The sequence below is a fragment of the Pelodiscus sinensis genome, chromosome 7 (genome assembly GCF_049634645.1).
Source record: "Pelodiscus sinensis isolate JC-2024 chromosome 7, ASM4963464v1, whole genome shotgun sequence".
NCBI lineage: Eukaryota > Metazoa > Chordata > Testudines > Trionychidae > Pelodiscus > Pelodiscus sinensis.
In genome coordinates, this window is record NC_134717.1 from 75,614,561 (window position 1) to 75,758,739 (window position 144,179).

General features: G+C 45.0%; 1 protein-coding gene across 1 annotated transcript; it reads right to left on the reverse strand.

Moving 5' to 3' along the window:
- Positions 1-18,496: 18,496 nt before the first annotated feature.
- KLF7 (KLF transcription factor 7) lies at positions 18,497-95,269 on the reverse strand. Its single transcript, XM_006129029.4, has 4 exons — positions 94,715-95,269; positions 52,627-53,245; positions 32,090-32,213; positions 18,497-22,077 (listed from the first exon to the last, which is right to left on the reverse strand). Exons 1-4 carry the CDS (start codon positions 94,814-94,816, stop codon positions 22,026-22,028), a joined length of 897 nt encoding a protein of 298 aa, XP_006129091.1. The 5' UTR covers positions 94,817-95,269; the 3' UTR covers positions 18,497-22,025.
- Between the last annotated feature and the right edge of the window lie 48,910 nt (positions 95,270-144,179).

Consider the following 144,179-nt stretch of genomic DNA (forward strand, 5'->3'; position numbering starts at 1 on the left):
GATAGATCTAGAGCTCAGAAAAGATAGGCCCCTCACTCTTGATTTTTTTTTCCTATTGGGGGTACTTGAAATAGCCTCCATGCTGAGCCTACAGAAGTGAATGGCCAAACTTGAGACTAGGTCCTTCTGACCAGCATCCATAGTTTTAGTGTCCTTTTACCAGAGTTGAGTATCACCATGCTAGATCTTGGCCTGACTCTTCTCCAGTGGATGTCAGAGTTAGTGCTAAAAAAACCAGCAAGCAAATGGTCTGGTAGCACTTTATAGACTAATAAAACATGTAGATGGTATTTAGTGACTCCATTGAACGAGATTTTGATACACATTCAGCTGTCTGGTCCTACCCCGCAGAAATGCTTTCTCATATGGCATCTTTCATTTCTACTGTTATTCCCCCACCTCTGTGACCTAAGCTATCCTTGCTGTCCAGTTTGGAAAAGTACTGCAATAGCTTATTGATTTTTGTTATTTCACCATTTTTCAGAAATGCCTGGTTTGTCAAATTCCTCTTCTATTGCCAGGCGCACTACTTAACCTGGGAGCCATTTTATGTTTCTGATTTATTTAGCATGTGCACTATTTGGTTTTGACTATGTCTCTATTTTTAAACAACTATGCTTGCCTGACTCATTACTATTTATTTTTCCACAAGATGGTGTCAGACCACCTCTCCCTTTTCTAAGTCAGCTGCCATTCCTGCTCCTCTGAGTACACAGTGGCCTTTATGTTACTAACTCAAGTCACAAAGTGGACTCGCAGTAATGCATTCCCTTTGCCATCAATGAATTTTGAAACAGTTTTTGAGCAGTGATATTGTGGAGCTGTTATAGGATTTTTTAAAATGTTGTTTGAACATGTTTCACATCTGAAACGGTTTGACTAATGCTATTATTGACATCTCAGTGAAGTGAGCTGAAAAGTAGTGGAGTTTTTGTGAAAAAAATCTGGAAACCATGAAATTGTTTTTGTTCAGCTGGTGTCAATAAGAAAGGATGTTTCATTTTATTCAATATTTTTCAATCAAAACATTTAATTTTGAAACTGTGGGGGATGGTCTCTTTTTTATCCCCTATCTTCTCACCCATGCATTTTCTAAGGCGTAGCTCAGCTGATCATGAGGGTGAAACTAAAAGCATTTCAGAGAAAGCATTTAAAAAATAGCAGTTTCCTTAGTTCCATTAAGAACTAATTGAGCAGCATGATTCCCTCAGTTCTGAATGCCTGCACACTCCAAACTCCCTTGTGGTCACTATATCAATCCCTCACTCAGGCTATGACTACACTAGAAAGATACATCGAAAAAACAAACACAATATGCAGTACGCATATTGCATATCTTTTTCTGATTTACTCCTGAAAGAGGCTTTTCCAAAATTTGGCCAGTCTACATCCCTTGTTCCTCGTAAAATGAGGTTTACAGGGATGCTGAAAAAATGCATCCGCTTTTGTGACATTTATTTCAGGAAAGTGGATGCATTCCTTGCATGCGGCAGAGCTTTTTTGGGATGCCTGTGGTATCCCGGAAAAACTCTGCAGTGTAGACATAGACTCAGTCTGAGAATCTGCATGAAACCTGAATTTCAGGAGAATATCACATGGCTTCAGATTTCACACAGCTTCACTGGCAGGGGGCATTAGTGACCCATACGCTGGGGAAAAAAAACCACTCGAGTAGAGTGAATTAAAAAATATACCACAGTCATTGTGATACTTGGGGGAAAACATCTTCTTCCTTATTGCCACATGGAAATTTGTGGAATGCAAGAGTGTTCAGCACCATTTTAGAGCAATTGCTATAAATAAACTTGGAAGGATTTTATTTTTATAGGTCAATAACAATAAACATCCAGTTCGCTATACACACCCAACTAGATGAGAAGATACGTCTAGTGATGATGATCAAAATATACAGAGAGACAAAGTAAAAAATGCTGCTTGAGAGCTTAGAGATGTTATTAAATAATTGTCTGATGCCCTCATGAGTTACGGCAAATATGCAAATATAAATTGAAAACATTTAGCTGGAAAAATTGCTTAAAACACAAATTATGCAACTGAAACTGTAAAGCAATAAAAATAGAAAAAATGCCTAAAATTGAACAGCAATGCTATCCATTGAAATTATTTTAAAAATGGATGTTACCAACCCTAACCATAAGACATAATTTTAAAGGAAATTCAGCACACTAGGTCATCATCACCCAAAGGAGCACTATGTGGAAGATGATGTTAATTTGTTACATTATTAATGCTGAGCCCTGGTGCAGTCCCTGGAGAAAATATTGCTCTCTATCTCCAGCTGTTCTTATTAAAATCAGAATTGTGAAGAAGAGTAGCGTCTTCAAAAGAACTTGCTGCTTTGGGGATCAAAATCATGGGTGCAGCCTACAGAAAGATTCAAGTCAAATTATCTGCTTTCTGTTACTATTTTATGGGGGGAGGTGAGAAAGCTGTGTTGGAAAAAATAGCCTACCATGGAGCAGGAAAGTCAGCACCAAGAATTAAGGGCCTGACCAAAACTCAATTGAAATAAGTTGGAGATTTTCTATTGTTTTTTTTCAGTGGGCTTTGGATCAAGTTCGAAATTAGCAACACTTCTTACAGCCAGGAGCTCTGCATCTGATTCACACCTGAAAACTGCAAACTGAGCATCTCTCTCCCTCTCCTTGGAGATGTTTTCACTCTCCCTCCTCTGTACCTTCCCCTCCTCTTCTCCCCCATGCGCCCCCAATCCAACAGAGTAATAGCTGCCAAAGTACTCTGCCTCCCTCCTTCTCTCAAACCCCATGAGATTTGCCCAGGATGCTCTAGGAAAGAGGAGTGAAGAAAAAACGGACGTGCTCAAGCACTCCCAGGGCAAGGCTGCAGAAAGTGACTCCTCATGTATGTACCTTAGTTGCCTGGGAGGGACACGATGTAGTAGGGAGGGTGATCTCAAAGCTTTCCATGGAAGCAAAGGTGCAGATTGAGATTTGTGAAGACTGCAGAAACCTGCTTAGCGGTTATGTCCACAAATGGGCATCAAAACTGGGTTTAGGAACAATGGTTGCACGTTTGGAAAGGATCATCAAAGCGTTGTATCAAGGTTAAAGTTAATTCTTACAAGCACCCTGTTAAACAGCAATTCATGCCCATGGTATAGCTACCACGACCATGTAGCCACAAGCCGGGACTGAAACCCAACAGCCCCTGTATCTGCCTGCTGCTCCCTGCTATTTGGAGCTTTCCCATGAAAGGCTAGTGAGCATGTAGGGGTAGAATTGTTTACACGGCTTGTGAAAGCGTGCGAGGCACTTCACAGAACACCCTATCCAGCAAAGCTGGTAGATGTAACCAGCGATGGTAACAAACAATAGAGATCATGAAATGGGGAAGGATGCGGGTTATTGAGCTACAGTATTTGCATACCCTGATGTTTCCATTAAAGTTAATCTTATTTTTAAGGTAAATTAACTTGCTTCTCTAGTCAACAAAGAAGTTGGTGATTCAGAGGGATATGAATGAAGCCATGGCTCGGGGGGAGGGTGTCACATGCATGGAAAACTTCTGCGATGAGGGGGTGTCTTTCTGTCCAGTATATGTCCCTCATTACTATAGCATGTGAACACTTCATGTTATAAGATATTTACCCATGTGAGACCCCTGTGAGATAAGACAATGGTATTATCCCTGTTTTCCAGGTGGGAAACTGAGGCAGCTGACTTTCCCAGGGTCATACTGGAAGTCTCCAACATAGTAGAAAATTGCATCTAACTCAGAAATTCTAAACTAAGATCAAAGCTACCTGGACTCCTGACAGTAAGTAGGAGTGGGAGAATGAGACAGGATCCAAGGCCAGAGGTGTTCTCCTCTTACTTGTCTTAATATCTGCCAGGCTGACATTTTGACGCTGCAACATTGCACATGAGGCCATGGAGCTGCAAGAGGCCATAAGATGTTATCTGTCCTGCTCTGTACGTGTGAGGGCAGGTAGCAGTCTCAGAGAAAAGGGGAAGGAATATAGGGACTTGCACAACCACTTCACCACACTGAACCTAGCCTAAGATGGTAGTGGCCACCTATAAACTCTAGCTGACTAGTGTCCTACCCCACATCAAATGGATTGGTAACTCCAGAGCACTTCTTAGACCTTGTCTATGCCTGTCTCTAAGTGTGACGGTGTGTAGGGCACATTTAGCTACACGCCATGGCTGAAGTCAGGCTGTGTCCTCGCTCACTGGGTCACAAAAGGCTTTGGCTCAGGGAGGCAGGGCAGCAAAGCCAGGGCACCTTCCTGCTGCAGTAGCCTTTCACTGCTCCGCAGAGGAGGCAGCAGGGAGCGGTTCTGGCACTGGACCACTACACTGCCAGTGTGGCCATCAGAGGCACTGCCTGGGAATGTGGAGCCATGCAGGGGACAGGGCCTGCTGGGACTGAGGCGTGCAGGGCATTTTGCTCATGTAGGCAGAACTTCACTGTCCGCACCACTGTTTATACCTGAGCTAGCCAGTGCAGCGTCTCCTCACGCTGCCGAAAGAGTAGGCCTCTCCTTAGTGGGCAAGTCTGTACGTTCACAACCGGCAATGCTGGGCACAGCTGTAGGCAAAGCAGCAAGGCCATTTCCTGAATAGAAATGGAGATTCAATTATCCTAGAGGAGATCGTGCTGGGTCCGGGTTGATGCACATCAATCGTGAGATATCAGGAAGAGTGTTTCCTGGAAGGGGAATCTAGCATTTTCACCAGCAATAAATTCACACACACATATGCACGCACACGCGCACGCACACAGAGGTGGGTGGGCCTCAGGCAGCTTTTGTTTTCAATGTCACTTCATCATAAGAGACTTGGCAGTATAATCAGAGAAAGAAGAATAGCAGAGGTGCACGAAGGAAAACATCCTTCAATTGGAACAGTTTGTTCTCTGTGATTATTAACAAGATCTCTTCAGAAAAAACATAGTGGAATGACTGAAATCTCTCTCCCCAGAACAATATAAGAATGCTGCTAGGCAAACAGTGAACAGCATTGTAATACAGGCATTAAATACACTGAATGGCTGCGCCTAGACTGGCAAGTTTTTCCGCAAAAGCAGCCACTTTTGCGGAAAAACTTGCCAGCTGTCTACACTGGCCGCTTGAATTTGCACAAGAACACTGACGATCTAATGTAAGATTGTCAGTGTTCTTGCACAAATATTATGCTGCTCCTGTTCGGGAAAAAGCCCTCCTGCGCAAATGTATTTGTGCAAGAGGGCCAGTGTAGACAGCTAACAACTGTTTTGCGTGAAAAAGCCCCTATGGGGCCAATCTAGACGCTCTTTTCCGCAAATGCTTTTAACGGAAAAACTTTTCCATTAAAAGCATTTGCAGAAAATCATGCCAGTCTAGACACAGCCAATGGGACTTGTAGTGAGAGGTGCATCTCCTATCCTGTCAAATACAACCACACACCACAGAGTCATCAAACTTGCCCCTTCCTGGAATTTTGGATTTGTCAACACAGAAATTATAGCAAACAACAGTTCAAAACTTCTTTGCAGGAATGTTTGCTCCTAGGGCTCCTCCCTCTCAACTGCTCAGCCCTCCCCCTAGATCTTCCTGTTTTAATGAGTCATTTCCACCAGAATATTCTGATGAGATGACAAGCAACTTATTTCAGTGAGGCAGCAGAATCCACATACCTGCTAGCAGATGAGGTGTCTCAGGCAAATATTGCTAGCTTGTGACTGACTACTAGAGGCAAGCAGATGTTGAATGTGATGAGAATGATTCCATTTAGCTGAGTCTGAGTGTACCAAGTGAAGACGGACATGGGCAGTTGAGTCAATGACACGTTAAGTAAATTGTCAGAAGTCACACAAGGTATCAGTGGCAGAGCTAGGAATTGGAGTCAAGAATAATGGCAAGTCCTAGCCTGCTGTCTAACTGTCCTCAAACCTGTGCATGCTCTTGTCTCTTTAATTCTTGCTTTGTTCCTCTCCTTGGACAAATAGCTGAAAAAAAATTCCTGATGCCATGATAGACTGAGCTGCATCTATTTCTCTATGAAAAGAGTGCCCAGTGTTGAAAAGCGCGCTGGAAAAACTTGTTTGGACACAAACATAAGCAATGTGCTTGTAGCTGTTGAATTCTTTAAATCTATTCATACCAGCTTCCTCCTGGTTTCTTTAAGTGTTTTACAGGGGGTGTGGCGAAATCCCTTTTGATACATGGACGTGCTGCCAGTGACTATTAATTAATAGGGGTATGTTTGCCCCTTGGTATGTGTGTGATTCCTACTAGCGTCAAAGGGAGCCCAGCCCCTTTAGGCTGACAGAGCAGCAAGTGCCCTGGGCTGCTTCTGTCTCTTGACAACATATTGCTCTGTCTCTGGATGTTTTGTTCACCCAACCATTGTAGTGCCCTGCTCTTTCCCACACTTCCTCCTGCATCTCTCGCCTCTTTGCCTGGTAACTCAAAGCTCAAGACAAAGGAGGAGCCCGAAGCGGTGGGCTGCTACAGAAGGCCCTTGCCTGGATGCCATAGCAGCATTGCTGAGTATTGTGCATGGCTGCATCAGGAGCGCTGAAAGGTCACTTTCAACCCTAGCGGGACAGGTACTTACGGTAACAGCTGCTCACTGTGGCTCAGCTTCCCATTCGCCCCTTGTGTGCTCCCTCACATTCAGTGGTCGCCTTTCAAAGGCCAACAGTTGTTTTCCCTTGTAAGAGCTCCAGCATGTGAAGTGGCGGCAGTGCGGTGGTACAAGAGATGCACGAGCAGCCCTCATGACTCCATGTACCATGCTGAACTTTCCATCCACCCTCACATTCAGCTGAGAGGCCTTTGGTTAAGGCATCAACACTGGGTTCTGCAACAAACTTCCCGTGTGGTGTTGGGCCCAGATCCCCAAGCACACTGGGTGTGTGTTCTGCTCAGCATTTCAACACCTAACCCATAGTGGAACCCTCAGCGAGGTTCCTGTAGAAAATGTGGGGAGACTAATGTAGCGCCCCCTCTCCACCCGGTTACCTTTTTTAATGCCGTCGAAGCAAAAACACGCTCCTCTCTGTTTAGGCGGCTAACAACTGATTTGCTTTATTGATCAGTAAAGCAAAGTGAGCCAAACGTGGTCCCAGCAAAGCCGGGCCCAGTAAAGCTGCTAATACAATCAATCCTAGGATCTTTATACCCTTAGCCAAACAGTCTGACGTCAGGGCATCCAATTACAGAAATCCTCAATTAAATTTGGAAAAACAAAGCCTTATCAACAAGATGGCGGACAGGTACGAGGGAGTACATCTCCTGTCCCAACCAGCCCAATTAACACATACCAATAGCCCATCCTGTAGGCCTCTTCTCACGGGGTGACAGAAAGTTCACTCTGGTCTACATGCTTGAGAGAAAAGCTGAAATAGTTTCTGATATACAAGATGGCTTCTAGCTAAACATAAAATAGCTTCTACAATAGCACAAACACATACACTATAATACACACACTTATATTTTAAACAGGAGACAAATATAACAGAACAGGGTAAAACACTATTTTTAGGTTCACCAGTGCCCAGAAACTGTAAAATTAGTGTCCCATTGGTACGTACTTTGTTGGGGCCCTTGATGACTTATGACCACAAAATTCTTCTCTGCAGTGGTTTAGCAGTGGGGCTGACTGAGTCCAGTACAGCCCAAAGGACTCCCAAGTGGGAGAAGCTGGTAAATCCCTCCACAGGTTTAAGATGCAGCAGGTTATAAAATCCCCAGACAAATTCCCTGGCTGACTAACTAAAAGATGGTTCACTCACACACTCCATGAACGAGCCTCAGGTTCAGAGAGGACTCAGTCACTGCAGAGGGGCTGCTCTCTTCTGGCCGGGATCCTCTTCAGGCAGGAATCAGGCTGCTTTGGTCCCAGAATTTCCCCTCACAATAAAGGGGTGCAAGGATTAAGGTGCAGGTTACACAACTGCACTAAAATTCAAACTCTAATCTCCTAGCCCAGCATTCAGACACACCCAGCAGGCAGCAGCCCTGAACTAGCAGACAGAGCAGAGCTGACCACGCGGTGACTGGTCTCACCTAGGGAGCCGGAGAGCCAACTCAGCCTGGCTGGGAAAGTTTCCCCACAAACTCTACAAACTGGGAATCAACAGTGGAGACATAAACTCAGCTGAGGGATCCTGCCTTCAGGTCCCTAGAGGCCAGTTCTCAGGGGGAATCTGCATGCGGGCCTGGGGCTTACTGACTCCCACACAGCCAGTCCTCCCCTTTCACTGGCAGCCTCCACACTCCTCAAACAATGGTCTTTCCTTCCCCCTGGGAGGGGCATCTCACTCCCTATGGGTTGCGGGGCAGACTCTGGCCCTGGTAGCGAGGGGGAGCCAAGGCAAACTCAGTGTGCTGCTCCCTGAGCTGCCAGCAGACAGACCACCAGGAATCTAGGTCATCTCCTTGGGGGCTGCACTAAGGTGCCCAAGAAAGGCATCCTCCAAAGCCAGCAAGCTGAGTGGGCGGTGCTCGAAGCGGCTAGGCGTGAAATGCTGAGGTGTGTGCTGGGGGGGAGAGGCAACGCTGTGGCTGACGGGCCAGATGTTCACCTGAAGTTAGGCACCTAAGCCAGGTCATCTGCTCAGGAAGCCCATATTCTAGCATCTGAAACAGCCTGTGTCTCCTGTACATGTTCAATAGCTTTCTCCTCCGCTCTGTGTGTTTTCTTGTGCTCCCAACGGTCTCCTGTGTGCACGCTGTGCTGCTTCCTCCTCCCTGCCCATCCTGCCCCTTCTACTACCAGGTCTGACGTGCCTGTAGGCTTGGGCCCTGCTGCTGAGATAGGTGTTCCCCTGCCTACTTTGAGAATCCTGCTTCAGCGGGCGTGGGGCTTAGACCTGGCAGTTTGCTATGGGATGGCCTTGGGGTATATGCTGCCCAGCAGAAACTTTCAAGCCTGCACGTGGTTAAGTAGCATGAGGGGTGGCTTTGAAAATGTCAGTGGGGCCTAAATGGTGGCTAGGTGCCTACATATGTTACAGGACACGGGTCTTGTTGCCTTAGTTCCCTGTCTGTGGAAAGGGGATGATAATATGTCCCCTCGTCCACCTCCTTTCTTTTCTTTTTTGAGGGGTGTGTAGTATTTTATCTGCCTCGCACAGGCTCTGCTACGTGGGTACTACAAAGTGGTACCCTTAACGGAGGGGAGGGGGGAGATGTGAGGTAGGGGTGGGGAGATTCTAAGTGCTATCCACTCAGGGGCATACAAAAGTCCTTCCAGCTGTTGTGGAGGAAGAGGAAGCAAATGAGCCCTATCTCTCAATCACTGCCTCACTCTGTCCTGAGCTTCCTGACCCCTCTTCCTGCTCCTACTCTCCAAGAATCACAGGAAATAAGTTTTCAAATATGGAAAAAAACCTCAGCACTTAGCAAAGAAAATAGTAAACATTTCCACCCTGGAGAGGCAGTGCTCTTTGGCTTGTTGAGAAAACAATTATCTTCACAGAGAAGGGATCTCTGAGCAACAGAAGAATTTAACTCACTTCTCTAAGTGTTAGTTATTGTGGGAATGAAGGACAGTGTGTGTGTTTTAGCAGAGGGAGGGGGAAAAGAAATGTTGAGGAGAAGAATGCTGGTCCAATGGATAAAACACTGGACAGATCCCAGTGTTCAGTGTCTAGCACAGCCCTGGGTTTCCTGTAAGACCTTGAACAGTTCCTTTAATCTACCCATTTTTCCCATTGAATGGAGGGGGATACTTCCTTTCTTGAAGCCGGTGGCTGACATCTATTAATGACTGTAAGGTAATCAGATACTGTGGTGATGAGGAGGGCCATGCAAATACATAGATAGATAATGAAGCTGAGTCCTGATAGACATACCTAAAAGGAATTTGCTTAACTAGATGATTTACCTGGTGTTGCTTGGGTCCTTAACTCAAATAAGTTTTGTTTTTCTTCATTTAAATCATTGTTCTGGGGTGGGACTGGGGATGAGGGATTCAGCGTGCAGGCTACCCCAAGGAGAGAGCACTACCCAAGCAGCTTGGGACCAGGTGAGAAGCCCCTCTCCATGACCACTGCAGCTGCAGCAGCATAGAAGGGGTAGGGCTTGTTTCTCTTACCAAGAGACGTTGTTCCAGTAAGAGGTCTGACCTCCCCTACCTTCTCTCTCAATATTCTGAGACCAACACAACTGCAACACAGCAAATCTGACACTGATAAAAATTGAGAAGACCATTATAAGCTATTCACCCTAGGGCACAGGGATGACTGAGATGACCTGGACTTTGTGCTTTGATGGAGTTGTCTGGGAGCTACCACCTTGAATTTATATGAAAAAGTAAAAGGAACCTTCCTGGTCTCCAACAGCCCACATAGGGTGCGTCTACACTGCACGCTTACCTCGAAATAAGCTACACAAATTGAGCAATGCAAATTGCATTGTATATTTTGAGTTAATTTCAAAATACACAGCACCACATTTCTAAATAAACTGCTATTCTGAAAGATCTCTTAATCCCCCTGGAATGAGGTTTACAGGGACCTCAGAATAGCGAGCCTGTTATATTTTGAAATAGTCACATTTTTTAAAGAAACGGAATAGGTATTTCGGGATACCAGAAGTATCCTGAAATAGTGCTGCAGTGTAGATATATCCTTAGAGATGAGTCTGGGTTATAATCCATCAGCACAGTTTCCCACAGAGCTATGCTTTGTTTTCTGATTACTAGGACTGCTTTATCTTCTCCTTTGCAGATTAGTTCAGCTATAGGAGATCTCTTCCTGTGCCCTCCACTAGCCCTCTCATCACAGGTCAGAGGAAAGCATTGGAAAGAAATTTGTATTTGGCCTTTCAGAGAGATTTTGTTGCTCAAGGTCCTTTTAGCAAAGATTTTTTACTCCAAACTCTGCTGTGGCTTTCTACTTCCTAAGATAAGTGGAGTTTTTGGAGAATAGGCAGTTGCCTATTTGCAGAAATCCTTCCTGGTCATCCAAAAATACTTTTACATTTGGCTTTGAAATAGTGCTTAGTTCAGCACCCTCCAGCTCCAGTACTTACGTGGCCCTGTTATCATAGGTTTCTCAGCACCTAACCATCTTAACTGAATTTGTCCTTACAATACTTTGTAAGGAAGGCCAGTGCTATTATCCCCATTTTACTGGAGGGAAACTGAAGCACAGAAAGGCTTAAATGACTTCTTAAGTTCTCTGAGGAAGGATCTGGGGGAGGAGGGCCTGGTGAGAGCAGGAAACTCAACCTTGGTCTCCTGACTCCTAGGCTTCCACTCTAACCACTGGACCATACTTCTCTTCGAGAATGTACACTGCACTGGGCTAAAATCACCATAGCTGATTCTTTTCCAGCTTGCACTGATTTTATACCACTGCAACGCCACTGACTTAAAGGGGTTACTCCTGATTTATGCCATGGTGGGTGATAGGACAATCGTGCCACCAAATATAAGCCTTGTCATTAAGGCACCGCGTTGGGGACCACTGCCTCAGACCATTTCTCCAGTTTGTCCAGATCACTTTGAATTATGACCCTATCCTCCAAAGCAACCCCTCCCAGCTTCGTATCATCTGCAGACTTAATAATCGTACTCTCTATGCCAAGGCTGAGGGTTTGGGGCTTATTTAGTCTGCAGAAGAGAAGAGTGAGGAGGGTTTGAGAGCAGCCTTCAACTTTTGGAAGGGAGGTTCCAAAGAGGATGGAGAGAGGCTGTTCTCAGTAGTGAGGGGTAGCACAGCAAGGAGCAATGGTCTCAAGTTACAGTGCGGGAGGTCTAGGTTGGGTATTAGGGAAAACTCTTTCCCTAGGAGAGTGGTGAAGCACTGGAATGGGTTCCCTAGGGATGTAGTGGAATCTTCATCCCTAGAGGTTTTTAAGTCTCAGCTTGTCTAAGCCCTGACTGGGATGATTTAGTTGGGATTGGTCCTGTTTTGGGCAGAGGGCTGGACTCGATGGCCTTCTGAGGTCTCTTCCAGCTCTAGGATTCTATGATTCTAAGTGCTCAGTTTTGCTTTAGCTCTTCTTCCATGAAAGTCCTTGGGAGTTTCAACATTGACCTCAATGGGAAAAGGAGGTAAATCAGTGCTGAGTGCTTATGATCTTCTCACACCCACATACCTCTTTTCACAAGATCCATAAGTTTCTGGCACATTCAAATGACAGCTTTTCTCTTCCCAAAAACACAAAGCACCCACCTTTTTTTTTTTGTTTCATCAGAAGCCCTTCTGGATAACCTAGGGATGTCTCTAAATTGGCGCCACTTTTGCGCAAAAACGTGCTGCCTGTTTACACTGGCCGCGAGTTCTTGCGCAAGAACACTGACGTTCTAATGTATGAAATCAGGGCTTCTTGCGCAAGAATTATGATGCTCCCGCTCAGGAATAAGCCTTCTTGCGCAACTGTTCTTGTGCAAGAGACCAGTGTAGACAGGCAACATGAATTTCTTGCACAAGAAAGCCTGATGGTTAAAATGGCCATCGGAGCTTTCTTGCACAAGAGAGCGTCTACACTGGCATGGATGCTCTTGCACAAAAGCACATCTCTTGCGCAAAGGCACATGCCAGTGTAGATGCTCTCTTCTGGACGAGTTTTTGCACAAGAACTTTTCCGCAAAAGAGTTCTTGCGCAAAATCATGCCAGTGTAGACATAGCCTAGGTGTATAATACAGTGTTCATTTAACAGTTACCACCCATGGGTACTGGAAACATGGTACTTACTCTCTTCAGTCTTCCCCCAGATATCACTGTAATGGGCTTCTATCAGTTTTTAATCAATATCACTGAGATCAAAACCCAGCCATGAATGTATTGCCACCATCTGAAACCCAACTAGGATCTCATGGGAGTTGGTCAGATGCAGCTGATTGGATGATTAGGTCCCTGCTGCCTAACACTAATAGTGTTTTTAGCAATTCCCAGGGGAGAAGGGTGAGCTATGTTGTCCCAGGGAGGAAAAACAGACAGATTACATCATAGGAGCCCCACCAGATGAGTGCATACAATTCCCAATGAAGCAGGTGGGGTGGCATATAAACTTCCACCAGCATAAATGTAAAGCATTTAAAGACAGACTGTTGGCCATCCACATACTTGATTTGTTGGTACAGTTGGCCTTGGACATCCTAGTGCACAAAATTGCAGCCACAAAAAGAAGACTAGTGAGAGCAGAGATGTACATTTTGCTTGAGAGGAGTATGTTCCACAGACAGGAGCAAAGGACTGGGAGTCAGGAGATCTCAATGCTATTCCCAGGTCTGCCACTGAACTGTTCAGGCTCTAACAAGTCACTGTGACTCTGACCCCCTTTGTAAAAGGGGATCATAATATTTACTCACTGTTATGAAGTGTATTGACTGCTATAGATGTAAAGGGCTGTGTGTGCACTATACATTTTTCATAAAAATACTGTGGGTCACAGCTGGCATCACTTGGCATAGCGCCAGCAGAGTGATGCTGATTTCTACCAGGGAATATCTTTAGTGTGAGCCTCCCAAAACAGGCATGTAAATGACACTCAGCTGAGCTAAAGTAGATAATTTAGTTCCTGATTTCAATTGAACCATATATGCTGCTCATACATACTGCTACTCATATATGCTGCCATTAAGAAGGTGGAGAAAAATGGTTTGTTCTTTCTTGCCACAGAAGGCAAGACAAGAGGCAATGGGTTAAAACTATGGCATAGCAGATGTAGATTAAATCTAAGGAAAACTTCCTAACTATGAGAACAGCAGGACAATGGAACAGATTCCTAGGGACGCTCTGGAGTCTCCATCAGTGCAGATTTTCAGTGAGAAGTTGGACAACAGCCATCTATCTGGCTTGGGTAATGTAGACACAGCAAAACCTGCACCTAAGCAGGGAGTCAGACTAGGTGATTCTTGCAGTTCTTTCTAACCCTGTGGGTCTATGAGTCTATGTACATGTTTGCAGTCTTAGTATTTGAAGAGGTTTCATTCACAGAAGTTGTTACAGTAAAGAAAAAACATTCAGGACATGCTGATCATTTTCAGGCCAAACACATTCTACTATTTATTACACATAATACATTCTTAAATAAAAATGCATCACATAACATTTTTGCATAGATATCTTACAATATACCAATTTAAAAAAGAATTATGAAACAGACCAGTAACAAAAATAAATTTTTCTTCATTAATAATTTTGTAACATTAACATACCACCATCATATAATACAAATAATATTTTTTTAAATCTTAAAGACTTTTTGTACAGCAAAAAAACTGACAAAGTAATATATTTATATATTTATATATATATTTATAAAAAGCTTAAAAAAAATAAAATGTCAAAAAAAGGCAGAACTGAGGGCTACAAGATTGGGTACTTCTGTGATATATTAGAAATACCAGAGTAGGCCTGAGAGAATGTGACTGAGGGCATCTCCAAACACACTTGTTAGACACATCTGGCTAAAAGAAAAATAATAGTGCAAAATGAATGTCCTTCAAGCTATGTTGTTTGTGGGGTTTTTGTTAGTTTTTGTTTCAAATGGGAGTACTCAGACTTTTGTTTTTTGTTTGTTTTTTGTTTGTTTAAAGAAAGACTGATCTAGCTGTGAGCAAGCAAGAACTTCTACAAAGGGGGGAAGAAAATAAATTTTGCTATCAGAGAAAAACATCTTGGCCTCATTTTTTTCCCCCTGTGAATCAGCAGAAATCAGACCTTGTTTTATGAGAGAAAAGTTACAGTGGTTCATGTGGATTGATTTTAAAAATCAATCTAGTTAAACTGGAAGCAGCCTCCAATATAAATGCACCTAAAATAGCTTAGCTATTTCTTACATCAGTTAAGATTAATTAGTTAGGAGTTATCAATGCAAACTAGACAGATTTAAGCAAAGGATAAGTGCACCCACGTAGCAGTTTTTTCAATAGTTTAACTAGCTTGATTTAATAAAACCGATGCAACTTCTCTGGTAGAAACAAGGCCCCAGTAACAAAATAGTGTTTAAACCAGTGTTTCAAGCTACTCTCTGGGCCTATAGGGCTGGTGTTTCAAACTACAAGAAAGATGGGTTAAAATATAACCAAGGATCCTCACCCTCACCCCACCCACTCCTTGTCCCTAGCCTGTTGGGAGTCCCTTTCTGGGACTCCATATTGTTTTTTAATTTTTTCTCTACAGTCCAAAGATAAAGGCTAAAAATGTCATCTCTCTCCATTCTGTTTCACTCTCTAGATATAATTTGAGCCCTCATTTCCCCCGACCCCTAGTTTGCAGCCTATTAGATCACAATACAAAGCAACAAATACAGTTGAGGATTTCCTATTTAAGCCCACACTCTTTCTAAAATGCAGTGGCAACAAACAGTAAGCACCCTCCCCAAAGCAAAGGCAATAGGCACAGTTGGCTACCACACTGAAAAAGTCACTAGCTCAATTTCTCCTTCCACATAGGTCTGTACTGCACATACATACCCAGAAAGGGGGGCTAGAACCTGTTTTCTGGCAGTATACAGAAGTTGGGATCAAAACACTTGAAAGCTTTCATTTGGAAAATTATGAACAGTCCAACATTAATTTTACATAAAAATACTATTAATAAGCTTTAAGGAAAATAGAAAAAAAAGTCCCGTTTAAAAAAACTTGCTTCTGAATGTTTTCGGTTAGGTAAGTCCACTTCTGATGTGGTACAGAAGGCAGCTGGTCGCCCCCGACCTCTTTTTCAAAGAACGGAGAAAAGTTTCACTACAGAAAAGAAACCTTAGTGTGTGTGGGCCAGCTCCTGCAGTTCTTATTTGGGCAAAACTTGCCAGTGATGCCATTGAGAGGTGACTGAGTAAGATTGCAGAATTATCCCTGTTATTGTTAATGTGGTAGGAAGATTAACCACATTAGTTTGAGTGTGAGATCATCCTTCTGAGACACTAGAAATAATGCTAGGAAGAGAAGGAGAGACTCTTTGATCAATGGGTATAAAATCTTATGAAGAGGATTTTAATGTTTTTGTTTTGTTTCAAGCCAATACTGAATAGAGTCATTTTCACATTTTTAAAAAATATATAATCTGGCAGGAACCAACAAAATGTATGTTATGGGCATGTGAGGTTAGAGGTTTTGACCACAAACACGAAAGCTGAAAATACAAAATCACACTGCATGGGGATGCCAAAACATGTTGTGGCATGAATAAAATCAGCCCTGGAGCTACGGGTGGTTGGCCTTGTGAAAGTGAAATTATTTACACACTTCTTCTCATACGTTTTTAAGTTTTTCTTACATGTAAGATGTGTGTGTGTGGGTGGGGGGGGAAGGGAGAGAGGGAAAGGAAGTAATTAAACAAGCCTGATTAGATTGCAAGCATAGTTTTGATCTCTTCGATACATGGAGAAGCAAAGATCCCAACAATTTAAATATGGGGGCAACCTTTGTACTGAAAACTGCTAAGAAACGAAAATGCCCAAAACTGGGGAGCAATGAGAGAGAGCACCTCCGAGTTTGCAAATAGTGATCAAGACACAGAGAAGATGCATCCAAGTAACAAGGAAGATGCACTCTAGCCACCAGATGTATCCATTGTCTCAATTTTAGGCAGACATCAAAAGTTAGTTGCTGCTTTAGCTTAAATTAAACATAGAGTCCTGAAAGCAGTGAACTGGATTCCACTTTTACATTCCAATTCACCCTCTTCTCCCATATTTGGCCAGTTATTTCAAATAAAATGTTGCTTTGTCTTTTAAAAAACCAACAAAAACCACAGATTGCAGTGAAGCCTGCTGCCAATGAGAAGAAAAATAGTTTTCCGGTGTGCATATGCATAGTGATGTACATTACATTAGATCTACAGTAATTTAATTCCAGTGAGTCAGGCAAGGTACCAAGACATAAGGATAGGCTGCATGATACAGCCTGCTGACACACAGGGCTGGATTAATCAAGAGGTTTAGGGACTGCAGCCCAGGGACTTGGGCGAAGGGGGTCCCACAAAAGTAAATCCATAATTACATGTTCAGTCGTCACCAATTGATTTGTGATCAACTGGCCAATCCAGGAGCCTTTGCCAATTGATCACAATCTCCGGTCCACTAAAAGTCCAGAGGCACAGTAGGGCTCAGGTGGACTGCCTGCCTGCCATAGCCCCACGCTGCTCCTGGAAGAGGCCAACTGCTGGCATGTCTTTGCGAGTCCTGCTGGGGTGGGGCCATGGCTCCATGAACTGTGAGTAGGGAGAAACACTGGCCTCCTCTCCCCAGGGGTGTGCGGATAAGTGCCAGCAGCCAGTCACTTCCAGGAGCAGCATGGGGCCTTGGCACGCAGGTAGCCTGCCTGAGCTCTGCTGGCGGTGAGCTACCTGTGGAAAGCACCTTCAGGCTGGAGCCTACATCTCACGCTCCAACCCCCCACAGCAGGTCAGAGCCCTTGTGCACCAAACTCCCTCTCACAGAGAAACTAATACAAGAGCTGTTCTGCGGTAAGAAGCAGGCTATTTTGAATTAACTATATTCGACATGTTTTAAGACTGAAATGTATCCACAGTCTGGTTTTATGCTAATTAAAAGGCAAATTTAGTGTAGTGTTAATAGTCTCTATCCCATAATTGTGATCATTCTGTTTTAAATTAGGAACAAAGACTCAGGGACCCCACAATATCTAATAGTCCAGGCCCACAGGAGAGTCAATCTGGCGCTGGTGACAGTCATACTTTTTTCTTTTCTAAGATTTCTCTCCTAATAGAAAAGTCCCATAGAACACCTGCCAGACTGATTCTAGGTTCTGTTATGTCAATTTAATAGCGAAGAATCAACCCTACAATGTGAAACTCTGCACACCAGTGAAGTCAATGGGAATCTTGACACTGGGCTAGGATTTCATTCATGGGCTGTAAGAGCAGATCATATCTCCCTCCTTCCCTCCCCCTTACACACACTTTTGTTTTCTAACTATGCTGTAGCTGGGGATGTAATTCTCTGGTTCAGCAGACAGAATGCGGGTCACTGGAATGAAGCTACTCTGGGGGAAATGAAATGGAGCATTTGCTATGCTCTCACTTGAATTGCTGGAATTTTCTTGGCATTTTGTATTTTGCATGTACACTTTTGGGAGTTGTTTTTATTGCAAAGGAAGAAAGGGCCTTCCCTGAAGAGTGGCTAAAACCATGGCATTGTGGACTTCCATGTTTGATATGGGAACAGTGATATGCAACAAGGGTGCTAAGAATGCAAATCAAAAATGTGACACCAAAAGAAAGGAGGAAATCCAACCTGCATGTCAGATCCCAAGCTGAGTTATGAAAGGTTTTTACATGTACAACTGAGACAATTTCTATGGAATCACTGCAAGACGAAACAGCCCCTGAGAGCCTCATAATGAAACTTTAACTCACTTTTTGAAGGAGAATCTTATTAAAGTGTAGCTTCTGCTGTTACAACAATGTAAGTTCAGAATAATTCAGTGACAACAGTATCCTAACATGCATGCTTTTCACCAGACTAATGCTACATCACACTTCAGAACAACTCAGGTCTGCCTTCTCTGTGCTCTTTTCACTAGTAACAAGTTTTTGTGGGACCTGTGTCACACCATAGTTTCCCGGTGATCTTGGTCATTATATATGGCTTCTGGTCTGCAAATGGGCATGAATTCATCTTGATGGGAAACAGGGTAAAGCCTTCCCTTTAAGGCTCTTTTGTAAAGCAATTATCTTGGTTCCCATTTTCAGCACGTTGATTGTGGGAATCCCAAAGCAGCCTTTTGGAAAGAATTAGCTCTTTCCCATTTTTCAGTGGCCTTAGGTAGATTGTTTACAAGGTAGAAGAAGTGAATGCAGATGTAGCAGAAAAAACATAGGCTAAGACCTTTAAAAGTGGTTAATGAATTTGGTTGCCTCAGGTCTTCAGCACTGAAAAGGAGGACTGGCTTCTCTACAGAGTGCTGAGCACCAACGCATGGGAATCAGACCCAGTGAAGTTGTCTCAAGTTGGGCACACCGAATCCCTACCTGCTATTTGAAAAATCTTAACCATGACCAAACAGTTCACTTTACCAATTGTCCTCTATGATACTAGAGCAAGTACTTTCTACCATTAAATGCACTGTTCTGGGACACAATATATGCCGGTTACAAATGTCTAGGGAAAACATCAGTGATGTACCTGAAACCCAAAATTTCTCTTTCAAAGTTGGAGGCCCATTACAAACAGCCCCTAACTGAGAAATCCTGGTTTTGGTTTCTTGTGGTTCTGGGGTGTTTTAATCCAGAATTTTGATTCACACCTATCAGTAGAAAAAAGTTTCCAAATATTGCAGAAATGTGTGATAGAAATTAAAAGGGCCCTTGTTTGCTCTATATTAAACGAGAGGTCAACAAGACCTCAAGTGACAAGAGGAAGCACATATTTTCTCTTTTCAATTTTTTTCCTTTTTAAGTACAGCCTTGTTCTTAAAGTGCCTTAATATTAAAGTCTTCTGGACTGTTAGTAGCATTTGTAGAGGAGTACCTAGAGTTCTGATGAGAACATTTATGCAGGTTCAATACCAATGACTAATGTAGTGGCAGGCATGTGCGCACGTACTGTAGGATGATATGGGAAAGAACTGTTATGGTTTTCTATATTTGTATCTAATGCACTAAATGGATGTTCTATAGTTTCACATAGCTGAGGTTCAAATATCCTTAAGCACCCATGAAATCTCCTGGTAAGATGCTTCACACGTTCAAACACAAGTTGGGCTGTAGGGCCCTCAGAATCCAATTGAGCCCCTGGATGGAATGGCCATGAAGAGTATTCAATACAGAAGCAGAGAACTATGAGATTGTCAGCAAGCAGTGAGTGCTCCATTGATTATTTTTAATAGTATAGTTAGTTTTAAATCTTTGGACTAAAACTCAATTTTCTCTCTTTTTTTTTCTTCATTGTTACATCATTGCCTCCCAAAAGATGGTTAGATTTTGGTCCATGTCTCATGCCATATGGGCCAGAGATCATACTCCTCCCCCCCAAAGTGTTCAACTGACAGTCAGTGTTTATAACAAACTATGAGCAAAATAAACATCTTTCAGGTAGATTCAATCTCTGACTGGAACAAAGGCTGCACAAAAGCTGAGAACGTAAGTACCAATGATTCCAGTGGTGGTTCTTACATTTTACAGCTATGGATTTTTAAGAGTTCATCCCAAAAGGGAAATATTTAACAGTCAATGAGTCAAAACAGTCAAAAGATGGCAGTTGGCTAATACAGCATAAATGAGCAGCAACCATTTGTGAACCACATGCCATTTTGTGTCCTTTCTAGACAGGTCTTGTAGGGAGGGTTCCAGAATATACAAAATATACAATCTGTCCTTATGACTACCCCACCTGCTTGCACAGGCCATTTTATATGGTCCTAGAGGCAGTCTTTGGAGTTAGGGCCAGTACCAACTTGCTATAAATGCAAGTTGTGTTTATATATCTATGTTACTTTTAATTTTGTTTTTTTAAACAAGAAATTTAGTCCACTATGAGCCAAGATGATCAAATTATCTACAGGATTCAAGGGTGAGTGGAAGGCGTCCACTGATCCTTGCTGGTACAGACAGAAGGCCAAACTAGACCCATGCTACCAATACTTTAGACCAAACACTTGAAAAATCTTCAGTGCTGTGCACAAAATCCAACCCTTCATTCACCCTTTAAATAGTCTTATAATTTTTTATAGGAGTGGGCAATACCATCACCTTGAATGGGAATGGGAAAGGGAAAGGAGGATGTCAATCTTTCCTTTCAAAGATTAATGCTGAATAAAGCCACTTTATCTGGAAGAGGTTCACACTTTCCCACTGTGGTACTGGAGTAGTATTTTTGGCTTTTTTTTTTTTAAGATGCTTACCCAAAAGTTAGGTTAGAAACTTGAATGTTTGCAGGTGTTCTTTTAACAAATAAAATTCAATGTTTTAAATTGGTCATTTGAACAACAAGATCACACAACACAATTTGTCAATCACTGTGAACTGTAGCCAACATGCTCACGTGGTTCTGAAGGAAAGCTGTAGTCATGGCTGATTGGCCAGTCCAAGACAGATAAGCCGGTGAAAAAAACGAGTTCTGAAGATCACTTGTTCATGGAGAAAAGATAAAATGTCTAAGCTATCACATGAGCTTTTCAAGTTTTCATCAGACAAACAAGAAGTCCCACCTATAGCAATAAGGTGATGCCTATGGAGATATAACATGATGTTTTCTCAGGGACTCTTCCTTTGGCCGCTTTCCAGTCATGCCAGCCACTTCTATAGTCCCTACCAGCGCATACAGCGTGCAATAGCCAAAAAAACCCAAAAAAACACAGCCCACCAAAAAACAAAAATATTGTCCTCCATGAAGTCTACATAAACTCAGGCCAAACAGATGATGTATGTGTCACAGGTGTCACTCCACAGTCAACTGCCATTAAGGCCATTGGTATTGACTTAAAAGGATCTTAATTGCTCAGTTCTAGGAAGAACCAAAACCAAGACAGATCAGTGTCTGAAAAGTTTGACATGTTGAACATTAGGAATTCGCAGAAAAAGAACAAAAGAACCAAGAGGTTAATTTTGGCTACCAAACTGGGATTTGGTTTTCTAGGTCATTATTCCCCTCCTCCCCTCACCACCCCCATCTATTTAAAAAAGAAAAGTTAGTGCTACAAATATGCAACTTCAAGATGACATTCTCCTATGGAGTTGCATTGAGAAGCAAGTTAAATAAGCCCCTCCTACTTGCTGTCCACCTGCAGAGAAGCTTCTTCCATTTACTTTGATTTCCATTGGCAATAACAGGAAATAAATCCAAGAGTGATGAAGTACTGTAAGCAACTGTTCTATCTTACTGACTTCATCCCTACCCTATTTTCTTTCCTGCATCTTCTTCCATCCAGCTGGGGCAAGGCAGAAAGAACAGATGTAAGTATTTAAGTATAGTTGGGTGCACGACAGTGTGAGTGTGGGTCTGTGTACAGAGGTTTACATGTGATTGGGTTCTCTTCTTCTGCAAGGCAGCAGCTTATAACTGAGTTCCACCCTTCATGCTATGTCTTTTAGCTCAGTGGCCATCTAGGCCATGCTGACGGATTTTAGGTACTTAGATGTGTCTCTTCATGTGGAGGGCAAGATGGTCAGACCTGGAAAAACACCTGTAAAACAAAGACAGAAATAATTAAGGATTTTACAAAACAGTCCTTTCTGCTCCTCCACCATCCTATAGAAGAACAATGCTCACCCAGATTTACAGCAGTTCCCTGGAACGTGCCATGTGTTGTCACAAAGCCAAGCCAATTTTTCCTCCACTGTTCAGGATAAATAGCTATGCTGGCTCTTCCATTACTAGACTGTTCTCCCTTGCCCCAACCAAACCAGATTTATACAATCGGAAATTGGTGAGTGGGCAAGCAAACTCATTAACCAAGTAGCTGTAGTAATAAAATTAAATAAGTTTGCTTATTATGTAGGTTGGGTCAGATTTTTCAAGTGTTCAGCACTGTTAGGGTGTGGCCATATCTTCAAAAGATCTTAGCACCCACTTAGAGATCAAAATAAGAGGTCAGATCTGAGGGCTGAATGAGCTCTGTTGGAAATCTGGTTCATAAACCCTTCTATCTAGAATGAGTGCTACACAGATACTGATGAAGTTTAGTCTCACAACATCACTGAGGGGTGATCATCCCCATTTTACAGATGAGGATGCAGAGGCACAGTGAGATACAGAATTGAAGAAGTCGAGCAAACCCAGCAACACATTTCAGGTCTTTGGGTTTCTAGTTCTGGGTTTCATCACCAAGGCCATTTTATCTTTATTTCGCCTTGGGTCAGATGCAAATCAGGTTGGCACTTGTAGGACCACAGATGCATGACAGTGCTGATGAGAGTTTCTCAGAATTGAAGCCCTAGTGAATGAAAACCTCTCTCTAGTCACAACATTAACACAATGCTTTGCTCCACCAAACTGTATTTACTGTGACTGAACTTCAGAGAAAAATGGGTAACTCCTTCTTAATGCCCACTTGATCCTTGACTGTTCTGCTAACATTTCAGCAAAGAAGAGGGACCATTAGGGCCAAATGTGACATGAACCCACAATTCATTGCACATTGGCCACCCAAATGGCACTAAGCAGCTGTAGGCCAAGATTTTCAGAGGTGCTTCATGAGGTCTGTTTCCAAAAGGCAGGTACTGGGAATTTTCTGAAAAATATGGACTCATTAAGATGGTTCAGATGGGGCACTCAAAATCTGAGGTGCCCAAAACTGCTTGGAACTTTTGAAAATCTTAGTCTTCACTCTTGTCACTCTAAGCTGTAACACACTGGGTTACAGGCTAGAGTCACAAGAATCCACCAAAACTCCTAGTTCTTTGTCATCTCAACCCCATGTACATTGTGGCAGGCCACATCCAGAATTAACAGGTCTCTGATGCTTTGAAAATTCATTGCCTGCCACACAAAGCCACATTACAAAATAAACAATGACAGACACTTTTTATTAAAAAAGCTTGTTGGTAGAACATGTACTGTGCACGGATTTGTGCTGAATAAATTACAATAAAAGCAATAGTTGAATTGTTTGCATTTCTCGGTAATAAGCAGAGAAGCAGGGAAGAAAATTAAGTCAGTCATTGTTTTAAAAAACTATTAAAGAAAAACATCCAGATGAATGGGTCCCATCTATGCTGTGAGCCTGACACAAAGAAAGAATCAGAAAAACCAGAGGGCAAAGACCTGATAGTACACTTAGTCTGGTCCTTTTGCCATTATCCTCTAATTCTTTGTATGCCTATTACTACTTGTATCTAGGGGTGAGAAAATATAAATATTTGTAAGAGCAGAAAATCTGCAAGAAGACACCCTTCACATATGTGACCAGATCTTCAATAGGTGTAAATCAACATAGCGCCAGTGTAACGAGTGATGCTAAGTTGATTCACACCAGCTGAAGACCTTGTCCATACTTCTTTATAAAGCATAGTAGGAAAAATTTAAAACAAAATTTAGAATGTTATGGAGCTGGAATACTGCATTCCTTTATGTTCCAAGGTGAAGTATGAGTGTGTTAAACCTGCAGAGAGAAACAGAGAGGAAAGCTTTACAATTGAGCATGGGCTTCTAGTACAGAAAACTCACCAGAGCTAGTACTGCCCAGCTGCAGGGTAGCAATGTGTCTTTGAACAGCTATCCCTCTCATCTGGATAACAGAGAAAGCAGCATGCTACTGTGGCTGCCAAAGCAGAAGTGGGTGCCTGGAGCAGGCATTGGCTGGCATTTTATACTAATGACCAGCCACAAGACAACTCTCTGTCCACTGCTGCTCCTGTTGGGGCCTGCTAATAACCAGAGGCAATGCTGATCAAAAGTCTGCTGAGCACCTGACATGCAAGCTGTGCTGATATTAATAACAGAGCCAACAGAATCATAGAACACCAGAGGTCTACGAGTCTAGTACACACCATTGTCTAGATGGTACACACCGGAATCATGTTTGCTTTTTTTGCAACAGTGTCACACTGTTGACTCATTTAGCTCGTGGTCCGCTATGAGCCCTAGATCCCTTTCTGCAGTACTCCTTTCTAGACACTCACTTCCCATTCTGTATGTGTAAGACTGATTGTTCCTTCCTAAGTGGAGCACTTTGCATTTGTCCCGATTAAACTTCATCCTATTTGCCTCAGACCATGTCTCAAGTTTGTCTAGATTATTTTGAATTATAACCCTATCCTGCAAAGCAGTTGCAACCCCTCCTAGCGTCGTATCATCTGCAAACTTATTAAGCGTACTCTCTATGCCAATATCTAAAACGTTGATGAAGATATTGAACGGAACTGGTCCCAAAACACACCCCTGTGGAACCTCACTTGTTTTGCCTTTCCAGCAGGATTATGAACTGTAAATAACTACTCTCTGAGTACGGTTATCCAGCCAGTTATGCACCCACCTTATAGTAGCCCCATCTAAGTTGTATTTGCCTAATTTATTGATAAGAATATTATGCGAGACCATATCAAATACCTTACTAACGTCTAGATATATCTACTGCTTCTCCCTTATCCACAAGACTCGTTATCCTATCCAATAAAGCTATCAGATTGGTTTGACAGGATTTGTTCTTTACAAATCCATGCTGGCTGCTCCCTATCACCTTATTATCTTCCTGGTGTTTGCAGATGAATTTCTTAATTACTTGCTCCATTATCTTTCCTGGCACAGAAGTTAAACTGACTGGTCGGTAGTTTCCTGGGTTGTTGTTATTTCTCTTTTTATAGATGAGCACTATATTTGCTCTTTTCCAGTCTTCTGAAATCTCTCCCATTTTCCATGATTTTTGAAAGATGATAGCTAGAGGCTCAGATACCTCCCTTATCAGCTCCTTGAGTATTCTAGGATGCGTTTCATCAACCCCTGGTGACTTGCAGACATCTAACTTTTCTAAGTGATTTTTAACTTGTTCTTTTTTAATTTTATCTTCTAAACCTACGCCCTTCCCAGTAGCATTCACTATTTTAGGCATAACTTCATCAGACTTCCTGGTAAAGACCGAAACAAAGAAGTCATTAAGCGTCTCTGCCATTTCTGAGTTTCCTGTTACTGTTTCTCCCTCCTCAATGAGCAGTGGGCCTAACCTGCCCTTGGTCTTCCTCTTGTTCCTAATATATTTATAGAATGGCTTCTTGTTTCCTCTTATGTCTGTATCTAGTTTGAACTTGTTTTCTGCCTTTGCGTTTCTAATCTTGCCCCTGCATACCTGTATTGTTTGCTTATATTCATCCTTTGTAATTTGTCCTAGATTGCACTTTTTATATGACTCCTTTTTCATTTTTAGATCGTGCAAGATCTCCTGGTTAAGCCAAGGCGGTCTTTTGCCAGACTTTCTATCTTTCCTACGCAGTGGAATAGCTTGCTTTTGGGCCCTTAATAATGACCCTTTGAAAAACTGCCAACTCGCTTCAGTTGTTTTTCCCCCTTTGTCTTGCTTCCTATGGGACCATACCTACCACCTCTCTGAGTTTACCAAAATCTGCCTTCCTGAAATCCATTGTCTCTAATTTGCTCCCTTCTACCATTTCTTAGAATCATGAACTCTATGATTTCATGATCACTTTCACCCAAGCTGCCCTCCTCTTTCAAATTCTCAACCAGTTCCTCCCTATTTGTTAAATACTTTGATTCGTATCAATAACTTCATGTTCTGTCCCAATATATTTTAACACCTAAAATAATGATACTCATCCCGCAGACTATAGCCCACCTCATAATTCACGTCGCTTCATCTATTGGGGAGGCTCCTTGAGGTGGAGACATAGTTTCAAGGCGGGGGAGGGGAAGTACCTGCAAAACTTTATAGCGAAATCCTACCATCAAAATATGCAAGCCAGATCTGCAGCTATTAAACTGCTGAGGTCCAGCCACATTTTTCTTTCTTAGAACTGGGGGAGCTGTCTTCATTAGGTTCAGAGAGGGTTCCATGAGGGAAAACCCTGTGGATCCATGATCTTCTGCTGGATAGGACCTTGTCTCCACAACTTTTCCAGCTCTACAGCATTACTGTATGTTGTACCTGGGCCCAGCACGTGCTACTTCCAGGATGCAGAAAGGCTGCCTGTGTCTGTTTATTGTTCCTAGCAGGGCAGCTTGCAATGTTTTAACGTATCATCATTCCTGATGCGTTTGCACGGGACACAAACTGCCTGCTCCCAAATACTCCCCATATTGCCTGCTCTCAAACATGGCACTGGGTTTCATCTCAGAGGAACAAGATGCAGATGGGATGAGATGAAAACATCATTTCAGTCACCTTTTTCCTCTGACCAGATCCTCTGAAGTGGGATATGGTCAGTTTGGTAAACCACTTACCCCTCCAGCTGTGTGGAGGGAAGCACATGGCTCTTAGGCTGCAGTCAAGGAGGCTATATTAACATCAATGGCTTGTGGATGACACTAAGCTGGGGGAGAAGTAGATACACTGGAGGTCAGGGATAGGGTGCAGAGTGGCCTGGACAAATTGGTTGATTGGGCCAAAAGAAATCTGATGAGGTTCAACAAGGACAAGTGCAGAGTCCTGCACTGTAGAATCCCAAGCATTGGTACAGGCTGGGGACTGACTGGCTAAATAGCAGCTCTGAAGAAAACCTGGGGATCACAGCAGACAAGAAGCCAAATATGAATCAACAGTGAGCCCTTGTAGCAAGAAGGTTAACAGCATATTGGCTGCATTAGTAGGAGCATTGCTGGCAGGCCGAGGGCACACTGGTGGGGCACATCTGGGTTATTGCCTCCAGAAAGGATGAGGACAAATTGGAAAGAGTGCAGCGGAGGGCAACACAAATTATTAAGGGCTGGGGCACATGACCTATGAAGAGAGGCTGAGACAACTGGGCTTATTTAGTCTGCAGAAGTGAAGAGTGAGGGGGGATTTGAGAGCAGCCTTCAGCTTCCTGAAGGGAGGTTCCAAAGAGGATGGAGAGAGGCAGTTCCCAGTGGTGGCAGATGGCAAAACAAGGAGCAAAGGTCTCAAGTTACAGTGGGGGAGGTCTAGGTTGCATAATAAGAAAAACTATTTCCCTAGGAGGGAGGTGCAGCACTGGAATGGATTGCCTACAGAGGTGGTGGAATCTCCATTCTGAGATTTTTCAGGCGCAGCTTTTCAAAGCCCTGGCTGGGATGATTTAGTTGGGTCCTACATTAAGCAGGAGGCTGGACAGGATGACCTCCTGGGGTCTGTTCCACCCTTAATCTTCTATGATTCTGTGATACAGCTGGAGAGTTTTACTCCATGTTTCCCTGAGCTGAACATACTTGACAGTTGTGACCACTGCTTACCTGGGTGTTCTGACACAGGGTATCTGAAAAGCTTCTCTACAAATTCTTCAGTAACACTAATAAGTTATAACCAACATGGCTGGGCAGTCTGGCACACTGGGCAGTCTTATCTTCTTGTGTGACACTACAGTTCCCTCTAGAAGACTTTCTCGTCTTCTGCCTCTAGAACATCCGCCCTACACACAAACACACACACACACACACACACACACACACACACACACACACACACACACACACACACACACACACACAATATGTCACTCCTCAAGACAGTGGTAGTTTGCCAACTAAAACTAACAATACAATCTGTGTCCTGCCAGAGGTGGGGGCAAAATTAAACAATTCATTCTAAATGATCTTATTTTTCCAGAAGGAACTTCAGCTGTTAATCCTCTTTCACAACAAAGAGAGTTGTTTTTGCACCCAAGGCCAAAGCTCTGATACAAAACCAACTGAAGCAATTGGTCCTGGAACATGCCCTGAGCCCATTTACGCTAAAGACTCAGTGCACCTGAAATTTCAGTGCATCAGCAAGAAGCCACCAACATTGTTTGAAAAAAAGAGTGTGCGTGTATGTGTGCATGCATGCTCTTCGGGGGGGGGAGAAAACAAAGTGACAGACTTCTAACTTCCTGTTCCCCCTCACTTCCGATATGTGTTCTCTTTAAAATTATCTTCTTGGCTGAAAGTGTTTTGGATTGCAATCTAGTATTCATCTTAGCTGTGGAAACCTGCATCCCCGAAACCGGGTTTTTTAATGGCTTTGGCTCACACACATAAACACTTTCTCCACTGCTCATTCAATCGCCTTGTTCATGCTTTCACCAATGTACTCGCCTTCACCTCTGCAGAGTTGTGTGCAGTTGGTCTTGACTACATCAGCGCTGCTGAAAGCCATAGCTAAAGGCTACTTAAAGCTCAGAAAAAGGAAGTTTACTACAGGCAAGGACCTTCTGTCATTAGTCGAGGGTAAAAAGGAAGAGGTTAAAAAGAAAGGTCAGAATTTTAGAGTTGGGGAAATTGGATTCTCACTATTGGTACCTTTAACTCCAGAAAGCAGCCTCTTAGAATAAAAATTAAAAACACCAATGTCCTTTTACTTCCCAGGGATATAAAAGGCAAGACTCCAGAGGGGGCTGTTCTTGGTTTATCCTTTATCATTCTGAGCAAACAAAAGATAATCCAGGGATAAAAGACAGAGAAAGCTCTTGGTAGAGAATGGGGAGGGAGAGAGGAGGGTGAGGATCTTGGAAAGACAGGATGTGCAAATGTTCAAATTTCCTCCCCTTCAAAGGATGTGTTCTGTTTATGCTCTGTGTATCTTTTTCTATGCATGTTCTTGGCCCGTCTGGTGTGTCCAGAGGCTTTATAAACTCTAGATTGTATTATAAACCATTTTCTTATCATAACGGAGAACCTTAGTGCTGCATTAAAAGATGGGTAATTTTCTTAAGCCTCTTTAAAATATATATAAATAGGATTAGCTGGATAACATGTTCCGATGCAAGCACATTATTTGATTAAGTCTATTCTGGATCCAGCTTTCACCAGGGGCATTGTCAACTTTCAGGGTTTTTTGGGGGGAAGGGAGGGGGTTATTGTCTGATAATGTCAGTGCTGTCAAATATGATTACTTGGGTAGTTTCTCTCTTGCTCCACCCCAATTATATATAGTTATAAAGAGCCAGATTTTTTTTTTTCCAAAATGCTCAGCAGCCGCAATTGGGACCAAATTCTCAGAAGAGCTCTGCTTCCATTCAGGCACTCAAATGAAGAGGCCAGACATTCAAGAGGAATCAGCAGCTAGCAGCTCCCATTGTTCTGGGTGACAGCTGCTGAGCAGACAGCCCTCTAGGCAAATCCAGCCACCTCATGTGTAGGTGCCCAAATGAGAGTTGCTGGACCAGGGGTCCTTTGGAAAATCTGCCTTTGGGCACCTATCCCTGCATCTAGGTACTTACAACGACAGATGAATAATATTAAATCTATAGCACCACAGGAAATGGAAGTCATCAAGTGTGTGATTTAAAGGTGAGAGGCTTCGATTCCCAGTCAGTGTGAATAGTCGTGGCTCTTTTGTTTAACTCAACACCTTACGGTAAAATTTTCAGAAGGGCCTAAATCACTCAGGCACTTTTGAAAACATCGCCCTTTGTTTCCCAGGAACTGTCCTTCCACCTGTGAGTAGGAAGAGGGGCAAACAGAGTCACGTACTCAGTTAACTAAAACAATGGATCAATGATAGAAATGGGAAAATGCTATCAGCCCCCTCAAGTTACTTCTAGGTCTTGGGTATCCTCTCTAGTCACCTGAGCACCTGTGAGTGCCCTGCACTCTCATTTTAGGCTGTGTTGACTTCCTTCCACCCTGGTTTGAGAGATTTGACAGTCCTCCGGCGACTGCCTTTAAAGAGGGGTGTGGGTGGGAATAATTGTTAGTGGGGGGGCACTCCAAGATTTTGGTAAGTGGTCAAAGGCCACACTTCTGTGGAGGAGGTGCAGGTGGTTGGAGAGAAAGGGGGTAGGGTGCCAGAGGCAGGCTCTGGCTGGGAGGTGCTTACCTAGGCAGCTCCCAGCCAGCATCTCTGCAGGAATTCTGCCTGTGTGCTGGGCAGACTGTTCCACATGGCTCTGCTCCAGCACAGGGAGGGAGGGAGGGAGCGAGCAAGGACAGAGTGAGGAAGCTTCATTAGGGGTCACCAAAAGAAATTAACAGGCAGCAGGTTTAAAACAAACAAAAGGAAGTTTTTCTTCACTCAGCGCACAGTCAACCTGTGGAACTCCTTGCCAAAGGATGCGGTGAAGGCTAGAACTTTAACAGGGTTAAAAAAAGAGCTAGATGGATTCATGGAAGTTAGGTCCATCAAAGGCTATTAGCCAAGATGGAGTAGGAATGGTGTCCCTAGTCTCTGTTTCTCTGGAGGTGGGTGACAGGGGAACGATCACGTGAGGATTACGTGTTGTGATCCCTCCCTCTGGGGCATCTGGTATTGGCCACTGTCGGCAGACAGGATAGTGGGCTAGATGGACCTTTGGTCTGACTCAGTATGGCCTTTCTTGTGTTCATTCGCTGCCCCTGCCTTCAGCAAAATTTCTAAGCTCCTATTAGCCATAAACTGACCAATGGGAGATTAGAGATTTTGCTAGGGGGTGGGGACAGTGTACAAAGCTTTCTCCTCCCTGACAAGACTGCATAGCAATTAGCAGCCTGCTGTTTAAAGTGGCTGCAGCTGGGTGAGGGTGCTGGAGAGGTGGACTGTGGGCCAGATCCAGCAGCTTGGTGAGCTGAATCGGCCCACTAGCCGCCTCTTGCTCACCCATGTTTTACAGGGTCCAGGAATCCAAGAGCCAGTTTTGTAAGTGAGGAAGGGCAACTGGGAATTCTGTCTTTTGCTGCTGCCCCAGTCACATGGGATCTGAGTGGGAAAGCCGAATGTTGTTGCAGCTAGCAGGCTGGGCAGAGTTTATGCATATTAAAGCAAGATTTTGCTAAACAACAAAGTTGTGCATAGCAGGGCAAAATCGTCCTCCAGCCAGGCTACGTCTAGACTGCAGGCTTTTTGCGCAAGAAGCTTTTGCTGGAAGAGATCTTCTGCAAAAACTTCTTGCACACGAGCACGTCCACACTGCAAAAGCGCATTGGAAAAGTGATGTGCTTTTGCGAAAGAGAGTGTCCAGACTGCCTGGATGCTCTCTCATAAGCAAGCAGTGACTGCCATGGACAGAATGGCTACTGGAGCACCTGTGCTTTTTCCTCTTCCCTCTTTTTGTGCAAAAAACCCGCTTCCCCGTCCACACATGCCTTTTTGTGCAAGAGCTCTTGCACAAAAAGGCGTTCTTCCTCATAGAACGAGGATTACCAATTGCACAAAAACCCCTCTGATCTTTCAATTTACTGGCACAAAAATGCTCTGCGAGTTTTGCAGAAAAATGGCCATTTTTCCGCAAAAACTCTGTAGTGTAGACATAGCCTCAGAGTCAATGGGAAAAACTCCCAGTGAGGTTTCTGGAACCTCAATCTGACCTGGAGTCTGTGCTGCTGCTTTAGGTATCCATAATAAAAGAACTGAAAAAATGAGTTGCTGGTCTCAGCCTAAAGGACAGTGGACAAACATCCTGTTCCTTCCCACCCCCACCTACCATGCCTGGCCATCCTGCTGAGCAGTAAAGAAGAAAGCTTCGAAAGGGCAAGACCACACTGTGGATGCGCTGTAAGGAAACATGCGCTGTTGCTGCGCGTGCTGTGTGGAAGCCAGAGGCTTGGGTTCCCGGGGGCTGGCAGTGCGCTCACACTATCAGTACGCTTTCTTGAACACTACATTTAGAAGATTGTATTACCTGTCACAATGGTTGCATTTAAAGGGTTTTGCGCCTGTGTGTTTCCTGTAGTGCCTCGTGAGTTCGTCGCTACGTGCAAAACGCCACTCGCACCCTTCCCATGAGCACTTGTAAGGCTTCTCACCTGCAGGGGGATGAGAGATCAGTCAGCACGGCAATGAAATTACTACTGCCTGGTCCTTCCAGCCCTTTGCCCCACACCTGGCAGCCAACTCTATTCCACATATGAAGCTGCAGCGCCCACCAGAAGCCATGTCTTTGCCCCCGCCAGACAGGCCTTTGCTTCCCAGCTAACCACATAGTGCATGAGCACCATTGGTGTTGCCCTACATGTATCCTTTTGCCCCACGCCTGGCTGCATGTCATGCAAGCACCAATCACTGATATTTACTCCAACTCTTCAAATCTATGGCAGACTCCCAAAAGGAACTGCCCATTCTGAACCTCTTCCATAGGCTGATTTCCCAGTGACTTGGACAGACAGTCCCCAACGTCATTACATCGTAGACTGTGACACTACCTTGCTGGAAAAAATACTGTTTATTAAAAACAAAATGGCAAACCCCCCACCCAAACACCCCACACCTGTGTCGGCAAGATCTCGTTCTCAATTCCTTGAGCTGGCATTACACAAATTTGGTTATTGCCCATGCAAGTGGCTATTGTTGTACACCAACTGGCTGCATGCCTGGGCAATCATGAGAATGGAGCACAACTACGTGTGTAATGAAACCCATGGTGCTTAAAATGCCATGTAAGTACAAGTAATGCTCTAGGTCTGTCTTTCAGAAATTGCCTTTTCTCTCCCCTTCCCCATACCAGCACTCTCATCTGCTCCCACCCCATATCTTTTATCCCCCCCTTAGATGCACCTGCGTAGTTGATTAGAAAGTAAAAATGCTGTTTCCATGCTGCAAGAGCAAGAGGAGAAGTGTTCTCTTTAAATCAGTTAATCCGACAGGCTACTGTGACTGATTAGCCAGCTGTTATCTTCAGGGCTCTCTCTCTCTCTCTCTCTCTCTCTCTCTCTCTCTCTCTCTCTCTCTCTCACACACACACACACACACACACACACACACACACACACACACACACACACACACACACACACACACACACACACACACACACACACACACACACACACACACACACACACACACACACACACACACCCCCCTTGAAGACAGTGAGGCTGCAGGAGTTAGAAGTCAGTGTAGAACCTGCTCCGCAGTGTTAATTTCCTACATTTGATAAGACACCTGGTTCTGGGGGCCAAATGCAGCTCCCATGACCTCAATCAAGTGTGGTTCTCCAATGCCTTTAACACTTTAGTTTCCAGGGTATCAGTAATGGCCCTATTTAGCACCTTTAGAATGATAAACAGATCCAGAATTCATATTTCTAACTTTACATGCAAGAATGGTACATGCACAAAAATATGATATACAGATTCAGCAGACTGTAATGTTCAAATCAATGTTACAAGATACATTTTGCATAAAGCATGCATGAGTTATGCATATTCATCAAGCATGGGGGGCCATGACAGGTGCTTCTTTAAATCTATCTCACGCTCCCACTTGGTTACTGCAGATTTAAATACCAAATACAGTGTGTCAGGGCTCTCTGTGTAATGTATTTACCATAGAGTATATTCAGAAGGTATCTGAGAGAGATCTGAATACTCCATAGTCTGAAGCTGGGAGTGTCACATGCTTCAACATAAGCAAACAGGACAAGTCAGAAAAATGTGAGGACCAAATTAATTGCTGGTGCAACTTGACTGACTTCAGCAGTTACTCCAGGAACTGATTTGCCTCCGTATGTTTAGGAAAAGCTTCTCTGTGACTAGTCATTTACCAAACATTATTGATTACAGGCTGGGCTCTGCTGCTCCAAAGATAAAGTGGAAAGCTGGCACGGAGAGGAGAGGAGAGTGGGCTGGGATATCTACCAGAGGTCAGCAATTCAAACCTTTTATCTTCAACTCAGGTTTGAAAAGCAACATCCATAAAAAATGTGTGCGGCATCATTCCTATTAGAAGAGGAAACCCTACATAAAGCTGCAGCAGGTGGAGAAATGCCAAAGCACAAATCGATCCATCAGTCAAGCAATCTCAGTCTACAGGTCCTACAGAATAAAAGGGAGGGTGATCATAGAGGGTTCAAAAAAGAGGCAGCAGGATTTTCATTTCAGATCCTATTCTCCCCGCAGCTCCATCTAGGTGCTGTTGTCCCCTCTTCCATCCCCCAACTACAATATGCAAATGTACAAAACAGAGCCCAGATATTTTAAGCCAATCATGAACATTCACCACACTACACAGATAACATTCCTCTACAGATGTAAGCCAAAAGACCTAGAACAGCAGGTCCCTTGTGTGTTGTAGGACCTAGGTAAAAGAGGCCAATGAACGATGCCTGTATTTATATGTGCTGCAGTATTTCATAGGACGCCCTAATTCTTTTCTGATCAGTGTGTTCCAGCTGATCATTTTGGGGTTAGACTTTAAAAATAAAAGAAACCCCAAAGAAACCAAGGGCTCACGACAATGAAAAAACAGAATAAACACAGCACAGGCCAGACTGGAACAAGCTAGACACATTGGTAGAAATTTGTTAGAAAGGAGCTTTCTGCTCAAAAAGGCATTAGAAGTTCTTATTTCCACGGGGCCCCATATCACAAATAAGGTGCCAAGCTCAGCCGCAGCCCCAACACTGCCCCCAGTGCAGCTCTGAGTGGGGAATCTTTTTTGGGTTGAGGGCCGCTGACTCACAGAAAAATCAGCTGGGGAGCATACACAAGTGAGAAGCAAAAACCAAACCACACAAACCCTCAGTGGCATTGCCCTCGCACACCAGAGCCCAGGGGAACCTAGGCTAGCCAACTGTGTGCTCCAGCCCCATGGGGGGATGGCGGGTGGCTGGAGCACCAGCTTGGGCTCACCCATCCCTGGGGGAGCCCTGAGTTTCAGGGGCTGGATCAGGCAAGCAGGGAGCCGCATCCGGCCCCTGGGCCTTAGGGTCCACACCCGTGGAGTAGATCAAGGGCACTATTTGCATGCTGCCCTCACTCTCCCCTGGCATAGAAAGTGGATGCTCAGAAACGACTCCTCATATTTTGGGCTCGTCCCTGGTGCTGGACCATTCAGCGGTTGAGGCTGCCGTAGGATGAGGAACATGTTTTTAAAAGCGGAACGCCATGGTGACCAATGGGGGTAATGTGCCCGATGACAATCATTTAGCTAGCTTGGCTGCAAGAGACAAGATGCCTCACTCGCAGTGGAGACAGCAAGGCAGATGTGTTTCTGCGTGGCTGTGCATTTGCTGCATACACTATGGAGAGAGTGAGAGACACTGACGCTTAGTTCAAAACTGGCAGGTACAGCCTGCCTAGCACGCAATCTCCTACAGACACACAAAGATTTGTCTAATTAACATTTGTCAAGGGCTTTCAGAAAGCAGAGTGATAGATTTAGACCAGTATAGCCCAGCATTCATTCTGGTAGGCCCGTCTACAATACATGAATGGGTGGCATACTACATATCTCTGTTGTTTATGCTCCAGGGGTGCGCTCACTCACATGTCTCTCATTTGGCTTCACAAAACATAGGGTCTAGTTTTGTTTTCAGATTCTCTTCCTCTGTAACATGTCATGCTCTGCCAATGTCAGACAGCGCTCCTTTGTGCTCCCAGCCAGTGTGCTCGCTTGCAGTCATCCGGATGGCATAACAGAAAGGCAAGAGAGCCTGTGACCTTTAAGCCATGTCAAAGAGAGAAACTTGACCCACAGACCTGAAAGAGATTTCCCCCGCGCCTGACAGCCATTTTAAAAATGAGAAGCTGGGGCTGGAGAGAGATTTCCCAAAGCAGCTCTGTGCACAAAGGAGAAGAACTAACAACCATATCTTGTCATTGCTGCTTCGCTTTCCCCTACTGTAGATAACGTTGAAGGCTACTGGTTAGCTACAGGTCCCAGAAAAGGAGGGGTGTGTGTTTTATTATTGGTAATGGTGGAAAAAGAATGGTGAGGGATGAATACCACACACTCTTTTGTTTTAGTAGAGGATACGTGCAAATAAAGTGCCTGGTGAAATAATGGCTCTACTGAAGTCACTGGCAAAACTCCCAATAAGGCCAGACTTTTCACCCTTTAATGTTATAAAATAAAATAAATTAATACATCGGGAGTGAGTATGCCCCCCCCCCCCCACACAAGCACTGCAGCAGTCAAAATATGTCAGTTGAAACGTGTTTTGTGCAATCATGATGTTTAATTTGACCTGATGCTGCAGTGAACTCTGTATGGAAAAGATCCTTGGGGTCTACACACTAAGGATATTAAAATGCGGTTAATTGACTAGCCAACTAGTTGATGGAATTTCCATCGACTAGTCAACAGGCATGTCCGCATTCCTCCTTTGAAAGGTAAAAGAGCTCCCACTGGGACTCTTGTACATTTCAAAGGAGGAATGCAGAACTCCGCGTACAGCCCGGGGCCAGCTGGTCATCCAGTCCACATAGTTCCCTACTGCATGGCACACAGTTTGGTTGCCAAAATAAGTGGATCTTATTTTCAGATCCTTTCATTCCTAAATATGCTTCTAATTGATTTTTACTAAGAAATGGAAAATGCCTTTTTATTTAAATGGACAGCATTTAACTCTTGCATCATTCTTTTTCTGCCTATATAAGAATAGTTTTATTCATTACCGTTTTGGCACCAGCCAGAAAGATAACTACTGTCTCAAAAGTACAAAGCAAATGGACATTAGGTAGAATGCAGAGGAGAGTCAAATGCACAGTGAGACAAGTTTGTGACTCTCTTTAGGTCAATAGGGATGATTATGTTTTTAAAATACGTATTTGCATGTACACAATACAGATCTTTTCATTTAAAATACTCAAAAGTGCCTGCATAAAGATGGCTATATTCATGGCCATTTAGAAGTGGGGAAAGAAAAATTAAGAGCCCAATAGGAGTGTTTCGCACACAAAGCCCACAGTAGTTTTCTGCACATAGTCATTCAGGACATGAAAATAAATTATTTTAATTCCACCTTATTTACTATCTGCATACACATCAACACACACATGCATGCAGCCCTCTGTATAACCAACAAGATTCAAAGCATGTAACTAATTTTTTTGTAAAGAAAACTTTCTATTTTCTATCCTGCTTGCAAAGAAGCATTTAATTCCATTCCATTCCACCAACACATAAGGCTGAACATACAGCAGCCTGAAGAATATCATGGTTATTCTCCCATCAATAAAACTGCCTAAATTCTGGTTTTCTTTTAAATATAGTCTAATACGCATAGCCAAGAAGGACGCTCCAGGATTCTGATGTATGCTTCAAGCAGAAGAATGGAGTTTAAAGAGCAGGACTGGGGACACAGGTGCCAGACATTGTGTAGAATTTGCACTTATGCTCCATTAATTGCCAACATATCCTCCCCCACCTCAGACCCCTTGAGAGAACAGCAGAGCAGCAGGCCCAGACTGGTACCCAGCAGCAACACCAGCAGCAAAAGTAGCCAATTAGCCTCTAGAACAAGTATGGGGGGGGAATGGATGCAGTTGCCTAGTAACCGGAGAGCAGAAACAGCTGTGTAGCAGGCCCAGATTGGTACCCTGGCAATGACTGCTAGCCAATTAGCACACTGCATTTAATGCTGATGTGGTTTCCTAGTAACAGGCTGTACAAATCTGTCTGTTGCACTCTCCTCCTTTCTTCATGTTTTTCCCCCAGTCAGGCTAGGCATTACTGTTTGCCCTAATTACTGATTCTCTGCTGCTTCAAGCTGCCATTATTTTTGTCCCCAGAGAGGCTGGAAGAACTTTAAAAAAATCTCCTCTAATAAGAGCTTTTAGTTTCAACTTCAGTTTAGCTCTAAAAGCTCAAGATGCAAGATGAGGCAATCAATGCAAAATAAACATATAAAAGGAGGGAACCAAAATCTCAAAAATTTCAAGATTTTCCAGGACCGCACAATAGGTTTTTTTTTTTTTTTCAAATTACACCTAAGAGCAAGTAATGAAAAGTGCTATTTAAAACGTGCACCATAAACATCCATAATGCACAAAGAGCTATTGTTTATGGATTTTCATTCTATGCATTTAGATTCTCAGAGAATTTCAGGCAACACAGGAATACTTCTCAATAATTACTGCTGGTGGGAAAATAGTTAAATTATTTTCACAAAAATATTCTGACATTTTAATTTTTTTGCACTGCAGGTTTTAGAAAAGGAACATAATTTTGTGAAGAGTTTTTTGTTTTCATTTTAATCCCCTTTTTTCCTTTTGTCTCTGAAAAATTGGGAGGAAAAAGGAAGAAGGGGCGGGAAGAAGATAGAAGGGGAAAAGAAACCTTCCATCAAATTTTCATTTTCCAATTTTGTAAAAAAATAAAATAATAATCATAATAATAATCTGAATTTAAAAAAATAAAAGGCCATTTCATAGCTCTATTATGATGCCCTGCTGTAGTCTTTTACTACAGGTTACCATGGAAGTCAATTAGGAGTGGTTAATTCAACAGGCATGAACTACTGGCTGGGAAGTTTAAATCAGGAATTGCATTATTTCATCTGGATTTTGGAAACAGGCATGGTTAACTTTCTTCAGTTCAAAGGCAGATGAGAACACCAGTTCATAAATCATCTGGGCTGTGTCTACACTGGCATGAATTTCCGGAAATGCTTAAAACAGAATACTATTCCGTTTTCAGTTTTTCCGGAAAAGGAGCATCTACATTGGCAGGCTGCTTTTCCAGAAAAGTCCTTTTTCCGGAAAAGCGTCTGTGGCCAATGTAGACGCGCTTTTCCGGAAAAGAGCCCTGATCGCCATTTTCGCGATCGGGGCTTTTTTTCCGGGAAAGACTACTGGGCTGTCTACACTGGCCCTTTTCCGGAACAGTGTTCCAGAATAAGGACTTATGCCCGAGCGGGAACAGAATAGTTTTTCCGGAACAGCGGCTGATTTTGTACAGTAGAGCATCGTTGCTTTTCCGGAAATTCAAGGGCCAGTGTAGACAGCTCGCAGCTTATTTCGGAAAAGCGGCTGATTTTCCGGAATAAGTGGCCCAGTGTAGACACAGCCCTGGAGTAATTACCTCCATCAAGTGTAGTTAAGTACATTGTGATAAATAAAGACACAAATACACTAACAACATGGATCATCTGATGACTTAGAAATGTTACTAGGTTATTGACCTTAGGATGGACGGAGGTGGGGGAGAGATTCATCTACAGAGACAATACGCACTTGCTGGGCTTGATCCAAAGCTCATAAAGTAAATGAAAAGACTGCATTCAGTGGACTCCGAACACTTGCAAGTGCTAATTATGTTCTAATTGTATTGTACACGCGTGAAGAGGCAATCCAATCCAGTTTTCACCAGGTATGCGCAAAAGTACGTCATCTGCACAAGGGCTAATTGCACAACCAATACCAACTTTCCAACCCCAGGCCTTGCACTATTATATTTTTTTAAAACTGTTTTCTAATAGGAAAGTGTTTTCCTGTCCTGTCCCTCCCCAATACTCCCACCGTATTTTACAAAATAAGCACACAAACAAAAAAACACAATTTTTGCTCCAATTTTAAAACAAAACAACCAGTCACTCCCTGGGTAAAGACTAAACACCTGAAAAGGTGAATGTTTTGCCAAACAAGAATGTGACTGAAAACAGACAAAAAGCTAATGCAAACAGCCATAGTGTCTACTGCAGTTCAACATAGAATATAGTAAACAAAAATATACATTTTTCTTAAATACTCAAGCATTAATATAAAATCATCCACCTTTAAATAACATTTTGGTTCTAGAAGTCTCTACTGCATTAATAATCACGTATTGACATGGGAATTGGCTAAGATTTCTTAGTTGTCCAGCTAGCCCAATATATCCTGCTTCTGTCAGAAATAAAGAACAGATGCTACAGAGAAAGGTGAAAAATCCCCTGTTATACTTCTAATTGTGCAATATTATACTGTAGCTATTTGTTCAGTCTGTGCCCAGCTGGTGATCAGCTTTTATCTTGAAACCTGAGCCCTTATAAAGTTTATCTTAATTAGTAGAACTGCAGATGTTTTCCATTGTGAGCTAAACCTTCAAATATGACTTCAACAGTTAGATGCCTAACTAAACTTTAGATGTCTAAAGTAGCACCTGAATGCCTCCTCACAGATTTAGGCATCCAACTTTAAAAATCTAACCCATAAATATCTAATTTTAAAAATTTATATTTAACCATTTGCCTCAAGATGTTGTAGCACAAATTAACCAGATGTTGAAAAAAAAAAGTATTCTGATGTTTTAAAATTGATTTGCAAAATCAATTATGCTTTTTTGGGCTTCTTTGTAATGTGTAATGATGGAGGTGAGCAGAGGAAGATTTACGCTTGCTAGACATGATTGCCCAATCATAAAAAGTTTTTTGCATGACTTCCAAGGAGTCTGGATAACTTGGGAGGAGTCTGGATAACTTCCGAGGAGTCTGGATAACTGTATGCTTCACCTACCCAGGTGAAATAAGTGGATGAGGCTTTTTTTAAACAACTAACAAAATCACCAAAGCCCAAGATTTGGTGGTGATGGGGGACTTCAACTATCCAGACATATGTTGGGAAAATAACACTGCGGGGCACAGAATATCCAATAAGTTCTTGGACAGTATTGGAGACAACTTTTTTATTTCAGAAGGTTGAAAAAGCTACCGGGGGGAAGCTGTTTTAGATTTGATCCTAACAAATAGGGAGGAACTAGTTGAGAATTTGAAAGTGGAAGGCAGCTTGGGTGAAAGTGATCATGAAATCATAGAGTTCACAATTGTAAGGCAGGGTAGAAGGGAGAACAGCAAAATAGAGACAATGGATTTCAGGAAGGCGGATTTTGGTAAGCTCAGAGAGCTGATAGGTAAGGTCCCATGGGAATTGAGACTGAGGGGAAAAACAACTGAGGAGAGTTGGCAGTTTTTCAAAGGGACATTGTTAAGGGCCCAAAAGCAAACAATTCCGCTGTGTCAGAAAGATAGAAAATATGGCAAAAGACCGCCTTGGCTTAACCACGAGATCTTGCATGATCTAAAAATAAAAAAGGAGTACTATAAAAAATGGAAAGTAAGCCAAATTACAAAGGATGAATATAGGCAAACAACGCAGGAATGCAGGGGCAAGATTAGAAAGGCAAAGGCACAGAATGAGCTCAAACTAGCAACCAGAATAAAGGGAAACAAGAAGACTTTTTATAAATACATTAGAAGCAAGAGGAAGACCAAGAAGAGGGTAGGCCCACTGGTCAGTGAGGAAGGAGAAACAGTAACAGGAAACTTGGAAATGGATGAGATGCTCAATGACTTCTTTGTTTCGGTCTTCACCGAGAAGTCTGAAGGAATGCCTAACATAGTGAATGCTAGTGGGAAGGGGGTAGTTTTAGAAGGTAAAATAAAAAAGAACAAGTTAAAAATCACCTAGAAAACTTAGATGCCTGCAAGTAACCAGGGCCTGATGAAATCCATCCTAGAATACTCAAGGATCTGATAGAGGAGGTATCTGAGCCTCTAGCTATCATCTTTGGAAAATCATGGGAGACAGGAGAGATTCCAGAGGACTGGAAAAGGGCAAATATTGTGCCCATCTATAAAAAGGGAAATAAGAACAACCCAGGAAACTACAGACCAGTTAGTTTAACTTCTGTGCCAGGGAAGATAATGGGGCAAGTAATTAAGGAAACATCTGTAAACACTTGGAAAGTGGCAAGGTGATAGGCAACAGCCAGCATGGATTTGTAAAGAAAAAATCGTGTCAAACCAATCTGATAGCTTTCTTTGGTAGGATAACCAGTCTTGTGGATAAGGGTGAAGCGGTGGAACATGGGGTGCAAGCTCTGTCAGGTGGAGAGGATGGGTGGGAGAGAGCTGAAACAGGTACAGGGGTGGGATGGGTAAGTGTGGATAGCTGGACAGCATGGGATTGGGGAGGGATGCAGTGAGGACGACGGCTGTTGGGGGAGAGATATGAAGATGGAGGGATGGGGTGTTGGGATTGGGGAGGGATGCAGTGAGGATGACGGCTGTTGGGGGAGAGATATGAAGATGGAGGGATGGGTGTTGGGATGGGGAGGGATGCAGTGACAGGGTTGGGAGCGCAGACCCATTTCCAGCACTCGCAGATGGACATGCACAGACCTAAACCCCTGAGTACTGGCAATGGGGTGGCAGACTGTGCATGGCACACTTTGATCCTCACCCCACAAGAAGTGCAGGAAGGGGCGGGACAGCTGGGCAGCAGTGGGAGAGGCATGCTCCTCTCCTGCCCTGACCCAGCCAATGGGAGCTGTGCCTGCAGGTGTGGGACGGGACAGTCTCTGAGGCTGGAACCACATATGCCAGCTCAGTTGCTTCCCCACAGGCTGTGCAGAGACTAGCAGGGAGCCGGCCAGCTCCGCTATGGCTGTGAACTGGACAGTCAATGGCCAGTCAGCAGTGCTGATAGGAGTGTCCAAGATTCCTTTCTGACCGCGTGTTCTGGTCCCGAATCGGTCACCCTACATCCATAGGATGTCAGGTTTTGGTCCTATCAGAATGACGTGTTTCAGAGAAGTCCCTGGTGGGACCGAGGGGAATGCTATGGAGTCTTTCACCTCTGTATCCTGAGGCAGACCGGTGTGGCACACAGGAGACCTTGCATAGTGCTGCAGCTGGTTGGTGGATACAGGGTTAAAATGTATATACGATTTATTGGGAATTTAGGTCTATGTAGAAATCAGGGGAGCCAACAGACGCACGAGGCCCCTGGGCAAGGTGATGGAGGTGGTCCTGCACTACCTGAAGGGTGGGGTCTTGGCTAAAGAGGGTGGAGCTAGGGCAGCCAGTCATCCATGCCCCCAGACTCTGCCTAGCCCTCAGCACCATCCGGAGCATGCCACCTAGGGCTCCGGGGAGTACTACACGCTGCTCTGGTGGTAATTTACAGGGCCTGGGGCTCCGGCTGCCACCACTGACACAGGAGCAGTGGCAATAGCCCCGATCTCTTTGAATTTCTGGGCCCCAGACCCATTGCCATTCCCACTTCCCAGTGGTGTGCCTGGTACACATTCTCCTATGATCGAGTACCTGTCCAGGGCCCATTCCCAGTCACCGCTCTCAATGGCATAAGGAATACGGTTTTGGCACTTTCACAAGTAAAACGACACAACTATTCCAAAACTAGGCAAACACTAAACAGATTCAAGGAGGGAAATCCAGACGAGGCTCATTTTAATCAGGTTAGATCAGGGTTTCCCAACCTATGGGTCGGGACCCAAATATGGGTCACCATTACATTTCAAAATGGTCGCCAAGTGTCTCCCCAAGTGGCTCTGCCCTCCCTCCCCCCCCCCCCGTTTTTGAATTCCCTTGGGTGACCAAGTCTTCCTGAATTGTCAAAATGGATCCCCACCTGGAAAAGGCTGGGAACCGCAGGTTCAGATTAATTCTAGTTTTAAAACAGAAACCAAAAATCCCCCTCCCCCCCTTCAAGTTTGGCAATGTGATAGTACAGCCAACCACCTCAAAGTCAATGCAACTGACACGGGATGTACCAGTCACGCTGGGCCTAAAAGAGTTAACCATGGCTTCCTGGCTGAGAGACCCCACCCACACAGCCCTGATGGGCATGCCCAGCTGGAGGACCAGTATAAATGCCAGTAGAGCAGCTCAGTCCAGGCTGAGGAGGGTTTCCAGGTGTCCAGTATTGACCCATATTTTCACCTTCTGTCCGGTAAAAAAAAAAAATCAGAAAATACCAGACACCTAAAATGTCCGGTATTTTCTGATTTTTTTTCCCTGCCAGGAGGCGAAAATACCAAACACCTGGCAACCCCTACCACACTCAGAAACTGGGCCCAGCCCCCGGATGTCCCTGACCCAGCCCCGGGGCCCCTCTTGGACCCCTCTCTCAGCCCCCGGGCTCCTCCCAGACCTCCCCCAAATCCTCCCTCCTCCCCACTTACCTGGTTCCACAGGGGAGCTCTCTTCCTGCACAGAGTAAGAAAACAAGATGTTGCTGGCAAAAAAAAAACCCCCAAAGGCCTTAAAGAGGCCATGCTGGGGGTTTTTTTGGTTGTTTTTTGCTTAATAACTGTCGGGGTCCTTTTATTTTTTTTGCTCAACAACTTTGGTCTCCCCCCTTTTTTTTCCTCAACAGTGTTTTTTTTTGGCAGCGGGGGGAGGGGGGTGTTCAGTATTTTTGAGAACTGACTCTGGCTGTTAGGCATCACTGCCCTGAGGGAAGCGGGTGGGGACTGCCACAGGCTGCTAGGCCTTGCCACCCAGAGGGAAGGGGGCAATTACTGACTCTGTCTGCTGGGCCCCACTCCCCTTTTAGAAGGGGGTGTTTTACTGACGGTGGCCGCCACACTGGACTGTTGTATTGGAGAAGGGAGTTAGTGAGAGGATCTGGGCCCTCGAGACTGAGAATTCACTGGGTGGAGCATGCTGAAAGGCCCAAAGCCCTGCCTCAGTGAGGACTGGAAATAGCCACCCCATCAGGGCTGGCCCACATTTTGGCACCTGAGGTGGGGAGCTCAAATGATGCCCCCATGTCCCTTTGCTTGGGCCAAAACTTTGAAAGGTCTCAATTATCTGGATCCTAGTGCCTCCCACTCCCACACACACATCTGACACCTGAGGCAGGCGCCTCAGCTCACCTCATGGTAAGGCCAGCCCTGCACCCCATGACAGCAAGCATGAAAGAATGAATTCCCTCCACTATTTCTGATGTCAGATTCAGAATCTTGGAATTATCTGTGACCAAGGACTCCTTTCATCCCTCCCTCTTCTCATGTTGCTACCCCTGCTGATTATCTTCAAACATCACAAAGCTGTGAACCTTTCTTTTGGCACAGCAGTAATCCTGCATCTTGGTTTCTTCCAGGCTGCCTATGCAGCTCTTCCAAATTCCTTTCCCCAACTTGCTTTGCTGGGTTAATCGTATCTTTCTCTTTCTCTTCTTCACTTGGCTGGTTCCCTATCTACTTGCACGATCATATTAATACAATGTAGATTTAATGTCACACACTAATACTATCACTGACCTAGCTGTCTAATACTATCAATTCTTATTTTCCCAGTTATTCCTTGACTTCCTACTCCTTCCCGTGATCTCCCACTCTTCTTACTGCTATTCCTTCTTGTCTTGCCATTTCTAAACACTTTTTCCTTTTCTAACCCCTACTCTTTGGAAATCTCGTCTCCACTGTTTTCTTAAATCCCATCTCAAAACCTTTCTCCCTCCCATTGTTTAATGCTGCTTCTAATGCTACGAAGTCTCTCTTTTCTTCTTGTAACTCTAATAATTTGTTCTCATGTGGGACTCCCAATGGTTGATTTGTTTGGGTTTGTTACTCTTACCCAAAAGACTTTGGACAAAAGACACTATATAGTGAAATGTAAAATGGGATGACAGTGTGCGACAGGCTACTGCTTAAAACCCTTAACATACCTGAGGAAATGAAAGCACCAGGAAGTTAGATCTTACCAGAGCCTAATTTTAAATGGGAGGAAAAATCCCAACTTCTCCAAATCATCCCAAAAGATGCACAAATGATCTCCCAAGAAGGACATATCAGAGGTCATCTTGACTATAACCCCTGCTTAAGGACCTTCCTTTCAAGTCTGTCTTTGGAGTTTATTTTTGGCCAGAAAGTCTCCAGCCCATTATATTCCCCATTTCACCCAACATTAGTACAAAGAAGTCTAATATGACCAGCCCCATCAGAAGACATAAATCGGTTCCACTGGCCTTTGTGCTTGGGGACAAAATGTATTGAGGTGACTAACCCTTCTTTAGGTCATGTGCCAGCTCACTGCTAGATGTCTTACCATCCAGACCCTTGCCAGCAACAGCCTGCCTTCTAATTCAGTATGCAGATGCTGACTGGACTTTTTTGGAGCATTCCAATTACCTCCCTCTCTGCTACCTGCTATATTGGCTCTATTGGCTCCAAGCATTTCTTAAGGCTGAGCTAAAATCTCTGTGTCTCAGCGACAAACTGTCGTTTCTTGTGCCAATGTCTGCTAGGCGATTAAGTGTGAGTGAATTTGTTAAGGATGGATTGTATCTGCAGCCAGCCCGACTCCATTTAGTCCATTTAGATTCCACACCTGACTCCTGCATTAGCTGCACATCTTTCCGCAATGCACAGCTCACCTTTTCCTGCCATTTAAAGTTCTCTGTTACTTGGGTTTTTCCTATCCATGGCTTGGCTTACCTCCTCCCTTTCAGTCAACCTCCATTTTAATTTCCCTATTTCTCCATATTCCCCATTCCCTTCAGGTTTGCTCAGCTTATTCTCTCAATTCCAAATTCAATTCACTCCCATACAGATACTTGTTCATCCCTTTCCAAAACCTGATGGTTTCATAGGAAAAAAGTTGCATGAAGTATACCATAGAATAATCTCCTGAATCTCTTGCACATGGTGCAGCAGAATAATAGGAGTCTGTACAGCTCTTTGCATGTTGCAATCCTAATTCTAACCAGAAATCTTTAAGTGTTACTATTTTATATAAACACACTGTATATCATTTTGTAGTGTGTTTAGCTCAGTTTGGATTGTCACATATTAAAGAAGCCAAGCAAGTGTCCAGTCAGCATTACATATGAGCAAAAAGGAATGCAAGCCTTCCTCACAATGACAGGGTTAACCATTCACATCCCTAGTCTGAGCCCCATACAGAAAGCTCTTTGTGAGCCCCACCATGCCCTTTCTGCACAGACCAGTGACAAATGGCTCTTGTAGCTCACTCACGAGCAATACCAGCCACAGTAACATATCTTGCAATCATTTCAGACAGACCGTCTAGTTCAGCTACTGACTGAGCCAAGTGGCTACTGGCCATTGGCACACTCAGCTGCATTCACAACTGACAACAAGATTATACCAAGGGCAGTGCCAAGAAGGCTCTGTGCGACAACAAAGGCCCAAGCAAGATGAGTGCTCCTTTTCTATCATCTTGGGTCTGGGGCCTGAGAGGTCGCAGCTTGAGCCATTCACAATATTCCAGAATTTCTCAGGCCACTCCCTCTACCATTTACTGTCTGTGTTGGGGGAGCATTTTGACTCTCTCCTGGGGTTAGAACCACTAGCTTTGCTGGCCAGAGTGATCAGTTTTAAGCTCCTGCTCATCCTACACATGCAGTGGTAACAAGAGATCCTGTTACAATGCACCAAAGGTTCAAACCATGCCCGAGCTTTCACATAGCTCTTAAAATGAGGTGTCCTGTCTCGATGGCACAACAGAACTGTGTTCTAAAACTGCTCCAAGGGACAGCAGTGATGTAGCTGGGCCCACCACTAGGGCTGTAACGGAAGCAAGATCATGGTGGAGAAAGTTCCACAGCTGGGACTTCTTCATGCTTTCTGAACTATCTCTGTCATTGGCTTCTCTCAGGGAAGCCACATCAAAGCTCTTCCAAAAGCCAAGAAATAATCTGTGCTCTTATTCTGGTATCTGTATGTTCTCTGACTGGCATTTCAATCCAGGATATCAACTATTGAAGCCCACAGGACTATTTCTGGCCTACGACCTTTACTCAGAACAGGCAAAGGTCTCAGAATAAGGCTTTTCAGATTGAGGGCCATAGTGAGAAACACTTCTTGCCACCTATAAACTATAGAACATTTGAAATAAAAATGGACTAAGGCAATGATATTAAGATCTTGGAGTCCAGGTTGAGGACTTGACATTTAAAAATGTGGTAGGTCGTTCTTGCAAGATTTTGACACCAAACAGCAACAATTTCACAAAATCAGTAGATTTGCGCCCACTGCCCACCTCACCTGAAGCCTTGATAATGAAAATTTCATGAGGTCAGCCTTTCTTGTGAAATGTATCATTCTCTTCCAATTTGTGAGACATCTGAAGCGGATCCAGAAAATGTCACTTCTGGTTTTAGAGCAGAAGCAACAACGGCTTCAGTTCCATAGATATCAGGGTTTCAAATTTGAAACAAATTTGATATTGGAGAGCGTGGCCCCTGTCTGAACCACAAAGGGCACTCTCTCCATTTAAGGCATTTAATTCATAATTTGATAGCAGTGACGGTATCTGTCTTACTGCAAAGACAGTCTTCAAAATGGAGCCTAAGGCCAGAGACAGTAAAACATTTCTCTTACTCCCTCATTGGCCGGGTCACAAGCAAGGTCACTTTTGACAAGAGGCCTCCCACAACTGGGAGTATTTAGAATATCCATGTAAATAATAAAAGCCAATTCCATTTTAAAATTATACTTTGTGTTTTATGCCATGTAACTTCTTAAATGCTGCTGGGCGTAAGATGGATGCAGCTCTCGTAACACCCCACAGATTTGTTTGATTTACTGCACTGGTCTGACATGCTGTTTTCACCTTGCAGGGTCAACCTAGCATCTAAGAATCCGCTTGTATGATAAAGTCATGAATTAAATGTGCAGTTAGAGTAACAGACCACACATTTTAACGTAAAATGGAAGAAAATGATTATAGCAATCCCCATGGAAACAAGAATAATCACATGATAAGATAGTGCTAATGGGAATTTATCATCTCCTATCACATGTGATGCTTAGAACAAAGAAGCGCCACTAGTCAGTTTCACAGTTCTTATTGTCAGCACTCCAACCAAAAACTACTGGGGATTATTAAAAAATGACAAAGGATTGGGGGCTCTGAATTGCCAGATCTGGAGTGGAGTAGCTGCAAGTATCTTAAAGAGTCAAACTTACATACAATGGTATTAAATATTACCCAACACGACAACCTAATCTCCCTCCACACAGCCTAATTTCCTTTCCCCTAATCTCCATACCTACACACACAGCTAAGATAGATTCATCACTGGAGTAGCCAAATGGAGCCAGTAGTTTATGAGTGTATCTAGACAGTTTTCTTTTTAACACAAATACTCATCCACCCTCATATGCTTCAGATTTAGAATACAATCCTTTGATTTTTTTAATGAAGTCACCTACAATATTTTCCATTTAAACCAAATAAGATCTGACCAAAATTAAAATTTTAAAAGGCACCTGTGAGAACAGAAATCTCATAGGGTATGTCTACACTACAAAGTTAGTTCGAACTAACTTAGTTCGAATTAGTTAATTCGAACTAAGTTAGTTCGAACTAACGCATCTAGAACTAAAAACTAGTTCGAACTAGCGTTTTGCTAGTTCGAACTAGTAAGTCCACATTGAGTGGACTCTGAACAGGGCTTAAGGATGGCCGGAAGCAGTGCTGGCAGGGCATAAAAGGAGGACTTAGAGCATGGAGATGCTGTCTCAGGCTAGCCGAGGGCTGCGCTTAAAGGGTCCCGACCCCCACCCCGGACACACAGTTCTCAGGGGTGCCCCGCTTGCAAAGAAGTTCTGGCTTGGAGTGCCCTGAGTGCCCACACTGGGCACATCACACCACTCGGCCATCAGCCCGGCTGCACTTGCCGCAGGCTGCCATCTGGGGAGAGGGAGTAATTGGGGGGCTGCAGGAGAGCTTCCACCCTCAGAAGCCCACAGAGCCAGCCCAGTCCTCCCCATTGGGGGCTCGTACCCCATTCCTCCCTCACCTCCTTCCACTTACCCTTCCCTAGCCCCCCTTCTTATTGATGTACAAAATAAAGATAACGTTTCTTCCAACATTGACTCTGTCTTTATTGAAAAAAACTGGGGGAGACTGGGAAAAGGAGGTGGGAGAGGGGAAGAGAAAGGCTGGGAGAGGGGAGGGCAACTAACATGATCAGGGGTTGGGAACAGGTCCCAGATGAAGAAAGGCTACAGAGACTGGGACTGTTCAGCTTAGAAAAGAGGAGACGGAGGGGGGACAGGATAGAGGTCTCTAAAAGCAGGGGTTGGGTGGAGAGTGTGCATTCAGAAAAGTTCTTCCTGAGTTCCCATAAAGAAGGACTAGAGGACACCAAAGGAAAGGAATGGGTAGCAGGCTTGAAACTAGTAAGAGAAAGTTGTTGTTCTTGACAAAGCAAATAGTTAACCTGTGGAACTCCTTGCTGCAGGAGGCTGTGAAGGCTACAACTAGAACAGAGTTGAAAGGGAAGTGAGATCAAGTCATGGAGGTTGGGTCAATGGAGTCCTATTAGCCAGAGGGTAGGAGTGGTGTCCCTGCCCAAAGTTTGTGGAAGGCTGGAGAGGGATGGCACAAGACAAATGGCTTGGTCATTGTCTTCGGTCCATCCCCTCCAGGGTCCCTAGGGTTGGCCGCTGTCGGCAGACAGGCTACTGGGCTAGATGGACCTTTGGTCTGACCCAGTACGGCCATTGTAAGCTCAGGGCTCAGTGTCGGGGGTCTCAGTGGACCCCCTTGATTTTCATGCACACCTGGTCCTGGGTGGCCAGGCTGGCAGCTCTCCTGCCCTAGACGGCCACTTTCCTGTGCCTAGTGCGGAGATCGTGGACGAGGTCCACGATGTCCGCACTAGCCCAGGAAGGTGCCCGCCTCTTGCGGTCCAGGGCAAGCTCCCGGGAGCCGCCAGCCTGGTCCCGGCAAGAGGGGGTGGGCTGGGGGGCATCGGGTGGGTGGCTCTGTGCCGTGCCAGGTGCAGGGTCTGCTAGCTGGGTGCTGGCAGGCTTGCACCTGGCACGGGCACCGTAGCCAGCCCGTGCCCCTTTAAGGGGTCCGGGGCTGGGAGGGGGGCATAGAGTTTCCCTGGTGTTGGCCAGAGTGGCCACCAGGGAAACCTGGGGAGGGCTAGCCTCCCACTAGTTCGAACTAAAGGGCTACACAGCCCTTAGTTCGAACTAGGCGTTAGTCCTCGTAAAATGAGGTTTACCTAGTTCGAACTAAGCGCTCCGCTAGTTCGATTCAAATTCGAACTAGCGGAGCGCTAGTGTAGCACCTATTAAAGTTAGTTCGAACTAACGTCCGTTAGTTCGAACTAACTTTGTAGTGTAGACATACCCTTATTTCAGTAATAACCATCTGAATGGAAATTGGATGTCCTATTCCCTTAAGCAACTTGCATTGATTCTGCACCAAAAGCTGGTAAGCAGATCCCTGCAACACGTAAGACAAGTAGACCATAGAATCATAGAATAATAGGACTGGAAGGGACCTCGAGAGGTCATCGAGTCCAGCCCCCCGCCCTCAAGGCAGGATCAAGCTCCGTCTACACCATCCCTGACAGATGTCTATCTAACCTGTTCTTAAATATCTCCAGAGAGGGAGATTCCACCACCTCCCTTGGCAATTTATTCCAATATTTGACCACCCTGACAGTTAGGAATTTTTTCCTAATGTCCAATCTAAACCTCCCCTGCTGCACTTTAAGCCCATTACTCCTTGTCCTGTCCTCAGAAACCAAGAGGAACAAATTTTCGCCTTCCTCCTTGTGACACCCTTTTAGATATTTGAAAACCGCTATCATGTCCCCCCTTAATCTTCTTTTTTCCAAACTAAACAAGCCCAGTTCATGAAGCCTGGCTTCATAGGTCATGTTCTCTAAACCTTTAATCATTCTTGTCGCTCTTCTCTGTACCCTTTCCAATTTCTCCACATCTTTCTTGAAATGTGGCGCCCAGAACTGGACACAGTACTCCAGCTGAGGCCTAACTAGTGCAGAATAGAGCGGCAGAATGACTTCACGAGTTTTGCTTACAACACACCTGTTGATACAACCTAGAATCATATTTGCTTTTTTTGCAACAGCATCACACTGTTGACTCATATTCAACTTGTGGTCCACTATGACCCCTAGATCCCTTTCCGCCATGCTCCTTCCTAGACAGTCGCTTCCCATCTTGTATGTATGGAACTGATTGTTCCTTCCTAAGTGGAGCACTCTGCATTTCTCCTTATTAAACCTCATCCTGTTTACCTCTGACCATTTCTCTAACTTGCTAAGGTCATTTTGAATTATGTCCCTATCCTCCAAAGAAGTTGCAACCCCACCCAGTTTGGTATCATCTGCAAACTTAATAAGAGTACTCTCTATCCCAATATCTACATCATTGATGAAGATATTGAATAGTACGGGTCCCAAAACAGACCCTTGAGGAACTCCACTTGTTATCCCTTTCCAGCAGGATTTAGAACCGTTAACAACAACTCTCTGACTACGGTTATCCAGCCAATTATGCACCCACCTTATCGTGGCCCTATCTAAGTTATATTTGCCTAGTTTATCAATAAGAATATCATGCGAGACCGTATCAAATGCCTTACTAAAGTCTAGGTATATGACATCCACCGCTTCTCCCTTATCCACAAGGCTCGTTATCTTTTCAAAGAAAGCTATCAGATTAGTTTGGCATGACTTGTTCTTCACAAACCCATGCTGGCTATTCCCTATCACTTTATTACTTTCCATGAATGCCCCCTTCTCTTCAGAAATAGATGCAGGCCCACAACATTTTCCCACCTAGGCTCCTATTTCATAGATGAAGGCTTTCTCTTTTGGGAAGAGAGGAAGCCTTTTTAAAAAGAGAAACAAAAGGAGACCACAGTGGTTAGGTGGCAGGAGAACAAGGAGAGAGAGAGGCATCTTACACCAGTACCTGTGTGAGTCCTCTGATGAGCCTTTAAGTGGGAGCTCTTTGTATAAACCTTCCGGCACCCATTAAAATGACAGCGATGAACCCTTTTCTTGTTTTCTGGGGATGCCTCAGCCCCGGATCCACCTTGCTCACTGTCATTTTGCCCACTCTTTATCATGCCTCCTGTTGCCGCCACCGCCGCCACTCCCACCTTAACTGAACTGAACGACGCCTTCTTAGCCACCAGTTTCAATGTTACCGTGCCATCCATGGCTGAGAGAGTTTGTGGGGTTTTTACCAGATGGCGGCTGAGTTCAGGAGAGGAAGGAGGCGTTAATGAGGTCACTGCATTGAGTTGGGCCTGGTTGACAGTGGTGTAACCTTCTATGGAAGAGCTGGTGGGCTGCAAACTGAGGCACGTCTCAGACAGCAGCTTGTCCCGTGAGAGGATAAGGTCTATGTTGGTGCTTTTGTCACATGTACTTGTCTCCACTGGCAACAGGATAGGGTCCAGCCGTCGGATACTGTCCTCTGAGACTGGGGGTGAAGAGGTGTGAAGAAAACAGTCCCAGTCCTCACCAAAGTTCTCTGAGATCTTCCTTGGTTCTGTCTGAAGATAACGTTCCAACTCAAGGCATGTCTGCAGGGGGGATGGGAAGGGAGGGAGGGAAAGAAACCATTATTAGAAATCCATCTCAGCATTAACCCCCAGCTGGGGCAGGAGGCCAGGCATGGTAACTTCTGAGTTCAGAACAGTTCAGAGAGAGTATTTATGCACACCAAAGCTTTGCAACTACATTGTGATGCAATCCACATTGTGATAAATTGCAGAGCCATAGGAAAAATGTCCCGCGCACTTTTTGACTGCCTTACTGCACTTTGCCCACTAATCTGCCTCCCCATGGAATTATTCTACCAAGCCAAACCTTGGAATAGCTTTGGGTACGTCTAGACTACATGGCTCCGTCGATGGAGCCATGTAAAATACTTTACTCGGCATAGTCAAAGAAGCGGGGATTTAAATAATCCCCGCTTCATTAAAATAAAAATGGCCGCCGTGCTGTGCTGACGATCAGCTGATCCAGCCGCCTGGGTCCTCCGCGGCTTTGCTCCCCGTCTCCCTGGTCTGCTGGGGGGAGCCCTCCCCCCAGCAGACCAGGGAGACGGGGAGCAAAGCCGCGGAGCAAAGCTACAGAGCACGTGGGCAGCGGGACAGCCCAGATGCGCTGCGGCTGTCCCACTGCCGGTGTCCTCGGTGGCTTTGCTCCCCGTCTCCCTGGTCTGCTGGGGGGACCCCCCCAGCAGACCAGGGAGATGCAGAGCAGCTTTTCTCGCCCCAGAGGACGCGGGCGGCGGGACCGCGGCGCATCTGGGCGTCCCGCTGCTCCTGTCCTCCTGGGCGAGAAAAGCCCCGTTCGTAATTGCGGATCCGACATAAGTCGGATCCGAGTAACTCGGGGACTGCCTGTAGACAGAAATGCTGAGCCAGAGGCTCAACTGACCCCAATCAATGTAATTCTGCTGCAGTCAATGGATGGTACTGATCTACATGAGCCAAGAACCTGGCCCCAGTGCCGGCCTCTCACTGGACGTTAACTCTAGTGACTGTTCAAATAGCAATACTGCACATTTTTTCATTACTGATTGCAGATAGGCTTGGCTAATCGTATGTGAGGCTTGATAGTGCACATCATGTCCTCAGGTTAAATCCTGCACCCTGAGAAAACATCTGTTCTCATAAGATGCTCTGAAAAGAGCATACACTGTTTTCACAGAAATAACTAAACTTCTTTTGATCTTGGTTGCTATCAGGTATGATGGCAAGGAGCACAAGTCAACAGAAGAGAATAAAGCACAGTTATTCATAAAGTTCTCTCAGGTCTTGTCTATAAGAATTAGCATCACTCTGAACCACTAGTGGAGTTGCACCCATATAAATCATTTCATGTGCCCGTAGGAATCACAATAACCCTACAAAGGCTTTCTTTGTCTACACTGGTACGTCTACCTTAGATGTTGAAACTGAGGCTAATTTCTTGTGTGGATACCAGTGATTTCTACAGGTCTATTTATCTGCTCCCAGGCCAGCATTACACTAGTATAGGAGCACCTCACAATCTTTAATGTATTTCTCCTTACAACTACCCTCTTTGTTAAGGAAGTACTGTTATCCCTATTTATTACATACACAACTGAGGCACAGAGTCCCCAAATGTCTTGCCCAGTGCCACACATGGGGGTTCATTGTGCAACAGGAGACTGAACCCAAATTTCTCAAGCGACAGGTACTGCCCTGACCTCAGGGCGCCTGTCTCTGTAGAGAGTGAAACAGTAGCTCCTGGCATACACTGGGGGAGAGGGGATTTCTATTGCCATTGGAGGTGCTATGTGGCACGAGGAACTGAAGGGACTGCAGATGATCCCTTCGTGTTTCAGTTAGTATTTCAAGTTCAGAGGCCAGGAAGAGCTGAAACTAGGTTCTCAGGTTTCCTCCCCAGCTTGCTAATTTTCAAAATTGAAGAATAATGTTGTGAAAACAAAAGTGGTACAAGACAGATGCTAAGAACGTGAAACGACCAGGATCTGTCTAATGTGTTTTTATCTCTGACAGTCCTGTTTCAAGAGTCCAAAGAAACTGCTTATCTGTCTCCCTGCTCCATCAGTAAGTTTCTTTAAAAGGCACCCCATTTCCTGCCTGCACACTGCAAAGTCAGCCCCAGAACATCCGCCCATCTCATCCTCTGAGCTATCCCAGCTTCCTGCACAGAAGAGAAGGCTCGAACCTCCTGGAGTCAGCATTAAACACTTGGTCAAGTTGTAACTGCATCACATGTTGCTGTTGCCTCACTTCTCTGGCAACATGTAATTGTTAGAGAAGCTTTTTGCTGCGGCCGCCCCCCTTTAAATGAATGCAGAGGGTTTCTTTTGAGGAAAAGTCCCAAGCTGTCAACATTCACTCACTCACCCTAACTGACAAACCAGACAAGCAGCAGCAGAAATGCACACTGTTAATGAAAGAGCATTGTGCTCATCAGCTACATGATGAACAACTGTTTCCTGAAGGAGTTACAGACACCAGTCACAACTGTAAAAGCCTGTCATTCACAGTCCTGCTCTGCACTTCTCTCAGCAGGGAAATCAGAGGTACCAGAATCACACGTAGAATCTGCAGCACTGGACCACAAACGCCACGGTCTCTGGGCTATTGGCGCAGTTGCTAGATAATAAGAAGGCAGAGCACCCTTCAGAAAAGGGGAGGATTGTTTTCTATTTAAGCTAGAATCTGGAATTGCAAGCAGTGGATCCAACTTGGGATCCCACATCTCTCTAGATGTATCATGACAGGTAGCTGGGGTAGATTTTCAAAAGGCACACACAGGAAACCCAGCTCCAGTGACCTTGAATGAAGTGGGCTCCTTTGCAAATCTCCCCCCTTAGAACAAAAGAAACAAGTTTGTCAGTTCTGCTGCTGCTAGTTTCATTTTCTCTTTCTCTGCCAGCTACCCACTGTCCCTTGGGAGAGAAACAGAGATTCGGGGTTAATAAATAAAAAGCTCCAGAGAAAGAGAGCTGGATAGCATAATCTTAGGTTCCAGCCAAGAGACACTGACTGAGACACAAGGCCATTAAATCAAATGACAGTCACATGAAATTTCAATTGTGCTAACATTGGAAAGGCTGTGTCCTCTCTCATTGTGCAGAGGGAACAGGGAGACACTGTCCCTTTAAGACAGAACTACCCCCATGACAACAATAGTAGTTCTGACAGGTTTTCAGCATCACCATTAATTTTCCATAAAGAGCAGTTTTTCAGCAAGCCCTTTTCAGGCAAGGCCTGATGCTTCAGAAACCTGTAATTATTCTTGGCTCTCCACTCCCCGCTGTCTTTGCACCTGTGTCAGTTCAAGACACCAGCTGGTCATGTCTTGCCTTCTGCCTCTGAAATCCAAAACCAACCGATGGAGCCAATGTCCCCACACAGGGGGGAAAAATAACCAAAGAAAAAGAAACAATATAACAGGGGGAAATGAGGGAGCCCAACCTCAACCCACATCCCTCTACCAAGGCAATAGGGAAAAAACATTGAGTGAATTTAATCAGCATTAGAGACAAAGCCACTAACTGGTCAGACCCCTTCCTTTTTGTTAACTTCAGCACCCTCCTTCCCTTACCCACAACCACAGTCCACCCGCGGAGGCCTTTGCTAAGAGCTGGCATTTTTGCTGCAGGAACAACATTTCTTCTCTCCTCCCGTTGCCTGCCCTTTTGTGTGCTTGCTGAACACCTTACCTCTACACCCCAAGTCACTGGGGGAGGCAGGCCTCTGGGTGCTGGGCTCATTTGTACTGTTAAACAAGCCACTTTTCTTCACCCCGCCCCTCCTTGCTTTGTTATTGTTCCTAACTGCTTGGCTCATTACGTCCAGCCTCTGCCTTTAGCCCTGACTGGGAGAAACACAGTGGGATTGTGAGAAGGGCTGAAGGGCGTCACGTGCACAGCTCCAATCCTACTGATGGCCTTTTGAGCTAAGAAGGCACCTTTGTCTCTGTGCCCTCTGAGCCCCTGGTTACCCTGTCAGCAAATGCACCCAGTTCTGTCATTGGTGGCTGGTTGACCTGCTCACTGAGGACTGGAGTGACTGAGCCACCAGCGTGAAGCTTTCATTCACAAGGCTGATTTTGAACCTTGGTTGGACGGGATATGGGTGAAATGTCCTCTCTCTGATGGCCAGTCCCAACTGTCTCTGCATGGCAAAAATATGGTTTCATGGGACAGAGGGGATTCAGGTCCTGAATGACCAACTCAGTTCATAATCAAAGTTCATTTAGGGATCTGTCAAGTATACTTCAGGTTTCTGCAATGCAGGAAGTTCACGGGCTCTCAACAGCCAACAGGAGCAAGCATTCCCACTCCAAGAGGAAAATGGCTCCCGTCAGGCGTGCGATACAAACATACAGGAGACCAGTGGTTGCCATCGGAGTGATTTTTTCAGGCTAGTGACCTAAAGCTTCAATCCACCTGCCCCAATAAACAAAAGGCCGTTTTTTTTGCACATTGCTTGACGATTCAGCCAGCTCAAAGTACCGATGATTCGCAGCTGACAAATAGGATGTGACTCCTTAGGATGCAAGGAGCCGGCTATCACAGGATGGCGATCTTGCATGTGGCCATTTCCTAATACACTCAGCCTGATTTCTCTTTTGAAATACAATTGCAACAGAGGTGCTTTCTGAACATCACTTGCTAGGAACCCCCCCGGAGATGGAACTCTGCTTGCCCCCACACAGAGCCCTACCAAAGCCCACTGTCTTCTTAAATCGCAGCACATCCTAAAATATTGTGCAGCCTATATAGCTCCCCAGTGAATGCAGGTGTCTCATACTTTGTATTCAATTTAAACATGGAAGGCTAGATCATCTATGGCGTGTAAACCAATGCAGCTCCAATTACTTCACTATCCCATTTTACTTCAACTGAGGATCTGGCCTATGTTTTGTGATTCTTCCTAAATATGCTGTATTAGCACTGATTCAATATTAATACAGAAACATAGACTAGTAGACAGCATATGCACTGCCTCTGCGTTTCATTCATCACAGAACAATTACCATTTATTGAAACGCATCAGTATAATTTGCTTTGTACAGCACAAAGCTAGAAAAGCTATGGTGCTTGTCTCTCTGGGTTGGAACTCACATGAGACATTATGGGTGCCATTTGCAAGAGTGCTCCATGCTGTCCTAACTCTGTTCTTGCTGAAGTTAAAAGGAGTTTTACCCCTGACATCAGTGGCAGAGTAAAATCAACTTACACTTTCAAATCCCACCCTTTTATCTCAATTAGGAATGTCAATGTTTAGATGACTACACGATTAACTGATAAACCTGGGTTTATCGGTTAATCCTACTGACTACACACACCTCCACCCACTCCACACTACTGCCTCTGTATCAGAGGCAGCAAGGGCAAGGGGAGGCAGAAGCTGGTGCCCAGGAGGAGCCAGCTTTTAAGACAGCTCCCCACAAATACTGGATCCCGTGAAGCTGCCTGCTCCCTCCACCCCCACATTGCTGCCTCTGATAGAGAGGCAGCAGCGCAGAGGGTGAGATGGGGCAGATGGGAGCCGGTACATGCAGGAAGTCTGTTTTCAAGTCAACTGCCCATGCATATCAGCTCCCACAGAGCCATCTCCCCACTCCCCGCTGCCTTTGTGGGAGGCAGGAGCTGATATGCATAGGGAGCTGGCTTTTAAACTAGCGCTCCGTGAGTGCCATCTCCGCAGACCTGTCTGCCCCCACCTCTTGCTGCCTCCAAGGAATAGTTAGTCTACTTTAAATTCACATTATCTTATTCTGTGTTCACTGTCCTGTCCTCCATCACAACAGTGTATATCTCAGCCCCCAGTGAAGGCAGTGGAGTTGATCCACGTTTGCAGCGGGGTAACATATTAAAATTTGGCCCAGACACGCAAGCTTTCTAAAAACCAAGTTGAGTTCAGAATCATCTAGCTTCTCTGTGGAATCCTCACAATACTTAAAAATTTCTGAGCTGTCTGGGAATGGGAGCCATGAGAGATGAGGAAAATATGGGACAAACTGAAGAAGGGACCTACGCACACTGTTCAGCTAATTCTTGTTTTATTGATAGTGTGATATTTTATTACATCTTGATTTTGAATTTTTCTAGGCAGTTCTCATCTGGAATGTGCTAGTTACTTTTAAGCACCATTTTACAGCAGATATAATGGCACATAAAGCACTAAGCTGGAATTCATCCAAAACCTAATTAAGAAGTTTGGTACTTAGATTAGGCTGTGACAGAAAGTGAAAATATTGAACACACTTTATATACAGGTCTGAACCACACACTCAGTTTACACTAGTTACAAGGAGTCCTCCTGTAGGAGAGTCGATTAGAACATGTCTAGGTAGCAGCTGTTCTAGTTAAGGTCAACTTCCAACTCCCCTTCTAATTGCTGTTTTCCAGCTGCATATAGAAAAGGCCTTGTCAATAACATAAACAAGTCACATGACTGCAAAGAAATCCTTCAGCTCATGAAAACAGAGACATCTACCTGAATATGCAGGCAGCATGAAACAATAATTCGGAAATTAGGGTTGCCAGGTGTCCGGTTTTGAACTGGACAGTCCAGTATTTGAGCTTTCTGTTCAGGAAACAAATTGAGAAAATAGAAACGAGAAAATATAAATGTCCAGTATTTTCTAAATAAGATGTAATGTAGATTGCGATGTAATGTCAAGTGTGTCCGGTATTTTTGTTGAAACCATCTGGCCACCCTATTAGAGATATGTAAACCTCCCCTGCAGTCTGATCACAAGAGTGTAAAGAGCCCACATTCACTGGTTTGCGGCTGATCAGATTGGCAATAGCATCTAACTAATATAGTGTTGTCATTTTTAGCCCCAACAACAGATATTGGAAAGGAGGACAGTGGAGCAGCCAGTTGGTAGAGAGGCGGATGAGGAATTCCAACCAAAACTCTTATTTTCAAAGTGCAACACGCCCTCTGTCTTTGTCCAAAAGAGGAAGTTAAAAGGATGCATAACCTCCTTATTACCAAAGCTTAACCATCTCCTGAACAGCATACTCCAACACCAGCTCTCATGACTTCCTGGGTTCTAAAAACCATCATCTGTCCCTCACCCAGCTGTCAAAACCTCCAGCTTTTCTTCTTGGCAGTTCCTACAGTGCAGTTGTTAATTATCAATGCAAAAATCTGCAGCTCACTGAAGTTTAAAACTTGAGAGGGCATAAAATAAATTGAGTTTAATATCCAAATAAGCTACCCAGAGGGCACGTCACTGATTAGATTGGACTGGGCAAGATGGCAACAAAGGCCTGGGGGAGGCAGTGCTACATAAATCTGTGATCGCTGCTGCATAGGTTAGCTCTGATGTATCGCACAGGCCAGGATACAGGGCATGTTGCTCACACTAAATTCCTTCTGTGCTGAACATTTTCCCTGTGTGGTCTCCACCCCAACAGCAAACTTTCAAGGAAATGTATTTGGCAAAAACAGCCACTGTGTAATTCAGTTACAAAACCACATGTTTTACTGGTCTGTTCCTATCATAATTGCAATGCTATCCTTTCCCCGGGTGTTCCAAACACAATTTTTTGCATCTATGAGAACATTAAAGAGGCTGAAACTAGAAACTTCAAACTTGGCTTGTTTTGTAGATCTCCTTGAAACTTAATGCAGTCAAGCTAAAGTTTAATAAAACCCAGTTCTGCAGCTTTAATTAATACACAGAGTCACTATTGTACACTTGCATAATACAATGTTTCTGTCTTTTGGGGATGGCAACGTAATTTCAGAATGTAACCAAGGATATCCCAGATTCCAAGCATCTTAATTAACTCAGTGTACCAGATTTCTGCCATCATAAACTGGCAAAGTTCTGCTGATTTCAATGAGATGACACTGATTTCTATCAGGGGAGAATTTGGCCCAATGAGTCCTAAACTCAGCAAGTTCCTAAGTGTCTCAATTAGAAACTATCAACCAAATTCTTCCAAATTCATACCATTCCAAACCAAGCCATATCAAAACATGGTCATTGTTAACTCAGTCTAACAAACCTTGTCCCAGACAGCTAAGCCAGTTTTGCTCATTAAAATATATGTAACATTTGGGATGTGTGGATCAAGCATATAAGATGTTACTGCCCCAGTTATGAGAAACCAAAAGGGGCTTTGGTTAAGGATTGCTATATTCCAAATAGGGATGTAAGCAACTAGTCAAGTAGTCAACTACCCAATAAGTCTAGGCTTATCAGGTAGTCGAGTGAATACTCGACTATTCACTTCCCCTCACCCCTTTCTGCCTCGGATACAGAGGCAGCGGGGCAGAGGGGAGCAGGAGCCGGCGCTGGGGGGAGCTGGCTTAAAAGCTGATTCCCCCCAGCACCGTCTCTGCATTGCACGGGTGGGAAGGGGCCTAGGAGAGGCAGAGCTGTGGTGGTTCCGGAGCCAGTGCAAGCCAGGACTGCTCAGTGTGGCTCTGCAGTTTAAATGTAGTAGGAGCCGGGCTGCCTGCAGCTGCCTCAGTGGTGTTAGCTCCTGGACCTGCTGCGAGATGGACAGAGCATCTCCCCTTATTGACTAATCGTGTAGTTGATACAAATTTTATTGACTACACGATTAGCCAATTACCCACTTCTTAACCTCCTTAATTCCAAAGGTATCTAGATAAACAGCTATGAATTAAAGAAATGGACAGGCTCTAAACAGAAGAGCTGAGGATAGTTTTGATGATTTTTTTTAACAAAACCAAGAAAAATTCCACACAAAATCAACCATGCAAAAACAACAACAAAATACTAGAAATATTAACATAGCAAGCATTCACAAATAAAGAAACTCAAAAGGTTGCATCCAGACACTCAAACTTAACTCTATCCTTCCGCATAAGCCACACAACAAAACAAAACAAAAATCTAACCAGAGTTTCTTTGAAATCTTACATAGCAACACTACTGGATAATACAGATCACACATAAGGATAATTTAAGAGATAAGAAATGAAGTGTTAGACTTTTTCAGAATATCTCTGAATAGTCCTTTTATTTGTGTAACCAACCAAGGTGGGTTGGAATTAGTAGAAGACATGGACTTCAGTTGCAAAGTTGGACCTATCTGCAAGCTTTCCCCTGTATTTGTTAAATTTTAATTTCAATGTTAGTTCCGGGTTGACCCATCTCTCATTTAGAATTGTAAATACAGGTTGAATCTCCTAAATCTGGGACTCTCTGGCCCAGCAACATCCACTGCCAGCAAGTCCACCATCGGCCCTGGGGGAGCAGAACCCATCAGCCCTGGGGCTGGCTGACAAGTCCTAAGGTACTGGGGCAACGGAGCCCTGCAGGCTCCCGGGAGCAGTGGAGCCCAGCACCCTGGGGCTGGCCACAGAGCCAGGAGCCCAGTGGCCTGGGGGCAGAGGAGTGTGGCGATCTGCCTACAGACCCTGGGAGAGCCCAGAGTCTGTCGGGAGAGGGGCTAGCCTCCCCGGTCTAGGAAACTCCCTCCTTCAGGACTTGAGGGTGGCCAGACCAGGGAGGTCCAACTTGTAGTAAGAAGAGACAATTACTTTGTAACAATTTCTCAATCCATCTCCCATGGTACTCAGTGGATCAGGTTGTCAGACTTTCCAAGGGAACAGTAAAAATGCCACACAGGATGTGGAATTGCAAATAAATAAAAATGGTGCTGATGGCTGAGAACTTTAGAAAATAGGGCAGTATGCCAGGATCTGATCCTGTAACAGGATTTGCCCACATAGAGTATGGCAGTGGAGGAAGAATCCATGCTGGCTCACAGACGGATAATGCACTATTTAGAGCTAGTTCATTAAAATCCATGAGTAGCTTACATTTTTTCCCCACCAACTGACATACATAGGCGAATTAAGATCTCACTCTGTTCTGTATTCAAAATTGTGAATAGTCACACTCCAGCCATAAACTAAAAATTCAAGAAGTTTGATGAATAAACACAGAATATGAGGTGTAATGAGTAAGTTATTTGATATTAATTATTTCCTCTGCTTTAGTTTTAAGGTGTATCAATAAGGAGCAGCATTAAGCGGGAACATGATAGCAGTTTTCAGGGACATGAGGGCAGTTTTCAATTACCTAAAAGAGTGTTACAAGGAAGAGGGGGAAAAATTGTTCTCCTTGGCCTCTGATGAAAGGTCAAGAAGCAATGGGCTTAAACTGCAGCAAGGGAGGTTTAGGTTGGACATTAGGAAAAAGTTCCTAATTCTCAGGGCGGTTAAACACTGGAATAAGTTGCCTAGGGAGGTTGTGGAATCTCCATCTCTGGAGATATTTAAGAGCAGGTTGGACAGACGCCTGTCAGGGATGGTCTAGATGGTGCTTGGTCCTGCTGTGAGGGCAGGGGACTGGACATGATGACCACTCGAGATCCCTTCAAGTTCTAATATTCTGTGAGTCTAAGTTAAAATTCCTAACCCAAAGGTTTCATTTCTCAACATTCAGGCTGCATTTTTACAGAGACTGATATTTCCACCATTTTGCATGATATTTGATAGGATGTACACACCCCACATGGGTTCACAGTGAGTTAACTAGAGCCTGAACCCAATTAGATCACATGGCACAACCGGTGATCAAACCCAGCTGAGGTTTGAGGAAGACAGGAACAGTGGCAAGAAAGCAAGGGAAGAGGCCCAGGGGAAAGACTGAGAGAGGTCTGAAGCTAGGAGTAGTGAATCCTGGGTTGGAGCCACCCAATCTCCCTCTCAGAGCTGTATGGAGGTGGGGGAGGGGTGTGGACCTTGAGCATTCTGGGCTCCACCAACATTTCTGCAAACCTACCATCCCAGCCCAGGAAGGGACTGTGGAGAAAGGCCTAGGGAAGATGAATGGTAGGAGGAGACCAGGAAAGCAGGTCCAAGGTGTCTGATGGTGTGGAGCTTGGCTGCTTGTTTTAGTCCCTGGACGGCAACCCATAGGGTGGGCCTGGGTTCCCTCACCTGCCACTGAGAAGATGGTATGAAGCCTCCTGAGGTAAGAGGGACAAGGACAATTCAGAACCTGGAGAAAGGGGTGTAAGGACGCCAGCAGCAGGGGCTAGAGACCTGACACAAGGTCTTGTGGAGTTTGTCTGGACATGAATGGGGTGTGGCACTAGCATGTGACGCAGCTGGAGGGCTGAGTCACAAGATGAGGCAACATACTTCACGATGGCATTGCTGTCAGCAGAGGGTGCAAGAGGAGACAAAGCAGCTACAACAATTTAGCCACCAGGAACGTCCTCTCTTCTACAATGCCTATTCACTGGTAAATTGTATGGCTCCAAAAATTGTTCCTTTCTACATTATTGTTGGCTGCAGAGAGAAGAGGTGGGGGACCTGCCGGGGAAACAGAAGCTGGGTAAAGAGAGGAATGTGTTGTGGAATAGAGACAGAAAAATCAGCATTTATACCATTTTTAAGTCATAACACATACAAGGGAACCAAACTATGAGTATGTCTACACTTGCCCCCTAGTTCAGACTAGGGAGGCAAATGAAGCATACTGAAGTTGCTAATGAAGTGCAGGATTTAAATATTCCAATGCAATGAGGAGTAACAGTTAATTCGAGGGAAGGGTTTTGGATCGGACTACCACGTCTACACGCAGGAAGTTAAATCAGGCGACCAGCATTTTAAAATGGCGACCAGCCGCAAATATGCTAATCAAGCATGGGATATTTAAATCCCGCACTTCATTAGCAACTTCAATATGCTTCATTTGCCTCCCTAGTCCGAACTAGGGGGCAAGTGTAGACATACCCTATGACACCGGTTACACTAAGCTCAATGAGCTGAATTCAGCTTTGAGATTAAAACAGCCCAATAACTCAGATCAAACTCAATTTTAAAAAACTAATTATTTGCTTTTTTAACCTTCTGGTTGCAGTGGTAATTTTTAAAACTGTTATCTATCTCACAAATGTAAGACAATCTGCATTCCATGGGGGTCAACACAAATCTCAGGGAAGAAAAAGCTGGTTGCAGTTTCAAGCTTCCAACTTGCTTACACTGAGCAAAAAAACCCAGATTTTTTAAAAATATAATATAGCCAGATCCCTAGCTGGTGTTACCTCGTCACACCCCATTGCCTCCATTTGCCCCACCTCCACCAGCTAAGCATTTGGCCTCTAGACAGTACGAACCAGTTCCTGCCTTCAGAAACAGTGTTTCTGAAAGTAGTCTGCAGGCCCATTCTGCAAAAGCTGCTACTGGGCCGTTTTGGTTTGTTTATTTACTCGCTCTGCCGCCACAGAGCCTTGCAGCTCCCGTTGGCTGCGGTTCACCATTTGCAGCCAAGAGGAACTGCGGGAAGCAGCAGCTCAGGTCACACAGCTTCCCACGGCTCCCCGTGGCTGCAAATGGCACACTGCAGCCAATGGGAATCACGAGGCTCTGTGGCTATGGAGCTGGTAAGTAAACAAATGGGGGCGGCCCGGCATCTGTGGAACACTTTGAGAAACACTGGATTAGACCCATAAAACCCTATGTAAATTCACTGTGGTGCAATGGATCTAAATGAGTGTGCACGTACACGCACACACACGTGCTGACTTGCCAGTCATGGATTTCATGACTTGTCCATTGCCGCTAACTGATGCTTCCTTCTCTTTGTATGGCACATGATACTAGTTGCTGTACAGGTTTGTTTCCCAAATAGTTCTCTTTTAAAACTGCATTATAAAGAATTTGCTCCTGAGTTCCAGCCATCAGTGAATTCAGCCCAATTATTAAACCCTGACAGTGATGCACTCACAGTGCAGGACTGGCCTGCCAAACTTCTGACTAGGGATTGCTTAATTCTCAATTGTGCCTCATCACTATTCTGTTAACATACTGTCTAGCAGGCATTGCAGCCAGTGGCTGAAGCATGGGACTTGGAGTCAAGAGATCCACATTCCATTTGCCAGCTCTGCCAGGCATTTTCTGGGTGACTTTGAACAAACCACTTTCAGCAATCTGGGCCAGAGAACGAGCTGATGTAAATTAGTTCAGGTCCATATGCCATTTACACTGCTCTTGGTGAAATGGGTGTGAGGGGACTTACCCATGTTTATAAAACATTTTGAGATCTGCCAATAACAGAATGCTATTTAAGTGTGAAGTGAATAGCAGTTGGCAATAACAGAACCTAGCCAGGATGCAAGGTAGAAGCCTGCAATTCACATGACCATTTTGCATACCCAATCATGACGTTTTGGTGTGCTGGTGTTTTAAGCCATGTAACTATGTGATGAATCCTTTATTATGTGCCTTCCCCAGAAATGTTCCCTACTTTCCCTGCCTCTAAGAGGGTACGTCTACACTGCATCCCTAGTTCGAACTAGGGATGCAAATGGAGACAATCGAAGTAGTTAATGAAGCGGGGATTTAAATATCCCGCGCTCCATTAACATGATCTCGCCGGCGCGCTAGTTCGAATCACAGCTGATTCGAACCAGGAAGTGCGCGCCGGGACGCGTTAGTTCGGACTAAAGCCCTTAGTCCGAACTAATGTTACTCCTCATTTTTTGAGACTTTTCTTTCCTAATGAGCACAGCCACGTCAATGAGCTTTTTCTCTGTGTTTTCATGACCTCCCAAAGTCTTGCTGTATTCCACCTCTGATTTTATTTGTCATTGCCTCCTCCCACTTTCCACTCATGGCTCCCATCACTTCTAGGAACGTCCATTTCTTAAATGCTGCCCTACTGGAAATCGTGAGGGTCTCTGTGTCTCTTAAATCCTGTCACCTTTGCTCAATATGCTTATTGCAAAACATCCACACAAAATATATTGCAAAATGACACAGCCGTGCACACCCCAAAGGATCCCAGAATAATTAACAAAACACCCTCTGAAAACACAAGTGGAATTCTGGAAACAGTATGGGGAAGAGGGTCTGTCCAAAGGCAAACCTCAATTCTTGGATCAATAACACAGGCTCTTTCATCTGAAGAAGTGGGTTCTGCCCACGAAAGCTCATGATACCGGGCCATCTGGTAATTTGAGCCCTGTTTCACCGGCAGCTGCACTACAATCTGATCACCACGGAAATAAATTTCAGCCTGCAGCTTAGTTAGCATATCTCGCCCCAGCAAGGCAACTGGGCATGCAGATGAAACAACAAAGGCATGCTCCAGCATATTATTTCCAATCTTCGTGAGGAGGGGTCTACATACGGGTAGCCTGCTTCTTCTTCCCTCAATTCCTTCCACTATCACATGCTTTCCACTTTCCTTAGCTGAGGGGGGTTTTACAGGAATCATAGAAAACGTGGCTCCAGTATCCACCAGAGCCTCATAATCCCTGCCACCAACCCTTATTTTTACCATGGGATCCTTTTGAGCTTCAGCTCGAAGGGTGGTGGCCTTAGATCCCGGTCCCCTTCAACTAGACTCTTCCCCGGAGGACTCTGCCCGCATCTGGCGGTTCTCCGGTTCTCCTTTCTTCCCCTTTGCCTTCAGTTGTGGGCAATCTCTCTTCCAATGCCCTTTTTCCCGATAATATGCACATTCATCCATTCCTACCCGTCCCTTTCCTTTCTCAGGGTTCTTCCTCTGTCTCTGGTTCAAGTTACCCGTGATGGCCGCGGCTAACATTGCCATTTGTTTTTGTCCTCTTTTGTCCTCTCTCTTTTCTGCTGTCTGTTCTCTATTCCCGTATACCTTGTATGCTATTTCTACTAGCTCGGATATAGGCTTTCCCGCTCCGCCTTCCGTCTTTTGTAGCTTCTTATGGATGTCAGGGGTGGCCTGTCCTATAAACATTAAATTTACCATCCGCTGATTTTCAGGGGACTCGGGGTCTAGGTCACTAAATCTTCGAAAGGCTTCAAACAGTCCCCCTAGGAAGGTGGAGGGGTCTTCAGTTTTTTCTTGCCGGATATCATATAACTTAGACAAATTGGTAACTCTCAGTACTGCCTGTCCCAATGCTTGTACTATGATTCTGAGATATTCCGCACTGCGCTCTCGGCCTACGGCTTCATGGCCATTCCACCCTGGATCTTCTATCGGGCATAATTCCCTTAGACCTCTTACTGCCCCCCCCCCGTGGGTCCTACGTTCTTCTGCGATGCGATCTGCCGTGCCGAGCACTAAGCGGCGCTCCTCTGTGGTTAACAGAGTCTGCAACATCATTTGGACATCTGCCCATGTGGGTCAGTGGGTCTGGCCCACAGACACAAAAAGGCTTTGCATTTTTAGGGGGTCTTCTCTAAAAGAAGGGTTCTGATTTTTCCAGTTGAACAAGTCTGAAGTACTAAAAGGGACATAAACAAAAGCCGTATCCCCATCTCCTCTAGCTACTTCCCTCATGGGGCAGCACTGAATCACTTCTTCTCCCTTGTCTCTAGGTCTAAGCATGTAGCATTCTCTTTCACTGGTCGGAGCCTGGTCTCGGAAGAAGGGGAGTTCAGGGTGGACTCCTTGTGAGGGGAGTTCAGGAGGAGCGGTGGGGCTCTTTCCTGCATCTGGCTGATTATACGGAGGAGGGGAGCGCTCGGGAGAGGACTGTGGAGTTAGTACTAACAAGTGGTCGTTATTATTTCCTCCCCCCTCATGCTGCCCTATTACTGGGGCTCTCCTCTGTCTGCCTTGAGTGAGGTCGATCTCGCTACCTGAGTCATTTAAAACTTTGGGGCCCGAGCTACTTTTGCCTCCCAGCGTTCTTGCTTTCGCAGCCATTCCTTTACACGTTCCCATTCTACACTTCAGCAGCCATTTTGGTCGATCCTGGGCATGGAATAACCAACAATCAATATATGGGAACTGATCCCAGTGTCCATCCCGAGTTACAACTCCATGGGTTAGGGATACTAAATTCACATCAAAGGACCCGGTGTCTGGCCAGCCTACCCCAAAAGTTGGCCATTCAAGTTGACAAAATTTAATTAACTCATCCTTTGCCATTTTTACCCCATAGTCACCTTTAAAATTACTAAAATTCCGTAACATGCATCCCAATGGGGTTGCAGAGTTTTCTATCCGGGAGCTTCCTGAACCCATGTCTATATATTTATTACACACATACACACACACACACACAGTCAACAAGCTTTTACCACAGCTCCGTGTGTCGATAGAATGACACCACACCAGCTTTTAGCGTCCGAACTCAGAGAGGGTCCAGCGCTTGGCTGCCTCACTAGACACACCGGTGTGCCCTTGTGGAACCGTGACACTTAAGACAGGTCTATTAGACAGCAATAAATATAGACAAACAGGGGGCTTGGAGACTCGCTGGGTCACGAGGTTCGGCTGACCCCCCCTTGCAATCAAGATATCCTGGTCATCGGGTATCCCTTTGCAGGATTCTTGGGGCGGCTGGAGTCAGCTTAAGTCTCAGACCTGGTCAGCAACAGTCATTCTTCACATAAACTTTTAGTTTCACAATTTGGGTTTCCAACAAATCATTAATATCAAGAACAGAAGTACTCCTACTAAAAACAAAAGCAATCCCTGGGGTTGTTCTAACTCCCCATAATTTCCCCACACAGCCCACGGGTTCGTGGTGTTCCCTATGGGGCTTACAGAGGTTTCCACCATTCGGGTGTGACCCGATTCCACAATACTGTGTTCTTTCCAATGTTCAGACCTATGTGCTGAACGCAAGAGTCCCCTAAGGACTAACAACTGCAAGAACACAGGGAATAGGTATACTCACTCCGTCTATACCCCGGTGCCTTCTCTTCGGACCTCACAGCCTAGTTGACTCGTTCAATAGAGACTCCTTTAACTTTCCGGATCTCCCGACTCACACTTTCGGTGCCGTGACGGACTCAAACAGTCCGGTGCGCACTTCACGGTCACCTACAACGGTCTTGTCGTCCAACTCCGGAGTAGTCCAAGGGAGGTCCCTTTGTGGTCGCCAAATTTGTTGCATAAATTGCAAGGTTCGTCCCCTGGAGGCTAGTCTAATTTGCCCACAGAAGAGAGTCACACTTTCAGGCTGGGTCCAACTCGATTTTATTGTTTGCAAAGTTCAGCTAAGGAGCTCAGTGCTCAAAGCAAAGCCGACCCCCAGCATTGCGTAAATAAGGGGTCTTATAGGGTTAACATCCTTCCTGGTTTATGTGCCCTAGCGCGATAGGTTACTGCATTTCGACTCTTAGCATTTTTATAGGTCAGGTTAACTTCCAAATAAAGTTAAGCACTGTGCATTTTTGTTAATTCTGCAATTACCATTGTTGCTGGATTTTGCCTGCTTGAGCCTGTCACAAGTTAAAGTATGTGAAATATATCTACATTCTTACTCAACAGGAGACTGGTTTCACTTTCTGCTACAATACCATCTACATTTTTTGTTAGTCTCTAAGGTCCTGCAGCACTATTTGTTGTTTTTTACATTTTTTCAGTTTCAGATTAACATGGCTACCCCTCTGAATCTTTTGAACAGGATCTTTAGTGTCCGTTCAAAGATTCTCAGTTACTAAGGTCCCTAAGAAACCTGCTCCCAGCAAACAGCCTGGAACTCAGTACAACCCTTTCAGGAACAAAGAGCCAAACTGGTACTGCTGGAATTTGAACATGGTGCTCTAGGGAATCCAAATCTTGCAGCTTGCTGCTTAGGAAATTGAATCTGCCCCTCTGGTACTGAATTCATTTTTGTGTGCAAGAGAATTGTCACTAAATGACCCTGTATAGATGGGGATGGCTGCATTGTTCTACTGTCCAACGTGCTCCCTCACAGCTCCCCAGAAAATAAACCAATGAAACCCACATCTCTTACTAAGACCAAGGGAAAGCAGGAGAGAGCGGTACTTGTACATCATACTCCATAGAGCTCTACTCTTTCCAACTGTTTTAATCTTCCTATTCAAAGTCTGCATTTTCCTTCCTTGTCAATTTACCTTTATTTCTATATAGCCTCTACTACACAAAGCCTGCTTTTCCTCTTTTAGTTTTGCCAGCCTCTCCTCTCTTTGCCTTTCAGATACAGTGCTAAAGCCCCTGATGTAGATATGTGAGAGAGTATCTGGCAACTTGTGTGTATAGTTGGTTTGTGTTTTTAATCAAGGAATGGAGTAGAAGTGCATTCGCTCTCTCAGCAGCTCCAGTCTGTTTCAGGAGAGATACCACTTTGTCAAGGCACTTCTTTGTTTCTGTGACACTCTTGATCACCAGCACTTCCCACTCAAAGCTGTGTCTAGTGCTCCCCAAAACAGACTCTGTTGCCATCACAAACATTTTCAGATCCCTGGTAGTGCACTCTTGTATAACCACTGCAGTTACTAAAACACAGACATTATATTCCCCAAGTACAAACTGCAACTTTCAAGAGCTTCAATTTTATTTTGCATATAAACATACAAAACATACCTTGACTCTAGCAGAAGTACAGCACAGAGACCACAGGACACACACCTATCCTTTGCATGTAACGTTTCTGGATGTCCTTAATATTACTCGAGCCCTGCTTCCAAAAACATGATTTCTATATCAGAGCACTAGGGAAGAAATGAAGTGCTTAAATATTCAATTCCCCAGATATGAATGAAGTAACGAAGTTAGGCACAGGAGGTTGGAAAAAGCCCCAGATAAAATAAATGCATTTTAAAATTAATATGGAAGACCAAGATCTTGTTGCATAAATTGCAAGATTCGTCCCCTGGAGGCTAGTCTAATTTGCCCACAGAAGAGAGTCACACTTTTAGGCTGGGTCCAACTTAATTTTATTGTTTGCAAGGTTCGGCTAAGAAGCTCAGTGCTCAAAAGAAAGCCGACCCCCAGCATCGAGTAAGCAAGGGGTCTTATAGGGTTAACATCCTTCCTGGTTTATGTGCCCTAGCGCGATAGGTTACCTTATTTTGCTTCTAATATCCTTGGAAGTCAGGTTTATCTCCAAATAAGGTTAGCGGCACTATGCAAACCTGCTGACTCTGCGGTCACTGTTGTTTGTTACATTTAGTCACTTGCTTAACAATAGGCGGGTTACACTTCCTGCTTGCCTGCTTGAACCTGTCACAAGTGAAATATAGATCTACATTCTTACTGGTTTCATTTCCGGCTACAATCTGAGTTCATGGGTCCTTGTTTTTCCAGCTATCCTTGCCCTATGTGCTCAGGCCAAGGTTTTCAAGGGGGATGAGTAACTTTGGGTGCCCAACCTAGGACACCTTCCAAGGGCTGTTCCTTCGGAAGTAAGTCGGGGAGCGAAGTGAGGCAGCCCTGACTGAAAGGAGAAAGATGTTCCCAGCATTCCCCTTGCACACCAGAGTCTTGGGGGGCCCAGGCTAGTAGATTGTGTATCGCCCAGCCCCACAGGGGGAGGCTAGAGTACCAGTGCTGGCTCCCCAGTACTGGAGGGGAGCTCTGAACCTTGGGGGCAGGATCCAGGCAAGCCAGGGACCACATCAGGCCACATCCAGTCCCCAGGCCTTAGGTTCCCTACCCCTGCTCTCTAGCATAAGCTGTAGCAGCTCATGCTTCCTGCTCTGCAGGTCCCAGTTCCAGCCATGGAGGTCATCATACTAGGGATGTTAAGTAGCGCTGAATTAGCTAATCAAGTAGTGGATGGAATTTCCATGGACTACGCAATTAGTCGATAACGAGGGGGGGCTCGCTATCCCTGCTGCAGCTCTGCAGTTTACATGTAGTAGGAGCCAGTGTGCAGGCAGCCCAACTCCTACTACATTTAAGCTGCAGAGCTGCAGCAAGGTTAGCTCCCAGGGGTGGCACGAGCCAGGACTCAGCAGTCCCGGCTCGCACCGGCTCCGGGACCACTGGGCCTCTGCCTTTTAAATGGAGTAAGAGCCGCCTCTTACCACATTTAAAAGACAGAGCCACAGGCATACTTACTACATTTAGAAAGCAAAGGCATAGTGGTCGGGAACCCGGTGCGAGCCAAGACTGAAGCAGTCCCGGTTTGCACCATGTCCTCCGCTGCACCTCTGTTTTCTCTGCTCCCCCTCCCCCACCCATGAAGACGGGGGGGGGGGGGGGGACTGGCTTTTAAGCCAGCTCCCTCCAGCACCAGCTCCTGCTTCCCCCTTGCTGCCTCTGATACAGAGGGAGCAAGGTAGGGGAGCAAATAGTTGAGTAGTCATCCCTACATCATACACAAGAGTCAGGCGCACGCAGGGAACAGTAATGAGTCCAGTAGCTTAGGCTACTCGTAGGAGTCAGAAGGAGAAATCCTGGACACACTGAGTCTGTGGGAGTTTCACTGGTGACTGCAATGGGCCAGGATTGCACCCAGAGAGTGTCATGGTTCATACAGGAACCCTTGATTGCAGCCTCTGACGACTGTTAGACTGGCTACTGAACAGCTGAAAGTTCACCTGAGGGAGGAGGCACAAACCAGACCACAGGCCTAGTTTGGATTGCATCTAGCATGCCCTGCTCCATTTATCTCTGATCTTCAAAGGTAAGAGATGCCACAGTAGCCACTAGACTCAATCTCACCTACTTCATAGAACAGGACCCAGAATGAAGATCTGAGACCTGAGGCAGCACATTAAAAGTGGCAGCAACAATAATTTACAACACTGTCTCTCCACAGACATCAAAAGACTTTCCAGGGTGGAACAATTTTTATTATCCCTGTTTTACAGATGGGTAAACTGAGGCACAGCTAATAACCATTTCTGGAATATTTAGAGCAAGTATCTAGTTTTAAGTGGCTAGTTTGGGGCATCTACAAGAACTTGATTTTTTTCACTTCTTTTTTTTTTCCACCTGCACCTTGACTCCAACTAGACTTTCCAATCAGTGAAAGTCACAGCCAAAGTGCCTCAAACTGGGTGTCCAGACTTAGACGTTGGCTTACGAGACTTCCCTAAGAACAAACAGGCAAACCAGAGAACAGAGCCCAGGTCTCCCACCTCCTAACTCCCTATTGTACTTACTGGACTTTCCCAGTGGGAGTGGTTGGTCTGGAAACTACCACACAAATTGTCAGATTTTATTATAATCTTTTCCCATGAATCACACGCCAGTGGTGTATAGCAGGGGGTATGGAAGCCACAGAAAGCCCTGGAGTTGCACTGAGGGGCAAACAGCATCATGATGTATTTACTTAAGGCAGCCCCCGAAAATATAATAATGAACGTGAGCTGGGGACCCAAGACAGGCCCTTGCTGGGAAGTTCCATACCATTTACAGGCAGCAAACCAATAGCCTGGAGGAGGATTTTGGACAAAGGGTATGAGAGCAAACCTCTGCTCGTCTGAGAAGTGCCAAGGGACCGCTAACGTGCATGGCGAGCACATCGGCATCACCTTCATTTGTAATGTCTCAGCCATACCTTGCTGCCCACCCCCACCCCTCACTTCATCTGCCAAAGCAGCACCAGCAGCACCCCTTACAAATCCAAAACCAACACCAAATGGTCTGGTAGCACTTTATAGGCTAACAAACATGCAGATGGGATCATGAGCTTTCGTGGGCACCGCCCACTTCTCCAGATGACCGGAGTCGTGAGTAGGGGATTTGAAAACTCGAAATAAATAGAAGGGAAAGGGGGGGGGGGGGGGGGAATGATGCTCTGTCTCCCACCTCCCTTCCTGTTTTTTTCTTTTTTTAAACAAATCCAGCCATTCCTGGAAGCAAGATTTGGCTGGAGCTGAAGACCTGCACTAAAGCTATTTTTATGTGAGGGTGAAGAACTTTAATTCTTGTGTCATTTTGACTCATAAATACCTCTCCCTCAAGGTGACTTTGTTCTCCAGTGGCAACTCAAAATGTACGGTAAGTAAAACCGGCGCTTGCCTATTTGTCATACAGAAAAATAAAAGCCACATTTGGTTTCTCCATACACTTAAAATGACCACTTACACTGCCTGAGGCAGACCAATCCGCTCAACAAGGTCATGAATAGCTGGGTAGGGACAGGAGGGAAAAGCCCACCCAGGGCATGTTTTTCTTGCATGCTGCTTTTCTGTGGGTTGTTTTGCTCCCTTTCTCAACAAAGAGGAAACCTCTCCTGTTCCCGGAACTCAGTGTTTATCCACATTCCAGCAGCTGACGGTTCTGCTAACAGGCTCCTTGAGTAGCTCCTCAAGGGCACAGAATCAGGGCTGATTTTAAAACGTTCTTCACATTGAGCCATGGCCAAGTGAAGTGAGAGCAGCCTCCGGAGTTACCGGAGAGTCGATGAGAAGGCCAATGAACAGTGAAGCACCCCAAAACCCTCTTACCCCTCCCCCCATTAAAAAACATTCAAAAGGCCCTTTTACCAGGAAAAGGCTAAAAATTGCATTGAAGGAAGCATGGGGCTAAGACTAAAAACAACCCCCTCCCCCGATTGTCCCCAGTGGCAGCAGAGCCTGACTCAATCAATACAGCAACAGCATTAACACTGCAATACTGGAAGAGAGGATGGGAGTGCTTGCTGGTCTCTGCTGAGCCTGGGAGGAGGGGAAGAAAATTGCTATGGCTAGTCTCCAAGGAAAATGTCTCTTTATGTTGTTAGGCTTTCATAATGAAACATTTTCCTCCCCTCCTCCATACACAGGTTCCTTTTTGGGAGAGACCAATTTTGCCAATACAGCTAAGCCCTAATAGTTCCAAAAGCATGAGTCAGGTCCAATGTTTCCTCTAATTTTTTTCTGGCCACATGTTGAATAAATTTTGTTATGTGCACTAAAGAATGTGCAGATGTGCACCATCAGGAGAAACTCATGCTGCGGGCCGCAGGCACTCTGCTAATCAGCTGGGTGGCATTTGAATCTCTCCTTGGTGGCCACCCAAGCACTCAGCTTACAGGGAACACTAGACAGGTCCACCAAATATCACAATATTGACTTAAAAATCAGCAAGTCTTTAAAAATTATATTGTCAGAAAGACAGGGCAGGGGAAGAAATATTTTTGGACCAATTTCTGTTGACGAGAGAGAGAAGCTTTTGAGCCACACAGAGCTTGTCTTTGGGTCTGAGAAACACACTAATGACAGGGATGGATTAGATCATTCTTAGTCCTGCCATGAATGCAGGGGACTGGACTAGATGATCACTTGAGGTCCCTTTGGGCACGTCAACACAGCAGGGCTAAACTCAAAATAAGCTATGCAACTTGAGCTACAATAATTGCATAGCTTAAGTCCCAATACCTTATTTCAACTTTTGGTGCTGTCTACATAGCAGTTATTTCGAGGTAGAGCGCTCTTCCCCCGACTTCCCTTACTCTTCGTACAATGAGGGTTACAGGAGTCGGAGTAAGCAGTCCTCCAGCTCAATATTATTTCAACATTATGTCAAAATAACTGCTTGTGTGTACACGTGGACTATGTTATTTTGGAATAATGTCAGTGTAGACATAGCCTTTGAGTCCTAATGATTTCAGTGTGACAGCTAAATACAAGGGCTACGTCTAGACTACATCCCTTTTTCGGAAAAGGGATGTAAATTAGACGTATCGCAATTGCTAATGAAGCGGGGATTTAAATCTCCCCCGCGTCATTAGCATAAAAATGGCTGCCGCTTTTTTTCGGCACGGAGCTTTGTCGGAGAAAAGCGCCAGTCTAGACGCTGATCTTTTGAAAAATAAAGCCTTTTCCAAAAGATCCCTTATCCATCTTGAAATACATCCCTTTTCGGAAAAGGCTTTATTTTTCAAAAGATCAGCGTCTAGACTGGCGCTTTTCTCCGACAAAGCTCCGTGCCGAAAAAAAAGGCAGCCATTTTTATGCTAATGAAGCACGGTTGATTTAAATCCCCATTTCATTAGCAATTGCGATACGTCTAATTTACGTCCCTTTTCCGAAAAAGGGATGCAGTCTAGACGTAGCCAAGGTGAAACAGACTGCTTAGCATAAGGAGTTAACACATGTTGCAAAAGACCATTCAAGACAGAGTGGGCAGCTAACACTTCCACGGTTGTAGGACAAAAGAGCAGAGAGGGGGATGCAGGTTGTTGTAATATGCCATAAATCCAGTGTCTGAGTCTCAGATTTTGAATGTCTACAAAATTATGAATGTAAACACCCAGGCTCATCCTCGAAGGTGTTTTGCAGGTTTCCTCCGTGGACAAGTGCTAATAGAGGTGATCGCTTTGTGAGAAGTGTTCACCCCTGGGTGACATGGTGTTCTTTTCTTTATTTACCTACATGAGTTCATTCAAGAGAATAGTGATTGTCTGGTTTCACCATACAGTAGTTGTTTGGACATTTAGCGCATTAGCCGAGGTATACATGTGACAGGCAAGAGCAAACCCCATGTATAGTGAAAGGTGTGTTTGGGGAGGGGCACTGATCGCAGGAGCCGTGGAGAAATGTCTGCAGGCTTTGCGTGTTTTGGTAGGGGCCCGTGCTGCTTTGATTTGGCGTGTCTTGATGAGTGCATCTGACAATGGTGGGAGGGTTGTTTGAAGGCCAGAGAGAAAAGATTTCTTTCAGGATGTGGCCCCATTGATTGTGGGTTGTAACTGTTTGATGAGACCCCACATAAGTTCCAATGTAGGGTAGTAGGTGGCAAATGAGAGTGTGCAGTCTGAGGGTTTTTTCTGTATTAAAGTGGGTTCTCTAAGTTAGGTGAGGACCAACATGGCTATCACAGCAATGCAAATAATAATGTTGTGGGATTTTTAATTTGCCTTCTGAGGCCTGGGAGACCATGGCTTTTAAGCTTTTTTTCTACAACCATGAAAGCCAAGAACTTACTCTCTGCAGGTGTGGAGGAAACGTGAAAGCTGAGAGTCCTGAGGAATCACAGGATTCCAGGAGCAGGGGATTTACAAAATACCAAATATCACCAGACTCACAATAAGATCATGACAGTTGGCAACAGCTTTGATTATGCTGGAGGGCTGGTCTTAAATGAAACGAGGATTAATATTAGCAGGAATTATGATTATGGTGGTGCTCAAATATAGCCAATCTGGATTGTGATGGGCACTATGCAAATAAAAATAAGAACCTGGCCCTCTCCAAGAGAGCTTGCAGCCTAAACAACACAAGCAAATGGGGACATCACACAAGCAAATGAATGTGGTGAAAAATAGCACAGCTTTGTAAGTTACATGTTTTCCTGTTTTTTCACTTCATTGCAGAAGCAAGAGGTAGGGAGCAAAATGCAGGAGCTAGTATGGCAAGGGAAGAGGGACACTCTTGCCATAATCAGCAGCAGGCAAAATGGTTACGTAGGCATCAGGGCCCTGCAAGTCTCTCAAGGAGAAATGTGAAGGAGGATCCGGTCACAGCTTTCTGGATTATACCCGGGTACCATCCTTATCTTGCCTTTCCCCAAAAGCACAAGGCTCCATGTAGGAGGAAGCACCGATGTGTTTAACGGAGAAGTTGACTGATAGATGGTGAGTAGTGGCATCCCAAGTGGAGTGAAGATAGGGGCTGGGCTCAGGGTAAATGATCAGAAAGGTATTTCATATGCTGTGGGAAGGAGGCATCCATGGGCAATGGGTCTGAGGCAGGGGCAGGCAATGATTTCCCAAACTGCCCACCCACACTGCACTCCCAGCCCCCACCATTCAGTGCAGCTCCCCTAGTCTCCCGGGGCTTCCTGGGCTTCAGTCCTGCCCATAATACCAGCCCTCCTGAGGCCAGGGAGGCTGGGGCCAAGTGCCACCCATGCTCCAGGATCAGGAGGCCCAACCACCACATGCCCTCCAGGACTGAGAGGCCATTCGCCCTTCCTGGGTCCAAAGCAGGCTGGGACCAGGTGCCACCTGGGGGGGGAGGTTGCCTGCCCCTACAGTAGGGCGGGCTTGACGCTCATGGGGCCTCAGAGGCAGGGACAAAGCCTTGGGTGGAATGGCTGGGGATGGGGGCTTGCCTCCCGCAGCCCTAGGTTCCCCCATCGCCCATGGAGGCATCACACCACAAGTCAGAAATCTTTGGCTCTGCACCAGCCCTTTTTGCTTCAGACTAACTTGAATAAAAATAACGACAAAGGGGCTGGGATATTCCTTTGCTTCCTGTATCCTCCCATAAGGATCATCCTCCTTTGCCAATTGTACTTCAGCTCTGATTCTGATACAAGTGGAACCTCTCAAATCCAGGACTCTCTGGTCTGACCACATCCATGGTCCTGCCAGACCACAGATGTGGCAGGGCCGAAGAGCTCTGGAGGTCAGGAGCCCCGGGCCACAGCAGCAGCGGGGTTGGCAGCTAACAGTGGAGCACTGACCTCCCCTGGTCCGACAAACTTCCTGGTTCAAGACTGCTCAGGTCTCAAGGTCCAACCTTTAATACTTCCCAATGTATAGAACAGGAATCTTTTCAAAGCTTTACTGAGGAGATACCATGGTTTTTCTGTCCAAACTATACTGGGCCAGATCACAGAATCATAGGGCACATCTTCACTTGCCACCGGAGATTCTGGCATTCAATTTAGTGAGTCTAGTATAAATTGAACGCTGAGAGCAGCTTCAGCCGGCATCTGTACTCCTTGCAATTACGAGGAGTAAGGGAAGCCAATGGGAGTGTTTCCTCCTGTCGGCATCCTACAGTAGGAACGTCGCCAAGCTCAGCTTAAAGTTAGCCGACTCCAGCTACATATTCTGTGCAGCTGGAATTGCATATCTTAAGCTGGGGGTGGTAACATACGTGCCATAAATAGCACACAAGATAATTTTGAATGACACATGGCCACCTCCTGCTCCAGACGCTGCACACAGCCAGGCCTGGCCCTCTCCCGCTGGCTTCCAGGGTGCTGGGCTGCACCAAAGTTGTGCGCAGCTAAGCCCAGCCCTCCCCGCCAGCTGCCAAGGGGTTGGGCTGGGCCAAAGCCACGCACAGCCAGGCTCGGCCCTCTCCCTCCCAGCCTCCTCACCCCAGTGCTGCTTCCGGGGGCTGTTACCCTGCTGGTGTGTGCGCTGTAGGCACAGAGATGTGGGGGCAGGAGCAGTGAAGGAGGATGCAGAACATGCTTGAGGCTACTGAGAGAAATTAATGATGCTGCTAAAATGCAAGTAGGACTATTATGCACTTTTATAAGTACCAATGGCACGCAGACTGTAAATAGAAGTGAATAAGTTACATCTTGGCATGCCACTTCTGAAAGGTTGCTGACCCTTGCCTAAGCCAGCCTTCCAGGTCTAGTGTACACCTGGCTCTGGGGCTGGAAGAGACCTCAGGAGGTCATCGAGTCCAACCCCTTGCTAAAAGCAGGACCAATCCCAACTAAATCATCCCAGCCGGGGCTTTGTCAAGCCAGGGCTTAAAAACCTCTAGGGATGGAGATTCCACCACCTCCCTAGGTAACCCATTCCAGTGCTTCACCACCCTCCTAGGGAAATAGTCTTTCCTATTATCCAACCTGGACCTCCCCCTCTGCAACTTGAGACCATTGCTCCTTGTTCTGCCACCCGTCACTACTGAGAACAGCCTCTCTCCATCCTCTCTGGAACCCCCCTTCAGGTAGCTGAAGGCTGCTATCAAATCCCCCCCTCACTCTTCTCTTCTGCAGACTAAACAAGCCCAAATCCCTCAGCCTCTCCTCATAGGTCATGTGCTCCAGACCCCTAATCATTTTGGTCACCCTCCGCTGGACCCTCTCAATGCGTCCACATCCTTCCTGTAATGGGGGCCCAGAACTGGACACAGTCCTTTGGTGGTATAAATCAGCATAACTCCACTGATCTAGCCAAAGGTGTGCACTAATTATTCAGTGAGGCCTTGCTGCTTTGCTACAAACATAAGGTGCCCAACCCTTCGTTATCTGGTTGCCCCTCACACAAGACATAACGATGCTGCACCTCTTCCTAAAAACAGGCAGCATCTTTTGTAAGCCTCCACAGGAACCAACCCAACTTCCTCAAGAGAAAGCGAGTGTCAGATTCTACGGCCTGTGTCATATTCAGTGAAAAATGGCTCAAACTCAAAACATCTGCCTCTTCGTCCTGTCAACAGACTCAGATGTTTCCATAGGGCTGCTGGGTCAGGGTTAGTTCCATCGGTCAGGTCTGATCCAAAGCCCAGTGCAGCAGGCACCCTAGTGCAGTCCAAAGCACTAGCTTCAAGCAGTTTCAATAGTATTCTATTTGCAATTTACAGTATTTTAGGCCATGGTTGGAGCCTTTAGGAATCCATTCAGGAGCAGCACTCTCAGGGTATGTCTACACTACCCTCCTAGTTCGAACTAGCGGGGTAGTGTAGACATACTCTCAGAAACAATAGTTGCCCGGTGCTTCCTCAGGGCTGGTCTTGTCTAGGACTCTGGAGGGTTGAAATTCATGCGAAGGCTGTACAACATTCGCAATGTGTAGGGCTGGATTGTTTGGCAATCCCCGCTATCAAATGTCCCCATTTTACTGGCATCTCTCTCCTGCCCTCTGGTCAGACAGGAAAGCACAGCAGCACAGTCAAACACTGCACCCTGCATTCACCCTCATAAAATAAAAAGGCAAATCCACTCACTCCCGGAACACATTCCGGTATCCTACTCAATTGTCTAGTTTATTGTTATAGCTACATTACACCTATCAAAAAGCCAGGCAGAAACATGCAGAGCAGTGGTGTAGGTCCAAAGTCCACATGGTAAAGTGGGCATGGGAGGGACAAAATTCTAGCACCAGGTAGGGATGTGAAGTATTAGTTAACTAGCTAACGAGGAGTCGATGGAATGTCTGTCCACTACTCCATTAGTCAGTGGGGGTGGGGGAGGTGCTCGCTACCCCTGCTGCGGCTCTGCAGTTTCAATGTAGTAGGAGACGGGTGCTCAGGCAGCCCAGTTCTTGCTACATTTAAACTGCAGAGCTGCAGTGGGGTTAGCTCCTGGGGGCGGCACAAGCCAGGACTAAGCAGTCCCAGCTTGCACGGGCCCTAGGTCCACTGCAGCTCTGCCTCCCCTGGCTTCTCCCCCGGCACCACAGAGACGGTTCTGGGGGGAACCAGTTTTTAAGCTGGCTCTCCCCAGCACTGGCTCCTGCTTCCCCCCTGGTGCAGAGACAGCTAGGGTGGGGGAGCAAGTAGTAGAGTAGTGTCTTGACTATGGTAGTCGACTACTCGAGTAGTCGCTTACATCCCTAGTGCCATGAAGCCTGCTTCTCTGTTCACTACATGACTGTGTCAGCCAGACAAGTCACATTCTTAGGCCCTGAGATTTTCCATCATCTGTGTAGTAAGCGTTTGGAACTGGCTACATGCAAGGACATTACAAGTGATGTCTGTAATAGGTTTGACTTTGTCCTTCTTAGGATCTTTTCTGTCTTGAAGGGGAAAGAAAGCAATTGACATAATTTTAAAAATCAGTTACTTTAGCTGTCCACATCACTGAACTTAAACAACAAACAGAGAACACTCGCGAGTCTAATGCTCAATACACGTTTAAAAACCAAGGAAGCTAATACAAAGCTCTCTGACAAAGGAATCAGAGAAAAGGCTTAAAAGGAAGTATTGTCTTTAAACAGTCAGTGAAGGGATTATATAAAGGGGCCCGTAGAGTGAGCAGAGACACGAGCAGAAAATAAGTAGGTGAGATCAAATTATGAAAAATGCAGACTAATACATCTAGGAGAGAATCTGAGGCAGGTGTACTTAAGAGGAAGGAGAGAGCCGGTTAGTAGCAATGCTGAAAAAAGCAAAAACCAGATAAGGCATGAGATAATCATGGGAGATGGCAATAAAAAGTCTTGTGTAATTTTTAGGATGCATTGTCCTACCTGCTGTCTGGCAGGATCCATCTCTAGTACAATGCCACCCGGAAATATTATATTCACTTCTGTGAACCTCAGTACAAAACAGGTATATAGGCAAATTGCATGAAGCCCAGAGAAGTGCAACAGGTGTTATTAGGAAGCTGAAGGGAACACTTTATTCTTTGTACTGCAATAGCTCCTGAAGTCACCCATCAGGGATCATGTACCCAACTGTGCTAAGAACTGCACACACATTTAACAAGAAGATGGTTTCTGAGAAAGCCAATTAACATATAGGAGCAGGTTGGAAACTAAGCTTATAAAGATCTAAATGATGTGAACTCCAAGGAGCGTGGAATTATTTAGAGAAATAAAAGGAAATTTGATTCAATTAAGTCTTGTCTGACATTCAGCCTGTAATAGTTAGGTCTGTTAGACTTGATGAAGTATTGTCGATGTACAGTAAGGAATGGCACAATTGCAGGAGGATTTTTACATTTCAATTTCTATGATCTGAACAGAAAAAGTAAACATGTGAACTATTATTTAATGGGCCAATACTGCAGCCCTGATGCACATGGTTGAGTATATTGGTTATTATTCTTGTTTGAACATAGTGGACAATATGGGCCTCAGATTGTGTGCTCCCTGCTTATTGGCATCCTGAATCAGCCAGTCAGATTCCTAGGCTGAACCCTCACTTTTTACAGGTTCCTATCAACCTTCTGGGCCAAACTCTAACAGAAGGCAGATCAGGAGCTTCAGGGGGTAGCCAAGTTAGTTTGTTACAGAAAAAAACAACAAATGGTCTGGTGCACTTTATAGACTTTATAGACCGTAACTCGGGTCATCTGAAGAAGTGGGCGGTGCCCACAAAAGCTCATGATTCCATCTCCATGTTTCGTTAGTCTATAAAGTGCTGCCAGACCATTTGTTGGTTTTTTCTGTTGGCAGATCAGGCCCTCAGGGGAATGAACCAAAGCCCACTGAGCTCAGGTGAGATCAGCTTCGGATGCTTTGCACGCTGTACTCTCCACACTGATTTTATACATGAAACTTTGCATGTGGACATACGCGTGCACACCCAAGCCACCTGCACACAGTCTCCAATTCAAATCCTGAAGACCCCTCACACCACTCTCACCGTGCAGAGGAGCCTCCAAGTGGCCTGACTCACCTACTGTCCTGCCAATCCTGCCTTTTAAGTTGGCTCCCCAGGAGTAGCGGCTCACACAGAGCCAATTGCCCTTTCTACCTCCCCCCGCTGCTGGCTCCCCACACACCAACTGCAACCCTACTCCTAACCCCAGCATTGTTGCTTTTCTATCAGGCTGTGTCTAGATACATGGCTCCATCGACGGAGCCATGTAGATTAGGGTTATAGGCAAAGGGAAATGAAGCGGTGATTTAAATGATCGCGGTTTCATTTACATTTACATGGCTGCCGCGCTGAGCCAACAAACAGCTGATCAGCTGTTTGTCCACTCAGCGCGCTAGTCTGGACACTCCCCTGCTGACATCAAAGCCCTTTGTCGGCAGCCCCGTTATTCCTCGTGGGATGAGGTTTACCGGGGCTGCCGACAAAGGGCTTTGATGTCGGCAGGGGAGCGTCCAGACTAGCGCGCTGAGCGGACAAACAGCTGATCAGCTGTTTGTCGGCTCAGCACGGCAGCCATGTAAATTTAAATGAAGCCGCGATTATTTAAATCACCGCTTCATTTCCCTTTTTCGAATACACAAATCTACATGCCTCCGTCGACGGTGCCATGTAGTGTAGACGTACCCTCAGAGGCAGCAGCACAGAGGATTAGCCGTCTCCCTCGAGCACTGGCTCTCACCTGCCTTCCTCCAGCCCACCCCGCATGTAAATGTGTAACCACTAAAAGGATCCATGGTTACACGTTTACACAAATACACGTATTTTAACATGCCGAGTAAGGAAGCTCTGCTCTGCTGACAGAACTCTTTTAACTGGGAAGTACCATCCTTTCTAGGGCTCCAATTCAAGGAAATGTCTCTACTCAGGAATGCACTTAAGCACATGCTTAACGCCTGCTGAAGTTAAGTGAAGACTTAGGTCCCAGTTCAGAAAAACACGTAAGTATCTGATCCTCTGTTCACTAATGTCAATGGCAACACTCCCACTAACTTTAATTGTGCAGGATCAGCACCCAAGAGTAACTCTGTCTGAACGAGCCCATAGACCCACACACAGGTGAAACCTGTAGGGCAGCGTTTTCTAAACTATGGGCTGCAGCCCGGTACCGGGCCACGGGAAAAAAATACCAGGCCTCAGCGTGGCTGCCGGTAGGGGAGCAGAGCAGGGCGGGCTGGGAGGAGGTGGCGGCGGGGGGGGAGACAGAACCGGCCACTGGGAAGAAGGGTTGGGGGCAGCGGGACTGTCCCACGAAGATCAGAGCAGGCGGGTGGACGGCCGGTGGAAGCAGGGTTGGGGGCAGTGGGACTGTCCTGCGGAGATGGGAGGGGCTGGTGGGGGGCGGAAGCAAGGTTGGGGGTAGCGGGGCTATCCTGCGGAGATGGGAGGGGCTGGTGGGGGGCGGAAGCAAGGTTGGGGGTAGCGGGGCTGTCCCGCGGAGATGGGGGGGAGCAGGCAGGCAGGTGGCGGAAGCAGGGTTGGAGGCAGTGGGGCTGTCCAGCAGAAATCAGAGAGGGCAGGTGGCGGAACCAGGGCTGGATGGGGGCAGCAGGGCTTGACTGGGAGATCGGGAGGAGAAGGGGGTGGAGCAGGACTGACCTGGGCACATGCAGACCCTGCAGACCCCGGTAGAGGAGTGAGTCTGCCTGGGGATTCCATTTCACCCCCCTTCCCCCCCCCCCCCCCCCACACACACATCACTGTCACACTAAGCCCCTGCCCATCCACCTTTTCCCGGAGACAAAGGCAACCTCTAAGTTGTGTCGCTCCCTCAATGTTCTAATACTGATCAGACATTCAGTGTTGCCAGCTCTGGCAAGTCACTGCCAATCTCACACTATTTGATATTCCCCTTAAAGCTCCGGCTCCTAGAGGTATGTGGTTATGTGAGAATCTCCACTTTCATGTTTCTAAAAAAATTCATTCAGTTCTAGCTTTCGTGGCTGTGCAGAAAAGGCTTGACATGACTTAGTTACACACACAAGGCGTGGAAACCAGAAGAACCTCCCGTATTTAATACACTACTGGAGTGGGAGGTAAGTTTCTTGCAGAGGTCCAGAAGTATAAGATTATCTAAAGAGTTATCTACAGAGGTATTAATCTCTTCTAGACCGTAGGCAGGGAAAGTGATGTAACCAATAATGCTCAGTTTTTATAGCAACCTTACTCACTCAGACCACTGCACTTTGCTTCCCCAATTACCTGTTTTTGAATGCACAAAAAGCAAATAAAAGCCATTATTGAATAACACCAGAGCTTTCTACCCAGCCAATGCAAATGCAAAGAGAATCAGCAATGCAAAAGGTTTCTCCTTAACAGGCCCTAGGTAGGAATTCCATTAGGTAGTTAATACAGCCTCTTCACTGGCAACAAGTCAGAGACAAAGCAGTTTATGGTTTGATGATTTCCATAGAAAGCATCCAACTCAATCTTTTCCCCCCAATATCCCACCCCCACTTTTCCTTCATGGCAGCTCTTAGGAGTGCAGCTGAGGGGAATGTTTTTTCCAGCCCAACATGGAAGACAAAAATACTCATTGAGAAAAAGTTTCAAGTCATTCATTGGTTGAATTATCCTTCGTAGAGACAATTAGGCTTTGGCCAATGCATTGGTAAAGCCACTGTGCAATTGCAGGAGAACGAGAACAGGGAGCTTTTCCATCTCCCCCCTTATACAGTTGGAAGAGAACCTGCATGAAGGAGACCTAAGTAACCTCAAACCATTCAGGAACAGCAGGATCCTACGTTAGGGCCCAGAAGGAACTGGCACCAGAGTGGAAGCCTTGTGCAGAGCCAAGCCTTACACTTCACAGGGCAATAGACAACAGCTGGGCCCACACTCCCAGGGAAAGGAGTGGGGCATCAAGTGAGACAGCCAGCAGCCAGGACGCCATTCCGGAGGTGTGGGGGGGGAGCAGCCATGCGCTCCCAGACATGGTTTGCTTTTCATCCCATTCCCCAGGCACTAACGGAGTGAGGGGAAAGTGCTTGTGCTCTGTGCCTGGTGCTCACACCTGGCAGCAGAAGGGAGCTCTGGCTGCTACCCCCTCTACATACCCGAAATAATGCCCTTGGTCAGCAGCCTCCTCTCCATTCCCAGCCTCAGAAGAGAATCTGCCAAAGAGTGAGGACCGCTCAGCAAACTGTTGAACCTGGAAGGGACTGGGAGCCCAAAAGAGCAGGGCTTCAAGTGGCTGCTTGCACTTGGAAAGGGATCCTGTCCATTTAAATGTCACATTATTGAAACTCAACGACTAACAGCTCATTAGCTTATTAGAAGCAAAAGGCCTTTTGAAATCTAATTTACTTGTCATTTTGGGTGCACTTCTCCCTGCAAGGCAATCAAAACCAACAAAGGCACTTTCACTTTCATTCCTAGGCACTTTCACTTTCAGTTAACATGGTTGGAATACTGAAGCACTGACTTGGGAAAACAGCATCTGAGCTGGGTTCCTTGTTTTATTTTAAAGGCTGCTTTCCATGAAAATGTGTCTCTTGATAGTAGACTTTGCAAGTCTACCCATGGCCAAACAAGACTTGATGGCACTGCACCTTTGAGGCAGACCTTGAGATACCTGTATGTAAAAGCATTTATAAATCAGGATTGTTATTGGAACATCTTGAAACAATCTTCTGTGTGCCAATGTCCTTTTCGTTCACATCCCTCCTGAAAATCCATTTGTCCACAATGCCAGCCTATGCTCAGCCATGTTCATTTTTGTGTTCAATTTATACAATTTTTTAAGGTTGGAGTTCTGCAATTGGATCCACACTTGGCCAGAGCCTTGATGATTGAGCTACAGAATCTGAGCTTTAAACTCTTCAAGGTCCAGAATGTCTAAAACCAAGACTGGATTTTTTTTTTTTTTGAGAGAGAGAGAGACAGAGAGAGACACTGTACTTCAAAGAGGAATTATTTCAGGGAATTTCTATGGCCTGTGTTATGCTGGAGGGCAGGGCAGATGATCACAGTGGGCCTTCTGGCTTTGGAATCTATGATTCTGGGGCCTTGGAATCTATGATTCTGGGAAAATACTTTTTAAAAAAATCACCTAATTCTCTCTCTTTTTTTTAAAGTGACTTTGGCATGTAGATGCTTAATTACCACTGACTTTCAATGACTCTTAGGAGCCTCAGTGACTTAAGCGCTTTCAAAAGCGCTTTTATCTTTTATCTTTTTGCCTGTTTTATAGACATTTGCATACAAGAGTGTTGAGGTATGGAACTGTTCTGGGTTGTTGGGGGTACCTTAGATTTACAGAAAAGGGGAGACGTAAGCACCCATCCCCATAAAAAACCTTACATGCCACAGCATGCTGAAAGATCAATAGACTGTTTTCTTCCTGGGTCTGACATAAGTTTCCGACTCACCACAACCTTTTATGCATCTACCTCTCTGCCAAATTAAGGTCAAGTCACATTAGTTCTACCTGCTGTTTGCTCAATGATGTCGTAAACTAATTACACAGATTCTGGGAAGTGGAGGTGGAGCATGAATCTTACGTGTAAGAACAGGTTTTTAACCAAAGGCAGGATTGTGAGCACTGCTGAGAGCTATTAGAGACGGGGGAGCTGTCCCACAGTTTCAGCAAACATCAGTCCAACAAATGTGTGAAATTAAACACCAGGAATATAGCGTAGTAAGTCTCAGAAGGAGACTTAGGTCTGCATCACTGGTGTCCAAGCACCTCCCAGTTTTATCCTCACAACACGCATGGGAGGTAGGGCAATGCTGTTATCGCCATTGTACACGTATGCTAACTGATGCACAGAGAAATTAAGTGACTTGGCCAAGATCGCGCACACAGCCTGTGGTGGAGCAGGAATTGAACAGAGGTCTCACTCCATCCAGGTTCTCTCTTTCTCATCACGGCACCATCCTTCCTTACAAACTCATGTAGGGCATATAATGGGTGACAGTTTACTAGGGACTGATCTGCTACCGCTTCTCTTCTGTAGGAAGCAGGCACTGCCAAAGGGCTTACAACCTGTCTTTTTACCCTGTGTATGCCGAGCAGGATTGCCAGTTCTGGTGACGCCACTGTGTCTCAGAACTGGAGGTGTTTTTCTTAAAGCTCCAGCTTGTGGAATCATGTAATTATCTGAGAGACTCAGATTGCAAATAATACATAAGAAAATTAAGCCCATGAAAAAAGTACAGTTAACTTCAACACTGTAGGGTCCCAGTCATAGTGCACCGTTACAAATCATTTGGGTTAAACCCATACATTCTCCAAGTCAAAATCTACGGAAATGGGACACTTTCTGGAGAAAGAGAGGACAGCACCATTATTACAGAGCTCTCTTATCACCTGCTTGGGTTGGCTTTATGGTCCTGATCCAGTCTCCATTGCAGTCAATGGGAAAAAAATCTCTCACTGGCTCCATGGGCTTTGAATTACATTCTGTGTGGGTGACGGTCAACTGTCCAAATGCTTTAGACTTGACCTGGAATAATATCTATGTCTTCTGCTCCGTCACTTAATTTACTGAACCCCAATGCCCATACTCTATGGGACAAGCTGCCTTCTTCTCTATAACAACGAATTTAAAATACCTTTCTCTAGTTACAGATTTAAACGACAGCTGCTTCCTGCCCGTGCCCATATGAAAACCTGCTAATAGAGAGTAAGGTTCCCCTTAGCTGAGAACCATGCAATAAGGCCTAAATGGTTCCATAATATACAGAAATACTAAAGACCATTCACCTCCATCATGAAAAGCTAACATGTGAACCTATAACTGCATGGAACATAAAATCTTCTGCCATTTCAAAATGATAGTAGCTTTGTACAGTCTATCTAGATTGCGTGTGTATCGAGAGTGTGAGAAAAAGACAGGGATATGAGTATGGGGCGCGTGTCCATACAATCTCACCTCGTTAATATAGTTACTATATATATAGACTACATAATTTTTAAAAGCACAAATACTCATTTGATTTCATGACCATGAACAGCCATTGTAAAAAAATATTCATTTGGTAACTGTCTTTTTAACGACACTAAATAATACAGAATATTTTCTAATTTAGTCCCGACATTAGTAAAAGAAATGTTTACCCAATCTGAAGATGACAAACAACTCCAACACTAAATCAGCCATCTTATACTTGTAATGGACTTTGCAGGTCTCCTTTGTGCCTACGCATTTATGCCAGCAATACTAAATGCCAAGAAGGAATAGCATAAAACAAGGTTTTCTGTAACTGTGTCCCCACCATGATATGAACAGTGGCTTCAGTAGAGGATTTGATTTGGGGGAAGGGCGGTGACAGGAACCGGCTTTCTGTTCATTTCTCAAGCAGCAAGCCTGAATATGGGCCTTGCACATGGCTCACAGTCCAAATACATTGCATCACAGATGTGGCTGTTCTTGGAAATCCACCATTTCTGCAAGTTATCCTCAGGAAATCTGCTTGTGCTCTAAGCACTTATAAATGTGTTTCACTGTGACTGGAACCAAGATGAAATAGCAATATTAGAAGAGCTGGTTTTGTTTATGGAGTGACCAAATATGCCATTAAACTAGAACAGTGCAAACAGCGGGGAGGTAGGAACCTTCTACAGTACAAATTATTCCTTTCAAGTAGCCATGGAAATCTTTCCTGAAACTGACCCTAGGTGCCAAATATAAATCAGAATTAACAACTAACAGAGTTCTGCTAGATTAGTCACATCAAAATGATAAGCTGCACTTACACAGCACAAGGATCTCAAAGCACTACCCTGGCATTACATTATTTAGACTCACAGACCACCAGTAATTATTAAATATTATCACTCACATAATGGAGATGAAAACAGGCACAAAAATTTGCCCAAGGACACAGGAGGGAGAAGGGGGACAGAGAAAGCGTATCTACAGCAGAGCCAAAAAAAAACCCCAGATCTTTCAATTCCCAGTCTTAACTCATGGAACATCTTTCTTCCTGTGTCAGTGTAAGAGGAACCAAAGTGTAGTTTATCTAGGAACTAATGAATCATCCCAGAAAGAAGGAATTCAGATCAGATCAGAGCATAAGCGCCTACGTTTGGAATCACATTTCTTTGTATTCAACAAAAAGATCCTGTTTCCAGTCCTCCCTTGACAAAACCTGGAGAACAGGAAGTGTTCAGCATCCAAACTCTGCTAATTTCAGAGTTCCTGTGAAAGCACAAGACCATAAGCATGGAGACCCTGTGTGTTGGCCCATCCTCCAGCTACTCTGCTCTGACAGAAGCAGTCATACTACCAAAATCTTCCATGGGAGAGGCTATACCTTAAGGCCCTCTTTTAAGGGGATGAGACACCTTATAGAAAAAGGAATTCAACCGTGGGCAGTTCCCCACCCCCTCCGCCCTGGTGGATCCTCCGCCCTCGGAACTCATCGGTAAGGACCAAGGGAGAGATGGTCGTCATGGGACAGCAGATGTTTCCCCCTTAAAGAGGTGCATATCTGCAAGTTGACGATCCCTTCTGCACACCGCTCGCCCAGTCCTGTGTTTTTACAGGATCAGACAGATCCCTCCAAACCCCTTCCCTGCCAGGGGAAGAAGGAACGTGGGGGAAGGAGCATGCTGTGGATCAAAGGCACCTCCTGGCCTGTTGTTGTTTGAAAACTGCTTTTCACATCTTCTACAGATCTTGCTCATTATTCTGAGAGCACCACATCATTGTGCACGTGAACCCAGTGTTCTTTACAGTATAGGACAGGGAGGATTTATGCCAGTGTGGATTTCCCCCTCTAAACAGGCTCCTAATGTGTAGTCAGTTCATGGGAAGGGATAGCAGTGAAGCTGCTTCAGAGGTCACAGCGACACACTGGAAGGCCATTTACACAATCTGTTGGAGATACCAGGCAGTTAAAATATACCTCAGGCCTGATTTTCAAAGCATTTGGAGCATCTACCACATCTATTGATTTTCATTGGTGTTTTGGTTGAGCAACACTTGGAGGGGGAAGGGGAGTGGGGGAGAATCAGGCCAATATTGGTGAAGAAATGGCAATACCATGGCAAATTGCGGTCCAGTTCCTGCATTCCTCACTCAGGCAACATTTCCATTACTCTCAGGGTAGTTTTGTCTGACAAAAATCAAGCCGCTAGAAGCTGCAATACTGATACCTAATTCTTGTTAACTAAAATTTACACTCCACATAAAAATGTATAATAAAATAATCTGAACACACAATAGCTTCAGCTTCCATCTTAAATTTCAAACACACAAGCTTTCCCATGTTTACAATTTAAGCTGTGTTCTTCCCCTCACTGTGAAATCCACACAAGTAGACCCATTTTTAATCCCCTCCTACCAAAAACCTGTTCACTTTGCACTTAGAGATTGGGCTGTCTTATGATTGTTCTATTTGAACATCCAACACTAATAAAAAGAAGCAGAGACCTGAAACCTCCCCTCACTTCTGTTGCGGGGGTGGGGGGAACAGCAGTGGAGTGCATGCAAGTGTTTAGCAACCAGCCTGAGCTGTCACTGCAATTAGCAATGCACATTTCACAATCAGAAACATTAGCAGATTCTTGCAACTGTCCCTACTACGCAATTCACCAAGCAGCCACAGAATATGTAGGCCAAACTAAGGACAAAAGGAAGAAGGTTGTGTCAACAATTTCACCTAGCTTTAGGGTAAAACTTTCAACAGCACAGATGTTTGTTTCTTTGTGGTATGAAAGGAGATACCATTCACAGGAGTTTTTAAATGGGCTCACACTAGCACCTCTACCACTAGCTCCATTAAACAAGAAACAACGTCTACTGACAGCGTGAGAAAGAAGTTTGCTCTTCACCCTCACAATCATACTGTTGCCCTACTAACTTCCAAAATGTAGAATGATAGAAGAGGTCACATTCAGGATCATTACTGTAGTGTTTGTATTGCATTGTGTTTTCATTTGAAGAGATGTTGGAATGATCAGATCAAGTACTTTCACTTAAAATTAAGGCTATTACTTTACATTCTTGGGGGCTTCATGGGATTGATTATGGCCTGGGAAGAGGACAGGAAAAGGCAGACTTTACTAGTTAGCTGTCTTCCAAAGCATGGTCTCTGTACTACCACTTTTAAAGGGAAACAAATGGAAAATGCACATATAACCCCCAAACCTTTCTAACCTAAAATTATGACAAATGAAAGGGATTAGGGACACTTCTCTCTTTCTATTAATTTACTTTTGTACAGTACATTTGACAGCAGAGCTTTATGTAAAACTCAGCTTCACTGTTCCCTTTGTCAGACAGCTTTTTCCCCAGTTGCTTGTGTGAAAGCAGCAACAGGGGAGGAAAAACATTATAAAAATAGGATGTACCATAAAACAACAGGAATTGGCCAGGGGACTGAAGGGCAGAGGTACCATGTGAAACTGGTTTTAGCTCCTTTTCTAAAAATTGGCTAGATGGATAATGTTCCTTTAAAATGTAGATATTACAATGGGATTGCTTTGATATACTGCTGCATAAAGTGAACAGCTTTCCCTTCCTTGTGTGAAGACAGTAAGCAGGAGACAAAGTATCATATACAGTATCTGCCTTAGGCATGCTGGCTATGTCAACAGATTATCTCACATTGAACTGTCTAGACTGTTATTAATATGCAACTGATTCAAAAGCAAAAACAATGCAGAATTAAATGGGGTTTCTAAAATGAAATCATATTAACCACTTCAGTTTAATTTAGTATGTTAAAAGTATAAAGGAAACCAGATGTGACCATCACTGAGGTGCAGACTGAATATTAACAAAAAGTGTTACTCCCTTAAGAGAATTTAGCAAAGTTGGGTTGTCCAGTTGCAAGTGAAAATGTTTGTTCTGTGCCAGTAAGCTTTTCCTCCAAGGAAGTCAAAGCCAAAATAATTTTACTAGGTAAGTCTCCAAGTATCTTACCACAGTCCAACTAGGTACTAGTAAGAGGATTGTCCTGGAGACCTATCATCCACCTAGGAAACAAAAACAAAACATCCGACTGCCCACTTACTAGACAACTAGCACACACTAGTTTTGTGTTAGCAAATTTTGCACTGGATCACTGCAAAATTAAATCCAGCCCCTGTTTTTTCTCCAGTATTCCAACTGATAGTTATTTATGGTTCGTGTGTGTTTGTGTTGGTAGTGACTTTTACACCTCACCCATTTCTCTATAAACTGCTCTTCCACTTGATATTTAGTCTTGTCACCCATCATTTTGAATGTAACTATAAGACCAGATTTCCACCTTTAGAAGTACTCCAGTTTCTTGTACACAAGGAACTGGAGTACTTCTAAAGGTGGAAATCTGGTTTTATCGTTACATTCAAAATGATAGATGTCTCAATCCACCTTGATGGCTGAAACCAGCCTGAAGTGTTATTGTCTTAAGCCAGTTTAAAACACAAAAAGAAGTTTCATTTGCGCAGAACAATTGAAAATAAGGCATCAATCTTATTCCAGATTTCACAAGCTTTCTTTTGCTACTGATACCATTCCTAACCCCATAAAATCTCTAAATTAAACTAGGATTTTTATTGACACATGCTAATTACCTGAGAGGGGGAAAAAAGATCTATTCCATTTCCACCAGCTGTCAGTTGTCAACACAAGTGATCAGCCTTGTTACAAAGAATCAACCCCCGCACAACACAAAGCAAAAAACCCACTAAGCTACCAGGCTTTACAAATAATAATAAAAACAAAACCCAAAGAATTTCACCGGATCTCAGATGTCATTTTGTGTGTTTGTAGGATTGAATGCAGACAGCTTTGAATGGACTACTGTTTCTATTGCAAAAACTATTCAAGTGTTAGCCCACACACAAAATACCTCCAAATTAAGTATTAAAGAAAAATCAAATCAAATCAGAAATGCAGCCTCAATGCACCGACTGTCTGCACTTAAAAGGTAATTTAAATGGTTCACCTGCTGCCAGTTTTCCTCCAAGGATGGCAAAGCTGAGAAGTAGCCGGTGTCGTGGACAAGCTGTAGTTCCTGGAATATACTATAACTAGCCAACACATCCATGCTGCTGCTGAGCAAAACCCTTTTGTTTTGTTTTGTGTTTGTTTGCTTGTGGTGGGGTTTTGTTTTTGATCATAAAAACAAAAGATCCAATGTCTCTTTTTTGTTTTGTGTTCTTTCTGTCACACTGTAAAAAAAATCGATGCAGGAAAGAGAGGGGAAGAAAAAAAAACCCAGTGAGAATGGCTAGATGCACCCAATATGCACAGTGCAAACAGCAGCCAGCAAAAGAGGGGGGACTCCTTCACTTGTAGTAAATGCAATTCCCTTCCAGAGCTCTAATCACTCCACTTCTTGGACCAGGAAGGGGGAATGCAAACTCACTGACACGAAACTGCCATCTATTTCTGCATTGCTGCTCGCTGCTCAATGCAATCTTTGCTCTTTATTTTTGGGAGCTTGCATTTTTTCTCGCGATCGCTTTTTTTCTCACTCCCCATTGTCCCCCCCCCCTTTCAAAACCAATCCCCCCTTCAGTCCTGTGAGCTCGGGGCCCCCCTTCTCTTCGTCCCCCTCCCCTCCCATCCCATCCTTTCTCCGCGCAGCCGTCAGCTCGGGAAGGAAGCTGTCCATTAAGACAACGCGTGACCATGTAAGGCAAAGAGGAGGCGGTGGGGGGAGCCCATGAAGTCACTGGCCACCAATGAGGGGCGGAGAGAAGGGGCAGGAGGCGGCGCCTGGCACGGAAGGGCCATGCGGATTGGATGGGGGCTGGTCGCCCTGCTGCCCTACAAGGCAGTGTAAGGCGAGCTATTTTTAGAGGGCTATATAAGGGGCGGCCGGCGGCGCGCGGCGGCCTGGGGAAGGGAGCGGGGGTGGCGGAGGGATGCGGCCCGGGCTGTGCGCGAGCAGGGGCCGGGCGCTTTGCACAGCGCTGCGGGAGCGGCTCCGAGCCTGCCGGCCGCACGGAGCCGCCCGCTCCCCGCCCGGGGCAGTGCAGTGCGCAGCCCACACGCGCGCCCGGGGACGCTTGTAAGCAGGCTGCGGGGGGCAGCGCGCGCTGGGCTCCGCTCTCCTGCATCTGCCCTTCCTCCCCCGGAGCCCCGGGCAGGCGCCGGGTGGGACCCGGCCGGGAGCCGACGGAAGCGAGGCGCCCTGGGTCACCCTGTTTGCGAGCTGCTCCCAGCGCTCTGCGCTGCAGGGCTCGTGGACTCAGCTCCGCGCTCCGCGCCGCGGGTGCTCCCGGACTCAGCTCCGCGCTCCGCGCCGCGGGTGCTCCCCCGCTTCTTCCCAGCTCGGCCGCCGACGGGGGCAGGGAGGAGCTGTCGAGTAATCCTGATGCCCAGGCAACTGCTGAGTGAGAGGGGGCGCAGCGACCCGCTGTGTAAAGTGGGAGAGGCAGCGCCCCGGAGTTTGCACCGGTGTGTGAAACCTGGTGACTGTGAAAGACTTGGAGTGAGTTTTAGAAACGTGCCCAGCGGCTGTGTCCTTCTGAATCTAGCCCGGCCAGGGGGAATCCAGCCAGGGGGAATCCAGCCTTCGGAAAAGCAAACAAGCGCTGGATAGTGATGCTAGAGACCTCCGTAAATGTACATGTATTTCTTAAGTCAATAGACATTCATCAAAGCGGTTAGCCAGGCTTAGCTGTTAGCTGATCCTCCTCGTGCATCTAGTTTGGGTTAGCTAATGAGCTGTTTGACCTTAAATGGTTAGCGTGATGGCAGCTTCCCCAATTTGCTCTTGGAGCTGGGCAGAGTTGCATTTCTGCTTTTGGAATGATTGCAGAAGTGTGACTGTGCTAATTTAAAGATGATGTTTTTTCTCCAATAATAGAAGAAATATGTTTGTCTCTCAAATTCTAAGGTCCATGAGTTGCAGTCAGGGCCGTATCCTGCCAGCACTGGGTGCACAGAGTTCCCTCCAGTGAAATTTTGCTAGAAACCCTTGATGGTGAGAGGGTTATAAATGGTTATAAACAAACATATTTTGCCACAAACACATTGTCAGGCCATCTGGCTTTGCAGCAGTTGTGCCACCACTGTTCTTACTCCTCCATGAATAAGAGGAACAGGTTTAGCCATCATCTACTTCTGTAACCCAACATAGCTCCTGGGTCAGATTGTCAGCTGATGTTAAGCGGAATAGCTCTGTGCTGACTATAGTGGAGCTGAGCTCATGTAGCCACCTGATGATATGGCCCTTAGGTCTAACTCTCAGTAATGTTCAGATATAATGTAAGCAATATGGAAGTCTGACAGTATGGAATCTTGGATGCATTTTACTGCGTTTCTTTTTTCGAAATAGGGTATTTCGAAATAGCGCCTGGATGCGATTATGCAAATGAAGTGTGGGAAATTCAAATCCGTGCTTCATTTGCAATTTCACTCAGCTGCATTTGCATTCCTCTTTCAAAAGAGGAATGCAGTGTAGACATACCTTTTGTTTCTCCATTCACTGGCCAAGAGGGGCCCATTCTAAAAGAACCAGTACGTTTGGCACCTTTTAATAGTAGGATTAGTCAGAAGGCTGATAGAATGGTTATGAAGACTAAGTAACTCTCATACACACGGGCTGTGTCTAGACTGCACCCCTTTTGCGGAAAAGGGATGCAGATTAGACACATCGCAATTGCAAATGAAGCGGGGATTTAAATCTTCCCCGCTTCATTTGCACGAACATGGCTGCCGTTTTTTCGGCTCGGGGCTTTGCCGGCAAAAAGCGCCAGTCTAGACAGGTATCTTTTGGAAAATAAAGCCTTTTCCGAAAGATCCCTTATTTCTCTTAAAATCAGGAATAAGGGATCTTTCGGAAAAGGCTTTATTTTCCAAAAGATCCCCGTCTAGACTGGCGCTTTTTGCCGGCAAAGCCCTGAGCCGGAAAAAACGGCAGCCATGTTCGTGCAAATGAAGCGGGGAAGATTTAAATTCCCACTTCATTTGCAATTGCGATGTGTCTAATCTGCATCCCTTTTCCGCAAAAGGGGTGCAGTCTAGACACAGCCACGTAGTACACAAATTACTTACACATGTATGTGTGTGTGCATACTTTCTAATATATATAACCTGCCCCTCCAGAAGGAAGATGAAGAACATTGGCAGGCAGAGAAGAAAAGCTTTGCATAGGCTGCATCTATGATGGAGATATTCTAAGGATAGGAGTCATCATTTTCTGAGGTTTCTCGGGCTCCCAGAGTAGTGACATTTTTTCTGACTAGATGGAATGACAAGTCAGGTGAAGATCCTAATGAAAAATTCCCCTCCCCCCCAAAAAAAATCAAGAACCAAGAGGGTCAAATATGATAGGAATTGAGATGGTGCAATTGTTAGCTACTGTGCCAAGAAAAATTGTTTTAGGAAAAGCTTTCAGTGAGCAGTTCTCCTTCACAGATCATCTTTGGAAAACAATTTCAGAGTAAAGACCTTGAAAGGAAGCTGTACTTGGCCTGTTTTTTGCATGTACGGATGACAAAGACAGCCCAATTTGCTCAATTTTTTGGACTATTCAAGTCTCCATCTCCGTTGATTTGAGTTTGTGTCTGAAAGAGCACTGTGCCTCTAGCCTTGAAGAATTGGGGTGGCCTTTTAATAATGATGCGTATCTACAATTTTAATAACAAGCAAGGAACTCAGGAGTTAGACTCCCAGGGCCTGAGGCTTCCTCTTTCGCAATGACTGTCCTGTGGGTATGTTTCAGTACTTTCTATTTCTAAAAGAAATAAAGAATCTTTTCTGTATTTTAGATCTCCATGTAACCCTCTTCAGCTTTCACATATACCTGTGCCCATCTGGAGTAATACCACTGATTTCTGAAAAGGACGGTACCTAGTCTTACTTACCCCAGTACAAATCTGTAAGAGTATGTCTACACTGCCACCCTAGTTCGAACTAGGGAGGCTAATGTAGGCATTCGAAGTTGCAAATGAAGCCCGGGATTTAAATATCCCAGGCTTCATTTGCATCTTGCCGGGCGCCGCCATTTTTAAATCCCTGTTAGTGCAGACTCGGTAGTTCAAATTAGGCTCTGTAATTCGAACTACCGTTGCTCCTCGTGGAATGAGGTGTAATTAGAGAGCCTAATTCGAACTACGTACTTAGTGCCACGTGTAGCCGTGGGCACGGAGTCCGCACTAAGGGGGATTTAAAAATGGCGGCACCCGGCAAGATGCAAATGAAGCGTGGGATATTTAAATCCCGGGCTTCATTTGCAACTTCGAATGCCTACATTAGCCACCCTAGTTCGAACTAGGGTGGCAGTGTAGACATACCTAATAGAGTTACTCCAGTTTTGAACAAGTGTAAGGGTGCGTCTAGACTGGCAAGATTTTGTGCAAAAGCACTTGCTTTTGCGCAAAATTTTGCCACCTGTCTACACTGGCCATGAGTATTTGTGCAAGAACACTGACTTTGTACTGTACAAAATCAGTGGTTCTTGTGCAAATACTCTGACGCTCTCGCTCAGGGGATAAGCCCTCTTGTGCAATAGGGCCAGTGTAGACAGCCAAGTTAATATCTTGTGCAAGAAAGCCCGATGGCCATTGGAGCTTTCTTGCGCAAGAGAGCGTCTACACTGGCACGGATGCTTTTGCACAAAAGCAAATCTTTTGCGCAAAGACACATGCCAGTATAGACGCTCTCTTGCGCAAATACTTGTAACGGAAAAACTTTTCCGTTAAAAGTATTTGCACAAAATCATGCCAGTGAGAGCAGAATTTGGCCTTTGCGAATTAGAGATCGATTGCTTTAAATTACAGTTTTTCTGTCTCTGTGAACAATCTAGTAGGAGTGTCCTCTTACACACTAATGATCAATTTCACTTTCTTGCCCTACCTGTCATCAGAAATGTTTGCTTTGGACCATCATTATTTGTTTTGGTTTTATTTCTTTCAAGCTTCTCTGGCTAATGATTGTGTCTCCATCCTTCTGGAAAAGGCTGTCCTCAAATACGGACAGCAGCTAAGTATCTAACTCCAGTCTTTTGTCAGGCTGTATGGTTGCTAAAGGTCAGACTTTGCCAGCAGGTACAGGTGTGCAGCTCACAGTTTCAGAAGGAGTGCCTGCTTATATGTGAAGGTGAATTTGGCCGTAAGCCTTGAAGTGAAGATTTGTAGTAAGATTCTGGCCACCCGCCTAGATATGATTCAAAGAGCATCACTTGAAGGTTTCCAGGAAGGTGTTTAATTTTTATTGTCTGCAGCATTGTGGGTATTCTGCCTAGATGATGGTTCAGAAAGCAGGCTCTGCCTTTCTCTTAAATCTGGCAGGAATGATCTTTTGACAGTGTTGGAAAGCTCTTGATTTAAGAACTAATGCTATTTCATTTAGACTGCACAATCTCTCCCATGTAAAATGCGCCATGCTACTGTGCTGACTCAGGAGCAGTGAAAGACCGAGTCAGTCATCAGAGAGCCATAATTCCTTTCATGCTCCATCCTAGCTCCAGGAGTGGTAATCTGCTACTGGACACTACTATTACCACAGTGCAACTCCTCCTGCCATGACCCAGCCACACTGTCAATCACACTGAGTGACACCTACCTCTTACAGACTAGTTTTCATCAGTAGATCGCAAACCGCTCAACTAAGGAGCCATCACTGCCTCCCCAAAGCCTTGTTTGTGGCGGTGGAATTTGTGGCCTTGCTGGCCCAGAACCCCAAAAGTATTTAGGTGCCTAACTCCCTTGGGAGCTGTATGGCCTAGATTCTCCAAGGTATTTAGAGACTAAGGCACCTAAATACATTTGGACATCTGGACCACAGTGCCTCCATATCCTTATGAAGACCCAAGGCCCAGGGAGACTGCTCAAAACTAGCAGTGACCCCTTGTGTCCCTGTCCAGTTGCATAGGTTATGTATGTTACAACCTGGTCCTCAGTGAATCCGATGAGCACTTTGCCAATGGGAGAGGTTGGGCTGCCAGTTCTGAAGGGGAAGTCATTGGAGTTTACACTGATCCTACATTTTCAGTATCTCATAGACCAGTGTTTCTCAAACCTTTTTTATAAAGTAACCCTTTAAAAAAGTACCCCCGTACCTACAGTTTTCAGACACACATTTTTTTTCTACCATTGCAACACATTTGTTTAAACAACCTAATTGTAGGCAGGAGGGTGAAGAAGTTTTTGGATGTAAAAAGTACAAAAAATAATAAAGCGCTGTAAAACTTAAAACAAAAGTTCAGTTTTCTCCAAATTTCAGTTGTGTTGACGTACCCCCCCACACATCTCTTGAGTACCCCAAGGGTACTTGTACCACTGGTTGAGAAACGCTGCCATAGACTACTCCGGTGAAAACTGTGGTGCTGAAATCGGGGCAAACAGAAGTTAGGGAGAGCTGGGCATGCAAAAGCCAAGATTTTGCATTTTTGGCACGCAAGAGCATTAGTCCTAGGGTGGAAGAGATGTTTCTCCTTGGTGCTGCTCCTTTTTTGAGTAAGGACAGAGGTTAATAGTTTTTGGTGGCTGAAGATTATCCTGGAAATCAGTGGTAAAGTTGAACATTGAATCCAGCTCCTCTGAGTCCCTCCCTAGTGCCCTATTCATTCACCCTCAAAGGTTTTTAGGCATCTTACTCCCATTGATTTCAGTGGGAGTGGGTTCCTAAATACTTGTGAGGAACTGGGTCTGACTGGGTTAACAGTGCCTGGAGCTTGGCTGGGCTCTGACATGGTACTGAAACACCATAATAACTCGGCTATCTCCTGAAGCTTCTGACCATAATAACTACTAATAATTAATTTCTGCAGCTTTGTTCAGGTCCCTGGCGTTTTGTTTCGAATAGTCTTTGGTGCACATTAAGGCCTGACATTGGGCATAAGGCCTGTTGGGCCCTGGAGCAGCGATGGGGTATGTTCCTGTAGGATGCTATAGAATTCCAATTTGTGCAAAGTGGTAGCAAGAGCTCAGGGTGGTTTGGGTTGTGAGGATAAAACACCTGGGCTGCGTCTACACCGGCATGATTTTCCGAAAATGCTTTTAACGGAAAAGTTTTCCGTTAAAAGCATTTTCCGAAAAGCACGTCTAGATTGGCAGGATGCTTTTCCGCAAAAGCACTTTTTGCGGAAAAGCATCGGTTGCCAATCTAGACGCAGTTTTCCGCAAAAGAGCCCCGATCGCCATTTTCGCGATCGGGGCTTTTTTGCGGAAAACACTACTGTGCTGTTTACACTGGCCCTTTTGCGCAAAAGTCTTTTTCCGAAACAGGAGCAGCATAGTATTTCCAGAAAAGCACTGACGATCTTACATGAGATCATCAATGCTTTCCCGGAAATTCAAGCAGCCAGTGTAGACAGCTGGCAAGTTTTTCCACAAAATCATCTGATTTTGTGGAAAAACTTGCCAGTCTAGACACAGCCCTGGAGGTTATGTTGAGGAGTGCCGTATGAACTCCTAGATGGGTATATTGGTTTTGTTATCAGTCAGAATTCAGTTCAGGGTTTCTTAAGAGATGTAAGCACTTTTGAATCCTGGCCACTGTCACTTAGCTGTGTATCATTCTTAGGAAATAAAGTTAATTCTCTGCATTTACACTGAGTTTTAAATATCAGGTTTTACAGCTGAGATCTCAGCTGCTCCATGTGGTCAGAAATGATCAGATGGCACTTCCCACTCATGTAAGAGTTTGCCCAGGTGTCTTGCCCAACATTTCCTCTTTCACCACATCAGCAGGCTTCTATCTGCATTTTTAGTCTGCCTCATTGGCCCCCTCCGTCCCAAAAATAGCTGTAATTCAGTGATTCAGTGTATATACAGGCTCTGACACTGCAAAAGAAACAACAAGCACTTGTTCCCTGGAATCAGTGAATCTTCGCACAGGCCTGCAGTTGTGGGTCCTTTCCCAGAATTGGGGGTCCATTAATATAAAAAGCATTCTGGACACACTGTGAGCTTGATTCTCTACTGGTGCAGTCATTTCCTATTGTGCAAAGCAGGTGTAAAGTGCTGTTATCAGTCAGTGTAAGTGGAGCATTTTGATCTGGCAGCTGTTTACAGCCTTTTTGCACAGGTATAAGTGATTGCCCAAGGTGCAGTGAGGAGGAGCGGGAGGAATCAGACCCTGGTAAGGCATTGCTGTTTTGATTAAGCGCTATCTGATTCCAGAGAGCGTGTTCCACATCTCTAAATCTGATCTGAACAGCTGCAGTTTTTACCAAAATCTTTTTAATAAACAGTAGAGAGACAATTTCCTTTCCCAGAACCAAGCATTTCTCTTCGGGCCTTTGAAGTCCCTAATTTCCTCTGTTTTGATGGCTTCCCCCTTCAGTCTCTCCCCTCCTTTGTAGAAGGACTTCATTGATGGACTTTATAGTCCTCACCCCCAGCCTGGTACCTTAGCATTTCAGTGAACAAGAGGATCGTTCAGAATGTCAGGTTTCCTAACACAGTCTTTTAACATGTGTGCAGATTTGAATGACTGCACGGCCAAGCTAGACCAGAACAAGAGAGAATTAGCAATGTCGAGTTCTGGGCTAGAATCCACGATCCTCTCTTCTGCACCTAGTCTTTGGGGCAGATAGTAGGGTGGAAGCCAAGTGGGCACAACGAGAAATCTGGTTTTCTAAGGCAGAGAAATCTTGGTTGGCCCATAATTTTTAATCTCCTGCTTTTTAATCAAAGGTATTTCTTATTCGGACAGCTTCTCTGAAAAACAAAGCGTGCAGGCTGGATTTATGTCTTTATGTGCATTTGTTCTCTCACTTGTATGTAACCAAGGAGGGCTGATCTTGTAGTCCTGAGTGGCAAGTTTCTCACATGAACATCAGCGGGATTTTTGCCTAATCAAAGGAAAAATAGGAAAAAGTGGGGTGATGGAATGGGAATAGAGCGATCTGCATTCTATTCCTACCTCTGATCTGCTGTGTGATTTGGGGAAGTCCCTGTTTTCCCTCCTGCCCTTTGTCTTGTCTATGTTGATTGATTGTCTGTTTGGAGCAGAGACTGTCTCTTACTATATATTGTACTATAGAATCCTAGGGTTGGAAGAGATCTCAGGAGGTCATCGAGTCCAACCCCCTGCCCAAAGGAGGACCAGGAGGTCCTGAGCTTGACAAGGCACCTTTGGGGGGTATTACTATTATTATATAATATATAATTTAGAGATTTTGTCTGTTTGATCAATAAATCCTGCCAAAACGATAAGCGTTAGGACCACCAAATTTGGTAGGCTGCATCTTCTTATTACTAAAGCAACATAAGGGTTTGCTTGTGCCAGGAAAACAGGATGTGCCTGGAATGGGATTGCTTCTCATAAAACCAAACAGAAAAGAGATAATCAAGAACAATCCTCACAATTGACATAACTGGGCAAATGTTGAAAGAGATTGAACCAGGATGAACCTAGAATAGGATTGCTTTCACTAAACCTTACAGAAAAGAGATAAAATGGAGAAATCTGAAGTAGTGCTCTGTTTTGGCACAGATAAATCAATAATAAATATTTTAAAACTAGAAGAAAATGTTGTTAGAAAGCACATTGACTATAGCCTTTTTTGTTAAAACATAGTAAATGATAGGAGTTTAGTGATGGGCAATCTATTATAGTGAGTGGGCTGCATGTGTGGTCCTTCTTCATCTCATGGGGCTGCAAGATTGTAAGCAGGGTTATAATCAATGCTTCCCTTACAGCCAACTGGAATGGGAAAGAAATCACGGGTGTGTTTATGTAAATACAGTTTGCCCCTGCTTCACTTAGATGTGTTAGGATATATCTACACTAGCCCCCTAGGTCGAACTAGGGTGGCTAATGTAGGCATTCGAAGTTGCAAATGAAGCCCGGGATTTAAATATCCCGGGCTTTATTTGCATCTTCCCATCTGGGCGCCATTTTTAAATCCCCCTAGTCCGAACTAACTGCCCACGGCTACACGTGGCAGTCAAACGTTAACTCGAACTAAGTCCTTAGTTTGAGTTAACTCTTACACCTCATGGAATGCTTAGGCCTGCTGGATATTTAACTGTTACAATGGTGTTTTGCTCCTTGTAACTAATTGGGCAGCTGTAGAGTCATAAATTGTGTTAACACTAAATGCAGGACTTGTGAGATATGATCAGTAGTGCTTGCAGTTATTATGGGAATGCAGAAGAGTCAAACTGTGTTTAACTCAGTTAAAATGAGAGACCCTGTCAGTGTAAATCCAGCCTTTGGATGGACAAAGGCACATCTTCCAGAGCCTTGTAGATTATGCTGTGGGGAAGGGAAGACTCTGAGTCAACAGGCTGCATGCCCTCCTGGTGTGAGCTGTAAGACTGGTTCAATCTATTTCTCCCCACTGTTTCAATGACAGAGTTAAGGAAAGGTTCCAGAAGGAGTCTCTTTTGTATGTAAATTTACTCTCATGGATGCTGGAATCTCTTGTGGCTGGACTGTGCTTTGGGCTAAGAGCTGAAATCACTAGGCTTGGCCCGGAGCCAAATCCACCACAAGCCAGTGGAAGAAGTGATGAGCAGTGGCAGCAAGGGGGGTGGGGGGATGGAGAGGTGTAAAGAGCACCCAGCAGAGCAGCGGGGGTGGGGGGATGGAGAGGTGTGAGGAGCACCCAGCAGAGCAGCGGCAGCGGGGGTGGGGGGATGGAGAGGTGTGAGGAGCACCCGACAGAGCAGTGGCAATGGGGGGGGGGGGTGATGGGGAGGCATGAGGAGCGCCCTGCAAAGCAGTGGTAGTAAGGGGGGGGTGATGGAGAGGCGTGAGGAGCAGCCAACATAGTGGTGGCAGCGAGGGGCGCCGAATGAGCAGCAGAGCGGTGCTAGAGAGCAGCAAGCAGGTGCATGGCGAGTGACTAGCAGAGTGGGCGAGATGCATCTACCGTCTCTCCCTCAACTCAAGATGGGAGATGAACTCTGTGGATTCACTTCAGAACTCTGGTCTGCCCTGACCTAGGGCAGTGACTGAGTGAGGTGCAGCAAGGGTTGGGCATGCGAAGGGGACGTTTCCATTGGTGGACTTGAGAGCCTGAGAGGAAAAGGACGATGCCCAACCTACTAGAGCTGGGATGTTTACTCGTGGTTTGGTTATGAACTCTGCTTGTGGTGTTTTCCCGAATTAATGCTACGTTACTTCCCTCCCCTTTTATTAAAAGTTTATTTTCTGCACTCAGACTCCGTGCTTGTGAGCGAGATAGCATTGCCTCTCAGAGGCGCCCAGGGCTGTGGTGTGAATTTCTCAGGTTACGGAGTGAGGGCTGCAGCCAGTTCTGTATTGGATGGATGGAGGAACCCCTAGATATTGAACCTGGTCCTGGCAGCAGGGTTACATAACCCAGATGGTCTCCTATGCTAGGGTAGTTTTGCTAACTGCGCTTGTGTACCTAGAATTTTCAGGATGTGCCAACTGAATCAGAGCAGCACTCTGAATGCAAAGGGAGCATACGGCTGCACACAGTACTGACTGAGAATCAGCAGGCACCTCACTTCAAATGCCCTTGCTTCAAGTGTGTGTCACTATAGTAATACTAGTAAGAAAAAACAATGCGGACGGAAGCCAGCAGAATCATGAGCATGCACCCAGAACTATAATAGGCTGCAAGCTGCTCTTTGACTGCATATTGCTCACCACCAGTTTATAGAGATGAAGGGAAAACTTCCAAATTTTACTAAAAATATTAAATGGAAAAATGTTAACAATCCCTTTTGAAGAAATCCAAAATCCAAATTAACTTAATAAAAATAACACTAGTTTTGAAAAGTACAATATTTCAAATAAAGCAAGTACGTTTTCCTTTTATTTAAAAACATCTTAATTGAGTTAAGGACCCAAGCAATGCCAGGTAAGTCTGCTAGTTTATTAATAATAATAGTATAGATTGTAGGGTCATCCAATACATATGCATGACTTCCTATCTGGCAGATTCCAAGGGGTGCAGTTAGCATTATTCGCCGGGCACAGCGTGGCATGCACTGTAGAACTGCTGCCTTTTGTAGGATTGCCCTCAGGCTGGTGATTCTTGAGGGCCCCTCACTGCGGCTTCACAGGTGGGAAGCAGTGTAGGCCAGTAGTGTCGTCAGCTCACGTTCAGCTTGCCAGTGAGCTGAGACCTTTTGTAGCATGACTTTGTCACTTTTCGATTGGATAACTGGAATGTGCTTTCTTTGGAGGTGGCACTTGTGGAAGCACTAACAGCTGAATGCAGTGGGTTGGGTTGCTGTGAGCACACACCCCACCTGTAGTCTTTGTTCTTCACTGGCTACTAGTTCTGTGTCTGATGCAATTAAAGGTGACGGTCCTTAAAACCCTCTAGTCTAGGATCTGATGAGATGAATGTGACCTTGTTTAGAAAACTAACTGAAGTTTTCAGATCACAAGCCCTGGTTTTCATGGGGGATCCTGATATCTACTCGGAGAGCAATAGAGCAGTGCACAGACAATCTAGGACGGGGTGGGCAATAATTTTTGATGGGGGGCCACTCCCAGATTTTGGAAAGTGGTCGAGGGCTGCACTCTTCCATGATATTAATGGAGGAGATGTGGGATCTGGAATGGAGGTTGGGTGCAGAAGGGAGCTTGGAGTAAGGGACTAGGATACAGGACGGAGATTAGAGTCTGGGCGGGAGTTGGGATGAAGCAGGTGGTTGTGATCTATAGGACAGTGTTTCTCAACCAGTGGTACAAGTACCCTCAGGGGTATTTAAGAGAAGTCTGGGGGGGGGGGGGGTACATCAACAACTGAAATTTGCAGAAAACTGAACTTTTGTTTTAAGTTTTACGGCACTTGAAATTTTTTGGAGTAAAAAGTACAAAAATAATAATCACCCGCCCGGCTACAATTAAGTTGTTTAAATAAATGTGTTGCAAGGGTAGAAAAAAATTTGGTGTGTCTGAAAACTGTAGGTATTGTTGTTATTTTTTTTTAAAGTACTTTATAAAAAAAGGTTGAGAAACAAACACTGATCTAGGGCAGGGGACTGGAGTGCAGGGGTTTGGGATGTGACCTGGGGTAGGAGATTGGAGTGCCAGATCGGGGAGGGGGAATAGGAGTAAAAGAGGGACAGAGGGTTTGAGTGTTATGGGGGGCAGAGAATTGGAGCAGGAAAGGGCTGGGGTGCCAGAAAAAGACTGTGGCCAAGAGACTTACTTGCCAGCTGCCAAACGAGCCTTCCTGCCTGCAGACTTAAAATGTTTCCCAGCCAACCTGCCTGCCTGTCTGGCCATGAATAACTGAGCCCGGGAGAAGGGGCGTGATTCTTCTTAGCTGACTGTTATTCTAAGAAGCAGCTCCCATTGGCTGGTTTCTGCTAGAAACCAGCCAATGGGAATGTGCAGGAGGTGGGGTGGCTTGTAAAACTCCCCCTCCAGTTTTAAAACAGAAATGGAGCCCTGTGGCTGCTTTTCTGCATAGCGCACAGGACTGCGGGGCAAGCTGGGCAGCCTGTCTGGGGCTTCCCAATGCCTCTGTGGACGGATTCGGCCCACAGGTCATATTTTGCCCAGGTCTGATCTAGGAAATATTTAAGGACTGTTGAGGACAACTTCCTGGTGCAAGACCTGGAGGAACCAACTAGCGGTCATGCTCCTCTTGACCTGCTGCTCACAAAGAGGGAAAAATTGGTAGAAGTAGCAGTGACCATGAGATGCTTGACAAAAGGAAGAAAGAGTAGCACAATGCAGACCCTGGACTTCAGACAAGCAGACTGTTACTGTGTGAGGGAACTGATGGGCAGGATTCCCTGTGAGTTATTATGAGGGGGGAAGGAGCCCAAGAGAGCTGGCTGTGTTTTAAAGAAGCCTTATTGAGGGTACTAGAACAAGCCATCCCAATGTATAGAAAGACTAGCCAGTATGAAATGGCAGAGAAATCTCTGGTGAGCTTTAACACAGAAAGGAAGCTTACAAGAAATGGATGGATGACTAGGGACGAGTATAACAATATTGCTCAAGCAAGGGTGTAATCAGAAAGGCCAGTGTGCAATTGGAGTTGCAGCTAGCAAGGGATGTGAAGAAAAATAAGAAGGGTGAGTCTAGACTGGCAAGATTTTGTGCAAAAATGGCTGCTTTTGCGTAAAAACATGCCAGCTGTCTACACTGGCCACTTGAATTTGCGCAAGAGCACTGGCGTTCTAATGTAAGAATCCATTGACACTACCGCTCAGGGATAAGCCCACTTGTGCAAGAATACTTGTGCAAGAGGGCCAGTGTAGACAGGCACCTTAATTTTTTGTGCAAGAAAGCCCGATGGCTAAAATGGGCGTCGGAGCTTTCTTGCACAAAAGCGCGTCTAGGTTGGGCACGGATGCTTTTGTGCAAAAGCATCTGTGCCAATCTAGACACTCTTTTGCGGAAATACTTTTAATGGAAAAACTTTTCCGTTAAAAGTATTTCTGTAAAATCATGCCAGTCTAGACGCAGGTTTCTAAGGTCTGTTAGCAACAGGAAGGTGCTAAGAGAGAAAGAGTGGGACTCTCACTGAATGGGGAAGGCAATGGGAGAGAAAGCAGAAGTACTCTGTTTTTTTTTGTTTGCCTTGCTCTTAACAGACAGTGTCAGCTCCCAGAATGCTGCAGTAGGCAGCACAGTTTAAGGAGGAGGTCAGCAGACCTCAGTAGTGATAGAAAAGGTTACGGGCTGTTTAGAAAAGCTGGACATGCACAAGCTCATAGGGCCGTATCTAATGCATCAGAGGTGCTGAGGGAGCTGGCTAATGTGATTGCAGAGCCATTGGCTCTTTGAAAACTCTTGGCAATCGGGAGGTCTTGGACGATTGGAAAAAGAAATGCAGGGCCCATCTTTAAAAAGGGGAAGAAGTATCTGGGGAACTAGAGCTTGGACAGCCTCACCTCAGTCCTTGGAAAAGTCACGGAGCACATCCTCAGTCCAGTTTGAAACATGTGGAGGAGAGGAAGGTGATCAAGAACAGTCAGCATGGATTCACCACGGGCAAGTCATGCCTGGCCAACCTAACTGCCTTCTATGATGAAATAACTGCACTTAGGATGGAGGAATCCCATGCACTGCTATAGGCTGGGAAGTGACAGTTCCACAGAAAAGAACCTGGGGATTACAGTGGATGAGACTCTGACCAGGAGTCAGTGTGCCCTTCTTAGAAGGCTAATGGCATATTGGGCTACATTAGGAGAAGCATTGCTAGCAGATAGAGGGAAGTGATTATTCCCCTCTGTTTGGCACCAGGGAGGCCACATCTGGAGTACTGCATCCAGCTTTGGGTCCCCCACTATCGAAAGGATGTGGACAAATTGGAGAGAGTTAAGCAGAGGGTAACAATAATGGTTAGGGCGCCTGAGTGGGGCACATGACTTATGAGGAGAAGCTGAGGGAATTGGGCTTACGTAGTCTGCAGAAGAGAAGAATGGGGTGGGGGTTCATAGCAGCCTTCAGCTTCCCGAGAGAGGTTCCAAAGAGGACGGAGCCAGGATGGAGTGATAACAGATGACAGAATAAGAAATTGCAGTGGGGGAGGTTTAGGTTGAATATTAGGAAGAACGATTTCACTAGGAGGGTGATGAAGCACTGGAATGAGTTACTTAGGGATGTGGTGCAATATCTATCCTTAGATATTTTTAAAATCAGACTTTGACATAGCACTGGCTGGGATGATTTTGTTGAGGTTGGTCCTGCTTTGAGCAAGGGGTTGGACTTTACTAGATGATCTTCTGCATTCCCTTCCAACCCTAATCTTTATGGATCTATGTGCTAGCAGTGACTAGAATCTTTTGACAGGCAGAAGCAGGATATTTTCAGCTGAAAGGTCCCACCTTTGGTGCTCCCATCCCTTGGCAGAGCCCCAGGCAGTTTGGTTTAATCAGGCTTTTGACTATATATCCTTTTATCATCCAGGGCATGTGCCAGGAAGGGGGGGACATGGGACTTTGCTTGCTTTAATGGGAAAAGACTATTTTAACTAAGGGAAAGATACTTTGAAAATGAGTTATCTTTATCTCCCACGAGATTAGGGACTGCATTTCCATTGGCCATTTATTTTTCTCATTTGCACTACCTCTCTACCAACTTCACCTCTGCCATCCACTGCCATTGGGCTTTTGCATTAGTATTCCCTTTCATGTCTGAGCTGGTTGCTATGGCTACTGGCAGTCTTCTCCCTTCCAGGTCCCTCAGAGCCATAAGTGAAGGTGTTTTTGAAGCATCAAGGTAAATGTTGTTTTCTTTGGATGGTGCATTCAGTATTTCACCATGCAAATGGGAATGGATCTGATGGGATGAGACTGCAGTTTCTTCTTTCCTCTTTGAAAGTAGCATTTCCCTTTGTGTAGCTTTTTGCTAGAAAGAGGGTGCTTCAGTTCTAGGAGTTTAGCTGCTTTGCATGTATTTGTGTGTGCACGTGTCCTCCATGTACCTTTTGTTGCCCCCCTTGTTTTCAAATATGGAATTGTTCTGTGCGTTTTCATCTCCTCTCATTCTCTGGGGCTCTTTTCTGAAGGGTATGTTTTGGACCCTTGCTTTAGTCTTTGCCAAATTGTCTGAGCCATACCCCTCTAAGAGGATTAGTCTGCACCCTGGCGCGCACCCTCTCGAAGGAACACTCTCCACTTTGCATAAGCTCATCTTCGCCAGTCCCCGATTTCCCTAACTGAATGTACATGTTCCGACCCAGCGCATACGCAGCTGTTTTGCCTTTGCTCTCCCAGGGTGAAAAGAGCCTGCTCAGCTGCTCTGAACAAAGGTGGTGACGGGAAAGGGAGACTGCCTGCGAGGCTGAAATCTTAATGTGTCGACCCTCTGTTCCACTCGGCTGAGAGATCAGGTCCCAACTGGAGGCTTGTTAAAAAACCCGAGGCTGAGATGCTGTCCTCCCCCTTCAGCAGGTGCTGCCCAGAAGGCATAGCTCAAGGGAAGGAAGGTGACTTGAAGTCACCTTTGTGCCTGGGGATGGCTTTGCTATTCTAGCACTTGGTGTGACCTTCAGTATAAATTGGAGCCATCAGGAGCTGCTCCCACTCGTGCCCAGATTCACACTCTTCTCCCCAGCTCCCCCTGCAGTATTTCCTCTGAGCTAGGCTTTGCTTTCCAGCCTCGTGACCTGTCTGAGGCCCTACATGCTGCCACTGCAGGTAACTTCTGTTCTGTGGCATACTGAGGTTCCCATGTTTTCCCTAATACCTACAATGGGCATCAGTGGTTTTCGGTACTTTTCAAATAATTGAACCATGGAAAATGAAATGGCAAAATAACATTAAGGCTCTAATTGCTATACAGCAAAGGAGCACTCAAGTGTGTTCAGCCTTCACTCTGAACTCTAATTTTAGCTCAGTTCATCCAAATTGCTCAACAGACCTTCCAAACTAATCACAAATAATTGATCCAGAGGGGGAGCCGAGTTAGTCTGTAACAGGAAAAACTTAAAAAATAATAAATAGTCTAGTAGCACTTTATACTCCAATCATCTGGAGAAGTGGGTTTTACCCACAAAAGCTCATGATACCATCTACTTGTTTTGTTAGTCTTTAAAGAGCTACTAGACTATTTGTTGTTTTTTACATTTTTACAAATAATTGAGCGTGCCCACAGGTGGTGCAGCCCAGAGCAGGGTCCAGCTAGCTCAGATGGTTCAGGGTTAAGTTAAAAACAACAATACTGTATCGCTTGGTCCTGGAAGATGCTGAGTTTCTTTTATTCCCACTGTCTTCAATTGGAGTGAAGGGTGCTCAGCTCCTCTGAGAATTCAGTTCTTACAGAATAATTTTGCTATCAATTAATGGTTGGATTATTTATATGCCCTAAAGCATGAATGCCTTACAATTGCTTGTTAGTTCATCTAATTGAAGCTGTTCTCGTTATTCATATTAAAACCAGACTGCATCTCTGTGCCTGCATTTGTATCAGCACCATCAGAAAATGCTGTAAAGTAAATGTGATATAGGTGCTCTGTGGTAGATGACATACTGGTAACAATAAACTGAGCCCTGATTAGGTTCTAGCCTTCACACTGGCTACTGATGGAGTTGCACTTCTGGAGAATGATGGATTCTAATTCTTTAATCTAGGCAGTATCTGAATTAGAGCCACCTTTGGAGAACTGCTTTCTCCAGTGTCTTAGCCAAATTCCAGCTCTGCTAATGGTATTCCTACATCCTAAGATTCCTGCTTTACACTTCAGTTGGAGTCAGTAGTCTTCATTACATGTCCAATTGTAGGGATAACATATCAATGTATTAAAAATGTGATTCCCCCAAATGGAAGTGACTCCCCATAATTTGTTCCCCACAACTTAAAGTGTTTAGATTGATTATTAATTCTTCTTATTATTATTTGTTAAGATTGTTAAATGTTTAGATTTATTATTCTTATTGCCCCTTTAGAATATAATGTATTAGGTCATGTAACTTAGAACTGTTAAGAATATAATCCTATGTAGCCAGAAACAGTCCCCCCTCTGTGCCCCAGGGCATGCTCAAGCTTGTGCAAGGGGCTGCTTGAAGTTGACATTGCAGAGATACATTGTAACAATGCATTGTCAAGCCACTAACTCTGCTATGGGAGCCAAGCCCTGTAATTGACTAAGGGCATTGTTACTTAATTGACGCCTGTTCTCTTTAAAACATTGTAACTTTATTCAGCACTCAGAGAATGTTTTAAGCAATACCACCCAGAAACTTTTTGTAACTACAACTCTGATATATGTAAAGTTATTATTATACAAAAATATTGTATGGGAAACATTAATTAAGGAATCTATGTAAGAGAGAGAGTGCTTGGACGATGAATGAATGGTTCTGAGAGGTGCCAGCCTGAGAATACAGCAACAAAGGGCTGAAGAAGGTGTCAGGTGCCAGTGCAACCAAAAGGTGTCAAGTGGAGAAAACCAAGTACTGGAGATCCACCCCATGAGATCACTGACGAGCACCTGGCAGCCACCCTGGAGACATCAGCATGATGCAGCAATTTCCATGGACTGGCCTAGGAAGAAATTCCTATAAGAAGTGGATATCGACATTTATAGTCAGATGTCACACTTTGGCCAACAAACCACTACAGCATCCACCACGAGCACATTCTGCTTCCACAGCCTTTTTGAATAATGTCTCCTTAAGAGACATTTATCGAGCTGCAACATTGTTCCGTCTTACCATAACTTGCTTCTGATTCAGCAGTTGCAGCGGTGGTGGTGTCCACCACTGCTAACCAATGACTCCGCTCCCTCCATCCAGCCAGATTGAATACTGCTTTGTAATCGCCTAGGGTATGTCTACACTACCCTCCTAGTTCGAACTAGCACGGTAATGTAGGCATACCGCACAAGGGTGAGCAAAAAAGTCAGATCTACCACTTATTCGAGTTATCGGAACATTTCTGAGTCTCCCTGGCAGAGGCAGCAGCTCTTTATATTCTACCTGTGTCCAGTGGCAAGCACAGTAAGGCTTCAAGTGCTACCTTAGGTCCTGGAGGTGCTACTGCCAAAGGAATAATAACTAAAAACTTGCAAAAACCGTTCTTTGAGTTGCGGGGGATGGTTCCAGTTGGCTCTTATTTCAGCTGCCTGGTTCAGCCATCCCTGCTACAGACCTTCTCTTGTTACTGTTAATTTATATTGGAAACCCCAGTCTGCAGTTAGGGCCCACTTGTGCTAGGCACATAATAAAAAGATAGTCTTGGTCCAAAAAGAGCTTCCAGTCTAGATAACACATTCTAGTAAAACTTTTTAAAAAAATAACTAACATAATCATCCAAAGCACAGGACTTGGTGGTGATGAGTGACTTCAACTATCCAGATGTCTGGGAAAATAACACTTGTTGATTATCCAACAAGTTTTTGGAATCTGTGGGAGACTTTTTTTATTTCAGATGGTGGAGAAAACTGCTTGGGGAGGGGAGGCTGTTTCAGATCTGATTTTGACAAATAGGAACTGCTTGAGAATTTGATAGTTGACAGTGGAAGGCAGGTTGGGTGAAAGTGATCATGAAATGTTACAGTTCATAATTCTAAGGAATGGTAGGAGGGAGGACAGCAAAATAAATACAGTGGCTTTCAAGAAGGCAGTTTTTAGCAAACTTAGGGAGCTGGTAGGTAAAGTCTCATGCAGGGGTGTTATTTTGGGGGGATAAAGAGAAGTAGTAGCCCTTCCTCCCTAGTTTGAATCTCTGGATTTCATACTTGAGGTCTGCTTAAAGCTGCATGCCCTGGCTCCAGAGGCAGTTCTTAAATGCAACAGAGTTTGAGCTGCTTGCAGCTTTGCGTTTGGGGGCAGGGAGTTTGTTATAAAAAGAGGGAGACCGGTAATTAAGAACAGCAAAAGGCTGGGCATTCAGGCAATTGCAGGATCATTAGATCATCATGAAAACATTGCCAAGTACTCCACTTAAAAAATAAGGAGAAAAAAAGAATAAGAAAGTGTGTTGTGCTGCAGGGATCTGCATTTGGACCACTGCTGTTCAACTTATAAATGTCCTTGAAAAGGGGTGAACAGGGACTAATCCAAAGCTGACTGCAAAGAGTTACAAAGGGATCTCACAAAATTGGGTGATTGGGCAACACAAGGGCACATGAAATTCAGTGTTGATAAATGCAAAGTAATGCTCATGGAAAAATAAAATCCCAGCTATACAGACAAAAATGATGGGGTCTAAAATAGCTGTTACCACTCAAGAAAGAACTCTTGGAATAATTGTGCACAGTTGCCTGAAAACATCTGTTCAATGTGCAGTAGCAGTCTAAAAACTAAAATTCTAACAGAATATTGGGAAAGGAATAAAGAATATTAGGAAAAACTATTTCACTAGGAGGGTGGTGAAGCACTGGAATGGGTTACCTAGGGAAGTAGTGGAGTCTCCATCCCTGGAGGTGTTTAAGTCTGGGCTTAACAAAGCCCTGGCCGGGTTAATTTAATTGGGATTGGTCCTGCCTTGAGCAGGGGGCTGGACTTGATGGCTTTCTAAGGTCTCTTCCAGCTCTATGATTCTAATAAGACAAAGTACCACATTGCCTCTATGTAAAGTCATTGAATGCCCACATCTTGAATAAAGATTTGGACAAGGTACAGAAAGGGCAACAGAAATGACTAGGGGGTAAGGAACAGCTTCCATATGAGGAGAGATTAACTAGGACTTTCACCTTGGAAAAGACATGACTAACGAGTGGGGTGTATGTTAGAGGTGTAGAAAATCATAAATGGTGTGGGAAAATCAAATAAGGAAATGTTATTCATTCCTTCACTAACATAACACAAGAAGCTGACCCAATCAAATGTATAGGCAGCAGATTTTAAAACAAACAAAATAGGCTACAGAGGATGGATTATGAGGATTGCCTCTTCTGTTTCTTCTGAAGCTCTTGGCATTGGCCACTGTTGGAAGACGGGATACAGGACTAGAAGGATCATTGGTCTGACCCACTATGGCCATTCTGATGTTCTTATTTTGAGCTGAAATGTATCTGCCCCTTGCTGCAATCCACTAGACCCCACACCTCTTCCAGAACTGAGAGAGAACCCAGCGGTCCTGATGGGGTCTGTCTCTCTCCACAGACTTAGTAACAAAGTAAGACTATACATTAAAAATGTAAGGCTAACCAGTGTCTCAACTGACTTTCCACAAGATGTCAGAATATGCTAATGTTAGAGCTCAGTGGGTCTAATATTTATTTAATTTTCTTTCTTTTGTATAAGAATTAGATACAGTGCTCCTGTCAGCTAACTGCTAAGTTGTATACCAAAAGAGTGCCTTGGTAGCCCCTGTATAGAGATGATGTGTGTAGGGGGAGGGTGGATGGGGTTGGTTTCCTCCTCCCTCCTCACCTATTTGGTGCTCAGCTTGTACAGAGCATGCTCAGTAACACTGCTGAAGCCTCTATCCGCAGTCTGTTCCCCTCATGCTCTCACTCTCTCCCCTTACATCATGGGATGCCTCCCCCCCCCCCCCACACACACACCAAAATCTGAATTGGCGCCCTGGGTCTCATAGGAAGCAAGTCTCTAAGGGGAAAAACAATTGAAGATGATTGGTAGTTATTAAGTGTACACGAGCGAACTATTCCACAGTATAGATAGGAAGTATGGCAAGTGTGCACCCTGGCTTAACCAGGAGATCCTGAACGATCTAAAAATCAAAAAGAAGTCCTCCAAAAAGAGGAAACTAGATCAAATGAAAAAGGATGAATACAAACAACATAAGTATATGGCAAAATTAGGCCAAGGCACAAAACAAGCTCAAACTAGCTAGAGACATAAAAGGTAACAAGAAAGCATTCTACACATATATTAGAAGCAACAGAAAGACCAATGGCAGGATAAACCCATTACTTAATGAATAGGGAAAAACTATAATAGAAAATATGGAAATGACAGAGGTGCTTAATGACCACTTAGCTGTGGTTTTTCTTCAAGAAGGTTGGGGTGCTTGGATGCTTAACATAGCGAATGCCAGTGAAAATGAGGTAGGTTCAGAAGTTAAAAAGAGAAAAGAACAAGTTAAAAATTACTTAGACAAGTTAGATGTCTTCAAATCACCAGGGACTGATGAAATGCATCCTAAAATACTCAAGGAGTTGATTGAGGAGATATCTGAGCCATTAGCCATCATCTTTGAAAAGTTATGGAAGATGGGAGAGGTTCTGGAGACTGGAAAAGGGCAAATATAATAGCCATTTATAAAAAGGGAAATAAAGACAACCCAGGGAATTAGACCAATCAGCTTTTGTACCAACAAAGAAATAATTAAGGAATCAATTTGCAAAAATCTAGAAGATAATAAGGTGATAAATAATAGTCAGCCTGATATGCAAAGAATAAATCACGTCAAAACAACCTGATAACTTTCTTTAATAAGACAACAAGCCTTGTGAATAAAGGGGAAGCCATAGATGTAGTATATCTAAATTTTAGTAAAGCATTTGTCTTGCAGGATCTCCTTAATGCAACGTCGATGGGATTACCATAATGTGGGCGCATAACTGGTTGGATAAGAAGTAGTAGAGTAGTATGGTCCCAGAGAGTGGTTCATAGTTATATGGAAGGGCATAACGAGTGAGGTTCTGCAGTTCTGGGACTGGTTCTGTTCAATATTTTCATCCGTGAGTTAGATAATGGCTTACAGAGTAGGCTTATTAAATTTATACATTATACCAAGCTAGAAGGGGTTTTGGAGGATAGGATTATATTTCAAAATGATCTAAAAAAACTGGAGAAATGGTCGTAAATAAACAGAATGAAATTCAACAAGGACAAATGCAAAGTACTTCACTTAGGAAGGAACAATCAATTGCACACGTACAAAATGAGAAATGACTGTCTAGGAAAGAGTACGGCAGAAAGGGATCTAGGGGGTCATAAAGGATCACAAGCTAAAAATGAGTCAACAGTTTGACACTGTTGCAAAAAAAAGCAAACATGATTCTGGGCTGCATTAACAGGAGTGTTGGAAGCAAGACACGAGAAGTCATTCTTCCGCTCTGCTCTGCTCTGATTAGGCCTCAACTGGAGTAACGTGTCTAGTTCTGAGCACCTCATTTCAAGAAAGATGTGGAGAAATTGGGGAAGGTCCAGAGAAAAGCAACAAAAATGATGAAAGGTCTAGAGAACATGACCTATGAGGGAAGGCTGAAGGAACTGGGTTTCTTTAATTTAGAAAAGAGAAGATTGAGGGGGGACATGATAGCATCTTTCAAGTACCTGAAAGGGTGTCACAAGGAGGAGGGAGAAAAATTGTTCTTCTTGACATCTGATAGGACAAGAAGCAATGGGCTTAAACTGCAGCAAGGGAGGTTTAGGTTGGACATTAGGAAAAAGTTCCTACCTGTCAGGGGGTTAAACACTGGAATAAATTGCCCAGGGAGGTTGTGGAATTTCCATCTGTGGAGATATTTAAGAGTCGGCTGGTCAGGGATGGTCTAAATGGTGCGTGATCCTCCCATGCATGCAGGGGACTGGACTAGACCACTCCAGGTTCCTTCCAGTTCTGTGATTCTGTGATACAGCGATGCTGGGATAGGTTCATAAACAGTCGTTGTCTCAGTGCCCGGCAGATCCTGCTCTTGCTCTCTGGTCACGGTTGAATTCAGTGGGAGGCAGATCAGGTCTCCTGGCAGCAGTCTTTGCCTCTCAGTCCCATGTTGCATGGGTGGTGGAAAATAACACATCAGGTGGGACTACAGGGTAGTTATCGAAGAGAGGTGCAATTGTTTACATGGTGCGTGCCTGTGATTTCAAAGCCAGTTGAGTCACAGATAATTTGTAGGAAATAGTGCAGTAAAGTGAAGGAATTTTGACAGGTATCAGTGGATGGCGTCATGGGACAGTGTCTCTGATGGATCACACATATTTTCATCATCAGCCTGTTCTTATGTAAAGTGGTGGCATCATTCCATAGATAGAATAGATTCTGACTAGTGTTTGCTGTGTGTTGCTCTGACCACAGCAAGACAATCAGCATCAGCGTGGCAGTCACTGCCTGAAAAGGCTGCAAATTCTCAAGGAAGCAGAGGTTAAAACAACGTTGTCGGTTCTTTTTCTATAACTAAACAACTCGTGGATGAAGGGTATGCAAAGTGTTTGGACTAGAACCTTCCTTCTGGGCGTGAGCTGCCAGAATCTATTACTGAGCTGTTTCCACATCCTCTGGGGTTTTCTCTCCTCTGCTGTCCCTTCTTACAAGCTGCTGAAGATCCGGCTCTCATGGTGTAGCATAGATGTGTGAATTAATGAGGCGATTTTTGTGTGTGACAAAGAAGGTAGAAGCTCATGGCTTGTCTGTCAGAGCAAGTCACACCGGTTGCATACAGGTTTAATAGACATGCCACTAGCCTGTTGAGTCTTTCTTCAGACTTCCTGGTAGAGAGACATGTGTGGAGTAAAATACCCAACCTGGCCAAAAATGCACACTTCACAAGGGTGTCCTGGCTCAGTATCACGCAGGAGATGGGTGCAAAAGGGTAATCCACATCCCTCTAGTCACACCACAGTCCAGACCCTCAGCTGTTGGAAATCAGTGTAGTTCCATTGGCTGCTCTGATGTCAGCTGAGGATCTGGAAGCTGTGTTGCAGGGTACCAGGGGGCCTTACTCGAAATGCCAGCTTGCCATTGAGATGTTAGCATTCCGGAGGTGCCATTCCAAGGGTGAGAAGCAAGCTGCCTTCTGCCCCTGGTACCTAGCAGGCTGCATTGAGATGGCTCATCCCAAAAGTGGGTGGGTCTGTGACAGTGTCTGCCTGCTTTGAGCATGATGTGTTTATATGGTTTGCTCCAATTTTGTCCTGTATGTAGAATCAGAACATCAGAATGGCCATACGGAGTCAGAGCAATGATCCATCTAGCCCAGTATCCTGTCTTCCGGCCGTGACCAGTATCAGAAGAGTGAGTAGAACAGGCAGCCATTGAGTGATCCATCCCGTCATACAGTCCTGGCTTCTGGCAGTCAGTGTTAGGTTGCATCCCTGACCATACTGGCCAGCAGTGGGCAATAATTTTGTGGGGGAAGAGTCCCTCCAAGAATGTAGTAAGTGGTCATGGGGCTGCACTCTTCTGATACTAATGAAGTGTGAGGTCTGGGATGGAGAGTAGGGGTAGGAAAAGGGTGGGCAATAATTTTTGATGGGGCGGGCACACCAACATTTTGAGAAGTGGTCCAGGGCCACACTTTTTTATGGAGGGGGTGTGGGGTCTGGGACGGAGGTTGGGTGCAGAAGGGAGCTTGGGGAACAGGAATGGGGTGCAGGAGAGGGAGTAGGGACTGAAGAAGTTTGAGTGAAGGAGGGGGTTGTGATGTGAGGCAGGGGATTGGAGTAGAGGAGGGGGTTGTGATGCGAGGCAGGGGATTGGAGTAGAGGAGGGGGTTGTGATGAGAGGCAGGGGATTGGAGTAGAGGAGGGGGTTGTGATGCGAGGCAGGGGATTGGAGTAGAGGAGGGGGTTGTGATGCGAGGCAGGGGATTGGAGTAGAGGAGGGGGTTGTGATGAGAGGCAGGGGATTGGAGTAGAGGAGGGGGTGTCTAGTCTGGGAGGGAGTATGGGTGCAAGATTTTAGGTGCAGAGGTTTGGGTTGTGCATTAGAGCAGAAGGGGGTTCGTGACTAGTGTGTAGGGCCGCGGCAGGCAGGGAGCCTTTTGAGGCTCCTGCTGGGCCATAGGGCGATGGGCCAGATCCAAGATAGGTCATATTTGGTGGGCCATATTTTACCTGCCCCTGGCCTTGGCTAATAGCCATTAATGGGCCTGTCCTCACCTATCACCTGCCCTCTGCTTATAGAGCTCTGCACACAGTTCCAATGGCTGCCGTGTTCTTCAGTGGGATCTACAGAGCAGCAGCAGAGCTCCTCCCCACCCCCAAGTGCAACATCCAGCAACTGGGCAGGAAGGACCAGTCAGCAGCTGGCAGGGGGACTGGCCCCCATCAAAAGGAGTCTGCCCCTCTCCCCATGCACTCACCCTCGGCAGCAGGAGAAGCAGAGCAAGGTGGCTTTGCACTCCTGGCTGTGCCACTCTGGAGGGAGGGGAGAAGGGTATGACCGCCCCATGCTCCCCAGTGGAAGCAAAGTAGCAGGGATCACCTAGCTCTGCTTACCCCATCACTGACAGTAAGTGCAGGGAGGAAGGGCAGAGCATGGTGCCAGTGTTGGCTCCTGGACTTGCTAGTCCCCTGGACCACCTGGGTTGGGGGAAGAGGTGGGGAGGGGCAGGTAAGAGGCAGGGCAGGGGCAGAGCAAGGGTTAGGGAGAAGCAGGCCGGGGGTGGAGGGGAATTGTCCTGACCCTTCCCTGGGGGGGGGGGGGGAAATCACATGGCCAGTAGCCCCCTGGAACCCCTTACCACCCACCTCTGCATGTATTCCAGAGGTGAGCAATAATTTTTGATGTGGGGGGGGGGGGGGGAGCGCTCCAAAATGTGGTCAAGGGCTGCATTCATCCATGATATTAATGGAGGAGGTGCGGGGTCCAGCATGGACTTTGAGTGCAGCAGGAAACTTGGAGTAAGGGTGCAGGAAGGCATGTGTGGTCTGGAAGGAAGTTTGGGTAAAGGAGGCAGTTATGACCTGGAGCACAGGACAGGGGTGCAGGAGTCTGGGTTGTGACCTGGGAGAGAGGATTGGGATGGAGGATCTGGGAGGGGGTATGGTTCAGGGGTTCAGGAGGAGGGCAGAGGGTTTGGGTTATGTAGGGTGGCAGTAGGTTGGTGAAGGGAGGGGGTGGGGTGCCAGAGGCAGGTTCTGGCTGGGAGACTTACCTGGGTGACTCCCGGCCAGCAGTCCAGCACGTTTCTCAGGCAGGCAGGCAGCCTCCCTCCCACCCTCCTGCCTGCCCACCCTGCCCCCACACAGGCTGCAGGGGCCACGTGCGTGGGTGAATAAGAGCTGGAGGGGGAGGGGTGTTTCATGCGCTGCCTGTTCTTTAAACAGAAACCGGCCAATGGGATTGTGCTAGGGGAAGGAGCAGTGCATGAAGCCTGACCCCTCCTCTCCCACAGCTGTGAAACACAAACCGCCCACAGTCACCGCAGGGCGGGCAGGCAGGCTGTCTGAGGCTTCCCACTACGTCTGTGGGCAGAATGCAGACACTTGTTGGGCCAGATCCAGCCTGTGCTCCCTATTTTGCCCAGACCCCACAAATTCAGTGCTTTATTTTATATTCTGCTGCATCTGCAGGCAGACCCTGCCTCGAGCATAAACCACTCTCAGGAGAGTGGGTAGCCTCCATTTAAACCTTAACGTGGAGGGGACAAGGCTGATTAGGCCTATGGCTGCATTATTATTAGAAGAAATACAGTCGTATCTAGATGCTTCTGCTAAAATTAGGGCTTCAGTGTTCAGGGCACAGTACAAACACAGAATAAGAGACTGGCCTGGCCACAAAGGGCATATCTAGACTATGCCAAATGGTCGAAAGAGGATATGCAAATTCCGCAGGAATCTGCATATCTTCTTCCGATCACACTTTCGAAAGCGGAACTTTTGAAAGTGAAAGTAATTAAGATGCGGCTTTTTCAGCGAATCCCCCCCTTTGTCTTTCTTAAAAAATGAAGTTTATGCGGCTTTTCGACAAGGGAGGAGTTTGCTGAAAAAGCTGCGTCTTAATTACTTTCACTTTCGAAAGCGCTAGCTTTCAAAAGTGTGATCGGAAGAAGATATGCAAATTCCCGCGGAATTTGCATATCCTCTTTCGACTGTTCGGCATAGTCTAGATACGCCCAAAGAGCAAAAGTCCAAATCCTCAGCAGTATTTAGGACCCTAACTTCCATGGCAATCAATGGGAGTTGAACGCCTGCCTCCCTTTGAGAATCAGGATGTTACAGTCTACATAGACAGATCTGGGAGAAGAAATGGAGCTTTAGCCAAAGTTGCTATCAAGTCCAAAGCAGTGGCCCTGCCATTGGGCTGTGCCTGTTTTGCTGCCTCTCCCCTCCATCTTGAGCCCTGGGCTCCCATTCACTCTGTGATGGGGTAGGCTCTCGACTTCTCATGTCAATTTGCCAGTTGGTGGAACTCTGCTGGGCTGTCATTTCCTCGGGGCCATGCTCAGGAGGGGAGCTTGCAGTTTGTCATCCCTGCCCTTTCTGCCAGTAGCAATTGGTTATTACTATTATAAGCCACAGGGAATGTTATGAGGTTATTTTACAAGGGTGGGGAGGGAAATCATTTTATAAAATGAAGGTCACCAGCTTCCCTCTGCTCTATAATAAGAGGTAAATACCTGAGCCTGATGCTTGTTTCTCCAGCGGAAAAGAGACAAAAGGCAATGCACGTGCTATGTAGTAGCCAAGGTCTGATCTTGCTCTGCACCTCGCTGACTTGAGAGTGAGTTTACAGAGGTGAGGCTAGACGGGTGCCTAACCATTTCCCCTGGAGTGCTATCAAACAAAAGAGACCTGGGTGTGGGCAGTGGCTTCGTATTCATTTTTGAAGTCAGAGAGAAACCTAAATGAGGCAGAATCCAGGAGAGACTAGAGAGAAGCATGTCACCTTGTGGCTCCTAGATTCTCGGAAATAGTGACTTTTTATCTCTGACATCACTTTACTCCCCATGCCAACACATCATGATCCCACACTCATGTGCACTGGAGATACAAGCAACCTGTAAAAACAAATCTCTCTGGCTGGGAGGAGAAATATATTGACTCAGTGCAATACCATTGAGAGTCTGAGCTGACTCCTATACAAGTCAATGGGAAGGCTCCTGTTGGACTAGAGCAATGAATAAAATAATTCAGTTTACAAATAGCTGGAGGATGAAGGGGTAATCGCTAGCAGCCAGCATGGATTTACCAAGAACAAATCATGCCAATCGGTTAAGTTTCCTTCTTTGACATGTAGCTGGTTTGGTGGATAGGGAGAAATGCATTGGACATAATATACCTGGACTTCAGCAAGGCTTTTATCAGTGTCCCACATGAAATTCGAATAAGGAAGCTGGAGAAACAGAGGCTCGACAGAATTACCATTAAGTGGATATAGTATTGGTTAAACAGACACAACCAAAGAGTATCTCTTAATGGACTGACAAGTGGATTGGAGGGAGATCTCAAGAGAGGTTCCACATGGATCTCCTCTGGGCCAGGTTGTTCAACGTTTTTATTAATGACCTGGATGTAGGTTTAGAGAGCATATGGAACAAGTTTGCAGATGACACAAAGCTGGGGCGGGTGGTTGCCAATAATTTGGAAAAGAGAGAAATAAAATTCAGAGGGAGCTTGGTACATTGGAGAACTTGACACTCAACCAGAGAGTTTCAAATTTTGAATCGTAGCTTGTAAGGGCAAGCTACAAGCTGGCTGCAAGATGCTTTGAATACCTGAGCTTCCATGCAGCTCCCAGTGGATGCGGTTCACCATTCCCAGGCAATAAGAGTTGCGGGAAGTGGTGGCCCAGCCTACTCCACTTCCTGCAGCTTCCACTGGCCAGGAACAGTGTACCATGGCCACTGGGAGCAGCAAGCAGCCATGCCTGTGGACACTCAGGTGAACAAAGCATCTTGTGGCCAGCTAGCAGCTTACCCTTACAAGCCACAACCCAAAATATGAAAACCCCATGTCTAGACAACAAAATGAAATTCAATGAAGACCAATGTAGAGTGCTACACTTAAGGAAGAAAAACCAAATGTAAAATGGGGGAAAACTGGTTTGGTGACAGCACTTCTGAGAAGGATCTGGGAGTTGTGGTTGACCATAACCTCAGCATAAGTCAGCAATGTAAAAAAGCAAATGCAGTTTTAGTTTGTATTAAAAGAGCATGCAGATCATAGGAGATGATAGTCCCTCTCTACTTGGCGCTGGTTAAGCCTCAGCTGGCTAATTATATAACTTGTGTCACAAATATAGAGAAACTAGAAAGGATACAGAGTTAACTGACAAAGATGAGCAAAGGGATGGAATGCAAGCTAAATGAACAAAGGCTGAGGGAAGTGGTTATGTTTCATTTTGGAAAGGAAGGTGTTAAAGGGAGATCTGATAACAATCTTTAAATATTTGAAAGGCTGCCATTAAAAAGATGGAGAAAAGTTGTTCTCTTTTGCTGCAGAGGGCAGTTAAAGAGGCAATGGGTTTAACCTAACACTTAGCAGATTTAGATTAAATCTAGGAAAAGCTTCCCAACTGTGAGAACAGCAGGATGATGGAACAGATGCCTAGGAAGGTTGTGGAAGCTCATTCACAAGAGGTTTTCAAAAGAAGGCTGGATAGCCATCTATCTTGGATGGCTTAGACACACAACAAGCCCTGTATCTTGGCATAGGGTTAGACAAGATGATGTTTGCAGTCCCTTCTAACTCTATGGTTCTATGATGTGGCCAAAAATCAATCATATAACACTTTAAAATTGAGAGGCAATGTTGCCTAGTGTGTAACACACTGAACTGGGACTCAGGCGACATGTTTTTTATTCCCAGCTCTTCCACTGGCAAGCTGGGGGACCTTTAGCAAGTCACCTCACTGTACCTCCATTTCCCCGGCTATAAAATATAGATAACGACGTTGACCTCATTTGAAGAGTGCTAAGAATAATTATCAACTACTGTTTTTAATATTGGTTATTATAGGTATTATTAACTATAGGGGTTGCTTTTATACTCTATCAGGTATTTTTCAAGCGATTGGCACTGAAGAAGATATATGACAGAGAGGTTTTGTCTTTGTTTCACGCATTCTTTGTTTTTGTTTTGGAAACGTTTTTTGGGAAGTTGGTGTTCGCATAGCTGTGGTGGCTTGACTCTTGCCGAGACAGAGTGGTGCTCCTTCTTGGAGCCATTTTCCTTTAACTCACCAGTTGCACACCAATGATGACAATCATAGTTGGAACCAGTAACGGTGATTTTGCTTCTGTGATTCCCCTCCTGCACATCCATCAACAGTGGGTCAAAGACATGTACCTGTGTCTCGAAAGAAGATCCATGAATATAACACAGTATTTCCAGTAATCCTGCTACAATCCTCATCAACAGTGCATCAAATAGTCACCTAAACATTCAAGGAATTATTTCTTTAGGCTCAAGACTGTTGATTAAGTTATATAGATTCACACAAATGTTAATATCATCCTCTTTGAAACAGCCAACAACAAAATGCTTTTCACCCATTTCCATTGTCACTTGTCAGATATTACATAGAAAAGAAATTTTCCACAGTTTCTCTTCCCCTCCCCACTGTTAGCTCACTAGAATATTTTCTAGGAATGTAATAAATAAGGCAGCCCACAAAAAGAAAATGCAAAAACACAGCCTTCCTGAAGAAGCCATTATGTAGCATTCAGAACAGAGGAGACAGCTAATAAAATTACATTGACTTTATTCCAGTAGATTGGCGCTCAGTGAATGATTCCCTAGAAGTACCCAAGACAAGGGAGATAGATTATGTTTTACTGGATGCTTTTGCCTCTACTTGAGTACAACAAGCTAACTAAAGTACAAATGCCCTTTTCAACATATGAGATTTTTTTCAGCATCTTGCCCAAGCCTGAAAATTACAAACTATACTGTAGGATTTTCAATCAGTGCTGGTTTATCCCCATTTGTCTGTACGTAATTAACATAGATCTCAGTCACACATCCACTGGGGAGTGTCTGAGTTCAGGGGTACTTAAAGTAGATTGGGAAAGACTCCCAGATGTACAGAAAGTCTTTGCCTTTGCGTCTTAGAGTATAAAGTGCTTTCCGTCAGGGTGTAATATGGGTTATCTTGACTTGCCAGGGGGCAGTACAGGTTTCTAGCTCAGTCTGATTCCTCTGAGTATTTGTTTTAATAAAAAGGAATGGTTGTCATGTCCAGGTTTCTAAAAATGGCTGCTATCAAACACAGACTACTTTCCATATAGCGTTTTAGTCCATATGATTACCACGTGTGTGTAGCAAAGACAGCACATTATTTACATGTAATAGTTATACCAGCCTCTCAGAACATTTTTCATCAATAGCTCTGAAAGGGCATATGATGGTCAGGATCATTATCTCTGTTTTACAGATGGGGAAACTGAGGCAGAAAGGGGGAAGTGACTTGCCCAAAGTCATTAGAGATGTGTTAGTGTATTCTTTTTAAACCAGGGATGGGGATCCTTTGGGGGGGGGGGGAGCTTGAGGGCTGCTGACCCACAGAAAAATCAGTTGGGGCCCACACACAAGTGAGAAGCAGAAAACCAACAACAGCAACAAACCCCAGCCACACTGCGGGGTGGCCTCTGACTGGGCAGGAGAAAGACATTCTCCACATTCTCCTCACACACCAGAGCCTTGGAGAGCCCAGGCTAGTAGATTTTGGAAGGATGGCAGGGGGGGCTGGAGCCCTGAGCCTCAGGGGCTGGATCCAGGCAAGCCAAGGCCTTAGGTTCCACACCCCTGGTTTAAATGGTTACACGCCAGAGCCCCCCATCCCCTTGCAGGACTGAGGCAGCAGGGTGGGGGGAGCAGGCAGGAGGTGGGGGGAGCAGGGAGTCAGCTTAAAAGATACAGAGGCAGCAGCACTGGGATGGGAGGGAGCGGGGCAGGTTTTTGTGGGAAGCCATAACCACTGAATTTCAGTAGTCCAACGTTTACCAAAAAACCCACTTTTTAACATCCTTAAAAATCCCAGAGTAGGCCAATGCAGAACTCAGGAATGTTAAACTGCTTTGTCTCAGCTGTAAGACCATAGCCACTTTGAAGGAGCAACCCTGCAGTGGCTCCTTAGCGCATGTATTAGACCATGGGAATCAAAGGATCTGACCTGTTTGTTGTGTTACTCTGGCCTCCTGGGAAGATGAAGAATTTGTGGAATGTAATATTAACATATATGTATGCAGATTTATGTGTACAGCCCTTACGATTGGGAAGAAAATCGTTTGGCTGTGGTACTGTGCATTTCTAGCATAGGCAGCCCAAATGGAAAGACAGCTCTGAGAGATGTGAATTGCCCTGCTTATCTCAATGGGATATTGATGCTAAATAGCAATATTGGTATCTGCCAAAAGCTGGTTTATACTGGGGATTTGATCAGATGCCAGCCAGAAGCCAGTGCAAAGCTCTGGTGTTGGCAGACAGGGCTGTCTTTGCGCTCGGCTAGAGGAACTTGTGTGCACTGGTGGAGTGACTTTCATAGAATCCCAGGGTTGGAAGAGACCTCAGGAGTCGAGTCCAGACCCCTGCCCAAAGCAGGAACAACCCAACTAAATCATCCCGGCCAGGGCTTTGTCAAGCTGGACTTATAAACCTCTAGGGATGGAGATTCCACCACCTCCCTAGGTAACCCATTCCAGTGCTTCACCACCCTCCCAGTGAAATAGTTTTTCCTACTATCCAACCTAGACCTCCCCCATTGTAACCTGAGCCCATTGCTCCTTATTCTGTCATCTGTCTTCACTGAGACCAGCCTCTCTCCATCCTCTTTGGAACCTCCCTTCAAGTAGTTAAAGGCTGCTATCAAAAGACTTTGCCTGTCTTTGTTCAGTAGGGCTACGTCTACACTGGCCCCAAATTGCGGAAAAGGGATGCAAAGCAGGATAGGTATAGGAATAAGAGATCCTCCGGAAAAGGGCTTTATTCCGGAGGATCGCGCCAGTCTAGACGCTTTTTTCCGGCTTTTCCCCAAGCCAGAAAAAAGCGGCGGCCATGTTTATTTAAATCCGCGGGGGATATTTAAATCCCCCGCGGATTTCCCTATGCTGACTTACCTGCTTTGCATCCCTTTTCCGGAATTTGGGGCCAGTCTAGACGTAGCCTAGGGGTTTGCCTGGGTGCAGCTACACCAGTTACAGATGTCAGGAATCAAGGTAAATCCCCATTATAGGCATGCACTGGCTGCTGATCACATCCAGCTAATGTGTTTATCTCAGGAGGTGGGAGGCAGCAGTGTGTGGACTACTAGAGGCCTCCCCTCCTTCACTCTCTTGTTCTTCTCCCAATCAGTGCAGCTAGTCAGCACAGGAAGCTGGATAGGGGAACCAACAGACAGTGGTATACGTTAGTGGCTAGAGTGGGACAAGAAACTCTCCCACCTGGTGTCTCTAGAAAGAACTGGGCTTGGGCAGCAGCACTGAGGGATGAATGAGATGGAGGCAACGCTCCCTTTAATCTTTTCCAGATGTGTGTGGATTTTTTCCATGTGCAGAATACATTTTTATGTGCACCAAGGCATGTGTGAATGTGCACCACCAGCAGGAGAAACACAAACCTGCCTGGGGACTCTCAGATAATCAGCTGGGCAATATTGGAATTGCTCCTGAGAGTCTGCACATGTGCATTGTTTACAGGGAACACTGGACGGGAGAAAGTGGGAGTGAAGCTCAGAACTGGGGAAAAGTTCAAGCCCCACAATGACATGAAGTGAGCTCTGATAGACAGACAAGCACAGTAGAGGAAAGCAAACCCAGAAGAGAGAAATGTGGAGAAGAAAGGATGAAATGTACAAAAAGAGGGGGACTGACTAGAAACCCACATGTGGGGAGTGAGCAGGATCAAAGGACAGACACAGCAGGCCCAACATTTTTGTTCATCACTAGAGCCTAATATCCACCAGGGGTCCATTCGTACTCCACCATAAGGCCCCATTGACTTTACTGGGAGTTGGAACAGGCCCTAAAGATGTAGCTGCTACCTAAGGGCCATGTTTTCCCCTTGATCTTCACAGCAAATCTCCCAAAGACACCAGGAAGAATTCCACTGTGGAAGGAGAAAAGTCTCAGGGGGTAGCGGGGTGAGTCTGTAAAAACAATGAGGAGTCCAGTGGCACCTTAGGGTATGTCTACAGTGTGTGCTTATTCCAAAATAAGCTATTTTGAAATTTATATTTATTTATATAGCGTGTAGCTTATTTCGAAATAGCGCATCGACACAGTAGATGCCCATCGAAATAGCACTGAACTATTTTATAATAGGCGCATCCTCACTCATTGGACACATTTAACACACCGGGAAGCACTTCAGGCAGGGCATCAGGACAGCACTCACTCCCCATAGCTGTTGCCTGAGGCTATCCGAGGCTCGTGCTTAAAGGGACCCCCCTGTACAGTCGTGTCTCGGGCTCTTCTTTGTTGCCTACTTCCTTGAGGGACAGCAAAGCCTTTTCACTATGGGTATGTCTACACTGCCCCCCTTGCACAAAAAATATGCAAATGAGGCAAAGCATGGAATATCACTGCACCTCATTTGCATAATTAATTAGGCTCCATTTTTGCGGAAGAGGCTTTTGCGCAAAACCCCCCTCTTGCACAAGAACCGTTCTTCCTCTTTCACTTCAGCCATGTAGATGGCTCCTTGCGCAAAAGCCTCTTGTGCAAAAACAGAGCCTAATTAATTATTCAAATGAGGTGCAGCAATATTTCATGCTTTGCCTCATTTGCATATTTTTTTGCACAAGAGGGGCAGTGTAGATACAGCCTGAGTGCTCTAGTTGCCCTTGCGGTCACCTCAGCTCTCCTGCCAGGGAGCTGGACCTGCCTCTGAACAGTCAACAGCTCTTACATCTCATGCTGCACCTCCTGCTGGCTGCCCTCATGGCTCTGCAGGAGGAGGACCCCGAGCTCATTGCGGGGCACCTCCTCTCCTCTCTCCAGGTGCTGCTCGTGCAGCACGACCTTTCTGAGTCTGCCGTTAACACACAACATCCACAATCCTCGCCAGCTCCTCTCGTGGCCGTTTCTTTAGCCACAAAAAATTCTTCAACTTTCAAGACACAGGCTGTAGTGTTCTCCCACCGCGGTGGTGTCTATGCAATCTGAATGTAGCTGCCTTTAATTCATGATCACATACTGCTTTTCCACACAGTTCCTATTTGAGTGCTTGAGTTGGCAACTTTAATATAAATTGTAAGGTTTTTTTAAATCTTAAATATTTGAAAAATATTTCTTCATGCAGAAGATTGTTGCTCCCTCCTACCCCTACTTTCTCTGTCACTAACTCCTGACCAATAATATTCTCCATTCCTGCTCCTGTTGTTCCTGGCTCCTACTCATGTAGCTTCCAGCTTGTTCCTCTCCTCTCTTCTCCCCTCCCTCCACCCCGCATTATGCTTCTGCCCCTCTCCTAGCTTCTGCTCCTATGATGAAATCCTCTGGGGTTTTAGAGTGGTAGCTACAGAAACTCTCAATACTTCTGTGGGACCCTCTGTTTATTCAATAGAACTAAGGACCTTTTAGCTCAGAGCTACTCAACATGTGGCCCGCAGCCCATTTGTTTGTGGCCCATGGTGCAGTTTGGGTTTACCTGGGGCTCAACACGCGGCCCACGGGTGGGAGCCAAAATAAAAAAGTAGTCAATAGAATGGTCTTCTGTTGGACTGTCATTCCTTATTAACAGTGCTGTCATATGGGTGGAAATCAGGTCAATATTGCATTTTATTAATATCAGCAGAACTGACTTAAATGGGGCCTGCGTGTTGTATAGTCCTGCCTGAATCTTTGTATTCACGCCCATCGGTGTGAAAGAAGCTATTTGCATAGATATTACTTAAGTTGTGGTCCTCAGCATGTGTTATGAGTATCATTGTGCCCCCAGAGCTTCCAAAGTCGAGTAGCCCTGGTCTAGCTCATTCCTAGATTCTGGTTGTGCCACTGGGTCATTCTGGGCCTAAGCTGAAACATACTAGATAGCGATAAGAAATGTTACCTTTTCAATGAGGCCACATCTCTGAGTCCAATAAAACTTCAGTCAAAAATTTCTGGGCAGGAGGAGACTGAAAGAGTCTGACACCTGTTGATACTCACAGGAATCACCTGGATAGCCTATACATTGTGCATGTAAATACTGCTCAGAAATAACAATGCCACGGTTTTTGTAACAATGTTGATAATTCATTGGATGATGCCATCAAATTATGCCATGTTAATAGCTCTTATACATCACACTTTAAAGATGCTTTTTATTGACTTAATGTGAATATTATTGCCATCGTTTATTACTGAGAAGTATCTTGTAGTAATTGAAATACAATATGGTGCCATTAATCACTGTGACTGCAAAATGTTAACTTTAAACTGTTCATCATGTATTAAATGATCTTCTAACTATAAGACTATTTGGTTTGCAACAGGATATCTTTAAAATGGCTGGTGTTTAGCATTTAATGGGACTGGAAGTTGTATTGTAGTGTTTGTTGTTTCTGTCATCTAGACTGCAGGCTTTTTTCAGAAGAAGCTTTTCTGGAAGAGATCTTCCGAAAGAGAGCGTCCACGCTGCCAAAGCACATCGAAAAAGCAATCTGCTTTTTTGAAAGATAGCGTCCACACTGAATGATGCTCTCTCACATGTAAGCTGTGATTACTATGGACGGAGTGGCCACCAGAACAACTGTGCTTTTTCCTCTTTCCCCTTCTTTCGAAAAAACTCTCTCGTCCGCGTCCACACGCCTTTTTCTGAAAGAGCTTTTTTGGAAAAGGCATTTTTCCTCATAGAATGAGGTTTACCAATGTCAGAAAAACCCCAGTGTTCTTTTGATTTTCTTTCGAAAGAACACAATAGCAGTGTGGACATAAGTGAAGTTTTTTTTGGAAAAACAGCCATTTTTCCGAAAAAATCCTGCAGTCTAGATGCACCTGTGTGTATGGGTGAAAATTTCCTTTTGAATTTCTATAAAAGATGTGATAGTAAATGTTTTATTGGTGTATACATGTAACTGTAAAGCTGAAAGCATGGGAATTTGCTGTTTAAGAGCATCTTGGCGAAAATTCTAAATAGTACAATAACCTGGTACACTTACCTCCTAAAACATTACAAGTATTTTATTCCCAAGACTCATTGTAAAGGATTGGAGTAATAAAGCATCAGTAGAAAAGATAAGCAAAAGGGAAGAGAAATACTCAATTTGGGAGGTCATATACAGATCTGCTTGAAAACAGCAAGTAGTTTTTGCAAGAAATTTTTTTAACATTATTTTTTCCTACATTTCCTGCAAAAAGAAAAATGAAAAACCAACGAGCATTTTACCATTTTTTGAAAACTGTCCTCTGTGAAATAAACAACAAACACCAACAAACCTGAAAAATTAAAACTTTTAAATTTTTTAATTTAAAATTTGAACTGAAATTTTGAACTGAACCTGGATTTATTTTCTATTTTTCATCAAAAAACAAGAAAATTGTGGGCAACATAAACAAATGTTGGTTGCTAAGCCGTGTTCAGATGGGGAAAAATAAGGTTTTGATCTTTAGCTAGCTTATAGGGCTGTCCTGACTCCAGGAAAATTCCCATTGAAGTTAGCAATGTAGCATGCATGATGGGTTCGGAATCAATGCACACCGTTGGGTTCCAGTTGTGAACAGTTCTAACAAAGTCCTTTTTTTGCTCTGTTCGCTGTTGCTGTTCACTGTCACCTGCCTTTGGTTGCAATAGTAGCTGAGTGAGCTCAGCACTGGCTAACAAGTGCTAAACACCTTGCAGGATTGAGCCCATAGGGCAGGGGTCTCCAACCTTTTTAACCACAGGATCACTTTTTCAATGTAAGTGCAATGTAAGATCTACCTCAAACCCAAATACCCTCACCCAGCTTCCTCCCCCCACTTCTCTGAGGGCTCACCCTGCTCCACCCCATCCTCATTTCTCCCCGAACCTCATTCCCTTTCACCAGGCTGGGTTAGGAGGTTGGGGTGCAGGCTCTGGTCTTGGGCCAAGGGTTCCGAGTGTGGGAGGGGACGCCCTGAAGATAGAGAGGTGTGGTGGGTTCTAGAGTGGCCTAGGGGACAGGGCATTTTCCTGGGGAGTGCAGGGTTGGGGGCTTGAGTCCCTCCCCACCCTGAGAGCGGCCAGACAGCCAACATGGGCTGCCCAGGGATGGGGCTGGCTCCCGTCTTAGGAGGTCAGGATAAGGGACCCACTGAAGGTAGGGAGCTGGGGTGGGATCTGGAGTGGCCTAGGGGATATGGCCTGTGCTTTTGGGGTGCTGGGTTCAAGTCCCACCCACAGGGGAACAACCTGACAGCCAACATAGGCTGCCCAGGGCTGGAGCTAGCTCTGTGTTAGAAAGGCTGAATAAGGGATCTGGTGGGGGTGGGCTCTGGAGAGTGACCTAGGTGCTACGGCATGTGCCTAGGGCAGAGGGTGGTGAGCTTAAGTCCCACACACCCTGGAAGTGGCTGGACAGCTGCCCCAGAGATGGAGCAGTGGAGTTAAGGCGGACTTACTTCTGTACTGGCCCTGCAATTCTCCTGAAAGCAGCTGGCATGTACAGCAGTGGCTCCATGTGCTTCCCCTTCATCTACTGGCCCTGACCTCACGGCTTCTACTGGCCACAGTTCTCTGTTATTGATCAGTGGGAGCTGCAGGAGCAATGTCTGCAGGCAAGGACAGCATGTGGAGACCCACCCCCCTCTGCTCTGACCATCTCAGGGGCTGCAGGGACATGCCAGCCACTCTCAGCTGCACAATTGCCACAGGAATAATTATGACAGGTTAGGCATTTTAGAACTCACTACTCAAAGAATTAATTTGAAGCATAAGAGAGAAATGTAATAGAAATGTAGCCGTGTTAGGGTACGTCTAGACTACATGCCTCCTGGGATGAGGTTTACCTGGTTGGTCGACAAATACCTTTGATGTCGACACCCGCGCGTTCAGACTATCGCGCTGAGCCGACAAACAGCTGATCAGCTGTTTGTCGGCTCAGCGCAGCAGCCATGTAAATTTAAATGAAGCGGCGATTATTTAAATCGCCCCTTCATTTTCCTATGTCTGGTAGCCTAATCTACATGCCTCTGGCGACAGAGGCATGTAGTCTAGATGTACCCTTAGTCTGGTGTAGCTGAAGCAAAATACAGGACAATGCAGCACTTTAAAGACTAACAAGACGGTTTATTAGGTGATGAGCTTTCGTGGCTAGACCCACTTCCTCAGATCAAATAGTGGAAGAAAATAGTCACAACCATATATACCAAAGGATACAATTTATCTGCGCAAGTTTCTTCGTATGGTTGATGGATTTCCATTCCAAACGGCTAAATGTAGTGCCTTGCATGTAGAATAGTAATAAATGAAGGTTATGAAATGCACAGACTGGTCAAACACTAAAAAGAACCCACTTTGGGAGCAGTAAAAGTGGTAACAGCCCCCCGTGTACGTGCTGGGCTGGGAGAGGAGAGGGAAGGACAGTGTGTGTGTGTGAGAATGACAGAGACACACACAGTGTGTGAGAGTGACAGAGATTTGCATTGCCAAGCTCCCTCCATCCCCTTCTCTCTGTGTGGAGATGGGGTACAGGAGTGCGGAGAGGAGGGACACGCTGACATCAGCACCCCACCCTCTTCTCCCTCCCACATCCTGCACAGCAAGCAGGAGACTCCTGGGGGGCAGCTCCAAGGCAGAGGGCAGGAGCAACAGACAGTGGTGGGGGGAGGGGGCAACTGAAGTGCCAGCACTTGACAGCATCCCAGCCAAACCAGTCAGGATCAGCTGTCAGAGGCTCCAAGATTAGGGGTTGCCAGATGGTGTCAACAAAAATACCGGACACACTTGACGATACATCACAATCTACATGACATCTTATTTAGAAAATTCCAGACATTTCTATTTTCTCAGTTTGTTTCCTGAACAGAAGGCTCAAATACTGGACTGTCCGGTTCAAAACCGGACACCTGGCAACCCTAGCCAGGATCTACTGGTAGATCCCGATCTACTGGCTGGTGACCTCTGCCAAAGGGACTGAGATTTATTCTTCAAATTACTCCTGGGCCTTGTATTTAACCCTGCCTATGGTCTGATCCTGCTCCCATATGTGTAAAAAGTGCCACTAACTTCATGTTCAGGACTAGGCCTTTGTCAGTCTAGTCTGGTATCTAATGACAAGTGTCACTTAAAACATACATGGAATTCAGGCCCGTAGTCAGGGGGGATGCAGAGGGTGCAAGCACACTCGCTCCCCTCCCCCCTCCGCCCCGTATAGTTCCCCAAGTAAGAGTTCTCCGGCCGGCCGGGGAAAGGCAGGAGAGGCGCGCTGCCTAACCCTTCCTCTCCCGTGCTCCAGCTGACCAGGGGAAGGCTGGGGCTGATTCCCCTCGGGTAGGGCATGCTTACTTGGGGGATCATGGAGGGGGTGTGTGCTCTCAACCTTGTGGTCCACATTCACACAAAAAGCACACGCATCCCAGAAATTCCTGAGTACAGGCCTGGAATTTGAGCCCAAACACTTATTCAACCTAATGCTTCCAAAGAAGCTAATGGGGATCTTGCCAAGATTAGCCTCCTAAACTACGTATGAAAAAACTGTTTCTAGAACCCAAGAGTAACTGAGCACCTGGCCTTCCACTCCCATATGTGCCATTGGGAGCAATGGTTGATCCACGTCAGGCCAGGACTTTTCATTTATTTATGTCTCTGTACTCAGCCCAGTCTCATGCCTGTTGTAGTATGACCCTGAAGGGCACAACCAATCACTTTTATTTGCAGGTGTTTTCTGTATACTACACAAACAAAATACATGGCCTGATCCAAATTATTGATGTCAATGGAAAGATTTCCCCTCCCCCCTGCCCAATAGACTTGGATCAATCTCGTGGTGTTTTTCTGTAATAAAGTACCTCAGAAAGCTAAAACTGTACATCATGCAGGGGATTTAATAAATGCCGATATTAAATATTTACAAAGAGCCTCATTTTTACTCTCTCACTTAAAAAGAAAATGTGAATGACATTTGCATGATGTAAAAATACATATAACTTCAATTCTCTAGACGGAGCTTTAAAGATTTTCCAGGAATACAGGATGGTAGGTTTTTTCAAGTTGCAGTATTTATTTGGGAGCTGTATTTTTAATAAAAGGTAAATAATAGAAGCAATAACATATGACTTAGCACTCTGCTGCTCTGCTGGTGACATTTACAAGGCAGTGCCACATCTTTTCAAAACAGACTCTTCTTTCTAGTTACTGTATTGATATACACATTTATTTTAGCACTGACAGCAATGAGAGGAAAATGATAATGTATGAAAAATCCCACAAGGCATAGACCCATGGATTTGAAATGCAGCTCACTTGCCTTTGGCATAATTTGGAGGATAAGGGTCATAGATGAGTCATTATGAACCAGCACAAGGCTCTTTTTTCATACATACTCAACACTCTTCCATTTTGTTCAGTTTCTGTTGACACCAGCTGTGTATATCTTAATCATCTCAGCAAGTTTACATGTATTTCTCAATTCTCTATAAACATAACAATTACATGGCAGGTGATGGCTAGTGAGAATTGGTCAAGTGTGAGATTGTATAATGTGAATGGAGACAGAAGAAAAGAAAAATAAATATACATGGACGGGGCTGTACAAAGTTCCTTTAAAAATATATCGATATAGCTGACTCATCTCATTGAAACATAATATATTTTCTGTATTCAATCAATAGAAACCATTGGCCAAATTAATCCTCGGATGTAATTCTATTGACTTTGGCTCTATGTTTTTCTTTTACAGTCCCTTTAAGATCACAATTCAGGAAGCATCCAAGCATGATGAGACTTATGCACCTGCTTGAAATTAAGCGTGTGCTCAAATGCTTTCCTGAAGTGGGGTCTAAATGAAAACCAAATTGACAGAGGAAGAATGTCAGTGTTTAAAGGCCCAACCCTGCAAATCTCTCTCAAATGGGTATACCTTGCTCATGCAGATAGTTCCATTGATATCGATAGATTTAACTGTGTGAATAAGGATTGCTCCAATGAGAGGATTTTCAGGATAATGAGATCAGTACAGCTATATTACAAATGTGCTTTTATTACCAGAGGTAAAAATAATAATAAAGAATATTTGTCTACAGATTATTTTAATATGCAACTGTATATCTTTAGTGTGTCTGTGCTTTTATCTCTTTGTCCATCAGTTTACCAGATAGGATGGGATTTGTTTTTAAACCTGAGGGTAAATTTTGTCCTTTGGGTTTAAAATAGAATTTCTCTGAATTATTGAATGTATTGATAAATACAGCCAAAGAGGCAGACAGAAGAAAATCCATGGGACTTTGGTTTATGCCAGTGTTCATACTGGCAATGGGATATTACCGTAATTTTAAAAAAGGAAAACAAAAGGCCTAAAGTGGACTTCTGTGTTGTTCTGGTTTTCATTGCTTTTGATGGCAATTGCTGGCCAGGATTTTTAATTGCATTTTTTTCTGAGAGTACCATTTGGTATCATGACAAAGGGGACAGTAGCCATGGTCACATAAATAGCCCAGGCCAATGGAATAAGGAAAACAAGAATCACTTTCATCATTTCCCATGGCTCTGCCTTCTTTGCAGGCCCAGAGTACAGTGCTGTGGAGCAGATTCTGGGCATCTGATGTACGTGCTGCATTCAGGTGCGGGTACCATAGGTGATGGTGACATTTCAGGTGCATACGAGCAGAGCTTTGCAAATCTGTGGCTATCTGCTTTATATCCACAGGCATCCAGGGATGCGGATAGCCACAGCTCATTTTCATGGATATGGGTGCCCATGAAGATACAAATTTTGTATCTAAAACCCTGCAAATTTGCGGTAGTCACTTTATATCCACAGGTATCGGCATCTGCAGATGCCAATGTGGATAGCCACGGCTCAGTTTTACATCTACAGATGCGGCTGTGGTTACAGCTTTTGAATCCTTGCAGGGCTCTAAATACTAGGACAGGACAGGACAGATGCAAGGGCACCGTAGCAAGCCTGCTACTGCATTTACGTGTGGTGTTGCATTTTCTCTCACTCTTCCTCCTCAGCATAAATTCTCTTTTATACCCAACACACAAACAGGGGCGAAACGGAAAAGAAAGGTCATCTCTCCAGAGAGACACTAACTCGGTGGAGGATGTGACGTTTCAGGTCATTGTTGCCATGTGCCTTGCAGTAACCCATAGCAACAGTCTTTCTCTTAGCAGCTGTAAGGTATTGATTCAAACAGATAATCTAGGTGCAGGTCTTTAAAAATAACCCCTCAGATTTTTGCATATAGGGGGATACTATGTAAATTTTGCATAGAAGGTGTGAGATTGCCAGTGCGCAAAGCAGAACTGGTTTGATGTCAACAGATAATTAAGTAAATACACTAAGGAAAAGTCAGTGTGACATTACAATAATTTTTGAATGGAAGAGAATGTTCTGCATAAGTTAAACATGTTTTTATTTAAGTAAGTAAAGGATTCTTGGCTTATTGAGACTCATACATTTTTTTAAAAAAGATGTTTTCTTAACTACATAGGACAGAAGGGAAGGACACTATGTATAGGATCACTGTATACCAGGCTTTTAAAAGCTTGCCAGATTGACAGCCACAGAAAATAAACTGTCCTATTTATCCACAGCATGGGTACAGCAAAGCTGCTCAACCCTGACACGAACTCTGTACTGGGCCCTGATCTGAAAGGACCCTACCTAAGGAGTGAAACTGATCATATATCGAAACGGCACCTGATTCAGATTTTCATTTTTGGGGAATGCAGCTTTTGGAAACATCACAAAGGAGTGATTCAGAATACTTAGCTGTAGCCGACAAACAGTCAAATTCATTGGGGAGGTGATAAATAATACATTGCCTCTTATAGCACATTTGCCATCCTGCCCCAAAAATTAAGACGCCCCTTACACTAGCTCTCAAGAGATCTTGTATGAGAAACAATTTAAATGAGTGTTACATTATTTACACGTTTCATTATTATTAAATCACTATTGCTTTTTTTAGATGGAGCTGTAATTTGAACAACATACTAATCAAGTCTGAAATTGTGCTCCAATTATTTTACCATTAATTTGCCCATTCAGCCTTCTCTACATCTGTTGATTTCTTCATACTGTCTAGAATCTTGAAATGTGCTCCATGAAAGCAACTACACAGAGATGTTGTGCTGTTCAGCAGCAAAATCACCACATGGGAAACAATAGGAGATGTTTAAACCAGACACAGCTGAGGCTAGGAAAACACTGCTGCAAAGAGGCTGCTAGATGTCAGTTTCAAAAGAAATACAAAATAGTATCTGAATGCTCCGAATTTACTTGCAAATCTGTAGTTTCTTGTAATCCATGCACCTTGTGAATGTAACTTAACAACATTTTCTAGTCCAGGCACAATACTGAAAGAAGCTGCACAGATGTGAGAAATTCTCTCTTCAGATCTTAGGAGTGAAACCCTGCATGTATGATACAAGGTAAGCCAAAAGTTAAGCATTCGAATACACTTTACATATGAAGATAATCTATCTGACTCTAAAAGAGAGTTAAAAAGAAGGTAAAGATGACAATATTAGCAACCATAGCAAAGCTTCAGTCATGTTGAAAAATAAGTCAGAATCGCTAAAATGTTTCATGATTTAATGCTCAAAAAGCACGCTTTCCTGACATGATTTCAAAGTCCTATCAATTATTAATGCCTTTAGCTTGGAGAATGGCACCTAGTATCTTTTTTGTGTGTCTGCCATTTCTAGTACATAGTTGCAAAATGTCCTTATTATAGCCTCTTAATAGATTTTTGCAAACATGTACGCATGAGTCATTGTGCATATGCAATATGATCAATGCCAAATGTGCAAAAAATCATGAGTTTAGTCTTTTAAAAAATTGTGATTGTCTTAAACATGATGAGATTAAAAAAAACAAAGAACAAAAAAATGAGTTGGATTCTTCTTTGTCATCCGGTTTCTGAGCCTGTAGCATGTACTCAGGCTTTCCTCTGCAATCATGAGAACTAGAAATGTACTTAAAAAAAAAAAAGTTGAGATTCTTGTATAATCACTGGCCTTCAGGAGACAAGAGGCTAAGCCAGACACTAAATAGTGTGAGAGAAAATCCCAAGAGCTGGCTACACTGAAGAGTCCTGTTGAATTCATATGTGTGCACAATACTGAAGCCTGAGACTCTCCCCACAGTTTTCATCTTGCAAGATTTTTTGTGTGCATGCAATATTCAACCTTTTTCACACATACAAACATTCAGATGTGTGTGAGCAATATTTGAATATGCAAATCAGATAATTAAAAAACAAAAAACACCTCCCCTGCCATCTCTTTTCCTTTATTTCACAAGTATGAATTCAACTAGAAATAGCTTTTGAGCTTCACAAAGCTATTAAAATGACATGATATTGCTCCAGTTTTGGGAGTTTTGCAAATTGAACCTCACCCTACCAGTGTTTCAGCAAATATTTTGCTGAATTTTTATATTCAGCTAAATTATCAATAAAGTGAAGAGTAAAAAGGGTTTTGCACCCTGGTCCTAAAGCCGAATTTGCTAGCGCAGCTCTTCTGTCCATGTGAATCTCTGTCAAAATCAACGGGAAATTGATGCAAATAGATCTGATTGCATGGTCTGTTTGATTTGTCAGATATCTGAGAGGATTCTGGGAAACTAATGCCTTCTACAAGGGCCAATTTACAACCCATTGACAATAATGGGAGTTTTCCCATTAGTGCCAGGGCCCTGTTGTTGATATTTCACAGGGCACAGCTAAAATCATAATACAATGCATAGAACAGCATGTATGGGAACAGTGGTGCTTATGAAGATAATTAAATGTGGACATGGAAAACCCTCAGCCTCTTTAGATGAGCCTAAGATCTGTTCATTAATCTGTGATAATTAGACGTATTTCCAGAGGTTAACAGCAGTGGCACATGGTAATTAACCATTCATTCCCTGCCAAAGGAATCATAAATCTTCTCACATGACACATGTCCAGCTGCAGATTTTCTTGACAGGGCTTAGCTACTTCCAGGCATGCCTTCAAAATAACGGTCTCTTAAACAACCCGTGAAGTGGTTGTTGTATTCCCATGTGGCTGGGTGACTGAAAGGTTTAATCCTCTGTTACTGACTTGTTGCTAAGACAGGTGCACAGTGATATGTAATCTCTTGGCAATGATAGGAATTGCTGTAGTGGGAGCTTTCAAAGGGTGTGACGTATGCCCCCATTCAGTGACAATGTCTCTATCCTGTGCCATTCAGAGCAGCTCCTGCATGGCACAACTGGCCTCAAATGGTCTCTGCGCTGCAGGGGTGCATGTCATAGGGTTGTGACTGGTCTCTGGTGCAAAGAGGCACAGGGAATGGATGACTTTGGGATTCTTGTCCCGTTCTACATGCATCACACTGCTCTGCAAGGCATTTGATCTGGATCAAAATAAAGAGCCACATGGTCCAGTGGGTATGGGGCTCGTAATCAGCAGGCCTGTGTACTAGTCCTTTCTCCACTTGGTGCCTCAGTTTCCCTTTTGGTAAAATGGGATTAATAAGCTCTTGCCTCTCTATGCAAAGTATTTTGTGATCTATGGATAAAAAGCAATGTTCTGGATCATATGATCATTGTTCAATTGGCTAATTAAATCTGCCAATCCAAGGGTTTGTTGTCAGTGAGATTATTATTGTTACAAACCAAGAGATTCCCAGGAGTTCAGTGTGTTAGTAAGGCAACGTGATCCTTGCCCCAAAAAAATTACCATCTGAATGGGCAGCAAAGATACACAGGTTAGCAGTGGGGATAGAGTAAAAGCCAGGGGTTGAGGGCTTGTCTTGCCATTTCTTTTGGGGAAGGGGGTTAATTTGTTTACTCCACTGCTGTTTATCATTTGGTAAACCCTGTGGGTGAAATCCTGGCCCTGTTAAAGTCTGTGATAAGACTCTCATTCACTTAAACAGAGTCAGGATTTCACCTTCTGCATCTTGTCAGACTGGTGTTCAGAATGTGATCCTCGAACTGGCCAGCTTGATGGAGGGCTTGTGTCAGGGTGTTAGCACTGCACCAGTTTGATTTCCAATGTGTTAGCCTCATTGCCACATGTTGTTTTTGAGGCACTCTCAGATGATGCTTTCAGCCTGCCTGGGGCTGAGGAGTCAAGTGGCAAAAGGAGAGCCCATAATTGGTCTTGGCCAATTTGCGATACCCAGCTGGTGTGTTCATTTGCTGCTCTCCTCTCTCTTACCTTCTCATTTGCAGCAAGGGTGTGGAATTGGGCTGCCCAACATTTGTTTTCGCAATCCTCTTCTTCTCCCCACAAGCCTTTGGCTTTCAAAAGACAAGCGCTGACGCTTCCTGAGGAAAAATAAAATTCCTTGCAGTGCTGAAGTGTAACACAGCAGGGTCTGAAACCTCCCGAAAGAGCCAGTAATCTCACTGTCTCTTTTGCTTAGATGAACACACACGTGTCCATCTATCTGCTGCCTACAGAAGGAGGTCAGCTTGTTCTGATCTGTTATTGGCTTCTCACATCTCTCTACCTATTATAGTGCTGCAGCACCTGCACAGCTATTTTCAGCATGCTACTCAAGGGGCGCTAGCACGGTTTTGTCTGCCTGGTCTGGAGGCTTGCTTCTGGCTGCATGTAGACACACCCTTTAACACCCACCCCCGCTGTGCTGCTGACAGTTATTTTAGCTGAGATGTTTATGGAATCCCCTGTTATTCATTCCTCTTCCCCTGCGCTCTGGCAGTCTGTCCTTAGGTGAAACTCTTGAACCATCCCTTCTGGAAATCACTTACCACATCTCAAGTATGATTGCAAACAAAATAAATAATGATCAGAGCCGAGGCCTGTCCATGGGCCGTGTCAGTACAGAATCTGGATTTGGGTTGCATCAAAGACTTGAGGCATACAGGGTTCCACAAAACCAAGGGCCAGCCCAGGCCTTCGCTGGCGTTAAGCCAGCTGGTGGTGAAATCAAGGAAGTTTCACTGGTTGACTCCTGCTGAGACTCTGGCCTCAACTTTATTTTGGGCCCCCAGTTTGAGCAAATCCTTTGTTCAGAGACTGATCTCTCTGCCATCTAGGGTGCTGTCTGATTTCCATTCTGGTTTAATCCACAATGAAAGTAAGAATTCATGAGCTAATGGAACCCGACAGTCACCTAAATCACCTTCTACCCCAAAGTTTTCTCCTCACTAGAGCTGTGAAGTTTATTACAGAGTAAGAACCCCTCTCACAGCAGAGAGAGCCTTAGCCAAAGCCCATTGAACTCAGCCCTTTGAATATGGCCCTGTGACAGATTGATAGTATTGTACCATTGTGTTCGTACCATAGTTCCATTGACTTCAGTGGCACTGTGTTGATTTACACCAGCTGCTGATGCACTCCTGTGTGTCCAGGCCTCTGAATGCCAGGGCCGGAGGGTGGATTTTGGACACCATTCCCCTTGTGTAAACAAGCTAATTAGCTG

Excerpts from the sequence above, each read along its gene's own strand:
- KLF7 (XM_006129029.4), bottom strand. The coding sequence starts at position 94,816 with ATGGATGTGTTGGCTAGTTATAGTATATTCCAGGAACTACAGCTTGTC. Across the intron at positions 53,246-94,714 it reads TGGAGGAAAACTGGCAGCAG|ACATGCCTTGAGTTGGAACG; the intron begins GTGAACCATTTA and ends TCCCCCCTGCAG. Across the intron at positions 32,214-52,626 it reads TCATCAGAGGACTCACACAG|GTGAGAAGCCTTACAAGTGC; the intron begins GTACTGGTGTAA and ends ATCCCCCTGCAG.